At 36.0% G+C, this 125,836-nt stretch overlaps 1 protein-coding gene across 1 annotated transcript; it reads right to left on the reverse strand.

Moving 5' to 3' along the window:
- Positions 1-23,144: 23,144 nt before the first annotated feature.
- On the reverse strand, positions 23,145-116,068 carry phactr3a (phosphatase and actin regulator 3a). Its single transcript, XM_056450086.1, has 12 exons — positions 115,792-116,068; positions 59,471-59,632; positions 52,994-53,149; positions 51,163-51,375; positions 48,792-49,002; positions 48,561-48,703; positions 46,546-46,699; positions 34,163-34,218; positions 29,947-30,008; positions 25,351-25,491; positions 25,027-25,103; positions 23,145-23,579 (listed from the first exon to the last, which is right to left on the reverse strand). The coding sequence occupies exons 1-12, from the start codon at positions 115,976-115,978 to the stop codon at positions 23,564-23,566; spliced, it is 1,578 nt and encodes a 525-aa protein (XP_056306061.1). The 5' UTR covers positions 115,979-116,068; the 3' UTR covers positions 23,145-23,563.
- Between the last annotated feature and the right edge of the window lie 9,768 nt (positions 116,069-125,836).

Here is a 125,836-nt window from a genome sequence, read left to right on the forward strand (position 1 = left end):
GATGTGACTAAGCACGATTAACCATTTGACAGCACTGATTAATTGTGTATATGTACATGTTGTTTGAACAATTACAAATGATACAAAATTCTGTAAAATGTAACCATCTCTATGAAAAACATCCTAAATCTAAAACTCTATTAACTTGTTTGCCTCATTAAGCAAGACACATTTATGTCCACTTTATTAGCTCACTGAAAAAATCTAATAAACTCACTGGTTCCCTGTCTCACTCCTGCAGGTTGAGCTGAGTCCTGTTCATTCAGTACTGTCCCAAAGTCAACCACTCACCATCAAGGAGACCCTGAACTCTCCAGACCTCCAGGAGGAGCAGAGAGCTGCCAAGAACAAAACCAGCCCAGCATCTTTTGAAAGGAGGTCTGTCATTCTCTGACAATTAGCCAGACTTCACACAAATCTGTGAGCAACATAACATCGGCACTTACTGAGCTAGAGGTACAAGTTTAACTGTTTACTTCTTCTGAGTACAATTATACTTATGTAGTAGTATATTTCAGCAACACAACATCAAATTCTTCATTTATAGAAAACACCAGTACGCCAGGAAGGAAGTAAAGATGAGAGAGCGGAATTTAAGTCAGGTGATTGGGTTTTAAAACACTGTGTGGTTTTGTATATGCATTTGGTAATGTACACAAATAAGCATCTTACATATTCTTGTACTAAATGCCAATCAGGTCCATCAGTCATCCACACACATATCATCCCGTGCCACCCAGATGACGATGAGGACAGTGAGGAGGACAAAGAAAATAAGGCTCCTTCTCCTTCTCAGCTTGCCCTGAAAATGAAGCCGAGGAAGTTGTTTGTGCCTACTGATAAATACTGGACTCCTAGTAAGGGTATTTATCACTTTTTAAAAAGGGTCATGTGTCATACCTACAACAAATTATCTGTCTTAAGTTTTTCTTTTCTCATGGAAACACTGTATTTCATGGGTCACCAACCCTGTACCTGGAGAACTATCTTCCAGAAGATTTCAGTTGCAACCCCGACCGAACCCACCTGTCTGTAATCTGTAAATCAAGTGCTCCTTCAGCTCCTAATTAATTGGTTCAGGTGTGTTTGACCAGGGTTGGAGGTGAATTCTGCAAGAAGGTAGCTCTCCAGGAACATGGTTGGTCACCCCTGCTATATTTGATATTTTGTTTAAAGGTGCAGTATGAAAGCTTGACACCCAGTGTTTTCCAGTGTGGATCAAAACAAACCCAAGTGCAGGTTGCCAGATTGAAATGCGAGTCTGACTTAAATCGTGCTCTAAATTAAAGCAATGGCACGCGATAGAATTTTTGTTTTAAACCAACACCTCGAATTGATATATTAGAAACAGCTTCTATTTCTTGCAGCTGAACAACAGAAAACAACAACAATCATCTTAGATACACCTCATGTGCTTTAGTCAGTGTTAAATGCAAACAGTGTTGTGGGTTTGAATGCCATTTTACAACTAATGCTATGATTAATTAAATTTAGTTTAAATGGTTTTGTATTCAACTAGTCTAAAAATTCAAAAGCCCCAAATAGATGAAAACAAATGAAACTGTTTAAAAAGAAATAGCATTAAAACGACTTACTTTATAGGTTATATCATCTAAAACAATAGAATGGAACAATTACAATTTAATTGACTCAATCCATGCGTTTTTGTTTAGTGAAATTAAAATGTTACATGATCTAGTGTCTGATGGGACCTGAGGCGATTTAAGAATTATACCTGCACATGAAAAAGTGCGCTTTGTGGAACTGAAGGATCATGCTGAGATAACAAAAAGGCAATAAAGATTCGGAAAGCATATGGTCATCCCACACCACCACTGAAGTGGGTCTTCATTTTTGTGAAATGGATGGCTCATTGTAGTAGAAATTCGTGCTTATATTATTATGTATGCTTATTTTTGACCTTGTCACAATTGACACAAAGACTACGCAAACAAGGTCTGAGGTAAAAATGTAGTTTCCGGCCAGATACTTTATAAAGTTATTTGAATATTTTTATTTTGTGTAGGTGACTAGTCCCCGGCTGAGTCATTTGGTATTTCTTTGTGGAGTTTGCATGCTGTCCCCGTGTTTGCGTAGGCTTCCTCCTGGTTCCCCTTCGGATGGGGAACTCCAATGCTATGTGGAAACTTCCACTATGGGGATTTCATCAGAATCCAATCATCTGAAAGAGTATAAAAACGGGCCAATGAAATGCCAATGAGTTGGCAGCGTCAGCGTGCACAGCTGGCGTCAATGACAATCAGTCATGCTATAAAGACGCAGCCAGTGCCATGCTCGACATCCTTTCGCTTTCAGAGCCTTTCACGAAACTTCTGAGAGAGTCTTTGAGGGTATCTCCAACCTGTGTCTACAGAGAGAGATCGAGAAGCAGCTTCTCCCGGTCCAGAGCGCGTATACGCAGTGGCAGATGGTCGAGCTGGGTATTTCTCCCTTGCCTGGCGTCCTTTGGGTCCGGTCCTCCAAGAGCGGTTTGTATATAGGAAAAAAGCTTTCCTAAAAGAGCAACACGGTCGTGCAGCGCGTCTTTTTCAAGACGTCACTCCGACCGTGTGTTTCTGGATGCGGTGGTTTCCTATCCCGGATGATGGGCACGAGCACAGCGTTTCATGTCTGGGGGTCCAGCATGTTAATGCGGTGCTCGCGGGCAGTGCATGCCATCACTGATGTCATGTCTGTTGCGCAGTTAAGATCGCGGCTCGCTCTTGCAAAAGAGCCACCCACCCCAGTTGTCCCCCGCACTGCGGTTGGCACTCGGGCAGATCTGAGGGTTTCAGTGAGAGTAAATCCGCCGCCCCCGGGCCGTGGACCTCTCGCTCCTCCACGCGCTCCATCCAAGCTTCAGGTGAAGAGAAGCGCTCCGTCCTTGGATGGTCGCTCTCTCACCTGATGACACCGGGGGTCAGATGTCCATCGCTGCATCGGAGGATGGGCTGTCATTGTCTGATGAGGATGCGAGCCCGCTCGCTCCCTCCCTCCGGGGTGGAGAGCGCGGCGTTAGCATCTAAAAAGCAGATGTGATGGCCGTGCTTTCTCGGGCTGCTTCGGCCGTGGGTCTGGTGATGGTTTATCCCCCAGCCCCGCGGCCGGACCGACTAGATGGGTGTATGTGGAGGATATAAGGAGGCAAGACCTTCAAAGCCTCCCGTCCCCTTCTTCCCGGAAGTGCACAGTAAACTCACGCTGTCCTGAGGGCACTTTTTTCTGCCCGATCTGCGTGCGCTTCCATCCTCACCATCCTTGGAGGTTGGGCTGTCAAGGTCTGACGAGAATTCGAACCCGCTCGCTCCCTCCGGGACTTTGAGCGCGGCGTCGAATCCAGAAGCAGACTTTGCGGCTGTGCTTCCCCAGGCTGCTTCGGCCGTGGCTCTGGAGATGGTTTATCCCCCAGCTCCGCGGCCGGACCGATTAGAGGGGTGTGATGTGGAGGATGAAGGCGAGACCTTCTAAGCCTCCCCATCCCCTTCTTCCTGGATGGGCACAGTAGGCTCACGCAGTGTGCTGCGTGCGCCTTCCCCCTCACCATGCACGCTATGGCCACCTACCAGCGCTACCAAGCGCAGGCGCTGGCCCGGCTGCGCGAGGATGGTTCTGACCCAAGACTGAGCATGCGCTCCGCACCGCAACCGACTATGCTCTTACAAAAAAAAAAAAAAAAAAGTCGGCTGTGTGTGCCCTGGGAAGGACGATGATCACATCCGTGATCCAGGAATGCCACCTCAGGCTAAACCTGGTGATGTGCGTGACGTTGACAAAGTTCGCTTTCTTAACTCACCCATATCCCAGGCTGGCCTGTTCGGCGACACTGGCGGTGAATTCGCCCAGGAATTCACGCCAGTGATAGAGCAGTCGGAGGCGATGGGCGAGGTCTCTATCGGCGGGATTGTATGACCGCTCCCCCCCGCCGAGCCATCCACATCCACTGCTTTTTCGCCGAGGACGCCCGCCCGCAGCTTTGCTTCGCCGCCCCCGCCTGTGCCTCCGGCCACGCGGCTGCGCCGAGCATCGCGCCGGCAACCAGCGTCCCCCGCCCAGGGCGCCGCTAAGTTCGGTAAAACGGACCGCGAAGCGTCCCTGAGGCGGGCCATCTGGGGAGGAGGGAATTTGCTCTTTCCCCGCTGGAGGGCGGGGCACGTTATTTAAAGGCGTAAAAAAAAAAAAAAAAAACGCCATCAAAATCCTCAGTGAAAGAGCACTTTTCCCCTCCTCCGGATGTGACAGCCCGAACACTGCCAGTCTGGGACGCTATGCCTTCCAGCTCGCAGGATCGGTGCATTTCGCCAATGGCTCATGGAGCACGAGAGAACGGTCTCCTTTCTCTCCACTCCCAGCCCCTCTCCTGGAGTTTGAGTGCGAGACGAGAACATCTCCTCTCCTGCTCTCCTGTGGGACCCCAGCGCTCCCCGGATGAGCCCACTCACTCCACGCTGCCCCGCCGCTGGCACGTCAGCGATCGTGCGGGTGGGACCATTTGCGGGGGCTCTGCCTGCCTGGTTAGCGCGGGCCAGCCCATCGCAATGGCTCATCCATACGACCAGACTCGGCTATGCGATTCAGTTCGCTAAACGGCCTCCCAGGTTCACGGGCGACCAGGGTCAGTCCTGCGTCCGCCCCTGTCTTGCGAGAGGAGATTGCTGTCCTCCTGGCGAAGGATGCAATCGAGCCGGCCCTCCAGCCGAGATGGAGCGCGGGTTTTACAGCCCGCACTTCATCGTGCCCCAAAAAAAAAAAAAAAAAAAGCGGTGGGCTATGGCTAATCCTATATCTGCACATTTTGAACCGCTGCCTTCACAGGCTGCGCTTCGGAATGCTTACGCAGATGCGCATCACGCGATGCGTTCGTCCTCAGGATTGGTTTGCAGCAATAGATCTGAAGGACGCGTATTTTCATATCTCCACACTTCCACGCCACCGGCAGTTTCTGCGGTTTGCGTTTGAAGGTCGAGCGTGGCAATACAAGGTCCTCCCCTTCGGGCTCTCTCTGTCTCCGCGAGTTTTCACCAAGCTCGCGGGGGGTGCCCTCGCGCCCCTTCGGCTCGCCGGCATCCGCACGCTCAATTATTTCGATGACTGGCTGATTTTTAGCCCACTCTCGGGAGCAATTGATTATGCACAGAGACAAGGTGCTCCGGCACCTCCGCCCGTTGGGGTTTCAGGTCAACCGAGAAAAGAGCAAGCTCGCCCCCGTGCAGAGCATCTCCTTTCTCGGGTTGGAGCTGGACTCGATCACTATGGAGGCGCGCCTCTCACGAGAGCGCGCCGAGGTAATGCTGAACTGTCTGAGAGAGTTCGACAGGAAAAAAAAAGTGGTCCCCCTGAAATTATTTCAGAGGCTCCTGGGGCATATGGCATCCGTAGCCGCGGCCACGCCGCTCGGATTGCTCCATATGAGACCACTACAGCATTGGCTTCACGATCGGGTCCCCAGACGCGCATGGCACGCGGGCCCACACCGAGTGACTGTCACTGCGCTGTGTCACCGCACCCGCACCCCCTGGAAAGGACCCCTCCTTCCTACGGGCCAGTGTGCCCCTAGGTCAGGCGTCCAGGCAGGCTGTCGTTTCGGCAGATGCCTCCAGTATGGGGTGGGGGGGCCGTGTGTAGCGGGCATGCTGCTGCGGACCTGTGGAGGGGAACCCAGCTGCATTGGCATATCAACTGCCTAGAGCTGTTGGCAGTGTTTCTCGCTCTGCGCCGCTTTTTACCGGTGCTGAGGGGGCAACACGTGCTGGTCAGGACGGACAGCACGGCCGCGGTAGCGTATTCCATCCGGATGGGGGGTATACGCTCCCGCTGCATGTCTCAGCTCGCTCGCCGTCTGCTCCTCTGGAGTCATACGCAGCTGAAGTCGCTGCTTGCTATTCACACCCCGGATGGGCTCAACCGTGCGACCAACAGGCTCTCACGGCAGCTCCTTCCCCGGGAGAATGGCGACTCCACCCTGAGTCATGCGTAAGTATGCACTCCCCCCAGTGAGCCTACTCGCGCAGTTTCTGTGCAAGGTCAGGGAGGACGAGGGGCAGGTCTTGCTAGTTGCGCCCCTGGCCCAACCGGACCTGGATATCAGAACTCTCCCTCCTCGCGACGCCCCCCCTGGCGAGTCCCTTTGAGAGAGGACCTACTCTCTCAGGGACAGGGCACCATCTGGCACCCTCGCTTAGTTCTGTGGAACCTCCACGTGGGGTCCATAAGACGCGACGAGGAAGACTTAGGTAACCTACCGGTGGCGGTGGTTAATACCATCACTCAGGCTAGTGCACCCTCTACGAGGCATGCCTACGCCCTGGAGTGGAGTCTATTCACTGAGTGGTGCGCTTCTCGCAGAGAAGACCCCCGATCTTGCCAGATCAGTGTTATGCTTTCTTTCCTTCAGGACAGGTGGAGCGAAGGCTGTCGCGCTCCACACTGAGGGTTTACGTGGCCACCATCTCCGCTCATCATGATGCGTGGATGGCGGCACCGTGGGGAGGCATAACCTCATCATCCAGTTCCTCAGAGGTGCGAGGCGGATGTTTTCCCCCGCCCCCCTCTCATACCCTCTTGAGATCTCGCGGTAGTGCTACGAGCCTACGTGGGGATCCCTTCGAACCACTCGACTCAGTATCCTTGAGATTTCTGTCCTTGAAGACAGCTCTGCTGGTCGTGTTGGCATCGGTTAAGAGGGTTAGGTACCTGGAGGCATTTTCGGTCAGTGACTCGTGCCTAGAATTCGGGCCGGCCTACTCTCACGTTGTCCTGAGACCCCGGCCCGGCTATGTGCCCAAGATTCCTACCACGTCGTTTTAACAATCAGGTAGTGAGCCTGCAAGCGCTGCCCACGGAGGAGGCAGACCCAGCCCTTTCATTGTTGTGTCCTGTTCGCGCTTTGCGAATATATGGGGACCACACTCAGAGCCTTAGATCCTCTGACCAGCTCTTTGTCCATTACAGTGGTCGGCAGATGGGAAGTGCCGTATCTAAACAGAGGTTGGCCCACTGGATAGTGGATGCCATCTCCCTCGCCTTTGGGCCGATTCGGTTGAGGTGTCGAAACACGCTTGCTGCGCCACTGTCCCTAACCCGGAGATACGTGCGCTTTTTCAGCTTTGTCAGTTTAGTTCCCCATTTCTTTGGCGAACCCTGCAGAGTTCCTCCGAGGCCCCCAGCACCTGACTCAGCGGAGGAGTCAGGTGTTGGCCCGTTACGTTGTCGGCATGCCCGCTGGTCAGCCCGCGTTCTGGGTATAGGTGCCTGCTATGTGTGATCCCCGCTGGCAATCCCATACGTTCACTCAGCCACGGTATAGTCCCCCCTTCTAGGGCAGGCTCGTGTCTTCCCTCCCCGCTAACCATCCTTATGCTAGGACCCCCCATCTCTGGGCTGGTCCATAGATTGTCTCCAGGTCTCCCCTCTGGGTAGCAGGTGAGCTCCGCAGCGTCCTCCCTATCGGGACTGAACGATTTCCCAACGTACTGTCGTATCAAAACCTTTTTACTGGGTTATTGCGACTCCCCGAAAAATATAGCCGTTTCTGAACAGGTAAGTGAGGGCCAGGGGACACGTTGGAAGACTGTGTCTCGGGGCGTTGTAGGTGCGCTTGCTCTACTGCGTGGCACACCCTTCGCCAGGGGCGCAGTAAGGTTCTTTCGTTGTGGCGTTTTCCATAGATTTCCCCATAGTGGAAGTTTCCACATAGCATTGGAGTTCCCCATCCGAAGGGGAACGCTACGGTTACTAAGGTAACCCTTCGTTCCCCGAGGGGGAGAATGGAAATGCTATGTTCCTTCGCCACAACGATTGTCCCTTAGCTGTTGAGCGTGAAAGTCTCTTCAGCTAGAAAAGTATGTCGAGCATGGCACTGGCTGCGTCTTTATAGCATGACTGATTGTCATTGACGCCAGCTGTGCACGCTGACGCTGCCAACTCATTGGCATTTCATTGGCCCGTTTTTATACTCTTTCAGATGATTGGATTCTGACGAAATCCCCATAGTGGAAGTTTCCACATAGCATTTCCGTTCCCCCCCTCGGGGAACGAAGGGTTACTTTAGTAACCGTAGCGTTCTCCGGTTTCCCCCATAGTCAAAACACATGCTATATAGGTGAATTGGGTAAGCTAAATTGGCTGTAGTGTTTGTGTGTCTGTCCTGGTCCTCCAAATTGGGGGTTGAGTGTTGGGCTAACAACTCACCTCATAAAAACTAGATGTTACAAACCACCAGTATGGTGTGGCTAAATGTCAACGGCCCTGGTAGTAAGTTGACTAGTAGAAATTGTACCGTTTAGTCAATTTGAACAAAATATTGGAAAATGGTAGCCAATGACATTCAAAGAAGGAAAAAAATGGCTACCTGTTTCCAACATTACTCAAAATAATTCATGTTGTATTCAATAGAAAGTCAGAAACTTAATCAGGTAAAAACATGTGGCAAGTAAGTAATGACAGAATCTTCATATTTATATTTTTGTTTGAAGTGCTTGCTCTATATGTATGTGTATATACATGTATGTATGCGCATGTGTGTGTGTGTTTGTGTGTGTGTGTGTATATATATATATATATATAAAATTTTTTTTTTATTATTTTAAATAGTGCGCATTAAGAATTTAAATAGTGTTTTATAGTATTTTTCCATTAAAAGGGACACACGGAGACATTAACAAGATCTTCACTTTTATTAACTTGCTGAGACTTTTAAATCACACATTTTCCAAAATATTTCACAGTTTGCACACATCTATTTCTGTCACAAATGTGTTAAATGCTCACACTAACAGCAATGATGATGCTTTATATATGATGTCATTACCAGCTGGTCTCCAGACAGATTAATCCCGATTTTCATATCAGGTGAATCTAAATGAACTTTTTTTGGTGTTCCTCAGGTCCCAATAGCAAACCACTGATGAAGGATCAGAGCAGCTCTGAGGAAGAAGAGGAGGAGGATATAATTGCAGAGAACGAGAGGAGAAAGAAAAGTTACCAGAGAGGCCTGACTAACAGGACCAAGGAACCAATTATATCCAGTGAGTTTATGGGCTCAAAAATGGGGCTAAAATTGATATACATATGCTATAAATTAGGAATGTAATGGATCACGGTTGATTCGTGATCCCTACGGATCACAACCCACAGTTCAGAACGCATGTGACCTGCAGATTAATATCTTTTTTTGAACTTGTAGGGTAATCCAACATTTATAACGATCGCAGAGAGATCACCTCCCGCGTCATTCAAATAATGTGTATTTATTTTGGCTTCCCTGTAAAATATAATGATGACGGAAAAAGTTGTGGTGAGACCTAAATGCTTTCTTAAGTTGTTAATTAGAGGTGTTTTCTGTCACTGTTTATTAAGCCTGCATTAATTCATATTCATTGTAAAGCTGCACAACTACACATTAAAAGATTGTAATCTGGATTCAGACCCGCACAACATAAATGATAAATGATAATGATTCGCGTATGTTTATTAATCATTCTAAATCTGCATTTGATCGAAGGAGATTCACCATATTTTGAGACTGATACGGCTCCATACGAACCAAAATTTATTGGGCAAAAAATTCCATGAGAAATCTAAATGATTCTGAAAGCCCAGCTGTAGTATACCAGGTGTGTGTGTGTTCTTGTGAATTTGCTGAAGTGCGACTCACGAGTGTGTATATGTCTGTTTCCTGCAGCTGAGGAAGTGGAGACTCTGTCGTCCTGTACGAGGTCCAGTTGCAGGCATGTCAGTATGGAGGCAGACATAGACCTGACACAGCCTGCTCAGGAGGTGCGCTTTATCTGCCATCAGTTCAGCTCAGACCTTAAGAGCAAGATCAAGGTGCTTGTCATCTCTCTTTCCGCACTAAATCAGCCCATACTTAACACACCAGCCCCATCAAGCAACTGTTGAAGGATTCACTTCCTCAAATAAAAAACCTAAAACACTGTCACTGTGTCACTGGTCATTAGGCTTTTTTAATGACTTGTCTTTGCTCCCATCAGAATCGCGGCAGAATGATGGATCTTTACACCAGTCAGTCTTTGAAGACCTTACAGCAGCACATGTCCTCTGTCCATGTAAAAGTACACCAGTACAGGTTAGACATGACCTTTGACAAAGAAAAGGTTTTTGCTCTAAAACAGGTCTGATATTTACCTGCTTTTGTGTTTTTATCTTACCCTTTATAGTTCTCAGAGGTTGGAGAAAGTTAAACAAGTCCTCTTGAGTGAAATACAAAACCTTGAGCAGGATGAAGTTGTTTTGAGAGGCATGGAGGAGGAATTAATGGTAAGGAGCATGCTGATTTTGTCAAATGACCAGTCGTAAGAATAATTTTATATAAATAAATATATATGTATATGTATATATATATATATATATATATATATATATATATATATATATATATATATAATTTATGGGGAGAATAATGTGGATTTAATTTTGAATTGTAATATATTTGCGTATATTTAGATGTACGTTTAGAATGTGCAGGATGGTAATGTACTAGTTAAATCATTACTGGAAATAAATTGAAGCATTTTTTATTTAATTTGTTAAAAATTGTTTACATTTTTTTAAATGTGGGTAAAATAGCCCTTACTGGCCAAATAACTATTCTGGTTGAACATTTACAAATTGTATAAATGATGTGTACATGTAATAAAAATGTCAAATAATAATTAAACTATATAACGTTTCTCTCAAATTTAAAAGTTCTAATAACTTTTAAACCACAAATCTAGAGAGACACCGATTTATTTCAGCTGATTTCTGTGCAGAATCTGCAGAAACTGCTTTGCAAATTATTTATATTGTTATAATTTTTTTATTGCAAAGTCTATAAATGGAAAATAACCAGAGGCTACAGACACTGAAAGGAGAGCACAGGTGTACCAACAGACAAAATATTGTACTAAGCAGTACAGGTGCATTGGGATTGGCCAAGCATCCACAGAATAACATGAGATATTCTGCTTTAACTTCAGTAAGTAAAAAATGGATTCAGAATGTGGAATTTCTCTGATTAATGGATATCAAGTATTCACATCTCTTCACTTTTTCCACATTTTGTTGGATTACAGCCCCATTCCAAAATTGAACTAAATTCCTTATTTTCCAAATAATTCTGCAATGCCATTAAAATTACAACATCAGGGTATCCGTAAGGTTTTAAATTTCAAAAACTAATCTTACAGAAATATTGTCTTGTAGATCATTTTAAACAGGTCTTAATTTTCTTTTGTTTATTTAAAGCTACCCAATCGATTCAACACCTATCCGATCACCAATAATACACCTCAATAAAAACTTAACTCTATAATTAATACTATAACAGTTTGTTGTGCGTACATTTGGTTTACCTAAGTTTTTATTTTTAAAGATTTATGTGGCTGAGAAATAGCTTATTAGAATTTTGTTTTTTTGATGGGGAAAGTAAAAAAAACTAAATTCTTCTGGTCTATTTAAAAAATCCTTAAGCATTAAGCCGTATATATGTCTAAAATGTCATTCTTGATGGTCTTAAAAGGTCATAAAAAGTCTTAAATTTGACTTTGTAAAACCTACAGAAACCCTTCAACATGAAAAAGTTTGTTTGAATTTTTTTTTGGAAATTACATAAGTATTCACACATTTTGCTCAATACTTTGTTGAAGCAGTTTTGGCACCAATTACAGCCTCAAGTCAAGAGTGCGATGCTACGAGCTTGGCACAGCTATTTTTGTGTACATTTAAATCATTTTAAACATGTTTTAATTTCCCTATGTCCGAGTAAGGCTACCCAGTCTGGCCAACACCCAATCACCTACAATCCATCTCAAGACTTTTTTTTTATATTTAACTTTTTTATTGCAAAGAGATACAATTCACAACAGCTGTTAGACATTTTTACAGCAAATTGTCCAAATTAAATTCCCTAATCAGAGAAATAAACCTAAAGCAACACATCCCTTTACATGATCTTCCATTAATACACAAAACTATTTACAGAAGTTACTGGAGAAGTTAAGACAAAATCCTTAGTGTTTAGCCCTGTATTAAGTCTAAAATTTTCTTCATAAAAAATTTAAAAGGGTCTTAAAGTCTTAAATTGATGTCTAGAAACCTGCAGAAACCCTGATATGGGTCATGTTTTGGTCCGCTGTTGGTCTCACACGTCATACGTTCAGTTCACAGTTCACAGATGACCAAACTTGGACTTTTGAATGCAGTGACATATGAAACCACTGTGCCCATTAGGACCTTCAGTAGTGCAGAATTTTTTCTAGAAGTTTTATTTTGAGTGTCATGGCAAAGGCAGTAAATAAATTCTGCCATGTAAATAGTCACGTTTTATGAATTTGGTTCACTCTTTTGTTTATGTTGTGTACTTGTATAGTAAAACTGCACCAACACATTTCTTTTCGGATATCTAAGTGTGATTGCGTGGCTTAGATGCCAGCATTCATGTTTATTCAATTGAACCACATTAACAGTACAATAAGATGTTCTAATCAGACCAAACCTGCCAAGTGTGAACACACCATAAAACGAGATCACGACACCACCTCATTTATGGCCGTTTTACACATTATCATCCGCTGAAAAATGCCTCATTAGATCGTACTGCTCTTCTGAAGTAATTTACAACTTGGTCTTGATGGTGAATCTCCTCCAGAAGTGACAACGACTCTTTGTTTACAAGTTTGTGGGCGTCTTTCTGTCATGTGTAGGGCTGCAACAACAAATTTCTAAAAGAGTTGGCAACGAATTTAATAATCGATTTGATGTGCCGCGCGACACAGGAACGTTTGATTATTAAAAAAACACTTTAGTTCAGAGCGGAGTGAACGCTGTATCTTTCGCGCACTGATAGACAGGGACGAGGAAGTAGGGAGTTCAGCAGCAGGGTAAAATCACTAAAGAATCCTACTTTTGTTCCGCTTTGAAGTGCTGGTGTTTACTGTTATCCAGCTTGACAAGCATGACAAGTTAGCATTAGCTTGTTTACCCTTAAGGGGGTCGCACACTAAAAGCGCAGCTCGGCAATGCGGCGTGCCAAGCAGCGCCATGCATTTTAGAATTCTAAGCATAGGTTTCTATCAGGGTACACCCACCGGCGCTGCAAGTTGGCGGCTGTCTTCAGTCTCCCAAGTCGTGGCTGGGCACCATTCAAATTTCTGCCGCTAAATTTGTCACACAGCGCTATTGTGGCTGCGGTGCACGTGACAAACATGACAGGTCACCATGGAAGCATTAAGGGTGAATGTTCTAAAATAATGATCGCCTTACAAAACCCACTCCCGGTTCCAGATAGAATATTTTAAACTCACCAGTGAAAGGGTTAATAACAGAAGTATTGCAGTGGTGGTAGAGTTACTTTGCATTGCAAGGCTGAAGACACGTTTTTGTTCACTCGCCTTTTTGGACCATTCATCTTTCCATCTGTTGTCATGTATAGCTACACTGCAAAAAAACTTTTCTGTCTTAGTCATTTTGTCTTGCTTCCAGTCCAAGTATCTAAAAAATCTTAAATCAAGACTAGACAAGAAAAATGGCATTAGAAAACTTCTTTTTGAGATTATAACTCATTAAGATTATTTTTCTTAACCCATTGGCAAATAATTTTGCTTATTTTAAGCAAACAATCACTTAATTTTGAGGGTTTTTTTTAGAAAACAAGACATAATTTCTAATGCTTTTTATGTGTCTATTATGTATCTTGATTTAAACATGTTTAGATATTTGGATTAAAAACATGACAAAACTACTTAGTTTTTTATTTTATGATTATTATTATTATTATTATAACAGCTCAGGGATAAGCTTTTTTGAATAAAGGGTTGGAATTAAATGCTTGTTTTTTTTTTTTTTATCCGATTCATCAAAAATAATCAACAGATTAATCGATTATTCAAATAATCGTTAGTTGCAGCCCTAGTCATGTGATGTGCGTTTGACAAGATCTGTACCTCGCTTTTGTTTCATACAGATTACAAAACCAAAAAATCTTAGTTTTTTTAAGTGCACTTGGTTCATTTTCAAGCTTTATTTAGATATATTTCTTATATATGTTAAGCAAGTGTTCACTGAGATTTCAGTGTGTTTGTTGACCATATGAACTGTTGTAAAATCACACGTCTGATCTTCTCCCCCGGAGAAACATCAGTCTATAGCAATCGATGATTGGCTCCTGTACTAGTAGGCGGGGCTTCATTCGCCATATTGACCGTTACAGATTTCCCCATTCAAAACTAAATGACTGACAAGTCTTGTGCATTCTAATCTTTGACTGTATCCTACCCTGTTTAACTCGGTGTTAATTTAATCACACTATTATTCACAGGCTTACTGGGAAAAGCAGACCTCGGCCTTCCACACCTACCAAGAGAAAAGAACAAGGAGGTGAGAATACATAGCAGCTCTCCATAAACATGAGCACCATCAATTTCCCAGCTCTAATGTTAATGCAGCTAACTGTAGTTTGATAACTTTTCAGTATTTCTAATAATGTGTAATCATGTCTACAAGATTTGTTTATGACTGAAACGTCTGTAGGTTGTTCTGGGGAGCAGTAATAAACAGGCTCTTCCAGACATTCATAGATGCACCAGGGAATGAAATAGAAAGCTTTATGTAATTCTGGTAATTTGTTCCCTCTATAATGTTATTATAATGTTAATCTTGTGATTTTTGAAGATGCTTTGAAAAGTGGAATCTAAAGACTGGATTGTTAAGAAGTTAATTCAGTCTGAAATTTTAAGTCATTTATGGACTTGAGTTGCATAATTCCTTTTAAAAAATCAAGGTGACAGAAGATCTGTTACAACATTGAGTTCTTTCTGCTGCTAAGTTAATCAGTCAACTGCACACCAAACAAGATGTGATATGCTAGAAAATTACTCTGCTATGTTTTTGCCAGGAATTGGTCTTTTTTGCTTGGCTCATTGCTTTTAATAACATAAAATTATGTTATTAATAATGTTTGTTATTATAATTTTATTATTATGTTATTAATATTATGTAATAATAATTATATAATTATAATAACTTTCTGTTCTGCACTATTTGATGTTTTTACATTTGATTTGTAATAGGCTTGTAATTAGATTTGTAATTAGCTTTTATCATAATAAAAACAGAATTATCATGATCTTGACCTAAGCTGCAAAAAAAGGTTTCTTTCACAGATATAATGACTAAAAATTCGTTAGGAAACATAATGATTCAAGCGTTACTGTTTTTGTGATAAATAGAAAGCAAATTACATTTGTCTCCTCACCTTTTTGGCTGATCTGTAAAATTGTCAAATCCGTGACTCAGCCATAATGCGATTTGAATCATGAGATTTGTTATCCGTTACAACACTATTTGTAATGCCAATGCTTGTCTTGCTCAGATATGTTTTGTTTTCTCAGACTGCAAAAGTTTAAAAGCACGATTCAGACTGATGTGCGTGACAGTCTAGAGTACGAGGAACAAATCTTCTCTTTGGAGGTGAGGACCTTTTTCTTTTTTTTTAAAGTGTTGAATACTGCAGTGGTCCAAAAACAATGAGTACGTTTACATGTACACAAGGGCTGTGCGATTAATCGGAATCATATCTCAAACGTTGCGATTAGCTAACCGCAAGAGGCTGCAATATGAAATTAATATGTATTATATAAATTTCCCCAGCCAGAACAAAGGTGGACTGCAGTCTGTGTGTGACAGTCTAAGGGGCCAATCACATCGAAACAGATTTTTGGGTTGAGAGGCGCCTTTTTTGAATGGTTTACTAACAGCCACGAGCATATTGCGAGCTGCTTATGCGCCATGAGCGCATCATGTTTTAACCGCCTGCGCCTCGTGTTTTTGCCGTTGCACGCTGTGCGCTCGCAGTTGAAACAAGCTGAAAAATCGCGTTACTTCAGTCGCGTCAATTTCATTTTCCAATTAAATGAAAACAAAGTCGGGGTTTCCGCTGAGGTGACTGCAGTGTTTGTGTTGTCAAGACAACTAAGTAGACTTTTGAAGATGGAGGAGATACTTGAGGTTGCTGCTTTGAGTTATCCAGTGCTGTATGACTCACAAATCTTGAATTTCATAATATTATTTAATATTAAAATTATATTAATATCAACAGCAACACTCTCGCACAATACTCGGCTGATTCAGTTGTTGCCTAGTGACATAAAAAGTGCTTCTTTTTTTCTTGTCAGCAAAAAAAGCAGTGTGTGGTGCGGCTCGCGTTTTTAATGGAAAAACGTGTTCTGCCCAATCAGAATTGTGCAATCGAACTATGCTAAAAAGCCCACAATAAACAAACAAACAAACAGGAAAGCGTGAACAAGTGGGATGATGGTGTCTGCCGCTTCAGAAGTAATAATAGACAAATTCATATCAAAGAAAAACAGCAGGTCGGTAATATGGGAATATTTTGGTTTTAAAGCCACAGACAAAGAACAAACACAGGCCATTTGTAATAGCTGTCGCAGAATTGTTGCCACAGCAAGAGGAAATACACCAACCAGCACCTAAAAAAGCACCACAGGCGGCTATATGAGGAGTGTCTTGCTAAAAAGTAAACTAAAAGGATTGCCAGTGACACTCAATCTAGCAGCTAGCAACAGCAAAGTACAATTGAAGAGCTGTTTGCAGTTGTTACACCATATGAAAATACATCACGAAGGCACCAGGAGATAACTAACGCCATAACTCTCTACTGTTTGCTCTAGAGAAAAATGAGTTTCATTTCTGAAAAGTTCCTTTTTTAACTAACACTCACTGCATTTTAGTTGTAAGAACCTATGATACAGAATATTGAGCGGAAGCTTGACTACAAAATTAAATCGCAAATCAAATTAAAATCAAAATATCTGTAAAAAAAAAAAATAATAAAAAAAAAAAACGCAATTAGATATTTTCCCCAAATCGCACAACCCTAAAGGACCCCAATAATTTTTAATGCGATTAAGACAATACTCTGATTAAGAGTCTACCATGTAAACAGTGATTTTTGATCAATTTAATCAGATTAAGGTCATAACCAAACTAAACAGAAATCAGATTAAGATGTATGTCTATTTTAGTTGCAGTATTGAAGTGCAGTACAGACATGTAAACACCGCAATCAAACTATTACCATTGTGTTGGATTTTCACCAAATTTTCCGACAGGATAGTCTATAGACACATGGCTGTTTGACACTATTCTCTGCACCTATCAGTCAGTCAAGGACCACAGACACATCTTCTATTAAAACAACAGTCTTCCACCAGTCCTTAATTCATACTTGCATCCAATACCTCAGTTTGTCATGGGGTCATGAATGAAAGTGAAAGTGCCAAACTGCAGTTTAAGTTTAAGACAAATTAAAAGTGAAACACCTGAATATACAGGAAACTCCAGAGGAAATGTGGAGAAACAACAACGTTAATCGATCTTTGTTTATAACGTGAAACGGGATCATGAAAGGAACATTTAAAAAGTAACTCATATAACCACCTTAAACATATTATTGTCTTAAGATGAATTATGTATTATGAATACGTTTAGACTATAGTCTCAGATATATTGTACAATCAATCTAATAATAGTGTCATTTTAAATACCTTATTTGTCGACATAATACTTAATACTAATACTACAAACATGAACAAACATATCCATGTTGCTTTTATCAGGTGCTTTAACTGCTGTTTTCTCAGCATCTTTGTGTGCATGTTATTGAGATGAAAGAGCACAGCACATATTTACAGTGTATACTCAACTAAATATCACTCTAAGCAGAATGGACAGTATCTGAATGATTGTTGTCAGTATACTGCTGCACAGAATAAGCATTGATTTATGCATCGGTTGCCCTGAGTAGAAGGCTTTTTGAAGCAAGGTTGCTTATATTGCAGATGTCTTCTATGAAGAAAAACATGAAGTCAGTACAGGAGCGTTTCTTTAAGGAGATGGTGAGAGAATGCACAACTGGATTAGATATTATATACGTGACGCCATAAACCTGCAGGCTGAAACAACTATTATTTATTTCTTTGTCTTTATAGCAAGATGAGGATTTGACAAGTGTGCGAAGAGGACTACAAGCCTTGTTCTTTCCAGATGCATCCAGGTTCTGACTTTAGAAAGAAAGGTCCTTTTGAAAACTTTATAAGCTATTCTTTAAATGTGTTTGATTTCCTTCATATTATTAACAATATGTTCTTTTAAATAAAACTCAGACGGTTAAATAGATTTATAGTTAATGCTGTTTATGAAAAAAATGGTTTGCTGTAGATAGTTTTTGCGCACATATTTGCTTGTGATTTTTAACGTGAATAATGGATAACTGAAATGTCTTTGAAATGAGTGAATGGTATAGGACCAAATGCAGTTATCTGTGACTCACCAGCTCATAATTGCCTTCAGATTTCTGTGCGCAAACATTTAAATTAAATGCTGGATTCTGAACCCATCTTAAGTTAATTATAAGCATTCACTAGCAATGGCCTTAATATGCCAAACTGCCTTATGGGTTCAAGTTATTAAAGATGTTGAGAAATAAAGACCGTTTTTAATTTTCTGTCGTTCTGTCGTCGAGAAATGTGTTCATGGGTTACACTAATAAAATGAAAGAAATGTTTTACTTAGGAACAAAGCATCAACTGGGGTCTGATTTTGATTATTGTGGGATGTTATGTTACAGGGTTTAACTCCATAAACTCTGCAGGGCTGCGCCCCTCCAGGAACAGCCCCGTTCTAAGACAGTGGTTCCCAATACCATCCTTGGGACCCCCTGCTCTGCACATTTTGTTTTCTTTAACACACCCGATTTAGATCAACAACATTAACAGAGATCCATGAACTGATCTGTGGCTATTTCTCAATTCCAAGAACGCTGGGAATAGAATCATGTCTCATGTGGCCAAGTTACTTAGGAAGAACGAACTCAGGAGACAATGAGAACAGAGAACTGTGATAAATGAGATTCTGCATTCTTCCGGATGGTCACATGACCTTCACGCATTTTTAACAGAAAATTATTTCAGCATTACAGCATTCATACAATGATTTATTGTTTTAAGTCTTTTCACAATGCAGAGAGACCTTACAAATATACTTTGCACAAAACAGATTTCAGCAAATAAACAACCTTAATATGTTTATATCTTTATAAAGATTTTCATGATAATGTTTACTTTTACTTTCTCATTTAGGGAAACTCTTGAGACAAATAAGTTATATCTCTGAACTTATAATAAATCTATATAAAATGCTGCGCTTCCCACCTTCTTTATTCAGCCGCAATGACTTCTGGGACTTCTCTAACGAATTTTGCTCACAAGTCTGCATCAATGCATCATCGATATCAAGAATGCATCCGGGAACTTTCACGTGTCCTCTGTTCTTGTGGTCTTGAGTTTTGTAACTGAACTTTGGCAGTGACACGAGATCGCTGAAGAACGCATATTGAGAAACAGACCTTGTGTGTCCAATAAGAGAGACATACAAAATGTGCAGGGTGGGAATTGGGAACCACTGTTCTGTGCTGTGTAATTATTTTCAAATGCACAGCTATAGTAGTTTCGGGTAGGCATTGAATGCGTTACAGTTTCATATCACTACGCTGAATCATTTCATATATTTCAATGGTTGTTACAGCCTATGTCAGAAAAAGAACCAAATTGCTCAGAAAATTATATAAAAATTCCATGTTTTTCCAACAAAATTGCATTCTATCTTTGAAAAGCACATACTCTCTTTCTCCTAATTTCTCTTCCACACAAACGCACATACTGTATGGCAGTATTTCTCAAACACGTTTCTGGAGCTCTGCACATTTTTAACCGAACACACCTGATTCAGATCTTCAGCTCATTAGCAGAGACTGAGGCTGTTTCTCAATATGCGTTCTTCAGCAATCTTGCGTCCTCGTGTTCTCGTGTAATGTCATCATCAATCGCCAAAATTCAGGGTTTGTTGCTAGATCGCATATGGTTGCGGCCGGAAGTTAACGAGAGTTATTTATATTATTTATTGAATTTACCATTTATTGTAATTTATTAGCGTCTTCCCCCAACCCAACCCTCAACCCAACCGTCACAGTAACATAAAAACAGTAGTTGTACCCAGTATTATTCATGACATCTATTAAATTACCCAATAAATTGTATTTTTTTAACACCTGCCCTCACCCCAACCCTAAACCCATTCATCACAGTACAGTCAAAATATTAATTATTGTTATTTATATATTGATGTGCATATTGCACTTCCGGCCGGCCACGTATCAAAACTCAAGACCGCAAGAGGACGTGTAAAAGATCCTGGATGCTTTCTTGATATTGAGGATGCACTTAGGAAGACTTGAGCACCGAACTCGCTCAAGTCATTGCGGCTGAATAAAGGAGGTGGGAAGCGTAGCATTTTACATTGATTTATTATTGAAGTTCAGCGATATAACTTATTTACCTCAGGAGTTGCTCTAAATGAGACGGCGAAAGTCAACATTAACATGAAAATCCTAATAAAGGCATAAACACATTAAGGGTGTTTATTTGCTGAAGTTCGTATAAAATTAAAAAAAAGTTTTATAAATAAATACATTTTATAAATAAAGTTTTATTTGTGTTGTTCAAAGTATCTTTGTAAGGTTTTTGTGTATGTTATATATATATATTGAAAAGGGGGAAAACTAAATCATTGTATGAATGCTGTAATGTTGAAATAATTTTCTGTTAAAAATGCGTGAAGGTCATGTGACCATCAGGAAGAACGCAGCATCTCATTTCTCACAGGACTCGTTCTGTGTTCTCGCGGTCTCCTTCCGAGGTGACCTGGCAATATTGGTCTTCACAAGAACGCAAGTCTATTCTCTGTGTTCTTGGAATTGAGAAACAGCCACAAAGACTTGTAATGGGTGTAACAGACAAAGGAGTCATCCAAAACATGCTGTGGAAACGTGGTTGAGAAACACTGGTGTATGGCACAAACTTGGAAAAATATGTGCTTCACACCAACTTAATCATTAAAATAGTTCCTCTACTAAACAGTGACTTGACATTTGACAGTAGTGAGTTGCTGTTCTTGCAGTTACATTTACCAGTTTTGCTATGGGTAGAGATGCTGCTGCTGAATCCTGGTGAGATGTGCAGACTCAGGTGATTCACACACATAATCTCGCACTCAAGCTCTCTCCTACCAGTGGTTTTGAGAAATTATTATTTTCAGCAAGGATGCATTTACTTAATCAGAAATGTCCAAAACATTTATAATGTTAAAAAATAACCAGTAAATATTCATGATTGTTTTTCCTTCACATAATTAAGCACAACACTGGTAATGTGAAATGCTTTTTGAGAATCAAATTACCATAAAATATTGATTTCTAAATGTGACCCTGAAGACTGGGAAAACAATGCTGAAACTTCAGCCTTGCATCAGAGTAAAATATTCCATTTATATTTTATTTCACCAGCATGGACCACGCCACACTTTGAGCTAGACTTTGTTGTTGAGATGAAAGGGATGGTAGGGGGATGGAGGGGAAGGAAAGTAAGAGGATAAACAGTGAACAGGCAGGTAGGTTGATAGGGCATCCTACGATGATGCCCAGAGACTCAGAGTGGGGGTATCGTCTCTGTAATATTTTGTTAGAGTGATTGGACCCCCCGATTCAACCTAGGAGGGAAAAGAGGGTTATAGGATTGTTAATGGAAAGCGGGGAAATAGAGGGCGAGAGGGTGGGTTTGAAAGAACGAGAAGCACAGTGCTAGAGGGCTGGTCTGCAGTAAAGGGCCATGAAACCTCCCTGTCTCAGCAGGGTGTTTTCACACCTCAGGTTTGGAAAAAAGTCAGGAAAGTGTGAGTCCAGCTTTGTTTAGGTGGGAGTAGCGAAAGAGGGAAGGGTTTGAATGAAAAGGGGAGTTTCAATTCGAGTACACACTGATTTTCGCAGAGGCAAAACAAACTCGGGGGAGATAGACAGTGACTACTTTTACATGGACATCAGTAATCAAGTTATTTGCCAAATTATTAATTTGTCGACTTTAACTACACTTTGGCACTTTCACAGAAAGCTGTGTGTGTATAAACTAGTCACAAAATGCGGCGAAAATCCTACACGGCAGTAATAGTTTAAGGTGTTTACATTCGGAGAGCAGCACTTAGTAACTAAATCATTTTGACTAGGGTATAAGTGAAAAATGTTGCCTACAAATGTATTTTTGTCGCATGTTAGCAGACCACTGTAATCCACACATATGGATGCACACGCAAACTAACTGCTGTCATCGCGGGGAAATGAAAACAAAACCTTCATTGCGGCACATTTATAAACGCAACACTGATGATCCATGTCTCCAAACAATTCTTTTTCTTCCACTTGTTTTAATTACGGTTGGCAACACAATGTGGCGTCTCTCTGCCGTCTGAACATTGTAACAGGTAAAAACAGTCTTCAAAGCTATCATGCATTTTAATGAAGTTGCACCTCATACACAATAGAGTGCTCTGATTGGTTTGAACCAAGTCTATCTCTTGAATTAATACTGAAAGCTCAAAGACGTCACATTGTACCTGCTGGTACAGACAGCCAGTCTCCACGCTGGATTTTAGACAAGGATCTCATGGCCGTGACGCAGCTTCAAAATTTCTTTTCAAACCGGAAGATCGAATTTGCTCGAAATTGAGCAAAAACAACCAATTTTCTGTTTTTTTTTTGTGAAATATATGTGTTCTATTATTGTTTTTTTAGAGTAATGTGGGACACATATATGACTGTCAACAACTCAGAAAATGTGTTTTGGTGTTTCATGACCCTTTAATCACGTTTTTTTGGGAATAGGTGATTGGTTAAGAAGACAAAGTGAGGCGTGGTTCCACTGCCGAACCTTTGTTAACAAGTTAACTCCATTCATTTAAAAATTGTTTGGTTTAACATGCTAAATAGTTCACAATATTATTTTATTTGTATTTTCTGACCGTATACATGAATCCTTGCAGAGCATAAGTCTGTAAGCATAATGTATTTTTAAAAATATAAAAATCATTACAGAACACAGTAATATTTCCAAAATTGTATTCTGAAGACAAGTAGTGCTTACAAAGTTTTTTTTTCAAGTGATGACATGAACAACCCTGTTCAAACTGACTTTTGTACAGTAAATATGAAATTCATTTATAGCAGGCTTATTAACCCTCAAGTGTTTTTTTTTTGTTTGTTTTTTTGTTTATTTATTTGTTTTTCTTCCTTTTTTTTTTACTTATTTTTCAGAGTGGAGCTGGTTACATGTACACAAACATTTATCCAGAACTGATTCATTTACTCTTTTCTTAGCAGTCACTGAAATGCAGTCCAGTTTAAAAACATCAGAAAGTCCTCTGCCACTCCACTCCTGTCAGCCTCAAGTTAAATGTATCCGCAGATGTTCTTCAGGTTTGGTCCTGGGGCGGCCCGCGGTAGAGACGTAGCTCTCGGCGTAACCACATCCAAACAGCACTTGGCCCATGGCGCTGGAAGAATAAGGGAATCCCATGGACGAAGCCACGACTCTGGAAGAGGCTCCTCCAGGAGTTTAACATGAACGCCACTTACAGCATTTTCTTCACAGAAGAAAACCCCCTCTTAGGGCCTGTGAAACCTACACAAGAAGACCGAAGTCAACAAAGGTGCCTTTCACAATCACAAACATGATGTAATTGAACAAGACTTGATTATAGCACTGAATCAATCAGTTATTTTTAGTAGGAGCACACAGAAAAGCTCTAATGTCCACTAATGCCATCATCATGTAGAGAGGAACTTATTATTCAGAACCACACAAGGTGAAACATACACAGGTGGTACATGCACCTATATTTTCCAGAATGTCATGCTTTTTGTTATCTGAGTGTTGTGTTGTCTATGATGAATATTTCAGCATTAGATTTAGCAGCATTTATACCTGTATAACTATGCAATGACTATGATATTATTAACTAAATAATTGTTTTAGTTAGAGCTGCACAATTAATAGTTAAATGATCGAGATCTTGATTTGACCCTCGACACAATTTTAATCCTGCAATTTTTACGATTCTGCCGATTATATTTTCAAGGACAGGAAAGATGCATACAGATGGCGCACACATCTTTACATTGTTTTCTATATGTTGCTAAGCAACTCAGACAGACTTCAAATAGCATTGAAAGAGTTAGCTGTGCACTTCAACTTCCACCTTTGGTCACTTATGCCAATGCCAAATGTTGTTTCAATGGTCCCAGCTGTAAAAACATTCTGTGGAGAATGTGAAACATTTTTTTTCTCTGATGAGTCCACCTTCACTGTCTTTCCTGTATCTAGGAGAGTTATGGTGTGGAGAAGCCTCAAAAAAGTGTACCACCCAGACTGTCGCATGCCCAGAGTGAAGCATGAAAAAGTATACCGTGTATCAGGATAATAATGCACAAATACACACAGTAAGACTGGTGACAGAGTGGTTTGATGAACATAAAAGTGAAGTCAAACATCTCCCATGGCCTGCACAATCACCAGATCCAAATATTATTGAGCCACTTTGAGGTGTTTTCCTGAGCGAGTCAGGAAATGTTTTTCTCCCCAGCATCACATAGTGACCTGGCCACTATTCTGCAGGAAGAATGGCTCAAAATCTCTGGAGTGAAGCAAAGAGTATTGTTTTATTTTGTTGCCATTTGATGTTTAGTGGTTAATCTTTAAAATCAGAAAGTTTTTTCAGAATCATGAGAGAATTGTGATCTTTATTTTTTTTTTAAAGATTCTCATTTTATCCAGAAACATGCAGCTCTAATTCATATTATAGCAAAATATCGTCACAATTATTTCCCCAGGAAAATCATGGTTCACATTTCTTTGTGGTGTGGGTTATACTATTCTGCAAGTGGCCTACCAAAACATTTCTCATACATATAAATGGAAGTCAACAAGGCGAAACGTGTCTATTTTCTGGAAAATATGGATATATGTCTGAATCATTTTTGACCAGGCAGTTTGTTTTTGGGAGTGTGGATTTTGCTGGTCTAAAAATAGCTCCGGCACATCTGTGAGAGGGCAAAACACACACACTGACCTCGTTAGATGTTTGCTTGAAGCATGGACCTCCATCTCAGTGCTTTTGAACTCGTTCAGCTCTTTACGGATGGCCGCCTGTGGAAGCACAAATAAAACACACTTAAACATATCCTCGAGTAACTTCAGCACTCTATAACGAATGAACCCAATCATGAGGATAGACCGTGCTAATTATGATGACTGACACAAATTAGATTATGTTTTGGCTACTTCACTAATATATTAGGTTTATTAACATTGAGTGAATCGCTAAAAATAAAAACTCACCAGAAGATGCTTTTGTTATGTGCTGTCTAATTGAATTGAGGCTGTTTGTCAGTACCTTGTCAGCTGCAGACAGTCTGGTCCAGGGTTTGTCAGCTCTTCTGTCATAATCCTGGGCTTTGGCCACCTCCACATAGTCACTGAAGCGAATCAGGATCTTTCTTTCCCTTAGTTCATCAACAGTTGGCCTCTGGTTCAACTATGAGGAGAAACAAACAGTTGTTGATAGGGCTTAATGCAAGTTATGAGATACATGTTCAAAGCAGTGCAATTGACAAGTGGAGTCCACTGGCTGCAAAAGGACAAGTATAGGAATGACTATTTAGTTTTTCTGCTATATATACTGCAATAGAATAGCCTTGAATAGTTCTACTTAGAAAGAATTCAAATAAACTAATTATAAGCATAGGTAAATATATCAAAGATACAAACAATAAAAAAGTGCTTGATGGGTCTTTAGAGTCGAACAGTATTCAGGTACAGTAAGTGAAAGCAAATGTACAATAACATTCAATAGTCTTTATGATATATATTTACACACAATAAATCTTTGTGCCTGAATGCTTTAAATTGGTTTAAAATGTGTACAGTCACAGCCCCTAAAAATGCAAGCAAATGAAAAACTTTTACTCGATGTCGATGCCTAAACAATATATTGTGCAACCCTACTAGAAGACTAGAAAGATAGGCTGTAGAAATATAGGCTGCTTAAATGCATCTGTTTTTTCATCATCATACTCAGTTTTGATCTTCTTCTTTGTTTAGATTTATTTTTATATTACTCCAACTCTTTAAAATAAAATGTTTGTTTTATTATTTTGAAATAAAACAATGTGGCCAAGCCTAAATGATTCATGCTCATTGAAAAAATAAGTATAATAATAGTTACAGTGTTAATAATGGAATAATATCCTTGAGAAACTTAAATGTAACTTTACAAGTCACTTCAACTTGCTTTGCATTAGGCATGGGAAGATAACTGTTTTCAAGGTATACTGCGGTTTGGAAAAGTCAAGGTTTTAAAACTGCCAAAAATACCATTCCTAAGGCATATGTAAGACTTTTTATTTATGTTTTTAGTTTTTTAGAAAAACAATATCTCCAGAAAAAAGAAATCCAAAGATGCGGCTTTAAATTGTATTTAAGTCTGTGTTTTAGAAACTACAGTAATGAAGACAGCAGAAGTCAATGATTCATTTGAATTATTTAGTCTGACATGTTTACTGCTTCAAAATATTTTAAATGTTTCTCAAAATAAAATGTATTGTATTCAAATGAGAAAAAAATAGTTTTTTACCTAGACATTTAAAAAGAATATATTTTAGAGCAGTAATCACAATACCGTAATATTTTATCCAAGGTTATCAAACCGTCAGAATCATATACTGGCCCATGCCTACCTTGTGTGTGTGTAGATACATGTGTGTGTGTGTATAGGGATGGCTAACATTAAACTGACATTTCGACACACAAAGTGTGAGATCCCGAAGTGTTTGAAACACTGCACCAAATCTTGATCCAAAACACCCAAGTCATGTGACTATAGTGTTTTGAAAAACCTGATCATGTGACTAAAGTGATTCAAAGCATCGATCATTTCATCAATCGTTTGAGACCTGGTGAATATACATTTGATTGACAGGGTTGGGATTAGTTCAAATCTCATGTAGCCTAGTGGACCGTGCGTGTGCACAAAGTAACTGTGCAGCAAATGTCCCGAGTTCGAAACCTGATTTGTACAAATACTCAGAAATTATGGCTTGATATATTTGAATAATATTACTTTTTTATGACCAAAACAAGACATATTTATTCACAAAGTGTCCATACGGATATCAGACCAATGTTAAAACAAAACAGGTTACAAGAACAGAATATTTAAAAAGTAACATAGCTGCATTATCCTAGATTTGAACCCATTACCTGTGAATGCTAGACAGGAACTCTCACCTCTTTACTAAATCACTTGAAACCTCAACTCTACAACATGGGGTTTAATACCTCAATTTGTTAAACCGTTTCTTTTGCTGAAGCTGTTCCAGAGTCGTACATAAAAATATACATATACGTACACATACAGAGATAGTATTTACAGTATGTTATACATTTTTAGTACTTGGCTGTTTGTAATGTTTGATTCTGATTGCTCAGTTGCGATGTAATGTTCCAAGGTATATTATTTCGAGATAACAATTGCTGAATTACACAAGGTGCGTACACTATTCAATGCCATTTTGTAGTATAAATAATGTATGTGGTGCATTCATATTGACATTTTTTAAAAAGCATAAGTGCACTTTTAAAACTAAAAATAAGTGTGAAATGCTGGACATTTCACGCACTCAACGGTCACAGTTTTGCTCAAGTAGCTGAAGGGGTGGAGCTTTCAGGCATTGACGCTGGATTACTTTATTTATTTTGGATTGTGAAAGCAAAATTCTCCTACGAGAGTGATTATAGCGCCTCTCAATGGTGAATGCAGTTATATTTAATGGCAGTTATTATTCAGTAGTTTGGTCATTTATTTCACTAATTTGGCAACAAGCAAACACCATCAGGGAAACGGTTTGAATTTTCGCTTAGTAAAATAAAACATTAGTGTTCCATTTGGGAGGACACTGCATACATATCTGGGTATTTGAATCATGTTGGCCATCAATGAATACATTCACACAGCTGTTTGGCACCATCTTGTGACTAAATAATACTTGGCTCCATTCAGCCATATCCCTTTCTGTCAGTTTTGTCTTTAATTACAGAATTAATAAACTATTACAGTTTAGAACAATGTTCTGTGTATATTGATTTTATATTTTATGGCAAGTAGCCATGTAATAAACAGGATAAAGTACATCCAGGTGGATGGTTTCACAAAATAAATTCCTTTAGTCGGCAGTTTTATTGAACAGTTTATAAGGCTTATATGTATATGCTATATTTTGTGAAAGTATTCCAGACAGCCGTGTAATAATCTGCATTAACAACTACCTGAATGTACTTTATCCCTTACACATCATTCATCAAATAAAAATATTAACAATATGTAAATGAGGGTTGTCAAAAGTGTTGACTTTGGTGGCAATTAATATAGAAAACATTTTAAAAACATCAATATTCCACTAACATTAGTGTGCTTCACCACTAATTAAGTAACTCAATACTGTAATGCATTACTTTCAAAAGTAACTTTCCCCAACACTGGAAGAAATATTATGATTCTAATAGGGTTGCACAGTTTACCGGTACTTCAGTAGCACTGCAATACTATAGCTGCAAAATACTAGCGGAGCCACTGTAGTTTGTAAACAGTAGTATTGTCATTAATGGCTCTACTTTATGTTGGTGGAAAAGTCACTAAAATGCAAATCATCAATAGACCACTTTATTTTACTTTCATTTTAACTGTCTGCATACGGGTCGTAGTTTGCTGCAGTCATGACAGATCATATGGTGTGAGCAATGATTTATTTTATTCATTCATTTTCTTTTCCACCATGCTGCCATTTATTTATTTATTTTATTATTATTATTGTGGCGACGCAGTGGCGCAGTAGGTAGTGCTGTCGCCTCACAGCAAGAAGCTGGTTTGAGCCTCGGCTGTGTCAGTTGGCGTTTCTGTGGGGAGTTTGCATGTTCTCCTTGCGTTCGCGTGAGTTTCCTCGGGGTGCTCCGGTTTCCCCCACAGTCCAAAGACATGCGCTATAGGTGAATTGGGTATGAATAGTGTGAATGAGTGTATGGGTGTTTCCCAGAGATGGGTTGCAGCTGGAAGGGCAACCGCTGCGTAAAACATGTGCTGGATAAATTGGTGGTTCATTCTGCTGTGGCGACCCCAGATTAATAAAGGGACTAAGCCGAAAAGAAAATGAATGAATGAATGAATGAATGAATTATTATTATTGCAATAACAAAAAAAGTCACAGTATATACAAAAAAAGCAGAGAAAGTCTGAACAAATTATATGTTTTCAATAATAAGGGAATTCTGAATTGAATTGAAGTATTATGACATAAAATATAGTATTTCTGATAATCTGCTTGATTTTGTAGATTTGAGTTATGAATTAATACAGTATTGTGATACTAGGTATGTTGATACTTCACCTAGTATAGTATCGTTGTCTGAATTGATGGTATCTTGACAACTCTAAAAAATTATTGAAATATATATATGTTTTTTGATTGTTTTTGTTTCATTATTATCATAGTCATAATACTAATAAAAACAATGTCTGACTTATGTGTAATGTGCATTTAATTGCATACAGAAATGACAGCATTTGAACTGAAATTGTCAGTTTTTATATTGCTATATTTAAATACTATTCATATTTTTTAAATAATAAACGGTATTTGCTATTTTGTAAACACATCATTGTAGGCGTATTGCTGACTACATCTCCTGCACTGACGTCCAACTTTCCTCTCCGCAAACTCAGCTGTTTTCTTTTCTGTGTCTATGCTCTGAACCTTTAAATAGATCTGATTCAACTAGATCAGAACATTACTGTGTTCACCTTCAGAAAAACTCCACTTGTCTTCAAACGGTTCGTCTTTATTCAGTGTTTTAACAGACTTTACAGAACAACGGCTGTCTAGCATTGAGCAGCAGCACACATAAATCAGAAAGAGTAAGTGATGCTGAAGCAGTTTACCTTTCTGTTGAGTCTCTGTTTGATCTCTCTTCTCTCCTCCTGCTCCGTCTGATCGTTCCTCTCTGAAAAAGCAAAGAAAGCCTGAGTGATTGAATCAAACGGGTCAGTCACTGTGTGCTTGAGCAATTTCTGTTTTCCTCATCTGACACACAGATTACATCTATTTCACATCATGTGCTCTGCAGGGATTTTCTGCCATTCAAAGCCACAATGGCAGACACAATCACTACTTTGCCCAAAAACTACGGTATCATATTTGAGTATTCTGATTTATGAAATTGATTGCATAGTCACATTATTACAAAAATAAATACTTCAGTGAATTTAATTTGTAGTTCTTTACAGTTAGGTTCCATTTGTTAACGATAGTAAACTACATTGTTTCAGGGTTTCTGCCGGTTTCAAGTCAAGTTCGAGACTTTTTAAGACCATTATGAATGAAATTTGGAAAATATTTTACTTGCCTCATCCAAAAAAATCTGACTTATTTTTAGCTACATGTTTTTAATAACATGTCAAAACAAGCAAACAATAATAATTTGCTAAAACAAGCTAGTTGCATGCATGCACTTTTTTCAACATAACATTTTATTTGAAGATTTTTTTAAACTAAATGTACACTAAAAATGCTGGGTTCCACACAATCAATTTGTGTTGGGACAACATAAAGGAATTAAGTTAACTTATTAGCTTTTACTAATTTAAGTGGATTGAACATAAAACAATTATGTTGTCCCAAAAAAACCTCAAGAATTTTGTTGTTTCAACTAATTAAAAAAAAAATAGAACACACAGCAAACATCATTTTTTTTTAGTGTATGCACAAAGTCAGTGCAGGTCAGTCAGTGTCCTGACCTGGTAGCTATAAATACATGGAGAAGTTTTAAAAAAATCAGGAAGATAAGAAAGATAAAAAAAATATCAGTAAACAGTTAAAAATAAAAAGAATTGTTCAAAGTTTTATTGGATCGAACATAAAACAATTATGTTGTCCCCAAAAAAACCTCAAGAATTTTGTTGTTTCAACTAATTAAAAAAAAAAATAGAACAAACAGCAAACATCATTATTTTTTTTTTTGTGTATGTACAACAGTCTGTGCAGGTCAGTCAGTGTCCTGACCTAGTAGCTATAAATACAAAGTTTTAAAAAAATCAGGAAGATAAGAAAGATAAAAAAAAATCATATTAGTAAACAGTTAAAAATAAAAAGAATTGTTCAAAGTTTTATTGAGATCTATTGTTGGTGGATGGGATGTTGGATGTATGGATGTTGGCTTGAATGGTAGCTTTATTTGGACAGAGGAAAATGAAGATCTGTTTAAAACAATTCAAGACCTACAACGCAATAATTCAGTGAATTTAGGACTTTTAAGAGCTTAAAATTAAAATTTTAAAATTTAAGACTTCTTAGGACACTACCGACACTCTATATGAAAAGTGATAATTAATTTATTAAAGTAAAATCAACTAACGACAACATTTTATTGACAAACAATTACAAATATTGACTATATTATAGTCATAATACTATTATTACAAATATTTACTAATACATTATTAAAAATTAACGTTAATATTATTTAATGGACCTGAGATGTCACAAACAGTACTAGCTAACATTAACATGATTAATTAATTGTTAATTAATTACAAGTATTGCTCATTCTTATTAATTGATATTAAAATGCTATCATTTAAATTAGTAAGTACTGATTAAAAGATGCCAAGTAATTTGCAGTTAATTAAAAATAACAATAAATTAATTCTGTTATTATTGTTGTAGTTAACTACATTAGCTAATATGATCTAACAGTGCTTGAGCACTGACTCATTTATTAACATGAGTCCATATTGAATGACAATTACTAATATATATTGTTTTTATTCATTTATTCATTTTATTTATACACTAGATTCAATAGTACAAAATTCAAACTACACAATATACAATAAAAAAGACAGTCATGCCAATATTTCATCAAAGCTGACTGATAACGCACTAGGCTTAGGCCGGTATAAGATTCTGACGGTATGATAACCTTAGATAAAAATATCATGGTTTCACTGTATTGTAGTTACTGCTCTAAAATATGTTCTTTTTGCATTGCTTTTTGCTTTTTCCCCTTTAAACACAATATATTTTACGTTGAGAAACTTTTACAATATTTTGGAGCAGTAAACATGTCAGGCTAAATAATTCAAATGAATCATTGACTTCTGCTGTCTCCTTTAGTTTCAAAAACATAGATTTCATAACAATTTAAAACGGCATCTTTGGATATTTTTTTCTGCTGAAGATACTGTTGTCCTAAAAAAACAAAAAGAAATCTTAAACACACCATAGGAACGGTATAGCAGAAATTTTGGCGGTTTGAAAACTTCACTTTTCCAAACCATAGTATACCTTGAAAATGGTTATCGTCCCATGCCTGTAACGCACCTCATCGCACTAATACTTCATAAAAAATGTCCAATGGTTCAATTTAATTAATATGAAAATTGATGATTATTTTTAATATGGTATATCAGTTAAAAACAACATAACAATGAAAAAAATGTATAATTCATTAGACTTCACAAAAAAAAAAATCTGAATATAAAACATTTGACTTGTTAATATAAAATTTTATTGGACCTGAGCTTATATGAACAACTTTATTTTGATGATTACTGAGCAGAACTACAGGGGAAGAAGATGCCAGCATAGATGATCCCATCATTTTCTCTGAGGAGACTTTTTTAATTTGTTTGTTGTAAAGTTTAATTCAAATTAAAGAACTCAATGAAAATGTCTGGCAGTGTTTTTAATTAAGAAGCAGTTGCAATGCCTCACAAATGATATGAAATAGTATTTTATTTAACATTTTTAAAGTAAAGTTTACTCAGGATAACTAAAAAAGATAACTACACTTTAAAAAAAATCTGTGACTTAGAAAAAATCTGTAAAGCTGGGATGCCTGAAAATGTTTTCAAATAACATTCGTTAAATTACAGAAATGTACTATAAATTAACGAATGTTAAATTACAGAAATGTACTATAAATTAACGAATGTTAAATTACAGAAATATCCTTAAATTTAAATTTCTGTATTTTAACGTCTGTTATTTTGCGGTAAATTTTTGTAATTTAACGGCCATTATTTTACAGTAAAGTTTTGTAATTTAACAACGGTATTTTCTGGTAAATTTCTGTAATTTAACGGCCATTATTTTACGGTAGATTTTTGTCATTTTAACGACGTTACTTTGCTGTAAATTTCTGTAATTTAACGGGCGTTATTTTACGGTAAATTTTTGTAATTTAACAGCCGTTATTTTACGGTACATTTCTGTGAGTTAATGTCTATTATTTTATGGTAAATTTCTGTAATGTAACGGCCGTTATTTTACAGTAAATTTCTGTAATTTAATGGCTGTTATTTTACAGTTAAAGGATTTTTTAATGTAGTAATCTTGAATGAAAAAATAAATCTATAAATTGTAATATATTTAAATGTACGACTTTTAAAATCAAAGGGTCAATAAAATTTACTTAGAATTCTCAAGTAAACTTAACATTTGTACCTAAATGTACTAATAATTATGGTTAGTCTTTGGCAAAGCTTTGAAGATTTATTAGATTTTTCTGAGTGAAAATTGTTTCCAAGCTTTTTTCAGGTAAACCCTTCTCATTTTTTTTTACAGTGTAGATGGTTAATGCATGAAATATTTAAGTGAACTTAATGTGTAGCGTTACTATTATTATTTCTGATAAGTTATGCATTTATTTTATAACACCCATATAGAAGCAATGGTGATTAATTCTGTGCCATTCATTATTTTCATGACATTCATTATTATTTCATGAATTTTATGACATTATTATTTACAGTCAAAATTAGTCAACACATAGATGCATTACTCATGTTATCCATCATTCTGATTGTGTAATTGAGGTAAATTGGTTTTATTTTCGCACATTCGTTCATTTCTGACACGGTGTAAATATTGTTCAGTACCACACAGTACTGAAATAGCATAAGTATGACTTCAAACCATTTGCACTATAATAACTGAACATTGTTGTAAGTTACTTTGACAGTCATTGGCTGCTAATATGATTTCCCTATTTAGAATTTGCAATGGATACTTTTCTGAATTGATATCATAAGGACAATGTGCGAATATAAAACCAACGTTACCTCAGTGATTGTGTGTAATGTTGGCAACACTCACGTTTTAAAATGTTTCTGCTCTCCAGCTCTTCAACGGCCGGCCGCTGACTGAGTCTCCTGCGGAAAAACACCAGAATCACATTCTGAACCATTATTTCTGTAAAGTGTCCCGTTCAGAGAGATCCAGCGGTGAGGGAGATCCTAAAGGGACGCTCAAAAACTCGCCGTCCTTTGTGTTCAGCCTGACAGGTATTCCTCCTCATCTAGATGCACACTGACAGCGGGGGTTTGAGCCGCTTTTTTAAAGAAAAACACCCCGTATTAAGGAGGTGCTGATGAGATTAAACGAGTGGACCCGTGCTGAGAGAAAACTCGTGCTGTTGATGTTTGTCGAGTCGGGGGCGCGCTCTTTTTGAACACACTGGCGCGCGCTAAGTGCACGCTCGCTCAACCATACTGTACGAGCGCTCTTTGTCGTGTGCGCGCGCGCTCTTTCTAGTCGCCTTTGTAGTGGCGCGGTAATTAGGTTAAATGTGCTTTGGAATTGATTTATTTATGCTGGAATATTGCATAGAGAAAGCTGTAGGTCATTGCTATACTGTATATCTTAATGTATTATTCTATTAAATATTAAACACAGCTTTTGAAAGTAATAAATCATACAGTGAGTTTCAATTAAAGAGATAGTTCAGTCAGCAATTACAAACCTGCCGTCAAAGTTACAAAAGTTTTTATTTTGTCGAACACAAAAGAAGATATTTTAAAGAATGTTTGACTTGGCATTTTTCCTGGATATCAATGGTTACTGGTTTTCAGCATAATTGTTTAAAATATATATTTGTTTTAAGATTAACAAAAGATTAATATAATTTAGGGTGAGTACATTATTTCCAAAATCGAATACTCTCCAACTATATAGTATCTGAAAACAGTGTGTTCATAGTATTGAGATATATTTGAGAAATGAGTATTTAGCCTGAGGTGAAATGGTCATGCCTAACTGAGCCTGATTTCTCTCAAGGTTTTTTCTTTCACTTTCGTCATTTGGTGAAGTTTTGTTCTTCGCCACTGTCACCACAGGCTTGGGACCAAGCACAAACTTTGGGACTTTGAGCAGTGAAATTTTAACCACACTGAACTGAACTAAACTGAATTTCAACTCTGAAAACTGGACTGACGTGATTTCAATTTACTAGAACTTCTTAAGCTGCTTTGTCACAATGTCAATAGAAATAAAGAATTAAATTAAATATATTCAGATCTGTGATAACAACAGCATTGGTGTTGTGTTGTCTAAAAAAATTATATAATATAAAAATAGAAACATGCTTGAAAACATGGTACTTTTTAATATTTTATGCTCTAAATTACAATGTTTTTATTACAAATTAAGTTTGATTGTCATTAGTAGTTTGTGGAATAAAACAAAAATGACATTTTACTCCCATGCATAACTGTACATTTCCAAATCCATAGAATCTTTATATAAAGTGCTTAGCATAATTGAGGACACCCGCTTTTGAAAATTATTTTTTTTTTCCATTTCCCAGTGATATGGACAACATATGGACAATGTATTTTGGTGCATTTAAACAAAACAGATTTATTTAACAGATATGTTTATTAAAAACAATATTTTAGTCACCAAACATATTTAGAAATAGAAAGATAATATAATTAAATTCAAGCAAAAAAAATATGACACCTACAAAATTTCAACTTAATGTTTTACTTTTTTTGCTTCTCTTGATTTTTCCTCTCTTTCTAATTTGTACTAAACATTTTTCTGTATCATATAAATGTGCGTGTACTAGTTTTTGGATCGTTATCATAAGTTATTTTGTTAGATAAGCTCCAGATTTGACTTCAGTACTGACTAATCTAATGTATATCATGCAGAAATATAATATTGTAAAGCTTTCTATTAAAAATAGGAACTTAAAAGATAGATTTGTGAGGGGTGTACTTATATATGCTGAACACTGTATGTATGTATTATATATATATATATATATATATATATATATATATATATATATATATAGTGCTCAGCATAAATGAGTACACCCCTTTTATCCATTTCTCAGTGAATATATTACACACAATACATTTTGGTGCATTTAAACGAACCATTTTTATGTTACAGTTATTTATTAAAATAGTTTGGTATCAACTTTAGGAATAGAAAGATAATACATTTATTGGATAAGTTATTGCAAAACAATATGAATAAATGACAAAATTTTTACAAAAATATATATATTTTAAAATGTTTCTCTTGATTTATCATATTTATTTATTTATTAACAGTTTAGGAGGTGGCCCGCTGGCTCAGTGGTTAGCACTGTTGCCTCATAGCAAGAAGGTTGTTGGTTCGAGTCCCGGCTGAGTCAGTTGGTATTTCTGTGTGGAGTTTGCATGTTCCTCCGGGTGCTCCGGTTTCCCCCACAGTCCAAACACATGCACTATAGGTGAATTGAATAAACTAAATTGGCCATAGTGTATGAGTGTGTATGTGAGAGTGTTTGGGTGTTTCCCAGTAATGGGTTAAAAAACATATGCTGGATAAGTTGGTGGTTTATTCCGCAGTGGCATCCTCTGATAAATAAGAGACTAATGTTAATTGAATTAACATTTTATTTAATATTTTCCCCAAACACATTAATTTGGATGTGATTTTTGGTCTTAAATGTTCTTGCTAGATTAGTTCCAATTGTGTCCTAAGTACTGACTAATCTAATGTACAGTATATGCACGCATATATTATTGTAAAGCAATAACATGCCTGTGGAAAATATTAATTTAAAAGAGTGATGGGTGAGGTAGGGGCAGCACCGTGGCGCAGTGGGTAGCACAATCACCTCACAGCAAGAAGGTCGCTGGTTTGAGCCCCGGCTGGGTCAGTTGGCATTTCTGTGTGGAGTTTGCAAGTTCTCCCCGTGTTCGCGTGGGTTTCCTCAGGGTGCTCCGGTTTCCCCCACAAGTCCAAAAACATGTGGTACAGGTGAATTGGGTAAAGCTAAATTGTCCGTAGTGTATGTGTGAATGAGTGTGTATGGATGATTCCGAGTGATGGGTTGCGGCTGGAAGGGCATCTGCTGCGTAAAACATATGCTGCATAAGTTGCCGGTTCATTCCGCTGTGGCGACCCCAGACTAATAAAGGGACTAACCCGAAAAGTAATTTGTTTATAAATTTGTTTAGCATATACAGTATATAATTCATATAAATACAGTTGAGGTAAGAATTATTAAGCCCCCTGTTTATTTTTTTCCCCAATTTCTGTTTAACGGAGAGATTTTTTCAACACATTTCTAAACATAATAGTTTTAATAACTCATTTCTAATAACTGATTTATTTTATCTTTGCCATGATGACAGTACATAATATTTGACTAGATATTTTTCAAGACACTTCTATACAGCTTAAAGTGACATTTAAAGGCTTAACTAGGTTAACTAGGCAGGTTAGGGTAATTTGGCAAGTTATTGTATAATGTTGGTTTGTTTTGTAGACTATCGAGAAAAAAATTATAGCTTAAAGGTGCTAATATTTCTGACTTCAACTGTTTATATATATATATATATATATATATATATATATATATATATATATATATATATATATATATATATATATATATATATAGATAGATAGATAGATAGATAGACAGACAGACAGACAGACAGACAGACAGACAGACAGACAGACAGACAGACAGACAGACAGACAGACAGACAGACAGATAGATAGATAGATAGATAGATAGATAGATATTAAGCACATATTTAGTGTACAGAAAACCAATGATTAAACACAAATTGCAGAATAAAATTGTAGAATGTATATTTACATTTTTTTATAGTAATACTATTATTTAAACACATTTTTACAAAAAAATAATTCCTTCAAAATGTCACATTTATTTCAGCGTCTTATTTGCCATTGTTTGAAATTGTTTATTTAAATAGTTTACATTGTCAAGAAATGTAGCAATTGATTTAAGCATGTAACAAGAACAATCTAACTATTGTGCTTTACATTAGACTTAGATGTACAGTAAAACTGCATGCTATCTAATGGAAACTGCTTTCAACCACGCTATTACCTTGAATTACCTCACTATACCCAAATCTCTGATCAATAATAAGGCATTTTCCAGCATAATGTGGTATTGCTGCCGTTGTATCTCTGCTGTCACTCCTATAAGCTGAGTAAGACGGGATTCCAGCAGATGTGCCGGTGTTAATATTTCATGAGCTGAAATGGAGACCTCGTCCCAAAGCCCCTCTGGAAGCTGCCTGAATATTATTGACCTGTATCATGAGTTGCCTAGCAACAGTAGCTTCCCCTTAACGACTGAAACAAAGAAACACGGCAAGCTCGCGCCATTGGTCCGCACTGTACACAAGTCAGTAATCAGACCGCTTTAATTAAAGGATGGATGCATCTTTCCATCAATTGTGTTGAGTATTACAGTAGATCTGGTATTCACTGTACAAGGTGGAGATGGAGGAGGGGAACGTGCACCAGCATCCATTATTCACCAGTCTGAGCTCTAAAAATAGCTCAAGCCATGTCTTTCTTGTGTTTGAGTACAGAGAAACGCAAGCCAAAGATAGGAAGGTCATGACATGCTGCTGCAGCAATGTGTCATTGTGTGTTTAGCTCAGACTTCAGCCTGTCCTGCAGGTGCGCTGAGCGTCACCGCTGGCCCAGTTCAACTGGACCACACTCATTTGTGCTGACTACTGCTGTTAGTCCTAAATATGACACCAAAATCAACCACTTTTTTTAAAAAATCAAACACTGTGTTTCTGGTGTTATTGTGAATTATGCGTCTGTATATTGTTGACCGGAAAATGTTTTTTGATTACTTCAAAACATGCTACAGCTGTTAAGCAACTCATCTTCTTTTTAAGGTGACCTGAATGGACCTGAGGTGTGTTTTTTCAAACAATGACGTAACTCGCGGCTGAACTATCAGAGTACGATGCATCGTTTGGGAAAAGAACAATGTAGTGATGAGTGTTTCCCAAAACTGTAGCAGCTTTGCCACAGATCCATCGTTTGACCACGTTAGTTATAACGTAAATCGCCCATAAACAGGATGGAGTAACAACTTCTTTAGAGATAAACCCCATACTTTTTTGTGCAAATGATAAAAAAAAGAATCCAATATTAGTTTTGGTTAAAAGCATGCACTTGTTTTCCATATTAACTGAAATATTTGTATACGGCACATACAGGACCTGTGTTTCCTTTACAAATATTATTGAGAATATGCCATATTCTATTCTAAAACACAACACCACTTAGCTAACACTCTAATCTCATATATAAATCATTAGGCTAATGGTTGTAATTTACAGTAGGCTATTTATTAAGAAAAGAAAAAAAATCCTACTTAATAATAATTATTGTTCTTATTAATATTATTATTATTAATTTGTTGTTGTTCTTATTATTATTATTATTATTAATTTGTTGTTGGTCTTATTAATATTATTATTATTAATTTGTTGTTGTTCTTATTAATATTATTATTATTAATTTGTTGTTGTTCTTATTAATATTATTAATTTGTTGTTGTTCTTATTAATATTATTATTATTAATTTGTTGTTGTTCTTATTAATATTATTATTATTATTAATTTGTTGTTGTTCTTATTAATATTATTAATTTGTTGTTGTTCTTATTAATATTATTATTATTAATTTGTTGTTGTTCTTATTAATATTATTAATTTGTTGTTGTTCTTATTAATATTATTATTATTAATTTGTTGTTGTTCTTATTAATATTATTAATATTATTAATTTGTTGTTGTTCTTATTAATATTATTATTATTAATTTGTTGTTGGTATTATTTTTACTATTGTTATTAATTTGTAGTTATTATTAATATTATTAAGTAGGCTATTGTTTATTTATTTATTTTAAATTTCACACATTCAAACCACTACAGAAATGTTCTAACCAACAGGCACATGTCATATAGGCTCACAGTACAGATACATTTCTTAATAAATAACCTACTATAAATAAAAACCATTAACGTTTGCTATATAATTTATTTTTTACAATCTTGGAAGATGTAACAAAAATTCCGCTTTTAAAACAGAAGTCACCGAATGATTTCGTCATGAGCCACGGCTGTGTTCAAAATGACATCAATGTTAAAGTGCACTGCGAAGGGAATGCAATTCCTAGAGTTTGTGCGTGTGAAATTCTGTCGTACGGTGCTGCGAAAAGGGGCGGGGATAAACAAGATGATTAGACATTTAAAAAAGCGAGCGATTGCTCCATATTTTACATTTCTGTCCAGAGAGGTCATGTTTTGATCTTCAATTGGTCTCACGCAATCATGTGATACGATTTCGCAGGTCAGAGTTCACCAAGCTTGAACTTTCCAACGCAGCGAACTGCAAAACTTGCTGCACGACCGTTTCCGGTCTGATGCATTCGCGTGCGTATGAATGAGTTCTATGGGGAGAAAAGTCCAGTGTGACCGCAGCTTTACATGTAGCTTCTAACAAGCCTGAAGAACTTAATTAGTTTGATCAGGTGTGTTTAATTAGGGTTAAAGCTAAACAGTGCATAGCTGCGGCCCTAACACCTGTGAACTGAAGTATTCAAAACTTGATGGTAGTATGAAGCTAAGTAATGCTGAAAGCTGTCAAAGTAAAACGAGAGCACTGAAGCAATTGCTGATGAGAGATATAACACAAAAGCAGCGGAGCGGAGTTTTAGAATATCTTAATGAATAAGTCAAGAAGACACCTGACAGCATTTTGATTATTGCTAAATTCATCCTCTCTTAAAGTCTAAGAGAATGACAAACACTGAACCCATGACACTGGTTAGATGATCTAACAGTGCCTTTCTTTCATGGAAGGAGTCTTACAAATATCTAACATTCCCAAACAGTCACATGTGACTAAAAAATCCTTGAAAACACATCAAATATTTGTTGTTTTATTAAGTTGCATGTGCTAGTGTACCTGAGGTTAGTGTAATGTACTGTAAACACCTGTCAGCACAGCGCTCATACTTCTCTGAATCACAAACCACGCATGCTTCTCACATTACAAAACTTGGACTTGAATCAGTTGGATTATGACATTTTAGCACCTTCTGTCTGTCACTGTGGCCTGAACAAAGCTGTCTCAAAGCCTGAATTAGCCTGGACTTAAAGGCTGTTTCTTCTCTGAGTCCACAGAGAGTTGCTCTCAATGATGACAAATACCACATCTAATTACATAAGACGTAGCCTGACTGAATCTGTAATTGCAAAAGGCACTGCAGGTCATTCCCAGCTGTTTTTCTCCCTCCTAATGCTAAGTTGTAAAGATCAGACTTTAAACACTACATAATTTCGAGCATGTGTCACTGTTTATGATCTAATCGGGAGTCGATTGAAAAGAATCGAGAGTCAATTCCAAAAGAATCGAGAATCAATTCCAAAAAATCTAGAGTAAATTCCAAAAGGATCGAGAGTCAATTCCAAATGAATCAAGAGTCAATGCAAAAAGGAGTCAATTAAAAAAAATTGAGAGTCAGTTACAAAAGAATCGACAGTCAATTCCAAAAGAATCGAGAGTCAATTCCAAAAAAATTGAGTCAATTGTAAAAAACGAGAGTCAATTTCAAAAGAATCGAGAGTGAATTAAAAAGGAAAAAAGAAAGAAAGAGTCAATTCTAAAGAAAATCAAGAGTCAATTTCAAAAGAATTGAGAGTCAATTTCAAAGGAATCGAGAGTCAATTCCAAAAGAATTGAGAGTGAATTAAAAAAGAAAAAAAGAGTCAATTCTAAAGAAAATCGAGTCATTTTCAAAAGAATTGAGAGTCAATTCCAAAAGAATCAAGAGTCAATTCCAAAAGAATCAAGAGTCAATTCCAAAAGAATCAAGAGTCAATTCTAAAAAAAATTGAGTCAATAAAAAAAGTCAATAAAAATAAATAAATTGATATTCCTTTACGAAAGAATCGAGAGTCAATTGAAAGAATTGAAAGTTGATTCTAAAATAGAGCAAATAAATGATCAGATACTGTACGTTTCCACAAACTGATCCATATCCATGCTTCACAATACCCAATGCATACTTTTTAACAGCTTGTTTGTATGTTGTGCTCCAATATCCAAATAAAACTTTCTAAATGTGTATGGGCCATTTTCATGTTTCTCGGAAGCAGAAGTTGTTATAGTTGGGTAAACTAAGAACATAGTGAATGGGAGAGTACAACAAATACATTTTTTGCTTTCCTATTTGCTGGAATTATAAAAGAAAAACTCAATGAAAGTGTTATCAACACTTTCAGAAAAAAATTGTGTGAGACTGAGAACAGCAGCTAGAAGAGAACCACATCAAATTTACTGTCCTGCCTAAAGACACTGCATTAGAAACACCTTGCATAAGAGGTTAAATGAAAATATGATATAATGCAAAATATAACTTTACGCTTCTTTTAAATATTAAAAATCATCAAGAATTTAAGATGCTGATGACTTTTATCATAACCGTCTTGTAAAAAAAAGGGTCCATAGCTGATTTTTTACCTTTCAATCTTATAAGTTATTAGTGTTTGTGGCATCAATACATTTTTGACACTTTTGTTTTCGATAAAGAACATTATTTAGATTTTTTTCATCTGAATAGTGTTGAAAGCCTGCCGTTGTTATAGCAAAACATCCATACATCTGATTGACAGATAAACTGCATGCTCTTATTTCATTGTTATTATTGTTTCAGTGAACACTTTGCTGTTTTATTTTGACAACTGATTTGACAACTGTGCTCTTGCATTTTAGACACAATATGCATTTTAGTGAAATATACAATAAAAGTACCGCTTCATTAAGCTTCCTTTTAGCTTTTTAACTATTGGCAGGGTTTGAATTGCATCAACAGTGAGGAATCCATTTTCAGATATTGAGTCCATCGATTCCACAGCTAGAAATTGGAACAGAATCAGAAAATTTCAGGAATCAAATAGCCATAGATTTAAAATGCCATACTTAAAATGTAAAAATGCACTAAACAAAAACAAAGTAATACAACATCGACAAAACAACACAACACAGCAAAATATGAAGCACTGCGAAGCAATACACAGCATAGAAAACACAACTATGTGAAACAACGCAAATAACAAAGCACGAAAGTAAAGTACAATAAAGTGAAACAGACAAAACTGCAAAGTAAAATAAACTACAAAACAAAATGAAGGCAGAGCAAAAACAAAACAACAGAAAACACAGCAAAGAAAAACAAACCTAAACACAACACAACCAAAGAATACAACACAAGCACAACAAATCACAAAAAAAACAACTGCAAATCACAAAGAAATGAAATGAAGCAAAGCAAGCAAACAAAATGCAAAGCACTGTGATCAAAACAGGATACAAATCACAAATAAGTAATTCTGAAGCAAAGCAAAACACAAAGGTAAAAGTAAAGCACAACAAAGTGAAACAGACAAAACTGCAAAATAAAAAAACCACAAAACAAAACAACGGCAGATGAAAACAAAACAAACCCCAACACACAACACAAACCAAAGAAACAGGGCAGATCAAAAAAACTACACAACTAAGCACAACAAATTACAAAAAAAAAAAAAAAAAAAACAGCAAAGAAACAAAGTAAAACACAAAACAACAAAGCAGGCAAATGAAAATAAAATCTAAAGAAATCACAATGCAATGCAAAGCACAAAACAAAACTAATGTAAAACAAAAGACAAAGCAAACAAAATACAAAGCACTGCGAACAAAACAGCATAGAAAACACAAATAAGTAAACACAAAAGTAGCACATGTAGCAAAAACAAAGCACAACAAAGTGAAACAAACAAAACTGCAAAACAAAATAAACCACAAAACAACGACAGATGAAAATCAAAACAAACCTCAACACACAACACAAACCAAAGAATCAAGGCACATAAAAAACAACACAACAAAGCAAACAAATTAATTCATTTATTTTCTTTTCAGCTTAGTCTCTTTATTAATCTGGGGTCGCCACAGGGGAATGAACCGCCAACTTATTCAGCATATGTTTTACGCAGCGGATGTCCTTCCAGCTGCAACCCATTACTGGGAAACACCCAAATACTCATTTCACACATACATACAGACAATTTAGACTACCCAATTTACCTAAACCACATGTCTTTGGATTTGTGGGGGAAACCGGAGCACCCGGAGGAAACCCACGCGAACATGGGGAGAACATGCAAACTCCACACAGATATGCCAACTGACCCAGCCGATGCTTGAACCAGCGACTTTCTTGCTGTCAGGCGAATATGCTACCCATTGCGCAACAGTACAGCCCCAAAGCAAGCAAAAAAAAATCTAAACAAATCACAATGCAATGCAAAACACAAGACAAAACAATAGCAAAGTAAAATAAAAGACAAAGCAAACAACATACAAAGCACTGTGAAGCAAAACAGCATAGCAAACACAAATAAGTAAGCAAAACACAAAAGTAAAAGTAAAGCACAACTAATTGAAACAGACAAAACTGCAAAATAAAATAATAAACCACAAAACAAAACAACAACAGGTGAAAATCAAAACAAACCTCAACACACAACACAAACCAAAGAATCAGGGCAGATCAAAAAAACAACACAACTCACAATAAACAACAGCAACTCACAAAGAAAAGAAACAACACAGCAAAGAAAAGCAAGCAAACAAAATCACAATGCAATGCAAAACACAAAACAAAACTAATGTAAAACAAAAGACAAAGCACTGCGAACAAAACAGCATGGAAATCACAACTACGTAATTGTGAAACAAAGCAAAACACAAAAGTAAAAGCAAAGCACAACAAAGTGAAACAGACAAAATTGCAAAGCAAAATAAACCACAAAACAAAACAACGACAGATGAAAATCAAAACAAACCAAAAAAACAAGGTAGATCAGAAAAACAACACAACTAAGCACAACAAATCACAAAGAAAATAAACAAAGCAAAACACGATACAAAGAAAAGAAGGCAAATGAAAATCTAAAGAAATCACAATGCAATGCAAAACAAAAGCAATGTAAAACAAAAGACAAAGCAAACAAAATACAAAGCACTGTGGAGCAAAACAGCATAGCAAACACAAATAAGTAAGCAAAACACAAAGGTAAAAGTAAAGCACAACAATCTGAAACAGATAAAAGTGCAAAATAAAATATTAAACCACAAAACAAAACAACGACAGATGGAAATCAAAACAAACCTCAACACACAACACAAACCAAGGAATCAAGGCACATAAAAAAACAACACAACTAAGAACAACAAATCACAAAAAACAACAACAAATCCCAAAGAAAAGAAACAACACAGCAAAGCAAAAGCAAGCAAACGAAACATCGAAACAAATCACAATGCAATGCAAAACACAAAACAAAAGACAAAGCAAACAAAATACAAAGCACTGCGAACAAAACATGAAAATCACAACTGAGTAATTGAGAAACAAAGCAAAACACAAAAGTAAAAGTAAAGCGCACAAAGCAAAGCACAACAATGTGAAACAGACAAAATTGCAAATCGAAATAAACCACAAAACAACGACAGATGAAAAACAAAACAAACCAAAGAAATCAGGTAGATCAGAAAAACAACACAACTAAGCACAACAAATCACAAAAAACAACAGCAAATCACAAAGAAAAGAAACAACACAGCAAAGCAAAGCAAGCAAACGAAACATCCAAACAAATCACAATGCAATGCAAAACACAACAATAGCAAAGTAAAATAAAAGACAGAAAAACAAACCACTAAAGTAAAATGAAACAAAACACAAAACACCAAGAAACAAAACGAAGCAAAACGGTAAAGTAAAAAAGTGAAGCAAAACAAGCACAACAACTAAGCAAAGCACAAAAACAAGTGTCGCGTGCTGTGTTACACTAAGCGTGAGCTCCATGGACTGAACTTCTGAAGGCAGGCATTCAGATATAATCAAATACAGTCAAATGAAAGCTGTACTGGATTTATTCGCTCAGATTAACTCCAACCCTCAATCAAATGCAATCCCAGTTTCGGCAGTGCACCTTACATCAGATTACAAATCACTGTAATAACACCACCTCTGCAGCAGGATCTGTTTTCATAATCGCTTTCACCAGTTAAATGTTGCGTTTAATCCTTAAGTGATATAAGTAAACAGATTTGCTTGTAATGGAGGAGATTGAGCACATGATCCAACTCTGAGCTTCCCTGCTGGACTGTGTAATTAATGAATAATAAGTCCCTTTAGGGTGTATTCTGGAGATTCATGTAGGCCATAATACATAGACGCAAAATAAATCTCTGAAGATAATATTCTCATGCATTTCTGAAAAAAGTCCTGAAGAGGGCAGTGTAATATTTGACATGCTCACACACACATATAACATATTTATGACTTACTTGGCGAGCTTCATTTCGATCTGCTGACGGATCTCCTGTCTCTCCTGGTCACTCCGTGCTGGAAATATGTTCCTGTCCTCCAGCTCCTGTTTGCTGGGCCGATTCCGCAGCTTCACGGCCAGCAGCTCCTTCCTCATCCTCCTTGGCAATGTGCCTGTGCAAATTTGATACATAATTCATCACTGAAAATGACCCAACAATCTAAAGTACTGCAGATTTCTGGACTGATCAAGATCTTTAGTCACTTGAAAAAAATAATAATCTAAATGATCCAATAAATAGTCATGGTAAACACTCTAAATCTTTCTGTCTCTTGTAGGAACAATAACATTTTACTAAAGTCAGCATTAAACTGCAGAAGTCTTTGGTTTTCCACAGAGCTCAAGAGTCGAGAAATCTTTAAACTCCTTGAAAAAATGACAGAAAATGAAGTTTTTTTAAAGCTGGAAAAAAATCAACCCAGGCTGATTCTGAAAATGTACAACTATGTACATTTCTGGAGAGCGCCAAATATGTCCCAGGAGCTACGTTTTTTGCCGTTTTTGTTTTCGCAAATCCGCCAGAGGCAGCTGTGTACGTTTTTTTAGGTCTCAAATTTCTGTCGTGAGTGCCTGCTGTTCTCGCGTAAATCCAAAAGAGGCCGCTGTTGACTAACTGACTGACTGACCTATCGACTGACCCACCTCCTTCTTTCCTAAACTAAACCAATAGTGTTTTCATAAGCACCAATTGACCTGCCAAGTTGTTTTACAGGTTTTTTGGTGCACAGAAGTGTTGTTGGAGCTTTGTAGGATTACAGTTGAACCACTGACCCACTAAAGCTACAGCCATATCACCCAGCAGCCCAAAACCGGTTACTCACTGAAGCTGAGCAGGGCTGAGCCTGGTCAGTACCTGGATGGGAGACCACATGAAAAAATTAGGTTGCCGTTGGAAGTGGAGTTAGTGATGCCAGCAGGGGGCCTTCAACTTGTGATCTGTGTGAGTCCTAATGCCCCAGTATAGTGAAGGGGATACTATACTGTCAGTGGGTGAGATATTAAACCAAGGTTCTGACTCTCTGTAGTCATTAAAAATCCCATGGCACTCCTCGTAAAGAGTAGGGGTGTAACCCCGGTGTCCTGGCCAAACTCCCTCCATCGGCCCTTATCCATCATGGCCTCCCAATCATCCCCATACTCTGAATTGGTTGTATCACTGTCTCTCCACTCGACCTATAGCTGGTGTGTGGTAAGCACCGTCACATCATCCAAGTGGATGCTGCACACTGGTGGTAGTATGGAAAGACCCCCCCCCCCCCCTCCTCATGATTGTGAAGCGCTTTGGGTGTACTTTTCCTACAGTCACTCTATACCTCTAAAAAAAATCAAAAAACAAAAACACATTCGCATTTATGAAGTGTGCTTCACATAGGTGAGTGGGCTTGGCAAACCACCTGTAGAAAAAACAACCCCCCCACTCTATTACTTAATTCTCTGAGCAAACACAGTTCCTTTGTATAATTAGCACTTTTTGTGTGTATTGCCTCTTGTTGTTGAATCGCTGAATGCCTCCTCAATTGTAAGTGGCTTTGGACAAAAGTGTCTGCTAAATGTAAAAGTTTTAGTATCATTTGTCTGATTGAGAATTGTATTTATTTATATTTTTGGTTCAAATTAAAGTTTGTAAAGCTGTGATTCTCTTCATAGTTTTTGATAAATAACTCAGTAATAAACACTTTGGGAAAAATGAATGGAAAAAAATATGCTGCTGGGACAGCCATATTGTGGAAAACATGTTAGGCGAGACTTCTGACAATCAATCACATGGCTTTGGCTTGCTATTGGCTGATTTCATGTGATTGACAGGCTGCTCCCGCCCTCACACCATCAGAGAAGCTGCTCCCGCCCTCACATCCACAGAGAAGTTATTTTGACTAAATATTATGAGATGGGTTTTGAAAAAATGATGTGTACAAATAAATAATAATAACTTTCAAATGATAGGAGTTTTACCAGCTGTCCAGGTACACCTACCAGAAATGACAGAGTCGTTCCAGCTGTCGATATCATAGATGATTCCTGAAGCATCAGTGAAGCAGTGATCCTGTCGAACGTTTTCCTTGTTTTCCTCTGCTTCCTTTCTGCTCTCGCCGTCTCCGCTCAGCTCACGCTCGATGCTAAAAATAAAGAGAGAAGATGAGCTCATTTTAACGGATAAATACGTACGTACAAGCATAAAACATAATGAAGATTGAACACCCTCACCTGTCCTGCCTGAGCTTTGTTGCCAGTGCTCGGTGCAGTTCCTCTATTATACAGCTAGGGGGCAGCGGTGGATGTATGCTACCTACGTGTGGCGAGCCAGAAAACGGCCCTCTTAGAACCACAGGACTGGGGCCGTCAGGGACTCTAGGCAGTTCTTTCTGGAGAAAAGAGTTTGACTGAGGCACTGATGCGATGACAACTTTACCTGCGTCTGTGGAAACAAAACAATAGCTTCATATATAAATGTGCTAAAGAAAAGGATGTTCAGAAGAAATGGACAGCACTTGAGTTTAATATATGAGTGTCACAGCAAAGAGTCTGAATACTTATGTGATATTTCAGTTTTTCTTTTTTAATTAATCTGCAAATATGTCAACAATGCTGTGTTTTTCTGTCAATATGGGGTGCTGTATGTGCATTAATGAGGGAAAAATGAACTTAAATGATTTTAGCAAATGGCTGCAATATAACAGACTGAAACATTTAAGGTGGTCTGAATACTTTCCGTACTCAATGTATATATACAGTACTGTGCGAAAGTCTTAGGCCACTAGTATTTCCACCCATAAAAAAAGTTGGTTATTTCAATATTATTCTGTAGCATGTCAGTTTTAAATATCAAGTTACATTTACAAACATTATTTTTGCCATTAATTGTAATTATACAGTTAGATTATTGTTTAGACAACAGCCAGTGCTCCACACAGAGATCTAATCTAATCATCAGTCGGGAATGACATGAAGAAACAAGACAAACTGAGAAAAACTAAATCCAGAAGAACTTTGGCAACATCTCTAAGGTGCTTCAAAAGCTTCTGCAAAGCTACAGTACTGTTCAAAGTATTAGGCACTTGTGTAAAAATGCTGTAAAATGAGGATGTTTTCAAAAATAATGCATCAATACATTTTATTTAACAATTAACTTATATTATCTTAATCAAATCAGCATTTTTTATGACCACAGTTTGCATTTAAAACACTTGCCCATAGGTTTACAGGTAGCTTTGCCGGTAGGTTTTTTGAAGCATCCTACAGATGTTGCCAAAGTTCTTCTGGATTTAGTTTGTTTGTTGTAAATTGATACCGTTGGTGTTTTAAATGTATTTCATGTTCTATGTTTTATTCTATTTGTTTCTATTTTTATGGTATAGTGTAAATGTGCCTTTTCATTTGCTTTTGGTATTGGCATCTATTGTTTTAGTTTAATGTAAATTAGTATTTTGCTTTTGATTCTGATTTGATGTAAATCTGTCTTTTTTTTTTGGGACCCCAGGAAGAATATAGCCACTATGTTGGTAGTGGTTACACTCTAAAAAATGCTGGGTTTCACTGAATTCCTTCATGTTGTCCCAACATAAATTGCTTAAGTTAACTTAATTGTTTTTTTATTTTAGAAATTACAGTTGATTAAACATGAAACAATTAAGTTGTCCCCAAAAACTTAAGAATTGTGTTGTTTTATTTTAAATAGGTAGTTTGAACAAAAAGCAAAAGTAAATTTTTTCAAATGAGTGTAACAAATCGCTTAAGTTAACTTAATTGTTTGTACAAATTTAAGTTGATTGAACATGAAAAAATTTAGTTGTCCCTCCAAAAACTCAAGAATTGCATTGTTTCAACTCATTTTAAATAATTAGTTTGAACAAACAGCAAAAGACATTGTGTAAATTTGTTGAGTGTAACATCGCTTAAGTTACAGTAACATAATTGTTTTTAACAAATTTAAGTTGATTGAACATGAAACAATTAAGTTGTCCCCCAAAATAAGAATTGTGTTGTTTCAGCTCATTTTAAATAAGTAGTTTAAACAAACAGCAAAAGTAATTTTTTAAATGTAAATTTGTTGTGTAACATCACTTAAGTTACAGTAACATAATCGTTTTTTTTTTTTTTTTTACAAATTTAATCTGATTGAACTTTAAACAATTAAACTGTCCCTCCTCAAATTAAGAATTGTGTTGTTTCAGCTCATTTTAAATAAGTAGTTTGAACAAACAGCAAAAGACATTTTTTGAGTGTTAATTTGTTGAGTGTGACAAATCGCTTGTCAATTTAATAGTTTTTGCAAATTTCAGTTGATTAAACATAAAACAATTAAGTTGTCCCCCAAAAAACATAGATCATTTTAAATAATTAGTTTGAACAAACAGTAAAAGTAATTTGTTTATGTAAATTTGTTGAGTGTAACAACTAAGTTAAATTAATCGTTTTTTTTTACAAATTTAAGTTCATTGAACATGAAACAATTAAGTTAGTATTTTAAACAAACAGTAAAAGTTATTTTTTGAGTGTAATGGGGATCTAAGTAAACAATAAACAATACTGCTCTTTAAAACTGTGCCTGATTTTGACTTCGCAGAGATGGACAGACCTTCCTCAGTGCTGAGCTGAGAGACCAGATTGCCGTGGCTGTTTGGAGGAGACTGCTCCTGCTCTTCATCCTCTTCATCTTCCTCTTGGTCTTCTTCATCTTCCTCGACGTCTTCGTTCTCATTCACAGAGGGAATGGCCTCCTCCTCGTCCTCCTCTTCTTCATTTGAGTTTGGCTCTTCTGTCGGCTCGTTGTCCTGTAAGGAATCTACCACTGACGGGAAACAGAATCACAGGTGAGGAATGTAATTTAAGGCTGACATTCAATGAGGATTCTGTATATTGTGTATTTGTTAAATATTCTGGTAAAAAAGGGGTAAGATTCTGAAATAAATTATTTTTTATTCAGCCAATCGGGTTATTTTCGATAGATAGATAGATAGATAGATAGATAGATAGATAGATAGATAGATAGATAGATAGATAGATAGATAGATAGATAGATAGATAGATAGATAGATAGATAGATAGATAGATAGATAGATAGATAGATAGATAGATAGATAGATAAAAGTCTTCAAACAACATTCCTGGACACTCTCTTGATATCTGCCAATGGTCAGTCAAATAGATTGATTGGCTATTGGCCAAGAAAATTTTGCTATAAGATTTTTTCAGACAATAAATTATACAGAATTATATAGAATTAAATTACATTGTTGTTTAAACAAACTTTTTCCCCCTTTTTTTCTCATTCATAAAGGCACAGTATAGTTTGTATTATATGAATTAAGGAAATACAGACAATCATTATAACAGATGATTATAAAGATTCAAATGGCTGCGCCCGCTCGTACACGAAGAATAAGGAGAATTATATTAAGCTTAAATCCAGTTTTTGAGGATATATAGTTTAAGATAACACACACAGCTGCCTAAAGAATGCCTCTTTCACACCGTTTACAGGTAGCTCACGTGCTCAGTATACTGGATCAGTTCAGCATGCTCACCATGTTACATAACTGCCCCCTGCTGGCCATGGATTTTTTGTGTTAGACCATGTTGTGGTTTCACGCACTTTACTGCGGAGGTGTGCGATTTCTCTTTAAAACACTGGCGCGTTCACAGTGGCCATATCTGTATATGACTAAATATAGCATTTGTTACAAATATATTTTGTTAAATGCCTTGATGAACAGAATAATTTTCTTTAAAAAAAATCTGATCCCAAGATTTTGACTGGTAAATATATATATATATATATATATATATATATATATATATATATATATATATATATATATATATATATATATATATATATATATATATATATATATATATATATATATATATATATATATATATATATATATATATATATATATATATATATATATATATATATATAGCCCTCCTGTGAAAGCCCTTCTTCTTTTATTTTTTTAAGATATTTATTATGTGGTATTTAATGAAGGAAGGAAATTGTCAGTATTTCAATTTTATTTTCTTCTGGAGAAAGGCTTATTTGTTTTATTTTGTCTGGAATAAGTGTGTGTTTGTATTTTTAGCATTGTTATACAATGACTTAAATTGCCTTTAATTTAAGACTTTAGTTTAATAATAATCCTTTAAATGTCACTTTGAACTGAATACTAGTATTCTGAAAATATCTAGTAAAATGTTATGTACTGTTTGCCATCATGGCAAAGAAAAAAGAAATCCGTTATTAGAAATGAGTTATTAAAACTACTATATTTAGAAATGTGTTGAAAAAAAATTCTCTCAGTTAAACTGAACTTAGGGGAAAATATATATAAAATAATTATATGAATAATTCTGACTTCAACTGTATATATGTATCATCTGTATAAATGATGAAGTGTACTCACTGCAAGGGAGATTGTCTTGCTCTGAGCTGAGGTACTCCATGCTACTGATGCTGAGGATGGGCCCCTGAGAGCCGGGCAGGCGGATCTCAGAATCGGAGAGGCCCTGGATGGGGCCGCAGGGGTCTGGAGAGTGAAGTCCACAGGCCAAGGCCACATCTGCACACAGACCGACAGTTTTTGATACACTGAAGCTTGCACTGGATTGCTTAACTCACAAACAGTCATCAACATAACTTACACAACATATACATACGCAGAAGCAGTTTCATTCACACACACTCATGTAGCTCCATCTGCGCTGTTCCCCGGCTGGTGTGAAGTGGGAAGGTGTTGGTGAGTTTGACTTTGAGATTCCTCATTTGGGGATGATATTTGAGATCTCCATAGGGGTGCCAGGAAGTGAACGGCTATACATTGTGCTGATGGCACACTTCTGGCTCTCAGTTTCTGTTTGTTAACTTACAAAACATCCCAGAGAGCTGAGCCAGGGTGAAGTCTTAATATTTAGGAGTCATTTTTAGAAGTTATATACAGTGGGGGAAATAAGTATTGACCACGTCATGTTTTTTCCTGGGAATAATATTCCTGAAATATAAAAAATCTGAAAAATGAGTTGTGTGTAATAACAATGAAATGACAGAAGGAAAAAGTACTGAACTACTGAAATGTATTTAATGTTTTATATAAAAGGTTTTTTGGGGATGGCAGCTTAAAGACACCTCTCATGTGGAGATTTGCTCACATTGCTCAGGTCAGATTTTCTTCACTGACTTCAACAGTGTGTAAAAATCTTGATGTTTCTCTGGATCTGTTCCCAGGCATTGGATATCAAGCTGATATAGGTGTTCATTTTTGTAAACAGTATGTTTTTAGTCAGTAATTTAATGCTATAAAAACAGGGCGTGTCATCATGATGACAGTTGTGATTGACAGCGTCTCTAAGCAGACTGTCGGAGCTTCGGGAGGAGATTGAAGTATCAATGTTTGATCTCTGTTTTATTTTATACACGTTTTTAAATGTAAGCATTTGTATTTATTTAGCAAGCCTTCATTATAGTGCAGATACGGGCTGTCATATAAGAAGTTGGAGGGCGTGGCTGATTTGGCGTACAATCGTTTGGTTGGAAGTTTGATTCTGCGGCTCCGCCTTCATCAGGTAGTCCTGCACATGCCCAGGCTCCAGTTTCAACAGTTTTTTTGTGACAGTTTGTGATATATAATGGAAATAGGTGCTGTCACGTCGTCCATATTTTATTTACAGGTTTTTTTGGATTTCCTATTGGATTAATGTCAGGTGATTGGCTGGGCCATTCCACAGCTTGATTTTCTTTCTCTGAAAGCATTTGAGAGTTTCTTTGGCTGTGTTTTGGATCACTGTGTGGCTGAATTGTCAACTGGTTTCATCTTCATCATGCTGACAATGTAGATGTTGGACTGAAACAGCTGATAATAATTTACAATGAAGAAGGGCAGAGGGTGCTGAATAAGAGATTTCAGCTGCTGTCTGGGCTTTCACTGCCTTTTTACACCTCCCTTTCTTCATGTGTTCAATACTTTTTCCCTGCGTCATTTCATTTATTACACATAACTTAATTAGTAAATTACTAAGCTTTATTTTCTTTGCATATATGGATTTCTTTGGTTGTTACCAACATCCGAGGAAAAGTCAACAGCACCTTTAGAAATATGTTTTCTGAGAAAAATGATGACATGTTCAAAACTTATTTCTCCCGTTCTATAAGAATTTTCAGATATTAATTCCTTTTTTATTTCCAGTATGTGAATTTGTAACGAACCTAAACTTAAAAAAAACAAGACTGTTCTTGACTTAATGGGTGTTTCCACTGACTGCTGTGGTTCAACGGAGTACAGTACAATACAGCATGTATGGTTTGGTACGGGTCACCCTGATCAGGATTGTGTTCCACTTCTAGTAGTACCCTTACTTGATAGTCTTTAGGGAGAAAGACAGGTCATTCACATATTGCGTATTTTTGTGAATCATATTCATTATTTCAACTGTAGATGAGCAGCAAGAGCATACAAATAGAGAGGGACCCTAGAGTGACATCTTTCATGATTTCCACATGTTCAGTAGCAATGTGAATAGCCATGTACCACATACAGCAGAACCGGTTTTTGCTTTTTGGTATGTGGCTGTTTGCCACAAGCTTTGTTTGAGCTCAGGTTGACCATGTTTCATTACTGCGCTCCATCACTTTATCATTACGGTGTTGTGTTTCAGTGGTGTACAGTTGAAGTCAGAATTATTAGCCTCCCTGTTTATTTTTTTCCCCAATTTCTGTTTAACAGAGAGATTTTTTTCAACACATTTCTAAACATAATAGTTTTAATAACTCATTTCTAATAACTGACTTATTGTATCTTTGCCCTGATGACAGTAAATAATGTTTGACTAGATATTTTTCAAGACACTTCTATACAGCTTAAAGTGACATTTAAAGGCTTAACTAGGTTATTTAGGTTGACTAGGCAGGTTAGGGTAATTAGGCAAGTTATTGTATAATGATAGTTGGTTCTGTAGACTATTGAAAAAGTATAGAGCTTAAAGGGGTTAAGAATTTTGACCTTAAAAGGTTTTTAAAAAATTAAAAACTGCTTTTATTCTAGCCGAAATCAAACAAATAAGACTTTCTCCAGAAGAAAAAATATTATCAGACATACTGTGAAAATTTCCTTGCTCTGTTAAACGTCATTTGGGAAATACTTAAAAAAGAAAGTAAAATTAAAAGGGGGGCTAATAATTCTGACTTCAACTGTATTTAAAATGGTGCTTCCTATGTTGTCGTACCCCTGGGTTTTTGCATGTGCAAGTGAAGATTTTCATTAAACCAATCAACTTTCAGCAGTGAGTCTAGCGCCATCCTTTTAGTAACACACCATTGTGAAATGGGACCAAAAAAGCAGTACTGTACAGTTTACTGTTTTAGTACATTTGAAAGTGGAAACAGAAATAAATGCAAACCATACTTTACTGCAGGGGTCACCAAACTTGTTCCTGGAGGGCCGGTGTCCTGCAGAGTTGAGCTCCAACCCTAATCAAACACAACTGAACAAGCTAATCAAGTCCTTACTAGGTATACTTGACACTTCCAGACAGGAATGTTATGGCAAGTTGGAGCTAAATCTGCAGAGATACCTCAAGGATCCAGATTGGTGACCCCTGCCTTACTGTATCGAACCATAGCACTCAGTGGAAACGGGCCATAAGAAAGTCTATTTTTTGTGAAGGAATTTAAATATTTTGCAGGAAAACCGAAAGGATGTGATGTGTACACATGATACATTATCTGTTGACTGAAAGACAAAGTCATATACAACTAGGATGTCTTGAGAGTGAGTAAATCACAGGCTATTTTTCATTTTTGAGTGAACTAACCTTTTTCAATGTCACTAATTTCATCTTTTGTGTAACACAAAAGTTATTTTTCAATGTATGAACAAGAACATTCTTTCAAATATTGTATCTGTATTGTGTTCCACAGAAGAAAGGAAGTCTTACAGATTTGGAGGAACATAAGGGTGAGTAAACCGACAGAGGTTTCATTGTTTAGGTCAACTATATCTTTAAAAGAAAAAACAACAAAGTAGTGATGACTGACTGACTGTTTACTACCCTAAAATAGTGAATGGCACCTCTGCTGTTCTCGTCACAGGGTTAACCTCAGGTTGTGTTAACTGATTTTCTACTCAATTCCCAATCGTAACCACCATCATCAGTCGAGAAATCCTCCCTCATTCTCTGCATGCATCTACTATCATTTGCGTATCGCTTCCTCCGCTAATCTCTATTGGATGATGATATTGTCTCATTATGTAACTAAACTGTTTCTAAAGCTGTCTGCTATCGGTTCACTCATTTCACGCTTGATTAACAGATCTCTCGCCTTAGGCACTGTTTCATTAAAACTAAAAATTGCTGCTGACACCTTAATTCTCAGGAAACTTTCTCTAGGTCTTTTCGAGTTACGTAATTACAGAGCGATCACAAACCACTCCTGAACAAAGCTGTTGCCTCTCAACTTGAGGCGCAGCAGGTTTCTTATCTTCTACACAAGCAGAATATTGTCCTTTACATAGCAGAGACAGCTCTCCACAGGGTCATAAATGACCTCCTGCTTTCTGCTGAATCAGCGGTGCTTAATATTCAACTCCTTCTGGACTTCAAGTCTTTATTGCATTCTGTCTATTAGACATTGGCATGACTGAGACTGGAAACTCTCCTTCAGTTCTTCAATGAGAAACAGCAGTTTGTTTTTCTTCTGAAACATAAATCCTCCAAAACCCTGTTTTCAGGGGTGTTTCTCAGGGCTCTGTTCTCAGACCTCTTATTTTACCTTAAACTGTCTGATCATAGACATTAAAAAGTGCAAAGTAGGAGTTTATTTGTATTGTTACGTGCCAGCACATATTTATTTTATTTCATGTTTGTTCTGCCTACTGCTCTCCCTGGTTGGCTGTTCCACTTTTCACATCCCATCACTGCTTCATCCTGATTAGTTACTGCTTTGCTAATCAGATCCAGTTTTAGCCAATCCCCTCTCCTTTAAAAAGTCTTCAGTCCAGCAGTTTGACAGTCTTTTAGCTTGCTTTGATGTTTTGCGTTCGTGCTAGTATTTTCGATAGTTTTGATATCCCTGTTTGTTGATATTGTTCGTCCTTGTTTAATTTACACCGTGTTGTTGTTGTTGTTTGCATTTTGTTGCTGTCTGTTCTTACCCTTGTGTTACCATTCCCTCCCTACCCTCGTGTTTGTCATTTAGGTTAGAAAGGCTGGAATAAGTCATGTGACATACTGTACATCTCAACACATAGGTTTACAACTGTCTAGAGATACACTAGGTAAAAGGGTGTGCGCCAACCCTTGTGTTTTTGGTTAAATTGTTAGTGTGTAGACTACAGTAGGTCAGACATTATTAATGTTGAAGACTTATTTTTCATATTTTTTGTTTACTAGATTAGAGGGGATTATTGTTGAATATTAGTAAGACTCTTTTGATTGGTTTTCTTAAGTGCCACCCATAGCCAGTCTTTCAAAAAAATGTGTTGTTTTTATATTGTAAATAAATCATTGTTAATTTTAAACAAGTTATTGTTGTCCATCCTTACTTAAATCACTCAAAAACATATGTATGATCAATACCAACACATTTTCAGTCATTTGAGACAAACAAAAGCCCATCACGAAGACTGGAAACTCTCTCTGGTTCAGTTCTTCATTGTCAAACAGCAGTTTGTTTCCCTTCTGAACAATAAATCCTCCAAAACCCTATTTTCTGGGATGTCACTCAGGGCTCTGTTCTTGGACCTCTTTCTTTTTTACCCCAAATTGTCTGTATATAGATATTAATAAAGTGCAAATTAGGGGTGCATTTACGTAAAAAAAAAACACGTGGAAGACACTGATATGGTGATAACTGTTTATTTTTTATTTATTTATTTTTTGTTATGGCCAAAAATTGATAAATGGTTGAAATGAAAATGAATACTAAAAGCCCATCACTGAGACTGGAAACTCTCCTCTGTTTTGGTTTTTCAGTGACAAACAGTTTGGTTCTCTTCTCAAACACAAGTTCTCTGTGTTTTCTGGGGTGTCCCTCAAGGCTCTGTTCTAGGACCTCTTTCTTTTCATCCAAACTGTGTCTTTATAGATATTAATAAAAGCTAATTTGAGGAGCATTTATATCAGGGGTACCCAAACTGTGGGCCGAAACTATACCCAACTGTATTACAATAAATTTGCCAAGTAGCATTTCCTGATTTATTCGGAAATATATATATATAACTAAACTAAACTAAACTAGAAATTAACATTAAATAATGAACTTATTACAGTAAAAACATAAACAATTCCATTCATAACACAACAGAGTTCAATGATGAATACACTAGTCATACTGCTCCTGCCTTTACCTTGATTTGCTCGCAGATGACTTGGGCATTGTCCTCTATCTGTGACAGTATTTACATTTTAAAAGTCTGATTCATTTACAACATTTATTTGAATCATTTTATTTCAGTTGGCTTTTTTGTAGGTCAGCAATAAAACAGAGAAACAAAATGACGATCTCTGTCAAAGGCATCCGCCTCAAACACCTTCCCATTATTCTGCCTCTCTTTTCAGATGGGATGGTGGGTCAAATCAAAGATTACTATAGGCAAACTTTGGTCTGTAGGCTCTACTTCGGGCATCTCTGATTTATATTAAATTACATGAAGACACTAATAGTATGATCATTTTTATGTTGTGGCCAAAATGAATCATGTTTTGTGTAATTAATTCAATACGTAAACACTAAATCCTAAAATCAGTCTATATAGCACTAATTTTAAGACTAAATATAAATGCTCTAAAGCCCTTTTAGTTTAAAATAACTCTGATTCATCTGCATGGACAAGCAGCACATTTTCAGTTCAATACACCAAACAAATGATGAAACGACCATATTTTCTCACCTGTAGAGCTCTGTTTCAGCTTCTCGTTTTTCTTTTTCCTCCATTTCCATGGCCTGAAGATGCGTCCCAATGTTGCCAGTTTGCTATGGCGGCGGATAGGAGGAGTGTGGACTGCACTCACTAAACAGCTGGAGCGCAGCACCTTCTGCTGCTCCATCACATCTGTGAAAAAACACAGCACAGACAAGAAACATCAGCGCGTCACTCCTGATTTTAAACAGAGCTGCTGAGGTCCATGAGGCTGAAACTGGCTGCTTCATTTAGAGGAGAATTTAATCTGATTGAGGCCATGTTTCAGTGGATTTATTTGCCGAAAGCCCATTCTGCTCATTTACAACTGTGCAAAGCAGATTAGAATACAGATGGTGACACATTAATCATCAATATGGGGAAATTCAGGTGAACTTTAAAGAGCGCATGGAACCAAGCTGTTATAGGAGCACTTTAAGTACTTCAATATTTTAGTAGGTATGTTTTATTTTATATGACTGTTTTATTGGGTGACAGTGGCTCAGTGGTTAGCACTGTTGCCTCACAGCAAGAAGGTTGCTGGTTCGAGTCCAGCTGGTTTTTTTGAGGTGCTTCGGTTTCCCCCACAGTTTAATGACATGCCCTATAGGTGAATTGAATAAGCTAATTTGGCCGTAGTGTGTGTAAGTGTGTGTATGTGTGTATGGATGTTACCCAGTAATTAGTTTTAGCTGGCATCTGCTATTTAAAACATGGTGGATTAGTTGGCGGTTCATTCCGCTGTGGTTACCTTTGATGACTAAGCTGAAGAAAATGAATGAATAAATGTTTTATTGTATGTTATTATGACACTAATTCTGATTGTTTTGCATGATTAAGCCTAGACTAGTGATTTTTTTAATCTATCTTTTTCTATTCATTTAAAAAAAGATTATATATATATATATATATATATATATATATATATATATATATATATATATATATATATATATATATATATATATATATATATATATATAATTATTAGCCCCCTTTAATTTTTTTTTCTTTTTTAAATATTTCCCAAATGATGTTTAACAGAGCAAGGAAATTTTCACAGTATGTCTAATAATATTTTTTCTTCTGGAGAAAGTTTATTTGTTTTATTTCGGCTAGAATAAAAGCAGCTTTTAATTAAATTACTTTTTATGAACCATTTTAAGGTCAAAATTATTAGCCCATTTAAGCAATATATTTTTTTCAATATTCTACAGAACAAACCATCGTTATACAATAACTGGTAACACAGTTTAGTGGCTAATTCGTACAAATTTGTACAAGTTCAGTCGTACGAAAATGTATGAGTTTAAAAAGGAGGTGTGGTACACACCCCTAAACCAAATCGTCATTGTGCAGATTGTCATAGCCCTTCCTTTTCTGTCTTTTCTGTGTTGTCGTCTTTCTATGTGTCTATGTTTGTGTTGTGTCTGAACACATGGCTCAGCCTGTGTTTGTGTTCACCATGTTCTCCTCTGTTCCTCCCTCCTAGTTTCCAGCTGCCACGCCCCCTTGTTTAGCCCTCATGTTAGTCTCAGCGTTTACACCTGGTGCTCATGTTCTTTCCTCCCTTTATAATGTGCTCTCTTCCCTCATGTCTTCGTCTGTTCATTGTTATTTGACTGTGCTTGGTTCTCTGTGCTGTTGTTGCTTTGTCTGCTGAGAGTCCCTGGCTGCTGGTGTTCTGTCAGGCTATCACTGGTGAGACCACTACTCTCCAGGAGTGACTCATCCAAAGCCTTCAAAGCTCCCAAGCATTCTGTGGTCACTGATTCTACCTTACCCCTACCTCATATCACATTATTGTCACTAAACTCCCCCTGCACTCATTCTGCATTTGCGTCCTCCTTTCTCCAACCGTGACACCGATGAGCGAATCGTACTAAATTGTATGAATGAGATTGTAGGAATTCATATGAATTAGCCACAAAATCAAAAAGCTATGAATTGCCCTTAGATTGTGTTGTTTATTTTGTCGCTGGATTTAAATACTCTCTTTAAAAGCAATTAAATAATCTAACATTATCTATGAATTTAATTTTAGTTTATTTTAGCCAGATCGATTCCACCGATACTCATTTTAGAAATACTGAAATGCTTTTAGAATTTGTTTTTATTTTATGTTATTTTATAATTAATGTAGTTCATTATTTTATATTATTTAACTTCATATATTAAGGCACATTCAGCAGTTTTTTTATTTATAAAATTATTATTATCATTATTTGTCTTTTATGTTTGGAGAAGTTGTGGGGAGTTCTTTAAGTACAGTCTGAAATGCGTTAAAGCCCATATTACAAAAACACTCTGTTTCTGCTCTGGATAAATATGTCAAATTCATTCATTCATTTTCCTTCAGCTTAGTCCCTTTATTAATCAGGGGTCGCCAAAGCGGAATGAACCGCCACCTTATTCAACACGTTTTACACAGCGGATGCCCTTCCAGCTCTAACCTAGTACTGGGAAACACCCATACAGTCTCACATTCACACACACACACACACACACACACACACACTACGGCCAATTTAGTTTGTTCAATTCACCTATAGCGCACGTCTTTGGACTGTGGTGGAAACTGGAGCACCCATAGGAAACCCACACCAACACGGGGAGAACATGCAAACTCCACACAGAAATGACAGCTGGCCCAGTCTGGACTCGAACCAGCGTTCTTGTTGTGAGGCGACCGTCAATATTTAAATACTTATTAATATTAATTTAATCTTAATTTACTTTATTATATGCTATAAATACAGCTGAAGTAAATAAAAACACTTTCATTCATATTTTTTTTTTTTATTTTGACACTGCTGCTTTATTTTGTCGCTGGATCTAAATAATCATTTTAAAAGCAATTTAAATGCTATAAGTTTGTCTTTAGATTTTAATTGATTTCATTTGACTTATTTTAATAATTTAATTATTTTAATCATTTGTTTTAGCCATATGGATTCAACCGATTTTAGAAGTACTTTAATTTATTGTTGTTTTATATTTCAGGATGGGATTTTACAGTACATTTTCAAGACCAACGACGAGATGATCCCAAGGTTTCCATATCCTGGACCTGGCCGAATCCTGAACAACTACTGCGATGGTCATGGAAGAGTGGAGAACATGAGACTGTTTCCTATGACGCTCCAGAGACAGACGAGTCTTCGCTGAGGCCAGCTTCCAGCCTCCGCCACTGAGACTGCAGCTCTGCACAAGACGTTTGGCCAGCGGAGAAATTAAAATGGTCGTGCCCTACTGAGCCTGGTTTCTCTCAAGGTTTTTTTTCTTCACTTCCGCCTTTAGTGAAGTTTTTTTCCCTCTCCGCTGTCGCCACTGGCTTGCATGGTTCAGGATCTGTAGAGCTGCGCATCGTTGGATTTGCTCTTCAATATTTGGACTCTCAGTAGTGATTATTAAACCACACTGAACTGAGCTAAACTGAACTGAACTTAAACACTACAAACTGAACTACACTGTTCCTATTTACTGTGACCTTTTATGTGAAGCTGCTTTGACACAATCTACATTGTATAAGCGCTATACAAATAAAGGTGAATTGAATTGAATTGAACATTTTATATTACAGGATTTTATATTACAGATCATGAAATAGTACTGTATATTGTTTATTATTATTATTATTATTATTATTATTTAGTTAACACATTCAGTAATTCTTAAATTTATTCAGTTAATTTAATTCAGTTTATTTATTTATTTATTTATTTTGGAGAAGTTTTGGGCAGTTTTAAGTAATGTTTGGCATGCTTTAAAGCTCATATTACAAAACATTTATAATTTCTTCTTTGGATAATATGTCAAATTAAATAACTTTATTAACTAAAACTATGATACAAAAAAAATCCCAATATACTTGTGGTAAATTAAAAGCTAACCTGTATAAAATAAAAGCTAATATGATAAGTTCAGATGTAAAAACCTGTAAATGCCGTCTGAAATTTCCGTCTAAAATGAGCAGTTTTATTAAGCATTTTTACTTTCATGGCAAAGAATAAGTCCTTTTCATGGTCTTCAAAAGGAAATACCTTAACATAAACAGAGGAGGCTGAGAATAAAGCTCATTTGTGATGGACATTTTAGATGACTCTTACAGATTTTTGCATCTGAACTCTTCACACTGTAGATGTATATTTGAACAAAGATTGGACAAACTAAAATCTGGTTAAGAGTTGTTTCAGTAAATGTGTGACATTTGAGTAATATATTTCTGTCATTATGCTATTTATATACTTGCACATAAATTTGTCAAGGAAAATGGATAAGAAATGACATCATTTCCTTCTTAACTGGAGATTATGAACCACATCCTTTATAAAACCTTCCCCTTATATTTCCATTAAAATGATCCTTTACACTCTTTCACTTTAGAACTTATTCACAAACAAATCTGCTTACACGAACCCACACACACACACACACACACACACACACACACACACACACACACACACACACGCACACACACGCACACACACACACACACACACACACACACACACACACACACACACACACACACACACACGCACACGCACGCACACACACACACACACACACACACACACACACACACACACACACACACACACACACACCACACACACTCACACATACAGTTCAGCAGCGTTTTATCCTGAAAGAACAATGGCATGTTTCCCCACACAAAGGCAGTGCGACACCCACAGCAGCAGCAGCAGCAGCAGCAGCATCTCTCTCTCCTCCAGCAGGCTAGACCTAATCCTTTTAAATATTCACACACAGGAAGAGCTCCATTCACAGGGCGCATGAGTCAACGCTCTGCTACTGAAATAGTGTTGTGTGGGCGCGGGTGAGCGAGCGAGTGAGTGCTGGTGTTGTCTGGTTTTGACCCCTTGCCAAATTATTACCCCTTTGTTGACGTCGCTATACTGCATTGCCTAATCCAAGACTTCACCCCCTAATCCTAACCCCTCCCCCACACCTGACCCTAAACCCACCAGAACGAGGGGGGTAATAATACGGTGAGGTCACATCCATAGGGGAAAGAGAGAAGAACAGAAAGAAAGGCTAGAAATAGTCACAATTTGGAATAAAAAATAATAATATTGAGTGTATATCTTACCATTTTTAATCATAAACGGGCAATATCAAGTTATCATCTCCCAATTCTGAGAAAAATCGCATAATTTTGCCTTTTTTAAAAGATATTGATAGACTATATATACTGAATTGAAATGAATAATGGCTATTTAATCTAAATTAGTTCAACATTTGTTGAAGTTTGAAGCAGTGATTCTGTTATTTTCCTGGTTATACTATGAAGCTGTATTGCATCAAGTGCTACAGAGTAATAAATTGAATATATACACCGGCCACTTTATTAGGTACACCTGTCCATCTCCTCGTTAGCGCAAATTTCTAACCAGCCAATCATATGGCAGTAACTCAATGCATTTAGGCATGTAGACATGGTCAAGACGATCTGCTGCAGTTCAAACCGAGCATCAGAATGAGGAAGAAAGGTGATTTAAGTGACTTTGAGCGTGGCATGGTTGTTGGTGCCATACAGGATGGTCTGTGTATTTCAGAAACTGCTGATCTACTGGGATTTTCACACAAATCCATCACTAGGGTTTACAGAGAATGGTCAGAAAAAAAGAAAATATCCAGTGAGTGGCAGTTCTGTGGGCACAAATGTCTCAGAGGAGAGGAGAATGGCCAGACTGGTTGCCTCTGATAGAAAGGCAACAGTAAGTCAAATAACCACTTGTTACAACTGAGGTATGCAGAAGAGCATCTCTGAATACACAACACGTCAAACCTTGAGGCAGATGGGCTACAACAGCAGAAGACAACACCAGGTGCCACTCTAGTTAGCTAAGAACAGGAAACTGAGGCTACAATTCACACAGGCTCACCAAAATTGGACAATAGAAGATTGGAAAACGTTGCCTGGTCTTATGAATCTTTGACATTCGGATGGTAGGGTCAGAATTTGGCATCAACAACATGAAAGCATGGATCCATCCTGCCTTATATCAATGGTTCAATCGCATTCGCATATGGAAAGGTTACGATTGGCTAATCGCAAGAGGCTGCGATATGAAATATGTATTATTTAATTTCTCCCGCCCAGAGCAAATGCGTGACTGCTGCCTGTGTGTGACAGTCTTACTAGCCAATTGAGTGTGCACTCTTTATTCTGCCCAATCAGAATTGTGCAACCAAACTATGCGGAACGCCCACAATAAAACAAACAAACAATAAGAGCGGATGAGTGGGATGATGGTGTCTGCCGCTTCAGAAGCATTAATAGATGAAAAACAGCTCGTCTGTAATATGGGAATATCTTAGTCACAGACAATGAACAAAAACAGGTCATTTGTAACAGCTGTCGCACAATTGTTGCCACATTTAAAGCGCACCTATTTTAAAAAGGCACCTTTAAAGTCATTTAGAGGGACCTATTTTACCCCTTTTTCAAGATTTAAGATAAGACTTTTTGAGGTGGGCCTCAAAATGGGAGGGATTCGGACCCTAATTTAACGTCAGTAAATTTATAAAAAGAGACTTATTGGCTTTATATCACCCCAAAATGACTGTGAACACACTATACCTACACACAGTTCTGTCCAAACAGCTTACAAAAGATACATCTATTGGACACCCATGTTGCTGTAATATGTGAACAAATATACGCAGAATTTAAACTTGAACAGACAAAGTCAAATGTTGCAACGGACCATGAGCACTGGGAGAGTTGCAACAACCCATATCAGTTGCCACATTCATTAAAATGTAATAATAATAAAAAATTCTAAAACATCAGGTTGGATTTTATTTCATTTTTTAGTAAACAGATGTAAAATGATGTAAATGATGAAAATAAAACATACCTACTAAAATATTGAAGTACTTAAAGTGCTCCTAAAACCGCTTGGTTCCAATTCCAAGTTCACCTGAATTTCCCCATAAGATGTAAATGTAAAGTGGTTAAACTGTTAAGTGTGTTAAACTGGCCATATAAAGACAGACTATTAAAAGAACAAGCAACAACCAATTATCAGGTCTAAAAACTGAACAAAATTATTATTTTTTACTGAAAATCTAGACTGAACCTTTACTTTGAACTTTCAATTAATTAATCAAGGTATTCATTTCTTCAAATTAAATTACATTGAAACTGATGAAATTAAAATTGTGCATTGTTAATATGGCAAACTTTTAAATTAATTTTGAATATTTTAAATGAATATTGTCATAGTGGAGAGTTGCAACATGTTTTGTCATTGGGGACAGTTGTCAACCCTGATTAAACTATCTATGCTAGGGAGATACAATCGGTTTAACGCTTGATAGCGATATATATTTAAAGCTAAGAAAACAGTGATTTAAATTATATGAATGGATAATGTTTCACAAAACAGATTAGACAGTATGAGAAATTTTCTGAACATTAAAAAAAATACCTTTTTTTACCTAAAAATGGTAATTTTATACTGAATGAATGGTCACATATGGCTCATTTCTCTCAGTTTGAAGGAGGGTCTAACTGAGAATATGAATATCATCACTCTAGCTTATTCCTGAATGGAGTATATGTCTTGCTGCAACTATGTTACAATCGTCCACACTCTACCCTATGCTATTTCTTAGTTATTGCATTATCATAACTTTATAATTTTCACAACAGATTAATTCAAGTATTACTGGTTCAAAAACATCAGGCTTGCATCATTTAGCCTACTATAAATAATAGTATAGTATTTTGTTATATGTGGGACTTCACATGTTGAGTTCACCATATTATTTCATGACTGATCAAACTGACAATCCCACACATTATAGCTTACTAGTCTCCCCCTATTTTCGTGTGATAAAAGCGCCTGAATCCTTGAATAAAATGCCTGATTAACCTGTCCTATTTGCAAAAGTATATCTTCTCTGGGTGTTATGTAGGCCTATAATCTTTGTAAAATGCAGGTGGAGCTCATCAGCGTCAGTGAAATGTTGAAACAGCCCACGGGTTTGCGAATAATTAATTGAATTCATTAAAATCATTAATGCGCTGTCAATCGATTTATTTGATAAAAGGACATTTCAGTCAGTCAAAATGATTGCCTGTTCTGCGGGATGAAAGCGCCCAATAACTTTGAATAAAATTAACGTTTCATTAAATGAAAGTGGACAAAATAGATCGCTTCAGGTGTCTTCTTTGTTTTAAGATTACATCCCATCAAAACGCACATTAAATGAGGTAAACGGATCCAGGTCAAGCCTGAAGAGCAGAGCGGTCACAGCGGGTCAGTGAAGCCCGGCCGCTATCACTGCCGACCGGCCGTGGATCAGACTCAGGCCGCTCGCTGTCTTTAGGAGAGGGAGGATGGGGAAACAAGGAGGGGTTTCGGGGGTCTGTTGCTATACGGAAGCGCTCACTGAAGAAAGACCTCCAGCAGCCAATCAGGACCCAGCCTTTCAGCGTTATAATATGCTGCACACACTGGCCTCTTCTCCAGCGCAGGGCCCGCTTTATAAACTCCTGGATGAGCTGCTGGCGTCGGAAATGTACATGTAAATGTAGTCAATATTAGCAGATGTCGAGTAGTAAGAAAGGGAAACATGATACTGGAGAGTATTTGAGTGAATATGTGTGCAGTATAAGTGAGGGAGGAGCAGAGAGAACAGCGGTCAGCACACTGTCTGCATGCTGGCTCTGTGCCACACATGCCCACGGTATACCAATATCTCAAAAACACCTGCCAATGCCTGACAAAACCGCTGATTTAAGAGTCATGGTGACTGTATGGAGGTGTATAGTGTCTATTAATGCAGGAATCACTATAGGCTATTTATGATCATTAGAAGTTTTTTGTCATAGATTTTAACTCCACATGTTTGTCAAAATTACAAAGTAGTGATATAAATAAATGAAATATGATATATATATATATATATATATATATATATATATATATATATATATATATATATATATATATATATATATATATATATATATAAATAATAATATTTATACAACAGTTCTGTCTGGTTCTCGAATTTGATTGCCGTTTAATATTCTGCAATAACAGCACTAGTACAGCTACCTCAACCCTTCTGTATTACTTGGTCCACATAGAGTGACAGCAGATCAATAAACTCACTACAATTTGACAAATATTGCAGCTGTTGGACAACATAATGTACTTTTAAGGCTTTTTTAGGCAAGAATTTAGAATTTTGCAACTATGCAGGTTATTTATAAGGATAGTGTCTATTTAAAATATTTAGCATTTCGAAGAAACAGCGCATCGACATCCATTAGCCTGTCATTGAGCCGAGCAAAGACGGTTGACATTCTGCCACAAGACATTTACATTTACATTTAGTCATTTAGCAGACGCTTTTATCCAAAGCGACTTACAAATGAGGACAAGGAAGCAATTTACACAACTATAATAGCAACAGTGAATAAGCGCTATAGACAAGTTTCAGGTGTGTAAAGTCTAAGAAGCAAAGCATTAGTAGAAATTTTTTTTTTTTTATTTTATTTTTATTTTTTTTTGAGAGAGAGAGAGAGAGAGAGAGAGAGAGAGAGAGAGAGGGCACAGTTAGTGGTATAGCCAGAGAGGCAGTTGCAGATTAGGAAGGAAAGTGGAGACTAAACAGTTGCGTTTTTAGTCGTTTCTTGAAGACAGCAAGTGACTCTGCTGTTCTGATGCAGTTAGGGAGTTCATTCCACCAACTGGGCAGATTGAATGTGAGAGTTCGGGAAAGTGATTTCTTCCCTCTTTGGGATGGAACAACGAGGCGACGTTCATTCACAGAACGCAAGTTTCTGGAGGGCACATATATCTGCAGAAGTGAGAGCAGATATGAAGGAGCCAAGGTAGAGGTCACTTTGTAAGCAAACATCAGAGCTTTGAATTTGATGCGGGCAGCAACTGGCAGCCAGTGCAAACGGGTGAGTAGCGGAGTGACATGTGCTCTTTTGGGTTCATCAAAGACCACTCGTGCTGCTGCGTTCTGAAGCAGCTGAAGAGGTTTGATAGAACTAGCTGGTAGCCCGGCTAGCAGAGAGTTGCAATAGTCCAGTTTGGAGTGGGACTGGTTGCCAAGACGGCAACAGAGACGGCATAATAAGCCCTTAGAGGAGAAAAACTCAGTGTAATTTCTAACTATAGCTGAACAATTAATTCTTAAACTTGTAAGTGACTTTCTAAGTCGATCTCTCTTTTGTATGTTGTAGTGCTGTATTTATATGATAGTAGTGTTTGCTTTGCTTTGGCTTTTTTTATTGTGATTGCAACAGAGAAATACAGGGAATTGTCTCTAGACTGATGGCATTTCATGCTGTTCAGCCTCATAATCTTAAAATGGGAGCAAAATCACCAGTTTTGTCATCACTTTAGACATTACGCTAGAGAATCATTCAAATACTAGCTCTAGAATGACGTTGGTGAAGTAGCAATGGTATCTGCTGTTCTGACGTCAACTGCAGATGTGAATGAGTGGCGGAAGACAGTAGTTTCTCATACAAAAGGGTTTTTGGACTCTCTGTGTTTGATTTTCTTTATATATACATGATTATGCTGTCAAACTGTTGTATAAACGCAATATCAAACTCGCAGAAGTCCTACATGGCTGTATATCATCACTGGTGGGACATTAAGGCCCTCTGCCTCAAGCCAACGACCGCCTCCCACCAGTGCCGATATACAGCCACATCGAACTGCTACTCATGTGATATTGCTCATATATAGCCTGGTTTATATAGCTTGATAAGTTCAAGTTTAGACAAATATTGTCATAGTTAAAGGTTTAATAAACTTATCATATTTTATCTTCACTAAATTAACTTATCAGTAAATGAAAATTGAACATTTTGGTGATATATGCATAACATTATACAGTATATAGTATGTATAGCTTGATAAGTTCAAGTTTAGACAAAAAAATGTCATCGTTAAAGGGTTAATACACTTTTTAATATTTTATCTTATTATTGAATTAACTAATCAGTAAATGACCAGGCACTGATACAATCATTGCAATACATACATATAGTAACTAATATAATTAATCTTGTTACAGTATGGTACATACATCTACTGGATAGTTATTATTTTATACTTTGAGACTATAATTACAATTTTATCATTTATTTAAAATATCTAAACGTGAATATATAATATACAAATAACTCATTAACTTATAAACTATTGATACGATGATGATGATAATAACAGCAATAAAAAACACTTTTATTGTAGTGACAATCTTGATACAGTATAATAGAAATGTACCATCTTTCTAGATTAACTAACCTGACACAGTAATGTATATTCAATATTGCATATCTGTTTGCTCAGAATTTTATTTTAATTTATATTACAATCAGCTCACATTTCAAGTCCAGCTTGGTCATACTTCATAACAACATTAATAAAAATGCTATAAAATGATTTAAAATAGCCTATCATACAGCTTCCCACATGATTATTATAAAGTTTATATGATATAATTGTCATACATTAGATTGTAACATTTTTCATATTAAAACTGCATGGATGAACTGTATTATTCATCTGACAGATATGCAGGATTCACACTTTTAATCTGTCACAGTGATCTAAAAACAATACGATATATTTTTGTATTGTTATTAAATTTACCATTCATATGGGTTCACTGTTTCTAAGATTAAAAAAACGGCAGTAAAACAGAGAAAATAAATAAAAAGAGCTCATATGAAGTAATGCTTGCTTGTTTGATTTAAGCTCCTTTAGAAGTTCATATGTGTTGATCTCCGTCACAGCTCATTGAAAAACTTTAAACGTGCTTTTAAAGAGGGGGGATCTGTTCATTGAACAGGCCCAGACAACAAAGACCCTTTAACACTGCAGATTGGCAAACACTGATTCCAGCCCTGTCAGCAAAATCCACACTCCTTCAGTCTGCAGAGCCCTGCACACATAGGACAATATTCAACTTTCTGCTTTGTCATCCACACACCAATCAAACATTTAATCCAGTTTGCTTTAAAGGTTCAAAAAAGTTTTGCAGTGATGCCATAGCACATTTTGCTTGTTGAATAAAATAAAAGCACATTAAAAATACTGTGGTAATTTATAGTAGTGTATTATTCGTTACATTATTTACAATTTGTTAATAAATTCTAATGTACTATTATATTATATATTATATTATTTTATTGTTATTCTTCATTGAATATTTATTTATACCATATACACTCACCGGTCACTTTATTAGGTACACCTGTCCAACTGCTGAGACATCAAGTCAATGCCACAGCCTACCTGAGTATTGTTACTGACAATGTCCATCCCTTTATGACCAGTGTCATGATGGCTACTTCCAGCGTGAATCATCTCAGACTGAACATGACAATGAGTTCACTGTACTCAAATGGCCTCTACAGTCACCAGTTCTCAATCCAATCGAGCATTGCTATCATGTCAATATAGCAATTGTATCTGGATGCAGCCTTTATGATGCAAACTGAGATTGCATCACTCAGAGATGCGATGTCAGACACAATGCACTCAATGGAGCAGGTGACGTCACTGTTAGGGGTGGGGTTAGGTGAGCTCATTAAAAGGATTAGATGCAGCACAGATTGCAATGCACCAGGTCTGCATCCAGACCCCTTTCCAATATGGACCAAAAAGAATTTGCAATTCCTCAGAGGAATATTTCCAGTACCTTGTTGAATCTATGCCACGAAGGATTAAGGCAGTTCTAAAGTCAAAGAGGGGACCAACCCGGTACTATTAAGATGTACTTAATAAAGTGGCCGGTGAGTGTATGTACCAAATAAAACAAAATATACAAGAATGTCCTTAATATGGATTCTTCTGCTTCAATCAAGTCAGTTGCTTCAATTACAGCTGGTATCAGAAATAGCATTATATATTGTCATTCTGGGTTATTTATTTATTTATACATACATGTACACCATGTTTGCACCAAATAAAACATAATTTCCAATAACATCTTTAAAATCAATTTTAATGCTTTAATTATGGCCGTTTTTAATGCATAACATGATATCATGTCATTCTGGTAAGAAGTTTTACTTATTTATACCATATATGTTCCAAATAAAACATAATTTACAAGAACATCCTTAACATGGTATATTATGCTTCAATTATGGATGTTTTTAATACAAAATATGGTGTATAATGCTTCAATTACAGCTGTTTTTAATATATAGTGCAATATATTGTCATTTTATGTTATTTATTTATACATGCATATCATATTTGCACCAAAAACATAATTTCCAATAGCACCTTTAATATGGCTTTAATTATGCCTCTTTTTAATACATAACATAATATATTGTCAATCTGGATTACATTTTTTTTTAATTATACCACATATGAACCAAATAAAACCAAAACCAAAAAGAACATCCTTAATATGGCCTATATTATGTTTAAATTATGGCTGTTTTTAATGTAAAATTTGGTCTATAAAGCTTCAATATGCTATACTGTCATTTTGGTATATTTATATATGTATATACATACACATATGCATACCATATTTGCACCAAATAAACCATAATTTCCAATAACATCTTAAAAAGCTATGTTAATGCTTTAATTATGGCCGTTTTTAATGCATAACATAATATATTGTCATTCTGGTTAGACTTTTAGATTAGACTAGTTCTGGTAATTTTTACTTATTTATACCATATATGATCCAAAAAAGAACATATTTCCAATAATATCTTTAACATGGTCTATTATGCTTCAATTATGGATGTTTTTAATACAAATATGGACTTTAATGCTTCAATTATGGCTGTTTATAACTCAATATATTGTCGATATGGTTTGAATATTTATTTATATCATGAACGCATAAAATTAAACAATCTACATAATTTTCAAGACCACACTTAATATTGTCTATATTTTGGCAGTTTTTAATACATATATGTCAACTCAGTTCAGATTAAGTCTCAGTTCATGCATTTATCCGGCTCAAGTGAAGCACTCATGAGAATAAACCTTTCGCTGTACATTAAACAGTTTGAAGCTGAAATTGACTTTGAGCCTCTACACTCAGGTGTGATGGATGCTTGATGTAATAAAGCGCTTTAAGTAAATGTATGTAAATGCCTACGGTTCGTCCTCTCGAGGCTTGTTTTGCAGATGCTGACCACATAAACAGGCAGCGGGCAAAAGCCATTTGTCTGCAGCAGAGAGATACTAAGAGCTTGTTATTGTAATGTCACCCTAGAGATGAAGGCGAGAGATTGAGAATATTATTCAATTCATCAACGGCTGCTCACTAAAGATGCAATCACAGCAGACACGTGAACGTGGGCCTCGCTGAAAGTAGTTCGGGTGGTCCTGCAAAACCAGATGCTGCTTGTGCTGAGAGCAGTTTCGTTTTTTTATAAGCAGCGATACAATATGCCTGTTTTAAGTGTTTTCCTATGAACACTTAATAAATTTGTCTTAGTTTATAGGAATAGGTTATATTATTTCAATTAAAGGGGGCCTATTATGCAAAAATCATATTTATAAGGTGTTTAAACAACAGTTTGTGAATAAAACCAGCTTCTAATAGTACATTTTTTTTTGTACTTGATTTTATTATAATCACACTTGATAAAAACTGCAGAAACCCTTTGATTGACATTCTCACATTGTACGTGTCATCAGAGGGGGAAAGGCCCGCCCATTAGTGATGATCTCAACCTCATTAGCATAGACAGCCCTGAGTGAGAAGCAGCCGTCCACCATTTTCAGTTTTTCACAGAAATAACGTTTGTCCGGTTTTAAATCTGTCATTATGCTGATGCACAGGTGTTTGTAGCTCCGCTCTCTTTTGAAAAGAGCACAATCTTGTTTGAATTTAAAGCGACAGCCACCAAAATGGCACATATTGGATCAAAGATTAAAAGGGACAGTTTCAAAAAGTTAAAAACAACTATTTAGGAAGTATTTTGTAGGCCTCTCATGATATCTATTTTTTGTTGTACGATATACAGTATAGCACCAAAATAAACTGTGATAAACAATATTATTGTCCTTTTAAGACTCATTCTATAATGACAGAATGACAATATAATATCATCACAATGCAAGTACACTCTTCTAAAGAACACATCATATCTTATTCTTATGCTGCATTCACACCAGACGCGAATGAAGAGTCAAAAAATAGAATAGACATCCTGCGGGGCGTTTTGAGTGAATAAGGCAGCACAATTGATGCGATTAGTGCGAATGAAGCGCAACAAGTTGAGTGTTTACACATTTGATGTGCTTAAAGCGCGTATTCATCGTTTCTTGTGAGTTGCTCGAGTTGGGAAGTCTGAACTTCAGTGGACATTTGTGCCGCCTCAATAAAATCCACGTTAGCCATTAAGCAACACAGTTAGAGTCACTGGGCAGACAGAAGCCCCACCCATGATGCACATACGCAGTGATGCATGATGACACGAAGTGAATGCGACACACGAATGAAGAGAGTAAACTCAAAATGGTTACGTGTCTATTTACACGTGAATACCATAATTTATTTGTGCATTCCGCATGTGGTGGGAACACAGCATTAAGAATATTTAATTTAGCTATAGTCATTTTAACAATTTACTAATTAGGCATTGGAATCAGAATGTGAAAATCCTAAACAAATAAATTATAATAATAAATGTTAACAAAAAAGTGCTAAAAAAAGTAACTGAGGCTGTGATATCTGCTACCAGATCTATTTTCAGTTGTCAGACACCCACATGAGAATATACTATAGTAATTTATAGTAAATAAATTTTAGTAAATAAAGTATAATGTTTTTTAACCATACTGACACTGACACCGCCAATAGAGATAGATTGGTCTTTGTGTACGGGCGATATATATTGCATCACCAAAAATGATTGAGGTCATGTCCATATATTGTGCGATAAGTCGATTTATTGATTATTGTAACAGGCCTAGTATTTGAGCTGAAACTTCACATCAACACTCTAGAGCAGGGGTCACCAATCTCGGTCCTGGAGGGCCGGTGTCCCTTCAGGGTTTAGCTCCAACTTGCCTCAAAACACCTGCCTGGGTGTTTCAAGTATACCTAGTAAGACCTTGATTAGCTTGTTTAGGTGTGTTTGATTAGAGTTGGAGCTAAAATCTGCAGGACACCGACCCTCCAGGAACAAGTTTGGTGACCCCTGCTCTAGAGACATCGAATACTTACATATTTTACATCTTGTATAAAGGGCCATAATAGGTCCCATTTAATTGGACATGGCTTTAAAAAACATTATCTAAATAATAGAATAAAAAGGAACACGGAACAAATTCATATGGAGGACCCCACAAAAGTTTGAGGTCGGAATAAGATTTTAAAATTGCTTTTACAAGATGATACAGTAAAATATAGTGCACATAGTAATTATTATTATTATTATTATTATTATTATTATTATTATTATTATTATTATTATTATTATCATTATTATTATTATTATTATTATTATTATTATTATTATTATTATTAATCATATTATTATTATTATCATTATTATTATTAATATTATTATTATTATTATTATCATTATTATTATTATTATCATTATTATTATTATTATTATTATTATTATTATTATTATTATTATTATTATTATTATCATTATTATTATTATTATTATTATTATTATTATCATTATTATTATTATCATCATTATTATTATTATCATTATTATTATTATTATTATTATTATCATTATTATTATTATTATTATTATTATTATTATTATTATAAATAAATAATCAACGAATGAATGTAAAGTTTAAAAGAACAGTATTTTGAAATAGGAAAATCTTTGACTCTCAGGAAAATCTTTATTATAAATTTCTGATTCTGAATAAGATTATGATACTCTAAGAGACAGATCACACTGAATGCACTTTTCCATTCTGAGAATGCAAGGCGCACTGCATGGCATTGTTTGGTTGTCAAAAAAGAAAAAAAAAACAAGTGCACTGTGCTTATTATGTCGCTAGGCAACCACTGAATCAGCTGAGTATTGAGCACGAGCGCTGCTGTTGATATTTTTATAATTGTAATATGTAATAATATTATGCTATTCATGATTTGTGAAGTTATACTGCTCCGAATAACTCGAAACAGCAACCACGATAGTCTCTCCTCCATCTTTTAAAAGGCCCAATCCTAATTACACCCCTTAGCCCTTTTTCTTAACCCCTACCCCTGTTATGCGCATTCACGTGGGGTAGGGGTGTCCCAATTGTCTTTAGCTTGAAGGCATAGGGCTAAGGGGAAGGGCTAGATACCCCTCGAAAGGGGTTAGCTTAGGAGATGCACAAATTAGTCAGGAGATGCACAAATTGGTCATTATTATGAACGTTTGCAACAAACAAGCATATGTTTTAATATATTCATAACCGCGTTCATGTTTTACCATCATCCTTTTTAAAAAAAACGATAAAATAAAAAATGCTAAATTTTGCTAAATCTATAATCCATAATAATAACTGTTGTACAGCAGTCCCACAACATTTAGTCAATCGATGACACTCGAATACCCGGTCAGAAAAGAGCACTCGAGGCAGAAGTAAACACCAGCCTTAACATAGCATGCTTTTACCACTCAGATCGGCACACAAGGTGTCCATAGCGCATAAGCAGTGCGCAAAGTGCTCGCGGCTATTAGAAAACAATTCAATCAAGGCCTAAGACACTACTAAGGATTTAGAATACCTAAAACCCTATAAAAATATAAATACAATGTACTTAAAATAAAAAAAAATTGCCACCCTAAATGGTTCAGATAATGATAAATGGTTCAGATAATGATAAAATGGTACACAAATTTACACGTCAATTTGCAGCTGCACATATACCATTGTACATAGTAATATACCTGTACATACACTTGTCAAATTGTATATTTACTTTTACGATTTACTTCTATAATTTTTTTTAGCAACAAGATTGCTAAACATATCCTGGATAAGTTGGCGGTTCATTTCACTGTGGCAACCCCAGATTAATAAAGGGACTAAGCCGGAAAGAAAAGAATGAATGAATGAATGAATGAATGAATGAATGAATGAATGATATTGATCTATATTTATCTGTTTTTTGTCCTGTCTCTGTTATCCTGTTGCACTGTAGAAGCTCTGTCATGAAAACAAATTCCTCGTATGTGTGAATATACCTGGCAATAAAGCTCTTTCTGATACTGACAAATAGTAAGATAGTAAAAAATAATAATCACAATACTTTGTCATTTTTGTTCAATTATCACCGCTTTAATGGTATTTAGCCCTTCAATACCAGAAGTCTCCTAAACCCCTAAAACTGCACTATGACAGGGTAATACAGTAAAATGAAAACAAATACTCCATGCATATTCTCTAGGGAAAAAGGATATTAAATTATAAATAATAAGGAAGAATACTGTAGTATAACAGAGAACAACATAGCGATATCCAATTTCAGAGAGGCAGGAGAAGAAGAGGAGCTGCTCCTGCTTTTAACAGATCAAAGAGAAAGAAACAATATCATTTATACCGCTCAGAGAGAGAGAGAGAGAGTATGAAATGTAAAATTTGCTTTTGATCAACCAAATGAGCCAATAAAAGCATAGAAGGCTTCCATTAAGACAAAAAGAAGTCACAAAAACATTTTAAAAATATGTTCATTTTCATTACAGGGCATACATATTAGTCTATACTGTCAGAACGAACATTAAGGCCGTCAAAAATAATGTGTTTATTTCTGTGATGCATGATTCATTCATTGTATTTGATAAAAAGACGTCATTAATAAATGTTTTTACTTTAATTTACAGAGCTTATACTGACAGATGGAAACATCACAATGGTTATTTAGAGTAATCCTAATAAGTAATAATTGATGTGTTTTGAATTTACGAATTGGATTTGCATCGTGTTTTGAGTTTATGAATTGGATTTGGATGTTTAGAAATCGTGTTTTGAATTTATGAATTGGATTTGGATGTTTAGAAATCGTGTTTTGAATTTATGAATTGGATTTGGATGTTTAGAAATCGTGTTTTGAATTTATGAATTGGATTTGGATGTTTAGAAATCGTGTTTTGAATTTATGAATTGGATTTGGATGTTTAGAAATCGTGTTTTGAATTTATGAATTGGATTTGAATCGTGTTTTGAGTTTATGAATTGGATTTGAATCATGTTTTGAATTTATGAATTGGATTTGGATGTTTAGAAATCGTGTTTTGAATTTATGAATTGGATTTGGATGTTTAGAAATTGTGTTTTGAATTTATGAATTGGATTTGGATGTTTAGAAATCGTGTTTTGAATTTATGAATTGGATTTGGATGTTTAGAAATTGTGTTTTGAATTTATGAATTGGATTTGGATGTTTAGAAATCGTGTTTTGAATTTATGAATTGGATTTGGATCTTTCTGAATCTTGTTTTGAATTTATGAATTGGATTTGGATGTTTAGAAATCGTGTTTTGAATTTATGAATTGGATTTGGATGTTTAGAAATCGTGTTTTGAATTTATGAATTGGATTTGGATGTTTAGAAATCGTGTTTTGAATTTATGAATTGGATTTGGATGTTTAGAAATCGTGTTTTGAATTTATGAATTGGATTTGGATGTTTAGAAATTGTGTTTTGAATTTATGAATTGGATTTGAATCGTGTTTTGAGTTTATGAATTGGATTTGAATCATGTTTTGAATTTATGAATTGGATTTGGATGTTTAGAAATCGTGTTTTGAATTTATGAATTGGATTTGGATGTTTAGAAATTGTGTTTTGAATTTATGAATTGGATTTGGATGTTTAGAAATCGTGTTTTGAATTTATGAATTGGATTTGGATGTTTAGAAATTGTGTTTTGAATTTATGAATTGGATTTGGATGTTTAGAAATCGTGTTTTGAATTTATGAATTGGATTTGGATCTTTCTGAATCTTGTTTTGAATTTATGAATTGGATTTGGATGTTTAGAAATCGTGTTTTGAATTTATGAATTGGATTTGGATGTTTAGAAATCGTGTTTTGAATTTATGAATTGGATTTGGATGTTTAGAAATCGTGTTTTGAATTTATGAATTGGATTTGGATGTTTAGAAATCGTGTTTTGAATTTATGAATTGGATTTGGATGTTTAGAAATTGTGTTTTGAATTTATGAATTGGATTTGAATCGTGTTTTGAGTTTATGAATTGGATTTGAATCATGTTTTGAATTTATGAATTGGATTTGGATGTTTAGAAATCGTGTTTTGAATTTATGAATTGGATTTGGATGTTTAGAAATCGTGTTTTGAATTTATGAATTGGATTTGGATGTTTAGAAATCGTGTTTTGAATTTATGAATTGGATTTGAATCGTGTTTTGAGTTTATGAATTGGATTTGAATCTTGTTTTGAATTTATGAATTGGATTTGGATGTTTAGAAATCGTGTTTTGAATTTTTGAATTGGATTTGGATGTTTAGAAATCGTGTTTTGAATTTATGAATTGGATTTGGATGTTTAGAAATCGTGTTTTGAATTTATGAATTGGATTTGGATGTTTAGAAATCGTGTTTTGAATTTATGAATTGGATTTGGATGTTTAGAAATCGTGTTTTGAATTTATGAATTGGATTTGGATGTTTAGAAATCGTGTTTTGAATTTATGAATTGGATTTGGATGTTTAGAAATCGTGTTTTGAATTTATGAATTGGATTTGGATGTTTAGAAATCGTGTTTTGAATTTATGAATTGGATTTGAATCATGTTTTGAATTTATGAATTGGATTTGGATGTTTAGAAATCGTGTTTTGAATTTATGAATTGGATTTGGATGTTTAGAAATCGTGTTTTGAATTTATGAATTGGATTTGGATGTTTAGAAATCGTGTTTTGAATTTATGAATTGGATTTTTTGTATTTTCGAATCGTGTTTTGAACTTCCGAATTGGATTTGTGTTTTTGAATCGTGTTTTGAATTTGCGAATTGGATGTGTATTTTCGAATCATGTTTTAAATTAACAAATTGGATTTGTGTGTTTTAGAAAGAGTTTATACTGACAGACAGAAATCTCACAATGTTTATATATTAATATTAGTAACTTGAAGATGACTTCAATAATTTGTGCGATTGCAATATTAATTAATTCATTTTCAGCTTAGTCCCTTTATTTATCAGGGGTCGCCACAGCGGAAAGAACCGGCAACTTATCTAGCATAGGTTTTTACACAGCGGATGCCCTTCTAGCTGCAAACCATCACTGGAAAACACCCATACACCTTCATTCACACACATACACTACAGACAATTTAGCTTACCCAATTCATCTATAGAGAATGTCCTTGGACTTGTGGGAGAAACCGGAGCACCTGGAGGAAACCCACACGAAAACGGGGAGAACATGCAAACTCCACATAGAAATGCCAACTGACCCAACTCTAACCATCGACCTTCTTGCTGTGAGGCAACTGCGCTACCCACTGCACCACCCGCCATTGCAATATAGACTTACAAATTCACAAATAACGTTAAAGGTCCCATGCAGTGGTTTGAAATGTGCATTTGAGGTTTGACGTAATCTCCACTGAAAAATAAAGAGAAGGCAGAACAGAGTATTTCCTTCCCTTTAAAAAAACAGCCAATAGCATTTTTGTTTTATCACAGCTCTGCCAGTAAAAGTGGTTGAGCTCAAGCACATCAAATGAAAAGCAAACGAGAAGGAGACGGGGCATGTCAGACACTAGTAAGCAATTGATTGGTCAAGATTTGATGAGAGTATGAGGTGACATGAAAAAAAAAAACATTGATCCATTTAGGCGGAAATGACAAACTGTAAGCTTAACATGTTTATATCAGTTTTATATCTTCTAAACGTGAATTTTTTCACGGTTTTGTAACACACTAGCTTATAAATAATCTTGAAGACTAACATACTGATACTAACACTAATAACAATGTTATTTTAAGTCCACTGGGCCATTTTACAATGACATTTACATTCTACCTCACCGTTAAAGTTTATAATTGGACATTTACCTAATAGGACATTTAATGGTGTGTACAATAGGACATTTACCTTTTAACATCAAATTATAGAATCTAAGTAACCATAAGAATGATCAGTATTTTAAAGCGTTTATGGCTATTTGCATTATTATGCTGCTGTTATATAATCAGTGGCATAAACTGGTCTCAAAATGACAATAATATCACTCCCTGACTTTGAACTGTTGTCAAAACTGACTGGACTGTCTAATCAAACTTTTTTTTTGCCAATTAAACTATTTTATTCCAGAGAATCTGAATCAATAATTTCAACAGACTCAAATCATTTAATGCACGGCAGTCTGTTGATTTTCCCTCACACACTTAATAGCATCAATTGCACATTCAGAAATTGAGGAAAAAATTCATTTGAAAGAAATTCCAGAACTGGTTATGGTAATACTGGCCTTCATTTATTGCAAAGACTTCATTAAATGAATGCTTTTAAATCAGAGAGTCATTCTGAGCATTCATAAAATACATATTTCAATTTATAAATGTTAGGTAAGAATAATTACATAAAAATCCACTTAAATTAAATGACAGCGCTAGTGAAAACACAAACAATTCGTTTTGAGAAATGAGTGGATTGAGAGCAGGTATTTTAGTGTGAGAAACGGCGAGTTTCTGTCCACCAATAAAAGAAAGGGCCCAGTTTTACCCCCCGGCTCAACAACTGCGCAGCCATCTGTCAGAAGACACTGCCTGCGGACTGGCCTCCTCAAGATGCTAAAACTAGAGCAGACCATGAGGCTTAAAGAGACTGGAGACAGATACAAGCTTTGGCCAGTTATGATCAAGAGAGACAACAGTAGCTTCTGATATTAAGCAGACCTCAGTGTTCTCAATGACTGTCAAGAAAGAGGTTGAATGATTCACACACATCCACATGCACAATCAGTGTTGGCTGCTATGAATTACTACAGTAAGTCACTGTAACTGAAATACTTATCAACTGAAAAAAGTATACATAAAAACAGGATGAATTGTCAATTTAGTTCATTTAATTACAGTTACTTGCCTTAAACTAAAGATATAGTTCACCCAAAAAAGAAAATTCTATCATCATTTACTCATAATACTCTTGTTCCAAATTTGGTTGAGATAAAATTGATTTTAAAAAAATAAAAACAAAAAATACTATGGAAGCTATTTCTAAATTTAAACAATTCAATATACAGTAAATACTTTATCCCTTAATTGAAAATGCTTTTTAACCTCTTATTTATCTTTATGTATTAATAACAGGGGCCACATAAGGTGCTCTAGTGACAGACACTAGAGGCCATGGTCTTTAGACTCCTTGTTATTGCAACCAACTCTAATGTGGTAGGTTGGGTTGTGTGCTGAAGGACCGGTGGGTTGCACGTGGGGGCTCATCTGGGATGGGAGTGAGGTTTAGGGGGGGGTGAGAGTAACTGAGGCCAGCTAGCAAAGTGCTATGCAAGTAAACCTCACTCCTCTGCCCTCTAAAAGGTGCTCTAGTCTGTCTATTGCTGTTTGATTGTACAGCGTGATTGGTTCTTACAAATATAAAAGTCAACTCAGGCTCACTGGAAATGCATGGATAAGCCTACATTATTTTTTTTGCAAAACGCAAAATACATTGCTCCAGGAACATTTCATTGCACATTTCAGAAGACAAATCCACTAGAGGGCGTTGTCTACATTTTAAAAATTAAATATGTTACTTAAGATACATTTTACAAGGGGACTCAAACACAAACACAAGTATAACATCATAAAGATGCAGGTGGGGGCTTGTCCGGGATGCGAGTGAGGTTTGGGGGGGGGGGGGGGGGTGGAGGGGGGATTAATGGAGGCCAGCTAGCTAAGTGCAATGCAAGTAAACCTCACTCCTCTGAACCTCTAAAAGGTGCTCTAGCAACAGATGCTAGAGGTCTTTAGTCTTTAGTCGCCGGTTCGATCCCACCTCGGAGCGGGTTGGGTGGCGTAGGACAAGTGGGGTTACATATTTCACAATATATTTATTAAATTTTTTTGTGTAATTGTAATTTCATTTTGTTTATGGGGAAAAGGTTAGGAATAATATTTGTTTATTTTTTCTGTATATCATGTTATCCTGTATAAAATATCCTGCTTATTCATTAATTTTCTATCAACTCTAATGTAAAATTTATGTCTCTATTTCAGAGGTTGCCTCAGCGGAATTAACCGCCAACTTATTCAGCATATGTTTTACGCATCGGATGCCCTTCCAGCCACAACCCAGTACTGGGAAACACCCATAAACTCTCATTCACACACACACTCATACACTGCGGCTAATTTAGTTTACCCAATTCACTTATAGCGCATGTCTTTGGTTTGTGAGGGGAGAACATGCAAACTCCACACAGAGTTTTATTTCTGTGAAAGTTTAATAAACAGATAAATAAACTATTGTTTGTCAGTGGCTGCCTTTTTTCCCACCATTTTTCAAAATATTTAGTTTCGTGTTGAAAAAAAGAAAAATGTTTAGAATCACTTGTGTGGTTAAATTGAGGACCTTTCTTGTTTTTGTGTGAACTATCCCTTCAATAAATATCTTCAAGTTGTGACAACTTCATTTAAAAACAATCTACGCCGTGTGTATGGAACTAAACTGAACTGCTAGTCATGAATTATATATTTGAGATTTATTGATTTAAGAAATCACAGGGAAAGAGGTAAAAGCCTGAACTCTTTTGTTGCCAGTTCTTTAAACAACCTTAGTGACTGAAGGATGCACCGATGTGTACATTTTTCCACTACTGATACACACTAACTCTATTTGGAACCTGATAAACGATAAATAACCTGATGCATACAAATCTTGATATACTTTTTTATGATCATGATTAACAGAACAAAATGCAAACAACTACAGTAAAAAAACTGGCCTTATTTTAAGACCAGCAGAAATCAAGGAAACATTCATTCATTTTCCTTCGGCTTTGTCCCTAATTTATTAGAGGTCGCTACAGCGGAATGAACCGCCAACTATTCCAGCATATGTTTTATGCAGCGAATGCCCTTCCAGCCACAAATCAGTACTGAGAAGGCAAGGAAATATCTAAATCTGTATTTTCCCAGATCATTAAGAATTACTGAAGTCTGAGTTTCTCTTCTAAAGCATGCATCTGCTGTGTGAGATCTGCCATGTGGAAGACACCAGTCAAAATCTTCATCTGAAAACATCTAAAGTAGATCAACTGGTGGAAATAATCCATAATTAACTGGATGATACCAGTATGGGCAGCACTGCAACTTTCACTGTTGCTCTCTGTGAAGCAGACTTGAGCTCAATTCAGTCTGCACTGACTGACAGACACAGACAAACATGGTGAACCATCAGATTACAGCATGTCACTTTTCAGACATACCTGGACCAGACAAGCACAGATACAGCATGTTAAACAGACACATGCTCTGACAGATGCCAACAGACACCGACAAGTGAAACACAGCGAATGTCTGTTGCTGTTTGATTGTACAGTTTGATTGGTTTTTACAAATATAAAAGTCAACTCAGGCTCACTGGAAATACATGGATAAGCCTACATTTTTATGAAACGCAAAATGCGTTGCTCCAGGTACCTTTCATTGCATATTTCATTATTTAGGGCAATAAAGATAAAGACAATATCAGCTATTAGAGTAAGAACAGATCTGCACTTTGAATTTCTACCAGTTACAGTAGACTACATGAGTAACTAATTTCAACATATTACGATTTGGGACAAACTAATTCCATTTTCGACTACTATTTAGGACTTATGAGTATGCAAATTGGTATCTCAATCTCAAATTTAAAAGCTATTCCTGCAATTTCACGATATGTATGTATGCAATAAAGTATGAGAATGAGTAACAAAAATGCTGAAAGCTGAGTTCCAACGAAATCCAAAAATACCAAAGCAATGGATATGGGACATTGTCCTCTGAGCTGGATTCAATTGTGTGGGCTTTCATTGTTCCCTTTCTCTCTGAAATATAAAACTGAAGGTACTAATTAGCTCAAATAACAATCCCAAGAAATATAAAATTTCAAGGTCTCATGGTCAAATGCTCAAAGGCGACAGAAAGAGTTTTATTCATTTAAAAAGCGTTTATTCAAGTTTTGCATATCCCTCATATTCTTCTGTTTTTGTCTAGACAAAAAAGATGTCCTAAAACAATTAAACAACTCATTCTTGACTTAAGATATTTTTTGAGAATGTTTTTGACCCACTTCAAATGTTGACTACTCTCCACTACCTGACAAAAGTCTTGTCGACTATCCAAGTTTTAGTAATAACAAACAATACCTTGACTTCCAGCTGATCATTTGGTATCAGAAGTGGCTTATATTAAAGGCTAAGACCTCTAGATTACACTTATTTTACCAAAATAAAATATGATTATTTGGATTCATCTTCAATGCCTCCTTCTTCATCTTACTCCAGACATGCTCAATAATGTTCATTTCTGGTGACTGGGCTGGCCAATCCTGGAGCACCTTGACCTTCTTTGCTTTCAGGAACTTTGATGTGGAGGCTGAAGTATGAGAAGGAGCGCTATCCTGCTGAAGAATTTGCCCTCTCCTGTGGTTTGTAATGTAACGGGCATCACAAATGTCTTGATACCTAAGGTTGTCGATGTTGCCATCCACTTTGCAGATCTCTCACATGTCCCCAAAACTGAATGTAACCCAAACCATGATTTTTCCTTCACCAAACTTGACTGATTTCTGTGAAAATCTTGGGTCCATACAGGTTCCAATAGGTCTTCTGCAGTATTTGTGATGACTAGGATGCAGTTCAACAGATAATTCAAAGGTGATTGTAAAGGTTTACCCTTTACATTTGACTGTCCTTTTCTAAACTGAAAAATATCGACAAACTCCACAACAAGATTTCTTTATACAGCCTACTTTCCTTCTTAAAATGGTATTTTGCTACTTAAAACAGTCTAAAATATCTCCCTCTTGAACATCTTTTTTCTTATTGGGATTTACTAGCCTGAGGGCAGAATCAACCAGTCAATCAAACAAGATCCACCCATAGCAAATCACAAACACTCGATACATTTCTAATGAATAAAAGTAAACCCACCCTATATTTTATTTCTTTTTCAACAAGCCATTTCTCTCAGTTATACAGTTGAAGTCAAAATGAGTAGCCCTTCTGGGATTATTTTTACTAATTAAAATATTTCCCAAATGATGTTTAACAGAGCAAGGAATTTTTCACAGTATTTCCTATATTTTTTCTTCTGGAGAAAGTTTATTTGTTTTATCTTGACTAGAATAAAAGCAGTTATATTTTTTAAAAACATTTTAAGGTCAATATCAGTAGGCCTTTTCAGCAATATTTTTTGATTGTTTACAGAACATCGTTACACAATGGTTTGCCTAATTACTCTAACTTGCCTAATTAAGTTAAGCCTTTAAATTGCACTTTAGGCTGAATTCTTATATCTTGAAAAAAAAACAAGTAAAATAAAAATGTGCTGTGATCATGGCAAAGATAAAAGAAATGAGTTATTAGAAATGAATTATTAAAACTATTATGTTTAGAAATGTGTTGAGAAAATGTATGTCACAATAGAGAATAAAAGACTATTCCAACAAGAATTGCACGCTGACCTGAACTGACTTACTATAAACGGTACATATTGATTATCGTTCTCCTGCCTTCCTGGGCAGGTACCGTACAGTTTTCTGGAGTTAAACGCTGAACTGACTTACTGTCTCGTTCAGTCCAGCATTTGACTCCAGAAATCTGTAGTGTACCTGCACAGGAAGGCAGGAGAATGATGATCAATATGTACCCTTTCAATGTTCTTATATTCTTTCTTTTACCACAGCGCTTTAGAAAGTCAATAGCAATTTAATTTTCTTGCTCATGATTTATATGTCACAGTTAAAGGTCAGGTTCAGGTCAGATGGCTCTCTGTGGCTCATATTACTGAATTTTTGATGGTAGTCTTACTTGGAAACTTTATAATATGCAGCTGAAAATGCAGAAAACCCTCCCCCGAAAACATCTAACAGGTTAATATTTTGAGAATTTCCATTTATATTCATAATCCATTTATATTCAGATAATGACCTTTGGCGCTCACCTTTATGATAAGCTTATCAAGGAAATCTTTCATCTGTTTAAGTACAGACTTTACCGAAAAAAGAAAGTCAGGTAAACAATGTGTCTTGAAAACATATTGTGAGAAATTATTATTTACCAAGTCACTCTAAATATATTGCTTATTCAGCATGAATTTTATATCTTTACAAGTAAATGCTGTTGTTTTGACTGTTCTATCCATCAACGAATCCTGAAAAATTATACTTTTTACAATTACTAATATTAAAACACTACCTGACAAAAGTCTTGTCATTGATCAAAGTTGTAAGAGCAACAAATATTAACTTAACATGGATTTCTTCAGTGAATCATCTGTTGAACTGCATCCCAATCATCACAAACACTGCAGCAGACCTATTGGAACCCGCATGGATCCGTATGGGGGCATGCGGGAGATCTACAGAGTGGATGGCAACATCAACAGCCTGAGATGTCAAGACATTTGTGCTGCCCATTACATTACAAACCACATGAGAGGGCAAATTCTTCAGCAGGATAGCGCTCCTTCTCATACTTCAACCTCCACATCAAACTTCCAGAAAGCAAAGAAGGTCAAGGTGCTCCAAGACTGCCCAGCCCAGTCACCAGACATGAACATTATTGAGCATGTCTGGGGTATGATAAAGGAGGAGGCGTTGAAAATGAATCCAAAGAATCTTGAAGAACTCTGCCCTGCAAGAAGGCTTTCTTTGCCATTCCAGATGACTTTATTAATAAGTGATTTGAATCATTGCAGAGATGTATGGATGCAGTCCTCCGAGCTCATGGGAGTCATACACAATATTCATTATTTCTCCACTGCACCATGACTTTATATTATATACTGTACAGTTTTTGACAAGACTTTTGTCTAAGCAAAGTCAGACTTTACTGTCCTTATTAAATCATTAAAAATCAAGGCATGATCATATTTTATTTAGGTAAAATAAGCATAATCCAGAGGCCTTTGCCTTTTTTATAAGCCACTTCTGATACCAAATGATCAACTAAGTCAAGTTATTATTTGTTGTTTCTAAAACTTAGATAGGCGACAAGACTTCTGTCACTTTTTACACAAAATTTAATTAAATTTTAAAATCTATTTAAAAACTAAATATAACTGTTTGTACTGTTTTTAAATTTAACACATTAAGCAATTTTTTAGAACTAAAAGTTTTGACGTGTAAAGAAATATTATCTTGTAAATCATACTTCAGTAAACCTGGCTTAATTTATTGTTATGGTTGCACTGATATATTGGTTGCCAATATTTATCGGCCAAGTTTAGATTCATTTAAATCTATCGGCAATAAAATGAAAAGGGCAGATACCAATGGCTTAATAATTACATGAAGGAAATGAGCTGTGCATCTTTTAAATGATCAAATGTTATTTTTCTTAGAGCAAAATCATTAAATACTTGCAAAGAGCAAAATTAAATCTGTACACCTGGGTCTAATATATACAAAATGTGAGATGTGCATCATGTGTATCATGTTTAAACGCTGGTGAAAAAAATAAAAAAAAACATTGGTTAGTTTAGGTTAATACATCTTGGACAATAAAAGAAACCAGCTGCTCTTAAATGAGTCAATATTTTTCTGAAGCAGTGAAATATTTTATCTACCATTCTCTGTAAAGCCTAGAGATGGTTGTGCGGGAAAATGCCAGTAGACCATCAGTTTCTGAAATATTCAGACCAGCCCGTCTGCACCAACAACCATGCCTTGTTCAAAGTCACTTGAATCACCTTTCTTCCCCATTCTGATGCTCGGTTAGAACTGCAGCAGATCATCTTGAACATGTCCACATGCCTAAATGCATTGAGTTGCTGTCATGTGATTGACTAATCAGAAATTTGCATTAATTGGACAGGTGTACCTAATAAAGTGGCCGGTGAGTGTATATTGGTGCATCTCTAATGTATTATCATTATTAGTTGCAAATATCAATTGCTACTTTGTTTATAAAACAGAAATGCACGCATCTTAGAGTCTCAATATTCGCCCAGAAGTGATTCAAACCCAGAAAGCGAGAGCAGTAGCTAAAGGCATTAATTAATGGCACAGAAGCCACAGGAGAGAATGAAGGGATCTTTGTGTGAGATGGTGATTGTTGAGAGTGTATTATCTGCCACAGCTGCTGATCCTCTCTCTGAGCGCAGTAATCTGGCCTGGGTCGCTCTCTGTGGTGCTGAAGCCCTCGCCGCTTTACCCTGTCATTCACAACTAGACACAATGCACATCTCGCTCCTGCCACGTGTACAACTTTAACTCTCTGAGATATATTTATATATATTTAAACAGTACGCCCATGGACTGAATCAGATTTCACATTTTAGTGCCTCATTTTGGTGCCACTTCAATCCCTAAAATAGAGGAAATGGTTGATTGAAATGTGCGTCTTTACATGAAGAAATCAGTAGGTAATTACTTGTAAGTAATATAAATGTAATTTGTAATTGTTGTTAAAGCTCCATACTCTACACAAACAGCTCGAATTATTAACTGTGCATCCAATGTATAAGCAGCTCACACGTGTGCTTTGAATCGTTTTTGCACTACTCAGTTTGCCCACAAGATGTCAGCGCTGAACCGCATTATTGTTTGTATCATAGTTGGAAAAGGCAAGGCAAGGTAAGTTTATTTTTAAAGCAAATTTCATACACAATGGTAATTAAAAGTGCTTTACTTAAACAGGAATAAAAGAGACAAGTATAAGAAAATAAAAACAACAAAGAATAAAATGGTTAAAACAGATTAAAATGTGTTAAAACAGGTTATAAAAGGATGAAAAAGAAAAGAAAGGCCTAATAGTCTGATCTGTCGGACGTAGCACAGTGCTCATTCAGTAAAGGCACAGCTAAACAAGCCTGATATGAATGTGGCTAATGTTTGAGCACATCTGATCATTCCAGCACTAGGGGGCGCAGTAGCTGAAGGCAGATTCACCCTGCTTTGACTGAACTCTTGGAATTTATAATTTACTTGATCCTAAAGATCTGAGTGATCTGTTAGGTTTGTGTTCAGTGAGCATATCTGTAATGTATTGAGGTCCTAGGCCATTTAGGGATTTATAGACCAGTAATAATACTTTAAAATTGAATCTGAATGTAACTGGGAGCCAGTGTAAAGATCTGAGGACAGGTGTGATGTGCTCTGATTTTCTGGTTCTGGCTAGAATCCTGGCCGCAGCGTTCTGGAAAAGCTGAAACTATCTAACTGTCTTTTTGGGAAGGCCAGTGAGGAGGCCATTACAGTAATCCACCCTTCTGCTGATAAAAGCATGAACAAGTTTCTTTAAGTCTTCACTGGAAACAAAGCATCTAATTCTTGCAATGTTTTAAAGATGACAATATGCTGATTTAGATACTGCTTTGTCATGACTACTGAAACTCAGATCTGACTCTAGAATAACACCAAGATTCTTGACCTTATTTTTGGTTGTTTTACCCTTAGAGCCAAGGTATGCATTCACCTTGAGAAGCTCATTTCTGTTCCCAAATGCAATGACTTCAGTTTTCTCTTTGTTTAACTGAAGAAAGTTTTGGCACATCCAACTGTTAATTTCATCAATGCATTGGCAGAGGGTGTCAATGGGGCTGAAATCATTAGGCAATAAGGCTAAGTAGATCTGAGTGTCATCAGCATAGCTGTGGTAGGAGATTGAATAATTTCTCATTATTTGGCTCAGTGAGACCATATGAAAGGTTGAACTAATTGAAGTAATGCAGTGAACAAATAATGACTACAATGAAGTAATTCATTTTGTGAAGTCATTGCTGAAAAAGACTATGTACAATGCCACAACAAACAGCACTACAGAAGGCAATCCCCACAGACACAGTGTATTGTTAGAATTTTTTTTTTTTGACAAATGAAGTATTATTATTTCTCATGTTAATTTCAGAGTACATCATGCTTTGTGGGTGTGTCTGTGAGTGAGAGAGCAGGCACTGAGTTGCAAGAGCATCAGAGCAGAACTCATTAATATTCATGAACATTCCAAACATGGTCAATAAGGACCTTCTGATTTTAGGGATATATTCTGGTGTAATAAATGGGCACATAAAACTGTTTCTGGCTCATTTTTGACCTTACCTAAGGCACATATCTACTACGTAGATATCAGAAAACTTTTTAACATATTGAACCAATGCACTTTATGGCACCTTTAACCTTTTCTCGCGTGAGTTTTAAATACTCTAGCTGACCCTCCTGCATGATTTTTAATTATTGACATTATTAAGAATCCATTCATTTTTAAAGCTCTCATAACGACACGTCAAGCTACTCACATCACCCACCAGCCCCAATGATCGTATTTTGTTTCTTTTTGCCCTTTTCTGTTAATATTGACAAAAGTTCTAATTATATTGTGAAATTTCTGATACTCCCAGTCTCAAATATGGGATAGAGCATATATTTTATCGTGTAAACAGCTTAATAATGATCGTATTATTTGTTATATGACGGGTAATGGGCGCCACCATTGTTGCTTAAAGGGATACAGCTGCGATTAGAAGTTAGGAGAAGTATTTATATTATTCATTAAATTAATTGTATTTTATTAGCTAGATGGGATACAGCTGAGCATACTCATGTCAATATAGCATAATCTAATAAATATGTATTTTAATAGATTATGCTATTTTGACGTGAGTATCCTCAGCTTTATCCCATCTAGACGTGACCTTTTCCTGTAGTGCAGAGAAATCTAAATGGGATACAGCTGAGGATACTCACGTTAATGTAGCATAATTTTTGTGACATCGTACAACAAATATTATTTTTACATTACAGCAAGGTTTGGTTTTAAGGTTAAGGTAGGAGTAGAATGAATGAATAAAATACAATTTGTGACAATACAATGCGTAATTTAATAAATAATATTAATACTTCTTGTTAACTTTCGATCGCAACTGTATCCCTTCTAGCAACAACCGAAGGAGAGATTCAAGCTTCTGGATTTATTCATGTTTATTCATAATTTACTGCTGAAGTACGTGAAGCTGAGCAACTGTTTATCTGGGAGAGGAATAGAGAGAAAAAATTCTAGTAACTTCTAGTAAATTGTAGTAAATAATTTTTAATGCCATCTCTCATATTGCAGAGTATTTTACAAACCTTAAATAGTATGTTTTGCTTGTAGTTATGAGTATCTGAATGTCTGAAACCTAAAATAAATGTTATTTGTTTGAAAGCATGGATAAAGTGTGATTTATGACAAGCACTGCGCACCTCTTTCTGTGCCTCAGCGCACGCTGTCATATTTGAATTTTAGCAGTTGATAACGTGCGCTCTGAACGTTCTAATGACACTGATGTGATCGTACACTTCAGGGACCAGCCAAGGCTGATCACACCGGTGTGATCGTATGCGAGAAAGGGTTAAAGTTAAGCTTTTTAGGCAATGCATGTCTAAAAAATTAGGGGTGGGAATCACAGGTTAACTCGTGATACGATATTATCATAATATTGTGCCCCAGATATTGATATATCATGATATTGTTGATTATGCCATATATCAATATATCACAAGGAAAACATCCACTATGCATTACAATATTTGTAAATAAATGAGAAAAATGCATCAAAAAGTTCTAAGATGCATTTCTTTTATTAACAACACATTAAGTTAAATATCGATACTTGGCACCAGAGTATCGATAACGTATCATCCCTAGTCTAAATACATCTCTTTTGATCTATTTTGTGGAGTATAATTATAATTTTGTTTATATTTCATTTACAGCACAACTCAGGAACAAAGGTTACTCCGGTAGCATAAAGATACCTTACTCACTCCTTCTAGCTAAAATAAACCTCTCCATCACTTTAGTTGAAAAGTATAACAAGGCATATTTCACTTTGACATATTTCATATATAAGTGTTGTTTGGGGTTAAATTATAGGTTTTATTTTTTGTATTTACTGTTTTTTATTATTATGCTTAATGTCATAGAATCTCCATCCAGCCCATAAAAAACCTAAACCATCCTTATTCATATATGCTGAAAATGATTGCATACGTCAAGCTAATCACAGAATGACACAAATGCCAAAAGCACTTCAGGCTCTTATGTGGGCGTGCAATGGTTCAGAATAGAAAAATGGCCTAGTGAGTATTGGCAAACGTATATATATTTGCTCTTTAAACATCCTCATTGACTCTCCGGTGAGTCACTTGAAGTCGTTTTCATCCTTCTGTGTCTCTTGTTTTTTTTTTCACCTCCCCTCCCCCGTTTCCCCTTCATTCACTCCCACTCAGACTCTTTCTTTCTCCATTCTTCCCTTCTCTCCATCTTTAATCTGCAACACAGTCATGGTTTCACTTACAGTTCAGCACAAACACACACACACACACCCGAGTAACTCCGTCTCATCGGACAGCTCTAAAATCACAAACAGCACAATAAACTCAGGCTCCTGGATCCTTATAAATGAGAAATGAGCTTGTGAAATATTTGAGATGTTCAGGTATGCTGAGAGTGAGACCTGCTCTTTTAGTGGCGTCGCATTCAATATTAACTACACTTGCTCTCTGAAGCGCTCAGCAGAAGCAGAGCTGAGACAGTCAGATCTGTTAACTGCGCAGAACAGCGATTAATGCATGGGACCTGATACATTCACCTTGCTTTATGTTTAATAGTTTGGGGTTGGTAAGATTGTTTTCAAGTCTCTTATGCTCTTAGAAGATGCGTTATTTTGATTAAAAACAGGAACAATAGCGAAATGTTACAATAATTTAAAAAAAGGGTTTTAAAGGTCCATGTGAGATATTTCATCATTGTCAACGTATGTTAATGTCAAAATTTGATTTTAATAAACATTCACATACTTAAGCTATTAAAAATGGAAATGCCTTTTCCCTTTACAAATATATTAAGGATTATAATCACTCACCGGCCACTTTATTAGGTACACCTTACTAGTACCGGGTTTGACCCTCTTTTGCCTTCCGAACTGCCTTAATCCTTTATATCATAGATTCAACAAGGTACTGGAAATATTCCTGAGATGTTGGTCCATATTGACATGATAGCATCACGAAGTTGCTGCAGATTTGTTGGCTGCACATCCATGATGTGAATCTCCCGTTCCACCACATCCCAAAGCTGCTCAATTGGATTGAGCTCTGGTGACTGTGGAGGCCATTTGCTTACAGTGAACTCACTCTCATGGTTAAGAAAACAGTCTGAGATGATTTACGCTTTATGACATGGTATGTTATTCTGCTGGAAGTAGCCATCAAAAGATGGGTACACTGTGGTCATTAAGGGTTGGACATGGTCAGCAACAATACTCAGGTAGGCTGCGGCATTGACACAATGCTCAATTTATACTAATGGGCCCAAAGTGTGCCAAGAAAATACCACCCACACTATTACACCACCACCAGCAACCTGAACCACTGATACAAGGCAGGATGGATCTATGCTTTCATGTTGTTGATGCCAAATTCTGACTCTACCATCCGAATGTCGCAGCAGAAATCGAGACTCATAAGACCAGGCAACGTTTTTCCAATTTTCTATTTTGGTGGGCCTGTGCGAATTGTAGACTCAGTTTCCTGTTCTTAGCTGACAGGAGTGGCACGGTGTGGTCTTCTGCTGCTGTAGCCCATCCGCGTCAAGGTTTGACCTGTTGTTCATTCAGAGAGGCTCTTCTGCTCAATTATAACGAGTGGTTGTTTGAGTTACTGTTGACTTTCTATCAGCTTGAACCAGTCTGGCCATTCTCCTCTGACCTCTGGCATCAACAAGGCATTTGCGCCCACAGAACTGCCGCTCACTGGATATTTTCTTTTTTCTGACCATTCTCTGTAAACCCTAGAGATGGTTGTGCATGAAAATCCAAGTATCGTGATGGACGATGGCATTGTTGTCGTAGGCTGTGGTGAATTTTTTATTTATGAATAATTAATTAATTCATAACGAATTAATTATTTGTAGCCTACTGTTTCATCTACCTGACCCGCATGGTCTTTATTTTACCCATAACCTAATCATAAATAAATTAAGATACGTTAAACACAAATTACCACCTGTCAATCACTTTTGCGGGACTCTGGCATAAATAGGCTGTGACAAGTCACTGATGGAGTTTGCATGTTCTCCCTGCGTTCGCATGGGTTTCCTCCGGGTGCTCCAGTTTCCCCCACAAGTCCAAAGACATGTGGTACAGATGAATTGGGTAGGCTAAATTGTCCGTAGTGTATGAGTGTGAATGAGTGTGTATGGATGTTTCCCAGAGATGGGTTGCGGCTGGAAGGGCATCCGCTGCGTAAAAACGTGCTGGATAAGTTGGCGGTTCATTCCGCTGTGGCGACCCCGGATTAATAAAGCGACTAAGCCGAAAAGAAAATGGATGAATGTTTAATTATTACAAAGAATTAGAGATAATAATTAGTCATTTATTGTTGTTGCTGATATTGTTATTACATTTTATTTAAGCTGCTCAAAGGTCTGGTTGCCTATTTTCTTTTTTCCACTGTCTTGGAAAAAGTTTATCCTCATGAGAATGAATCAGCGAAGCTAAGGGCAGCAGTGATCAAACCGCATGGCTGAGATGTCTCTGTTTTACACAAACTCTGTGTAAAACAGACAAACAGTTCTGCATCCTCGCTTTCACTACACACACACACAGCCTTAACAAAATATCAGACTTTGTGCTTTAGGTATATACACAAGCAAAAAGACAGTCTGTCATCCGCCTTATCTGCTGTGTGTTGTATCTCTAGGGAGGTCGCTGAGCTTGTTGTTGTGTTCAGTTTTCACGCCCGAGGAGAGCTGGAGCTGCTGAACTGTGCTTGACAAGGTCAGGTCTTGTCTCCTCTTGTACACTATACACTCTGCATATACCTTAGTCTGCATTGAAAGACAATCTAGAGCTGCAACGTCAACTAGGGATTTTTTATAGGCAGGAGCCACTAAGGGAAACATGGATACAATGTTGTTGTTTCCAGTCAGAAGTGACCACTACTACTATTTTGAACACACACTTAACCTAGATATTGGACTTAGGCACTTATTTTTTTATTGCTAACCAGCCACAACCTGAACATCTTTGTACATCCAACATAAAAACTGCCTAGATACATCCTAGCAACTTCATAACAGGGGGTTAAAATCCAAAACTTCTGCACAATAAGCAATTGTTTTTTTTTGTTTGTTTGTTTTTAGGAAAACGTAAACACCTTGGGATCTATTTTAACGATCTAGGGGCAAAGTCTAAAGTGCAGGGCGCAAAACCATTAAGGGCGTGTCTGAATCCGCTATTTTAAGGGCAGTAAAATACGCTCTGCGCCCTGGCACATGGTCTAACAGGATTGTGCTTATTCTCCTAATCAGTTATGGGTGTGTTTTGAGCATAACGTGCATTAAACCAATCAAAGTCTCATCTCCCATTCCCTTTAAAAGTCAGTTGACCTGACGTATTTTCTTTTTACATGGTGGACTTTGTAAATGGAAAACTGAACGTTTCACTTGTGAGAAAACAGCTAAACAGACCACCTGCAGCGCCAGGATAAAGAACGGGCCTCCTCCATTCGGCCTCTTTACTTTCTCTTTAGTTTACTTTTACTCTTTACTTTACTCCTTTACTTTCATGGTTAAGGAAACGGTGATGTACGCACTCCGCTGAAGACATCCATTAGCCTACATATTTAATTCTGTTTGTTAAGCACAAAGATTTGTTTCAAAACTATTTCTAAATTCAGTTCTAATTTCCAGTAAATGAATAAATTAACAATAATAACAAAATGTGGTCAAAAAATAAAAGAGTTATTTCCAAACACACGTCCTATGCCCCATATGGACCAAAACCCCACAGGTGGACAAATCTAAACTTGTTTTTATTAAAACTAAAATAAATATGCATATAATAAATAACACTGCTAATAATAATAATAACATTATACTAATGCAAATCGTCATGAATGAATCGAAAAAGCCCCCTGACATGAAGAAGGCATGAAGGCAGTGGTTTTTATTTATTCATTCATTAATTTTATTTTCGGCTTAGTCCCTTTATTAATCTAGGGTTGCCACAGCAGAATGAACCGCCAACTTATCCAGCATATGTTTTATCGGATGCCCTTCAAGTTGCAACCCATCACTGAGAAACACCCATACACTCCCATTCACACTCATACTCTATGGGCAATTAGCTTACCCAATTCACCTACAGCGCATTTGTTTGGACTGTGGGGGAAACCAGAGCACCTGGAGGAAACCCACGCGGACAGGAGGAAAACTTGCAAACTCCACACAGAAATGCCAACTGACCCTGCCAAGGCTCGAACCAGCGACCTTCTTGCTGTAAGTCGACAGCGCTACCCACTGCGCCACCGCATCGCCACAGTGGTTTTTATATTTTTAATAATAATTTTTCTAACATTTTAATTCTTAAATTTTTATCCTCAGTGAAGTTAATTATTATTACAGCATCCTCTGTGTATTAAGCAATGTGTAACCCTTTGGACCTGCATAGGTGCATGACTAACGCACTCTGCGCTGGACTTTAGACTTGCTTATTGGTTGGTCAATGGTGCAGTCTATTTCAGTTCCTCAAAATAGCAACGCACCAACAATGCGCCTTAACACTCCTCCTTTTTAGACCGGAAAGTGGCGCAAATGGATTTGCTATTTAAACAATGTGGTGCAAAACATGAAAATTAGAGTTGCACTGGTCTGAAAATAGCAACAAATCGCCTTGCGCCTTATTGTCTTGCGCCTTATTGCACCTGGTGTATGATAGGGCCCCTAGTTACTTCTTTGTGGAAAATTATTTATTTTTTATTTGTATTTTGCGCAAATCCCACAAACTGCATTAATTATTACAGCTTTATTTACAGTTTTGAATTTTGGACAAACAGATCTCTATGGACATATTCACACTGCTCATATTTAAAAGCAAAGCAAGTTTTTTTCTTCTGTTTTTGGCCAAATTTAGATATAAACGAACGGCCAGACAGAGAGATCGATTTTTGGATAGATGGATGGATGGGTAGATGGATGGATGCTGTGGATGAAAACTAATTTTTCAGCAAAACAATTGGAAAAAAGGCCAACAAAGTCATTAAATATGTATTTAAAGGGGTCTTTTTCGCCTCATAAAAATTCTATAAGTTTTGCTGTGGTGAACTAAAGTTAAAAGAATTTAGTGTGTGGTCAAGATCAAATAACATACAATAAACGCAGATACCGACAAGCAACAACATAAAACACATACAGTACAATCAATCAGTCACGATTAAAATCTGCCAGCTAGACAAAAGTCTGAGCTTGTATTTTCTTTGTGCCTTCATCTAATATTCACTGTAATGTCTACAAAGGGCTCTTACCGTTAAAAGACTCAATATCAACAATGAAAGTAGATTAATGAAACCCTGATACTGCCTTTCAAGTCACCGCAAAAGGAGAATTCCACCATCTTCTTAAGGACACAATCACAGTCAGTACAAAACCATGATGTTTTATGCAAATCCTACTAAAGAAGTGAGCGATGTATAAAAAGAAATATCAAGGACTTTGAGGGCCAGCCCTTTTCATCAGACTCTACACAGAGCCTGGTGAACAAGCACTCACACCAGCCAGCAGAAGATAAGCTGATGAGTCATAGCCGACCTCAGAAACACGGCCTTTACAGAACCCCAGCATTATGTAGAGGAGACTTTAAAACATGGTTACACATACTGTAGTTCAATAAGAGAGAGACTGGGATTTTTAAACTGAGCATAATTATTATGTGTTATTTTTCTTATAGTTTCCTAACGAAACATTACGGCCTTTCACACTGCACATGACCTTGGGTAGTCATTGTTCTGCAAAGAAAATTTTCGCATTTGTAATTTAAAGTGGGGTTGGTTCTGCCTTTTTAATGCTTAGCAACCAAACAGCCAATCATGAGCCTCATTTCCACATGCTTTTCACATTGCACCCCATGTTATCATCACTCAAATCACTGCTTTTAGCCCAAAATAACATTTTTCACAGCACTTTATATGCAAGGTTAGTACTACAGGGGCTTTTGCATAGTTTCTAAAAAATATTGGCGGAAACACACTCTTTTAGGAGTGTTATAGGAATAGTTCTAGGAACTAAATTAGCTCCTACTTCAGAGTAGGGCCTATATCACCACAATTATCAACACCATTACTAGGGATGTAAGGGCTATTCACACACAATGTATTTTTTATCTTCAATTCGCTACTTATTTTTTTTTGTTTTTTCAATGTAAACGTGCTTAATGAACGTGTGACTGTGTCTGGCGCCTTTTAAAACAACTCACATGTGAGCACCACGTTTTTTATATGCCATTTCACAAACAGTGCAGTTCATCACTGTTAGTTCCACAGCAGTGGACCAATCAGACTTGGAGGTGAAGCAACCAGAGCAAGCTTCTGTTTACAGACTGTACCGGTGGTTGTGTCCAGGTACACTTGTGCTTTATGCTGGGCTAATTTTCAAACCATTACAAACTATTGCGCGTTGCGTTTTTAAAAAGCAAAGTTATGTTCGGTGTGAATGAGCTCTTAGGGTGTACTAAGGGCTGTGCAATTAATTGATATTCAATTTTGTCATGTCCCACCCCCTGTCCAGCATTCTACATTTGTTCGTTGATTTGCACATGTTGAATAGTGGTGAAGCGATGACCTTCATAGCCAATCACAGTCATATCTTTTGAGCACGTGAACACAATGGCCAGTCAACAGGGCTTTAAGAACCTACTCAACTACTTGCAAATGTTAACGGCAAATTTAAGGTCGCTCACCAAAGTCGATAATTTTGACAATCCTATACTACATCTTCATTATCACAAAACTCACAACAAAACCACAGATTCAATCATAACTTCACTTGTTGTTGTTGTTGACTGACAGTTACTAGTGATGATGGGAATGCTACTAAATGGCCCATGGGAATATTTTGCTTTTAGGAACCGGCCTGGAGTTCCTTTGATTACTGTACCTGGTGCAAAAGCACCTTATGTTTTACCTTATCTTACCAAGCTGTCATGTGTTTTGGACAGTAATGAAACACATATTGTGTATAAACAGATATCTCCGCATTTAAAGAGAAATGAGGTGTGGGCACCATTTATAAACTTTTAGTCCAGAAAGCTGATCCAGGATAAACAGTGAGCAATACATAATAAGGGGATGCACAACAGGTAACACTTTACCAGGGCTGACCCTGTACATTTGGGGGCCCTTAGCAGAATAATTTTGGGGCCCAAAATTTTAGTCTTCTTCCCTGTTCCTTACATTTAAGATGCAAGGTCCAGAGCTTATATTAAACTATGATTAATTAAATTAGAACATAACTTTTATAAATATGTCTCAGGAAAAAATATTACAGTATGTGCAAGTCTGCAAAATATGTCAGTGAAAGACACTTCAGTATTGCATTTCAGGTAAACGCATTTTAGACAAAAAAGGGTCTGTAAAACCTGGAAAAAATAAAATATTTCATATAAGTAGATGTTTATAAATTTGTAATTGGCTATTTCCGATAAATGTGCTCTTAGATTATGTCTTTAACATCATCATTAGCGCTTAAAAGCGATGCTAAAAATGATTTTGTGCTTGTCTCTTCTTGTCGCCTTTTTTCCCTCAGTTTTTCTACGCCTGAAGAATATTCGTTTCATTTTCGCTGTCCAATTTCCAATAGAAATCAGGTATTTAAATGTGTCCGGCAATGAAGCAAAGGACATGGCTGTGTCTGTGCATAGATTTGTGTACTTGTGGTGACCGGTCGTCTTAGAGGTTACCTTGGAGGAACAAATTCACACCGTGAGAACACAGAATGTATATGAGAAATGAGATGGAGCGAGCTTCCTGGTGATCACATGACCTTCACACGAAAACAATTTCAACTTTAATAAAATTGTGATTTTTTTTCTTTTCAGCGAAAATGTATAGATATTTAAGTACTAAAGCACTGCTAATGAAGGTAATTTGTAAAATGCAAATAAACAACCTGTAAAACAAACTCAGCAAGGAAACAGCTCGCACCACTAGTGGGTTTTTGGGGGCCCCTTGTCAGGAACCTTTTTTCAGAACCACTTCGGGGTTTTTGGCAAATACCATTTTTTAAAGAGCCATTAGGGATATATATATATATATATATATATATATATATATATATATATATATATATATATATATATATATATATATATATATATATATATATATATATATATATATATATATATATATATATATATATATATATATATATATATATATAAAGCATCACATGTTGAGCAAGTCTATGTATTAATAAAGGACAATTTATAGAATTTCTTTCTTTTCACCACCCATGAACATAGTTTGAATTTTATGGTGCAAAGTTACCATAGAAATGTAAGCGGCATGCCCTTTATTGGTGTTGCAATTCAAGTTAATCCATTGCGCCGCACACGCGCATTGGTTGAAACGTCTTTTTATTCTTATTCTTATTTATTTTGCTGTAAAAAAATACGATGAAAAGGTAATTTTAATTGTATTTTCAATAGGAAACTGATTTTTAGTGACAGTTAAAATTTTTTATTGAAGGGAGACAACTGGAGAGCCACATATTTTTGGTCAAAGAGCCACATGTGGCTCCCGAGCTATAGGTTCCCAACCCCAATCTTATAGGGAGGGTCGGCTATGATTTTACACAGTACATGAATAATGACATAATATGTTAACTAAACTTAACTTCATTATGAACTAATGATGGCGCTAATCATGATGAACTAACTTTAACTACAACATGAGTCACATCAGTTCATGTGCGAATAATGGCTACCTTAATTACTTGTTAGTAAATATTTGTTAATAAACGTATTAATTGACACTTTAGTTTTGTAGCTAAATGTAACTAAAATGAACCCATGACCTGTTAATGTATAATGTCATGACTTTACTTGTAGGGGCACATTATCCTGTGTTTAACAGTTTTGCATGTTCGTCTAGTGTGTGTTTACATTGTAAAACAATAGAAAAGTGTTCAGTCCACTTCAAAATAAACAAAAAAAAAACATCAGAAAGTTAGTTCATGATTAGCACATGCCTTAACTCATCATTAGTTTATAATAAAGTAACATTAAAGCAGAGCGCGTTAGTTGTGCGCCTCGCTTAAACATTGCTTAATCCATACAGGATGTACAGCAATACACAAAGATCTTTACAAATGAATAAGAATTAAAGGAGTAATATATTACAAAAATTATTATTTTCTAGCCTACATAAATATAAAAACCACTGACTCCATGCCTTCTTCATCTCTGGGGGGTGAATAATTTATTTATTATATGCATATTTATATTTGTTTTATTAAAAACAAGCTTAGATTAGCCCACCTGTCAGGTTTTAGACCATACGGGGCATAGTATGTGTATTTGGATATAACTCAGTTTTTACACACTTTGTTATTATTGTTCATTTATTGTTCATTAATGCGGAGGCTCATCTCTCATTTTCGCGCTGTAGATGCTCTGTTTAACTATTTTTTTCACTAGTGAAGTGTTCAGTTTTTCCACTTACAAAGTCCGCCACGTAAATAGCAAATGCTCGACCTTAAAATAGCAAAAGTGGATTTAGACACGCCCTTAATGCGTTTGCGCCCTGCGCTTTGGACTTTGCGCGTGGATCGTCAAAATAGAGCCCTCACACTGAAACAGTTAAGGCGTTTTAGAATGGCCAAAACAACATTTCAGATGTTTTACAATGTGGTCAGTCTGCTGGTTTGTCCATTCACACATATTTTATAATCACATGATCTCTTATAACAAAATCACATGACCTTTTTAATGCGCATATCCAAACATATCCAAAATGCGCAAAAAAATTGGTGGATGGAATAGTAGCTAAAGATTACCAATCCCTCTTTAGTCTCTTTATGAAGCATTTCTCTCACTTGCACATCCCAAAATGCTCACTTTATCTCAGTTAGGCCTTCACAAAAATAGTTCATTTTCATCACATTTTTCAGGGGCATAAAGTTCAGGGAAACTGTGAAGACACTTTTAATGTGTAAAGAGGTGTGAAGTGAGAAGGGACATGTGGTGATCATTTTCTAAACGGAAGAATTTATAATGAACTTCCTAATAATCTTATGGGACAATGACTCAAATCTAAAAACACAAATCAAAGTCAACATTATACATGTCTCTCTGACTTTCCATTAAAAATTTGAGGTACGTTATACAGCATTTAAAAGGTTAACCCACCCGTGAGAGCAACAAATGAGCAAGTATATCGGGAATACTGAAAATTACATAGTTAATAGTTTGTCATATAAGCTATCTGATGCATTACAATCACTAATAGGGTCAGATTTTTTTTTATTATATTACGCTTATTAATAATTTGATTAAGTGTCATGTTTATTATTTAATCAATATACATCATATTCATGGTGTTTAATAATATGGGCTATTTTTTACATACAGTATATGACATACAAGTTCATATTTGGATTTCACATATAAAAATATGTTTTATAAATCAAAATATTGTAAAAATGGCAGTTTACATATATATTTTTTCGACCGACGTAATTACAAATATGTACAGTACATATATGATCAAATATATTACCAATAATTCTGTATATGTTATCATATATTACATCTAATATATTTAAGCATATGTACATATTTGTATGTTTACAATAAATGTTGCATATATGACATGTGAAAAAACACTTGTATGTTATACATGTAATTTGGATTTTGCCATATATCAGATTTCTATACAGTATATGAAGTTATGATCATTGCAGTCATTATGTGTTGGATGTAATTAGTTTGAAAATAACTACTGTGGTTGCAGTAATTAAATGACTATTATGATAGTCTTAAATGATCCTCTGAAAAGTTTTATTTTTAGTTAATTTAAATTACAGTTACTTACAATATACCTGCCTTAAATTCTATATATTTAAATATATAACAGTATAAATCAATTTAGAGAAGCAAAGTAATTGTGTTTTTTTGTTTCACCCATATATTATAAACAAAGGTTAAATGTATCAAGATGATTGCACATGCTTAAGAATTAATTAATGAATTATTAAATGAATTATTAACAATTATATTAATTCATGACAATATACAGCATGGTATAAATTCAAAGAAGCAAATTAATGACACTGTATTAAATATGTCATTACTTTGAAACACTGATATATATATATATATATATATATTTATTTTTATTATTATTATTATTATTTTTATCTATTTATTTTCTTAAGCAGGGCTGCATGGTGGCGCAGTGGGTAGCACGTTCACCTCACTGCAAGAAGGTCGCTGGTTCGAGCCTCGGCTGCGTCAGTTGGCATTTCTGTGTGGAGTTTGCATGTTCTCCCCGCGTTTGCGTGGGTTTCCTTCAGGTGCTCTGGTTTCCCCCACAAGTCCAAAAACATGTGGAGCAGGTGAATTGGGTATGCCAAAATTGACCATATATGAATGAGTGTGTATTGATGTTTCCCAGTGATGGGTTGCTGCTGGATAGGCATCCGCTGCGTAAAACATATGCTGGATAAGTTGGCGGTTCATTCCACTGTGGCAACCCCAGATATGTGGGACTAAGCCGAAAAGAAAATGAATGAATAAATGAATTTTCTTAAGTATTAAATTATGCATAAAGTTAAAAGCCTCTTCGACTAAAATTTAAAGAATTAAAGGAGCTTATTATCTATGTATTGATATTATGAGGATTTTGTGTAGTATTGATTCAAGTAGTTGAATTACACAATGAGTAATTACATTTATTTTCATACAAAGTAATTAGAAAAAGTAATTTAAATACAGTTTTAATGATGTAATTAGTAATTAATTACTACTGTATTTTTAAAGTAACTTACCCAACACTTACTTAATTTAATCATTTTTTATTTAAGTTTTATTTTCTGGCGGTCCTTTTGACAACCCTTATATATAGTTGAAATCAGAATTATTAGCCTCCCTTTAAATTTTTTTCTTTTTAAATATTTCCCAAGTGATGTTTAACAGAGCAAGGAATTTTTCCCAGTATGTCTGATAATATTTTTTCTTCTGGAGAAAGTCTGATTTGTTTTATTTCGGCTAGAATAAAAGGTTCAAATTATTAGCCCCTTTAAGCTATATTTTTCTACTGTCTACAGAACAAACCATCATTATACAATAACTTGCCTAATTACCCTAACCTGCCTAGTTAACCTAATTAACCTAGTTAAGCCTTTAAATGTCACTTTAAGCTGTATAGAAGTGTCTTGAAAAATATCTAGTCAAATATTATTTACTGTCATAATGGAAAGATAAAATAAATCAGTTATTAGAAATGAGTTATTAAAACTATTATGTTTAGAAATGTGTTGAAGAAATCTTTTCCCTGTTAAACAGAAATTGGGGAAAAAACAAACAGGGGGACTAATAATTCAGGGGGTTTAATAATTCTGACTTCTGACTAATAACTGTACATATATACGAATTAAGCATATTAATTAAGAAATGTCTCATTTATGATGTCATTATTTATGTAATGTTCAATTTAGCATATTTACGGCACTGAGATTTCCATGTACCATGACGCAATGCCAGATATTATGAAGAAGGGAAAGTGCTAAAACAGCATCATCCCAAAGTGTGAACAGGCATCTGTGAGCGGTGTTAAATCGTGATGCAGCAGGCCTCTCCAGGCGAGATGTGCGTTAAACAGAGGGCCACATGTAGTTCAGACGTTTCATTAATGAATGTTGAGCTCAGGAAGAGAATGATGCATCACCCACAACACCGGCACTAGTCGATGAGGACCAGAAAACACTCGGCAGTCTAGATTATCCTCTCTCTATGTCTGGGTCAATCTTACAGCTCACATATCTTTCCTAGATCCATCTCTTGCTTTTTTAAACCTGTGCTAAAGGTGTTTTAAAGGGGATGTAATATGGAAAGTGTTTTTTTGTGTGTGTGTTTATATTGTGTTAGATAGTATATTCGAGTGCCTAGTTCATCTACCAATGCAGAAAATGTGAAAAAAGATCATCCAGAAACTTTGTGTAGTAGGGATGTAATAATTAACTCTTTATGACTCATAATATTGATCTCACGATACAATCTTTTAAACGATTTTCTTTTTAGGAAAATAAAATTAGTCAAATTAGAAATTAACAAGACCTTTTATTCTTTTATTCTTTTTCAAACGCTGCACATTTCTTTGTAAAATTGTAACATTTTATGTTAAATGACAAAAACTGTATTGCATTTTTAAGACTAATTCCACATTAAAAAAGCATTCAAATAAATTCTTTAAAGGAGTGGTCCACAGTGTATTTTTAAGGCTTGGTTTTGTTTATGGGGTGCAAAACAATATGTGCACATGCTTCATTTGTAGAAAATCACATTATTTTTTCATCTATCTTACTTTACGTATATATAAAGTCAGCTAACATAATGTGCAATGATTCGCAGATTGCCTCTGTGTATGCTCGTAATCTGAAGGGTTTATGACATCATTAACCCGGACGTATTTTTTTGTTGTCCCCAAACTTCGTTCGCTGTAGGCTTTGCTAAGCCAATTCTGTAAAAGCCAATGTCTCCCTTTGCATTGAATTTGAGTGTATTAAATTCAGAGATGTTGTTTATGTTCACACAGCTACATTACACATCAACTAAAGTTTAAAATATGATATCATAGTGGACCAATCCTTTAATTTCTGCAATACAGTATATACATTATGTAACACAAATTGTGTTGATCAAACACATGGAACTATAATGATGTGACAAAGATATGTTGTAGATGTAGAGTATTTAGTATCTAAAAATAAACTCCAAAAATTATCCTCATAGCTGACATCAGTGCATCAAACAATACATTTTACTGATTATAAAAAAAATGTAAACATTTGACATTATGATATTTTTTTATTCTGCGATATTGCGATATGTATACAATTTCACTAGATGCAAAGAATTTACCATTTTAGACTAATTGGGATGATTCTGTAGGGAAGTTCATCTGCATAGAATATAATAAACGATCTACAAGCACAGATCAATTCAATAGAGAAAAAGATACAAATGAAATCAACAGCATTTTATTATTTTCCGATTAGTCTAACTGTATTCAGCTATACAGTAATTGAATAATCTAATGTAAAATAATGCTACATAGTCTTCGTTTTATAAACAAGTCAATAAAATTAATCGTTTTTAATTTGTAATAAGATCCAAACGGTACAATTTCTTATGCCTGAATGCTTTTAAGACCCTCACACAGGCTTCAAAAAACATTATAAATTTTAATCCATAGTCAACATTGCATACAGTTGAAGTCAGAATTATTAAACCCCCTGAATCATTAGCCCCCCTGTTTTTTTCAACACATTTCTAAACACAATGGTTTTAATAACTCGTTTCTAATAACTGATTTATTTTTAACTTTTTCATGATGACAATAAATAATATTTGACTAGATATTTTTCAAGACACTTCTATACAGCTTAAAGTGACATTTAAAGGCTTAACTAGGTTAATTAGGTTAACTAGGCAGGTTAGAGTAATTAGGCAAGTTTTTGTATAATAATGGTTTCTTCAAATAGCTTAAAGGGGCTAATCATTTTGACCCTAAGATGTTTTAGAAAAATTATAAACTGCTTTTATTCTAGCCAAAATAAAACAAATTCTTTCTCCAGAAGAAAAAATATTATCAGACATACTGTGAAATTTCCTTGCTCTGTTAAACATCATTTGGGAAATATTTAAAAAAGAAAAAACAAGTCAAGATTTCAACTGTGTGCTCGTGATGTGATTATTGTGAATGATCACATTGCGATATCATTGCAAAAACGATATATTGTGCAGCCCTAACAAAAATAGAATGAAATATCTAGGTTGACAAAATTTAGGTAAATAAATATGGTGAATGGCGTCACTGTGGTTGAATTTAATTTCTGAAGGAAACATGCTGAAGAATTATGCCGGAGTTTTATATATTTGAGCAAAATACATTTCCTGCTGGACTGTTTTATCAATGAGAGTTCAACATTGTTTCTGAAGGATGGATCTCAATACAAAATCAGAATTTTGTGCTCTAACTTCATATCAAAAACAAGTAACTTCATATTTTGAGAATGTTTCCAAGTGACCTTTTTGAATGTGCTTGTTAACATGCTGTGCGGCTAATGTGGCTAAAGTTACCATTGTAACTGAATCTATACACAGAGACCAGAGGTATGTTGTTATAAGAATCCTGAGAAAGCACACTATAAATGTAATTCATAAACATATTAAAAAAAGTTAAAAAGCCTGATGAAATGAGGAAATGTAACTTTTATGCATTGGCAGATCATACAATTCATACAAATGCATACAATTTAATTTATATGAAAACGTATGATTTTTAAAAGAAGGTGCACCCCCAAACCCCAGCCCTAAATCCAACAGTCATTGGAGGATAAGCAAATCTTACTAAAAAGTACAAACGAGATCTAACAAATTTAAACAAATTAACCACTAAATAAAAAAAAGTTAATATTTATGTTGATTTAACTCCATTCATTCATTCATTCATTTTCTTTTCAGCTTAGTCCCTTTATTAATCCATGGACGCAACAGCGGAATGAACCGGCAACTTATTCAGTTTTACGCAGTGGATACCCTTCCAGCTGCAACCCATCGCTGGGAAACACCTTTACACTCCTGCATTCACACACATACACTACAGCCAATTTAGCTTATCCAATTCACCTATAATGCATGTCTTTGGACTGTGGGGGAACCCGGAGCATCCATCCAACAAAGGGAGAACATGCAAACTCAACACAGAAATGCCAACTGAGCCAGCCGGGATTCGAACCAGCGACCTTCGTGCTACCCACTGTGCCACTGTGATGCCCGTTAATTTAACTTATTTGAATAAATTAATACGTTTAACTTAATATTTTTAGTCAGTTTGAATAATGTAACTTGTGACGACTAGAACATTTAATTTGATTCAACTAAACAATTTCAACTAAACTATTTTTTTATACAGAGATTAGATTATCAAGGTGAATGCGTACCTTGGCTCTGAGGGTCAAACAACAAAAAATAAGGTCAAGAATCTTGATGTGATTCTGGAGTCAGATATGAGTTTCAGTAATGATGTCAAAGCAGTAACTAACATACTATCATCTTAAAAACATTACAGGAATTAGATGCTTTGTTCCCAGTGAGGAGTTCATGCTTTTATCAGCAGCAGGGTGGATTACTGTAACGGCCTCCTCACTGGCCTTCTCAAAAAGGCATTCAGGCAGTTGCAGCTCTTCCAGAAACCTGCGGCCAGGATTCTGACCAGAACCAGAAAATCAGAGCACATCACACCTGTCCTCAGGTCTTAAAACTGGCTCCCAGTTACATTCAGATTCAATTTTAAATTATTATTACTTGTCTATAAATAACTAAATGGCCTAGGACCTCATTACATTGCAGATTTGCTCACTGAACACAAACAGATCACTCAGATCTTTAGGATCAAGTAAATTATAAATTCCAAGGGTCCAGTCAAAGCAGGGTGAATCCACCTTCAGCTACTACACCCTCTACTGCTGGAATCAGCTTCCAGAAATGATCAGATGTGCTCCAACATTAGGCACATTTAAATCAAAACTGAAAACACATCTGTTTAGCTGTGCCTTTACTGAATGAACACTGTGCAACATCCGACAGATCGGACTATTATGTCTTTCTTTTCTCTTTCATCTGTTTTAACACATTTTAATCCGTTCTTTTTTAATAATATTTGTTTTCATTTTATTTATACTTGTCTCTATTATTCCTGTTTATGTAAAACACTTTCAATTGCCACTGAGTATGAAATGTGCTACATAAATAAACTTGCCTTGCCTTGCCTTGCTTTATAGTGCATGTCTCCACTAACCTGACTCTGGTTTGAACATGTACAGTAAGTCTTTAATAATCTACTGGTCCATTCTGACATTTTGTCTCTGTTAAATTCACTTGTTTCATTTGTGTCAGAAATAAGGTGTAAAGGTTCCGTCCCATTCTGGAAAAGAGCAGCTTATTTGCATTTAAAGGGACACAAAAAGCGGCATGTTTTGGCCACACTCAAATAGGAGCTAAATGGACAAGATATAATAAAGGGACATGTGAGCTATTATTTTGGCAGAACGGTGGCACAGTGGGTAGCGCTGTCACCTCACAGCTAGAAGGTCGCTGGTTCGAGCTCCGGGTAGGTCAGTTGGCATTTCTGTGTGGAGTTTGCATGTTCTCCCCATGTTCCTCCGGGTACTCCGGTTTCCCCAACAAGTCCAAAGTCATGCCCTATAGGAGAATTGGGTGAGCTAAATTGTCTGTAGTGTATGTGTGTATGTCCAGGTCCTCCAGGTTGAGGGTTGAGCGTTGGGCTAACGACCCACCTTGTTAAAAATTAGATGTTACGAAACACAAACAAAGTGTGACTATCAACTTCGATATAAACGGCCCTTGGAGTAAGTAAGTGAGGTATTTTAAATTCCACGCAAACAGGGAGTTACTGAGACTTTTATTTCAGTGCGTTGATGTACTTCCAACTTAAATGGAATATTAAGTAGGGGTGGGGCTTTTATTTTGCATAGCATTCCCTCATAGCAATCTGACAGTAAGAGGGGCATGGTTGAGAATACTGTGGCCGGAGCTGTCAGGCTGATGTTCTCAGAGAAGCACAGCCACTCTAAATGCGGAAGCAAATGGTCAAACTTTGATTAAAGACTACTAAACAAACGCTTTTCAGTGGAGTAACTCACAGAGACAAATTACTCACCTTAAAAATGATAATGTGCGATAGCAAAAAATTTGGTAAATTTAGATTTCCCAAAGACTTTAAGCTAATACCTCACAGAAAAGATCTGGAAACAAATGAGATTTAAGTTACATCTAATGAAAACAGCCATAATATGCAAATGTGATTCATTAAATGCAGCACCTTTTAAGATTTAAAAATAAAACTGTCACTGAAAGCAGCCCCTGTTTTCTATATGTTAAGAATCTGGCCTGAATGCATCCTGAAATGAATCTCCTCTGTATTTAAAAGCCTAAAAATGCCTGCACTCAACAGTGAACCGTCTCTTGTAAAAATGTGCAGAAAGGAGAAACCTGCATATGACATGCCACATCTGATTTTTTATCACTAAAAAGATTCCTCTTTAACATGACTCTTGCTCTCATTGATTTTTAGCAGAGCAATGATGAAATTATGTTCCCTAAAGAATTAGCCAATAAACCTAAAGGTGACACAGCTGGTATTCAAAGAAGTCGCCTTTATCGCTAAAGATTTAGAGCTTAGATTAAAAAAGATCTACTGCTATTTCTTACTCAAGACAGAAAAGGATTGCTTGGTCATTGTGCATTATTTGCATTCCTTTAAGACACTGAGCTAAGCAAAACAATCCTGGTTACTGAAGACTGAAATCTCAAATTCTGTGCAGCTCACATTTTACATTGAATGTAAGATTTGTTTATTATATCTATTTTATTATTTATTCTTTATATTACTGATCTTTTTTACCGTATGTTATGCTCCTTATTTCGTGGACTATGTTGTTTTTAATATTTACAAACATTTTTTAAACTTTTATTGTCAGAACAAACAGTTTATTATAGATGTCAACACAATAAAGAATGTGTAGGAACAACTTTCACTCAGAACCAATTTTGCATATAACAAAGAAACGTGAAATGAAGACTGAAACATTATTAACATGCTGTAATTGTACTTAATTTACAGCTTTAAAATAAATCAATATACAGTAAAGCTTTTTTCATCATCACATTAATTGCATTCATTATTACAATTTTAATACTAGTTTATATTGGAGTCATTTAGTAAATATACTAGCTGTATGTTTTATATCGCAATATATATTCACAGAATAAATTTATATTTGTTTTATATCTAATATTATGTGCATATTATTCGTATACTAAAGATGTGTAATTATGTATCAGGGTTTCTGCAGGTTTCACCAAGTCAAATTAAAGACTTTTTAAGATCATCAAGAATGAAATTTCAAACTTATATAGGGTTAATCGGTAAGAGTTTTCTTAATGGCCCAGCAGAAAAAAAAATGTACTTCCCCCATCAAGAAACAAATTCTAATTAGTAATTTTTGGCCACATATTTTAAATAATGAGTCAAATCAAGCAGACCATAGTTATACACATGCACATTTTTTTTCAACTTTAAAAAAAAGCTTTTTCGGTTTTGCCTTATAGCAGTTTTATTTAAAGAATTCTAATGTTGTGTATATGTATTTATTTAAGTTTCATTTTATATCAAGCCTCCCTTGGACAGGTATTGAGAATTAGCAAGTCTGCTAAAACACTTCAACAAATGCATTGGGTTTGTCCAGTGTAATCGTCAAATAAACAATAAATACAATAATATTAGTTATAAATAGAGCTTTGCTAAAAGTTTAATTGAGATATATTGTTGGCGATTGGATGTGTGTTGGATTGATTGGGTAGCTTTACATAAACAAAAAAAAATTAATACCTGTTTAAAATGATTTAAGACCTACAAGACAATATTTCTGTGAATTTAAGACTTTTTAAGGCCTAAAATTTTGTTTTTGAAATTTAAGAATTTTTAAGACTTTAAGACCCCACGGACACCCTGATATATGCATAATTATATCATATACAATATATCCATATATATATATATATATATCCATATATATATATATATATATATATATATATATATATATATATATATATATATATATATATATATATATATATATATATAGACACTTCTTTACAGCTTAAAGTGACTTTTTAAAGGCTTAACTAGGTTAATTAGGATAACTAGGCAGGTTAGGGTAATTAGGCAAGTTATTGTATAACGATGGTTTGTTCTGTAGACTATTGAAAAAAATAGCTTAAAGGGACTAATAATGTTGTCCCTAAAATGGTTTTTAAAAAATTAAAAACTGCTCTTATTCTAGCCGAAATAAAACAAATAAGACTTTCTCCAGAAGAAGAAATATTATCAGACATACTGTGAACATTTCCTTGCTCTGTTAAACATCATTTGGGAAGTTTTTTTTTTTTAATTCAAAGGGGGGCTAATAATAGGAAATTTTCACAGTATGTCTGATAATATTTTTTCTTCTGGAGAAAGTCTTATTTGTTTTATTTTGGCTTTTTAATTTTTTAAAAGCCATTTTAACGTCAAAATTATAAGCACCTTTAAGCTTAATTTTTTTCTATAGTCTACAGAACAAACCATCATTATACAATATCTTGCCTAATTACCCTATCCTGCCTAATTAACCTAATTAACCTAGGTAAGCCTTTAAATGTCACTTTAAGCTGTATAGAAGTGTCTTGAAAAATATCTACTCAAATATTATTTACTGTCATCATGGCAAATATTAAATAAATCAGTTATTAGAAATGAGTTTATAAAACCATTGTGTTTAGAAATGTGTTGAAAAAAATTTTCCCTCCATTAAGCAGAAATTGGGGGGAAAAATGTATATAACTTTTAACATATCAGCCACTCTAAACTATCTAATAGCACTGTTTGGAATTCCTTTTGAGCCATATTTGCCTTAAACAACAGTATGTTGTGGCTTTTACCACATTATTGTCTAGGAGGCTTATTCTCCTTAAGTGGAAACAAACATCTCCACCTTCATATGACAGATGTATAAAATAAAAAAAATTTGTGTTTAAAGTTTATCTAAAAAAAGAATTTTCATTAAAGGGATCTTTAAAATCATGGAAACCTTTGTTAAATTATGTTGACACCATTGATCTTGAAGCAGAAGAGGAATAAAGCTTTTTATTATTATTTTTTGTTTTTTTATTACTTTTATTGTTAGTTTTTTATGTTATTTATATATTTATTTTATTATTTATTTTTATTTATTTATTTATTACTTTTATTGTTAGTTTTTTATATTTTTTATAATTATTTTATTGTTTATCTATTTATTTATTGTTAGTTTTTATGTTATTTGTATATTTATTTTATTTTTTATTCATTTATTTTTTACATTTATTGTGATAACTATATTTTTGTATGGTCACTGATTCTTAGTCGTGAAAAAGCAGAACAGTGTATTACTTATTTTTGTGTGTATGATATTGTATCTGCACAAAATGTTAATAAATATATTTGGCAAAAAAGTTATATATTTAATTTATGCATATTTTATAATTTATACATATAATTTATGAATATTCAGGTAAAGCACCACATCCATAATGATGTCATGATGCATAAAAACTAAACCTGATTATTATTATTTATATTTTTTACATTACATCCATAAATGAATGCTGTACCCAGATGCTATCTAAAAATTATGTGCAGAAAATGTCAGTTTAATTGTCTTTATTCTTTTCAGATTCCTATAACAATGCAGTCTTGTGTTTCTTTCCTCTGAATTTGGGGTTTAAAATTTCAGACATTCCTGACAGGTCTGATGAGAGAATCACAATGAACACCAACAATATACACCACACTCTCTGAATCACAGACTCTCGGAGATGTGTCTCAGCATCATTAAAATACGACTTCAGCGCATCATCTCATCCGTATCTCCAGGAGACTCCATTGACCTGCTCTGTTGAATAGGCAGGAGCAGTGAATGCGCAGTCTCAGTGCGGAACCAAGCTATCAGACACACCAGCCAATGTTGCCAAAGCAGCAAAAAAATGCATCCCATTTCATCAGCTCTCCCACATCAAACCTGTATTAAACGATGCGCGCAGAAACAAGTGCACACGAGACAAAAGACAATAACGCGGATGAATCCTCCCTCACCGGAGAACAAAAAAATTAAACATAGGATCTAAATCTTTTTGTCTGCTCATTTTGAATGGTAGCATAAGCCACAGTTGGCACATAATCTCTAGGCAGTCTGCTATGCGCTCTCCTCCTGCTCGTTGTAGCAACCAAAACACAGATCCGCAGGGGGAAATATTACTATGGTGTTATTTTCCAGATGCATTTCAAAGGGATGCATCAAAAGCAACGTGATTTGATTGATCTCCATCGCGCGGCGCGCAATATTAAAACGAAAGCGCAGATCATGGAGCCACTTTCACCATGGCAATGAAACGCGCTTTTATTTTTTCCTGATGGCATCTCCAGACAATAAATGCATCATCTTACCTGCGCCGTGCGAGAGATCGATGCCAGACTCGCTGAGGATGTTCGGGTCACTTTGAGATCTGCCTCTGTGCAGAAGACATTTGTCTATTCCGTCCGATGTAGCCATGAGGAGCTTGTATGAGTCAAATAATGAAATCCCTTTCGGAGGCAGCGGAGCCGTCGGTGAGGCGGATGCGTCTAAGAGCATCCAGCATCAGGCATTGCCGAATTAGAGGAACCCTTTACAGTGACTGTGTGTGTGCATGAGGGAGGGAGACCGAGAGTGTCTGTCATGAGGGCTGGGGTATTTGTGTGTGTGTGTGTGTGTGTGTGTGTGTACGCGCGCGCGCAGATGCCACCTTTATCCACTCCACAATGACCCACTGACAGGCGAGCATCCGTTCTGAATCACAGGATGCGAGCGCATGACGTTTTACAGCGCCTTCGTAAATGAATTCATTCATTTGTGCTTTTTGCAGACCTTGTGGCGTTGGGTTCGAGAGAATCGGGGTTTTGAGCGGAACGAATCGTTAGTGTGAATGAATCATGATGACTCGTATTTTCGCTTGTTTAAAGTAGGCATTAAATTGAAAGTAGCATCAAATATTTTATGAAGAATTGCTGTATTTATGCTTATTTTACATGATTTATTTCTATAATTGTGTGTGTGTGCGCGCGCGCGCGCGTGTGTGTGTGTTCTTGCCTTTTTTACAAAAAAAAAAACCTTTCTCTTATGACGTTCACTGATGTTCGTGAGGGCGGGACAACCTGCCAATCATAAGAAATTGATTTGAAATTGATCGACCAATAGCAAATCAATTAATCAATTCCCGATGGAAAAAACATTGTCAAATTTTAAGAACCTTAAGAAGCTGTTTTACTCAGTAATGTCACACAGCCAGGCTTGAAATTGTTGAAACTTCTTGAAGCATTCATATAGGATTTATATTAATATTCCTTCATTTATTCATTCATTCATTTTGCTTTGGCTTACTCTCTATTCAGAGATTGCCACAGCGGAATAAACCACCAACTATTCCAGCATATATTTTCCCGTTGCAACCATACAGGGAAACACCTAGACTCACTCACAAACACTCATACACTACAGCCAATTTACTTTATTCAATTCACATTTACCTTATGCGTTTGGACTGTGGGGGAAAGTGGAGCACCCAGAGGAAACCCACGCCAACACAGGGAGAACATGCAAACTCCACACAGAAATGCCAACTGACCCATCTGTGACATGAACCAGCGATCTTGTGAGGTGACAGTGCTAACCACTGAGCCACAGTGCCGCCCCTCATTTATTTATTAATTAATTCATTTATTCATTAGTTTTCCTTCGGCTTATCAAAGGTCGCCACAGAGGAAAGAACTGCCAACTACTATGGCATATGTTTTATGCAACGGATAAGCCAGCCACATCCCAGTACTGGGAAATACTTTCTATCTCTCTCTCTCTCTCTCTCTCTCTCTCTCTCTCTCTCTCTCTCTCTCACACACACACACACACACACACACACACACACTATGGCCAATTTAGTTCATCCACTTCATCTATAACACATAACTATTCATGACTTATTTTTTGCTTACTTAAACGCAAAATATATGTGATTTTTCATAAATATATCCAAAAAATACTAGAGGCCCTATCATACACCCAGCGCAATAAGGCGCAAGACATGTTTTGTGCGATTTGTTGCTATTTTCAGACCAGCGCAATTCTAATTTTCATGTTTTGCGCCATGTTGTTTAAATAGCAAATCCATTCGCACCACTTCCGGTCTATAAAGGAGGTGTGTAAAGGCACATTGTTGGTGTGTTGCTATTATGAAGAACTGAAATGGGCCGCACCATTGACCAACTAAAAGCAGGTCTAAAGACTTGCGCAGAGCATGTTAGTTATGCTCCTTTGCTGGTCCAAATACTTACACATTGCTTAATACACACAGGATGTACAGCAATACACGAATATCTTTACATATAAAAAAAGTTAAAGGGTTAAAATGTTACAAAAATTATTAAATATAAAAACCACTACCTCTATGCCAACTTCACCTCGGGGGGTTTTTCAGTTTATTCATGACAATTTGCATTTGTTTAATGTTATTATTAGTAGTATTATTTATTATATTAATATTTATAATTGTTTTACTGAAAACAAGTTTAGATTTGTCCAGCTGTCGGGTTTTGGAGAGGTATGCATCACCATATGGGGCATAGACTAGGACGTGTGTTTGGATATAACTCAGTTTTTGACCACACTTATTGTTATTATTGTTGATTTATTCATTTGCTGGAAATTAGAAGTGAATTTAGAAATAGTTTTGAAACAAATCTTTGCGCTTAACAAACAAAATTATATATGTAGGCTAATAGATGTTTTCAGAGGAGTGTTTCCTTACTCCACATAAGTAAAGGAGTAAAGTAAAGAGTAAAAGTACAGAGGCCGAATGGAGGGGGCTCATTCTTTATCCTCATGCTGCAGATGATCTGTTTAGCTGTTTTCTCAGTGAAGTGTTACATTTTTCCCAAGTCCACCATGTAAATAGCAAATGCACCACTGCGCAACACAACTGACTTTGAAAGGGAACGGGAGATGAGACTCTGATTGGTTTAATCCAGGTTATGCTCAAACCACACCCATAACTCATTAAGAGAATAAGCACAATCCTGTTAGACCATGCGCCGTGGCACAGAGCATATTTTGCCACCCTTAAAATAGCGAAAGTGGATTCGGACACTTATTCGCCCTTAATGCTTTTGCGCTATGCGCTTTAGACTTTGCACCTTGATCGGTAAAATAGAGCCCTAAAACTGTGTTATTTTGCTCACTTCTGTTGTCAATCTAATGACGTTATAAACCCCTGATTTCTGTTTTGATTTAACAGAAAACAGGCAAACACCAAAGACACTTTAATATGTTGTGTGTTTTATTAAACCGAAACAGAGCAGAATTATAACAGAACCCAAAAATATATTCAGCATGATAAAATAGTGCTGCTTCCTTTCCATGTGAGATGATGGCTGGAAAAATGGAAAGTGGTGAACTGTTGAAGAATAAAAGCTCAGCCGCTTTTATGCTGCATCATCATCAGCAATGGACTATATGCCCAGGGATTTTTAATTTGTCAGCCAGCTCAATGTTCCAGTGAACTAAAGTGCCATTGCAAAATCGCTGCGTTTAATCCGCTTTCTTTAAAAATCATTGATCTTCACTGATACAATATAAAGTGGGTCTCAGACCGGACAAGAAGCAATGAATTAAATTCCACTGTTCCACGCCATGTCTTTAATATATGGAATTTTATTTCACCCCAGTATTTTCAATGGAGTTTTTGAACTCGCCTGACTAAATGGTCTTTCATCTCGTTTTATGCTTGAACAACTAAATCAATGCTTAAGTCAATTTAACAGATTATATTTTAATTACATTATGAAATTGAAAATAGTCACATTAAACTTTCACCAAAAGTTTATCAGTGGTTGAAAAACACTAGCTGTGCATACTGTAGCCCATTGCTTTCGCATCTTGATTCACTTCAGCAGTTTCATACTACAATCATAATAAGTTTTGAATACTTTAGCTCATCCATGTCCCTTAGGATGTAAAGAAGATCACAACTCCACACTCACTGCGTCACTGCGTCGTTAAACTGCACCTTTGTTTGTTGTTAATATACACACCCTCTAGTGGTGAAAATTATGTGCCTTTAAAGTCACAATTAAAAATTAGGTTTTATCACATGTAGGCCTACTTCATGTGATTTATTATTATTATTATAATAATTATTATTATTATTAGAATAATAATTATTATTATTTTGGTGCTTATGTAATTTTTTAAAAACAAAAAGTTCATGTTCAATGTTGGGTAGCATGGTGGCTCATTGGTTAGCACTGTTGCCTCACAGCAAGAAGCTCGCTAGTTCACAGAGTGCTCTGGTTTCCCCCACAGTCATGCGGACAAGCGGGAAAAGTGAATTGAATAAACTAAATTGTCCGTAGTGTATGTGTGTGTAAATGTGAGAGTGTGTGGGTATTTCCCAGTACTGGGTTGTGGCTGGAAAGGCATCCGCTGCATAAAACATATGCTGGAATAGTTGGTGGGTCATTCCGCTTTGGCGACCACTGATAAATAAGCAACTAAGCTAAAGGAAAATGAATGAATGAATGAATGAATGAATGAATGAACGAATGAATGTTTAATGGAATGAGCGTGGGACAACCTCATATATAACCTCATTCATATAAGATCAACCAATAGCAAAAACCAATACAACATTACAATCAATTTCCTGCTTACAAAATCAACTTCTGCCTGCCCTTTTTTCTGGCTCAAAAAGTACTCACTTTGTTGGCACGATAGCCCAGTAGTTAGATTGTCGACATTAAGCGCAACAGTGCTTTGGGCGTCCAGAGTTTGAATCCCAGCTCGTGGACATTTCCCGATCCTGTACCCCTCTGTCTCCCACTTCACTTCCAGTCATTCTAGTGTCCTGTCAAACAGAGGAAAAAATCAACAAGAAGCCTTCACTCTGTCACAATAGTGTAGAAATTGTAGAAAAGACTATTGCAACATTCATAAAACATTCACATCTTACGGAACGTAATGTAATATCAAAACGTGAATTTGCTTTCTGAAGTCTCTCTCTCTTTTTTTTTTTGATTTATTTTTGCCCTTTTTGCCTTTAAGCGCTTGTTAAGTCGTGACATATGAAATATTGTTTCTGGGTCCAACCAGCTACTCATTTGAATTGAGAAAATATACGTTTATGACCACTTTTTAGTCATACCACACATTAAAGGTTCAAGACACCCTGGAGTATATTTTTTGAGATTTTAAGAGATTTGTGTGTGTTGAGCATCAGTTAAGACAGCGTTAGCACCTGTCAGCTTTACATATGGTGAAAACTGGATAATTTTGAGCTTTTGTCAGCTAATTTCATCTTCCGGGTTTAAAAATCATTTTGGGGCGGGATCAAAATCACTGACGTAGAGCGAATCTGCTAATGGAGTGATGATGAATCGGTTCCTCATTATTATTCAAAGCTGAGTTTTCTTATCCTATGAGAAGAGCCTGCTTCTTAATTATTCATGACTGCATGTCCTTTCCGAAGGCAAGACAGACCTGCCAAGCTGTGAGACCCAGTGGAAAACTGTCAAGTAAGGACTGTCACATCAAACAAATTGATAAAAAAAGATAAATAAGTTAATAGAAAGAAATCTATGAATATATTAATCTGACAGACTTAAACATACGTTAACATAAATAATGGGTTACCAACCTTTTCTCAAAGTAATCTCAAACTGCTTTTTCTGCTATTATTGCTAATGTACGAATATAGCGATACAACAAAAATTGTGAGGGGAAAAATGCTACCTTTCTAAAGAGCTTTTTTTAAACTAATAAATATTTACAAGATTAAGGCCCAATCCCAGTTCTACCCCTTAGCCCTTCCCCTTACCCAATTCTCTGTAGCTTGACAACATAGGGCTAAGGGGAAGGGCTAGATACCCCTTTCAAACTCAGGACCACACTCAAAACCAAGGGGTAAGAAAATTACAGCGGCATTATAACAGCAGCATGGCTGCACATGGAAATAAGGAGATGCACAAATTAGTATTTTTTTGTTATTATTACAACAAACAAACACATGTTTTAATACATTCATAAATGCGTTTGTGTTTTACTGTCATGATATAAAAAAAAAACACTAAAATAAAAACCATTAAATTTTACTATCTATAATCCCTAATAATAACTCCTGTACAGCAGTCCCACAATATTCTGTCACTCAATGACACTCGAATACCCTGTCAGAAAAGACTAGTGGCTGGGAATAAGCTTTTTACAGTGTCTGCTATAAATGTTAATGTTGTTTTTTTGTCTGTTTACAAAGATGAATACGGCCACTGTGTAAATGCACATCACAGTTACGATCTTATTGCCACATTAGATCATTATGACAACATGATATATGCCTTCAATGATTTCCTTAAGATAAAATCAAAAAATAACACAACTGGAATAACTACAGCAGTTGTGATCGTCTGATCTTAAATGAAGCATGAGATGGTGATGACATATGATGACGTGTGCAGGTATTGTAGTGGTGTCCCATTTCTTGGGGGTAAATTTTGAAGCCCTTCCCTTTCACACTCTGTTTCAAGGGCCAAGGGGAGGGGGTAGGGGTACAAAAGTAGAATTGGGATTGGGCCAAAATGTGATGAAACAGGACCACCATATGCCACCTTTTTACTGACAAAAAGTCCACTCAACCAGCCATGACCTGTAGAGATCATTTCAGAAATACTATAAGCTAAAATACATATTAAAAAAACAACATTCTGCATGTGTCAATGGTGGCTCAGTGGTTTGTGATGTGCCTCACAGGACGAAGGTTGCTGGTTCGAGTCCCAGCTGCACCAAGAGGCATTAATATGTGGAGTTTGCATGTTCTTCCTCTGTTTGCGTGGGTTTCCTCCGGGTGTTCTGGTTTCCCACACATTCCAAAGTAACGCTGCACAGTATATCGTTTCAGCATTGATATCACAATGTAAAGATCCACAATAGTCACATCGCAAGATCTCAAGTTGGGATTATAAATCAACCCACAACCACAGTTCAGAGCACATGATTTGACTGCAAAGTTTAACCTAGGGATGCTCTGATCCTTGTCCTTGTCATTGTCCTTGAATTCCTTGTCATGGTGATCGGCCACTACCAAGTACCGATTCTAATGTTTCAAGCTTTATAATGCATAAAGCACATTTTCCCTTTAAGTATGATACTTTAGTGGAGATCTCTCCTTACCTAAGAGAATAATTTAAAGATGTTGCCAATAATTCCTTAAACATGTCTCTTGTAACCATTTAGTGTGAACATGTCATGATCAGAAGCAGCTTCACAGAAAATAATTTTAAAACACAAAAAAATGGTTAGAAAAATTACTAACAGAGCAATTTGGAAAGATTGCAAATTATGGAAGAAGAATTCAATATGTCTCAATGAAGTTTGGAGGGCATATTTGATGCATAAGAAGTTACAATGCACACCTATAAATCCATTACTTCTTTACTAAAAGAAAATAGGTCCATAAACTACTGTATATTGCAATAAGTATATTACGATAAGAACAATTCCATGCAAATGTCAACCTTGCCATGAAAAAAAATTAAGTTTCGCCAAAATATGGAAACCGTTTCTATGTTTTTTGTATTTTACAGTACTTTATAAATACTCAAAAATGTCTATGTCAGTGATTTCAAACAATTATATTTGATTTACCAAAGTCACACAAGTGCCAATTTCACATTGGTCACATCCATAACGGAGAGATGTCACATCCATAACCACGTATTTTATCCTTTTGATTAGTATTTTCTTTTGGGTTGTGCAGTTTATTTCACAGAATTTCTACAAAGTATGTTGTGTACTGCAAACTCGCATACCTTCCTCATTTAAAGTCCAAAACATGTTTACAGATTGATTTTTTTCTGGTCCCTTAACTCTGTGGTTAGTTGTTCTGGAAAATATAAACAGTTGTTTCAATATAATGTTGATATATACTTTCTATGTGAATTTATGTTTTGGGTTTTTACTGCAAATGTCACATCCATAACGCTGGAATTGCTTATAAGTTATATAATTAAATATTCTAGTAAAAAATATATATATTATTTTTTTATTTCTCTAATATTTCCAGCCAGGTTTTAATGAACTTGCAATATTGTTGAAAACACAGAACTTACAGTTCTGATACGCAAAAAAAAGGTTTCAGTTCTTATATGTCCTCAGCTTGTAAACTCGTAAACAAACAATTGTGGTTCAGTTCATGAGATCGGCCAGATTGGCGAGTACCGATCGAGTCATAAAATATGATTATCGGCGATACTGATCTCTGGCCGATCGATCTGAGCATCCCTAGTTTAACCCTAACATAAAAGTGTTCATTTTTTTTAAAAATAATCATTCCGATGTGTTTTCAAGGCCTGTGATGGTTTCAAGTGAATTTAAAGTTTGCCAGTTTGACAAAGAATGATTGTGTTTATTTATACAATAAAGACTCCATGCAGTGTTATTTTACTTTTTAATTATTGAATTTCTGTACCTCAGTACTGCTAAACTCCCCCGAAAACCATAAAGTGCAGTTTAATTTATTTTTATCATTGTTCTATTGTCTTCATCCATGTTTAATTAGTTTATTTGACATATTTTGGGGTAATTTTATGCAGATAGACTCAGCTACAAAATCCCAGTCAAAGTCAAACTCCCAATTAATGTAAAATGATGAATTCTTTCCAAATAAGTTATTAAAGTCGTCTTGTGAAATCATATTCATAATGCAATAAAAATCGCAAGAAAACAAAATATTGCAATGTCCGTTTTATGTGTGTGAATGAGAGAATGTATGGGTGTTTCCCAGCACTGGGGGTTCAGGAGTTAGTGTACTCCCAGTGCCGGGTTGCAGCCAGAAGGGCATTCACTACATAAAAGAACATATGCCAATATATGGTAGTTCTGCTGTGGCAACCCCTGATAAGTGAGTCAGTGCATGTGTCAAAACATGAAGGCAGAGTTGACATCATCAATGCACCGTTCATAATTGTTATTAAAGAATCTGACGCTCATTTGTCCGTAAGCACAACAGACTGTTTTAAATGTTTCCAAATGAAGAAAGCATCGACTTTCACAGCAGGAAATGCAAAAAATGATGGAAGTCAATGAGTAGCCTATAGGTTTTCAGCTTTCTTCAAAACATATTTTGTGTTCAACAGAATAAAGAAACTCAAACAGGTTTGGAAAAAGTGAAGGTTAAGAAAATGATGACAGAACATCTTCATGGATATTCTGCTAAACTGATGTCAAAAGAGGCAGAATGCCACTTCAAAGCTAAAGCACAATTGAAGATTTTGATTAAAGATGACCAAGGCAAACAATTGGGCAGCACGGTGGAACAGTGGGTAGTGCTGTCACCTCACAGCAAAAGTCACTGGTTTGAGGCCCGGCTGGGTCAGTGGGCATTTCAGTGTGGAGTTTACATGTTCTCCTCATGTTCATGTGGGTTTCCTCCAGCTAATGACCCACGACATAAAAAAATTGATGTTACAAAACACCAACATGGTGCAGCTGAATATCAACTCCGATATAAACGGCCCTGGGAGTAAGTAAGGTAAACAATTTCTTTCCCTCTGGATTAACAGGGACATATTAAATAGTCATCTAAAAAAAAAAAAGAGTATTGCAAGAGTAAAGTAAATGTTTTATGATTCTACCTAATAAGCCATCAAACCGAAGTGGTAAGGATTGTATTCCACAACAGAAACAAGTTTTCAGATATTAAATATCAGATATTTCAAATAATTGTGGTAATGGTAACCACTGACTTGCATGGTATTTTTTCTACTGTGAAATTGAATTGCTGCCGTATAACAACATTCATCAAACTATCTTTTTTTGTTTTTAATAGAGGGGCGACATGCTGGCTCAGTGGTTAGCACTGTGAATAAATGAATGATGTGTTGAATGATGAATAACAGAAGAAATAAACTTATATTTGGAACCAACTGAGGCTAAGACAGGTTTGGGAAAAGTGTACCAAAACAAACAAGCTTCTGTAGATAAATTTAAGCTGTATGGACAAAATTATTCACTAAACATTGCAAAGTAAACAGTGTCAGATTTGTTTTCATACAAACTTTAAAGCTAGAAACTTGGCGGAAGTGCGACACTGCATGTTGTTTGACAGTGACATTTACTTAATGTTCTTGAACAAATTACGTATATAAACAAAGCCATGTTATTATAAAATTACTTTCACATAAACACTTTTTATTACAAAAGATTAATTAATACATATATCACAAAAAGAAACTCACTTGTTACAAGCTGCTGACCGTAACTTCATATAAAGGGCCACTAAACGAATCTAATCATAGTGAATCTTTATTTGAGCAAATGATTCAAAAGATTCAAATCACCGGATCTTGATAAAGCATCCAACAGCGACACCAACGGCAGAATCGTGCCGTTACAGTGAAATAAATAAATAAA

Source organism: Danio aesculapii, chromosome 23 (assembly GCF_903798145.1).
Source record: "Danio aesculapii chromosome 23, fDanAes4.1, whole genome shotgun sequence".
Taxonomy (NCBI): Eukaryota; Metazoa; Chordata; class Actinopteri; order Cypriniformes; family Danionidae; genus Danio; species Danio aesculapii.

Coding starts and splice junctions, on each gene's coding strand:
- phactr3a (XM_056450086.1), bottom strand. CDS start 115,978: ATGCTCTTAGACGCATCCGCCTCACCGACGGCTCCGCTGCCTCCGAAA. Junction 48,704..48,791: donor ACAAAGCTCAGGCAGGACAG/GTGAGGGTGTTC, acceptor CTTTATTTTTAG/CATCGAGCGTGAGCTGAGCG. Junction 25,492..29,946: donor AACAGAGACTCAACAGAAAG/GTAAACTGCTTC, acceptor TTCTCCTCATAG/TTGAACCAGAGGCCAACTGT.